Consider the following 110,562-nt stretch of genomic DNA (forward strand, 5'->3'; position numbering starts at 1 on the left):
CTGTCTCGCATGAAAGATCATGTTAAGTCAGGAAGGGATGTAGGCTATCAAACCTGGCACTGTGATTGCAGCTAATTGTACAGCAGATCATGCTATTGCCATTCATTACTTTTCTTTAACTGGAACATGGATGGACCTTTCCGTTATTTTACCTGGGATCAGTGGCTAGCTAATGGGTTTGTATGTCCATGAGTCAAAATTGTTTCCGAGAAGCAAAAGGGTAACTGTTTGATTTTCAGTGGGGATGAGGATATGCCACTCCTTCCAGGTCAGGCTGGGCTGCATGAGACCGCTGATTTTGAAAATGAGTCTAATAGTTATTATAGTTAAACTGAGCCTCTGAACTCACTGAAGCAAAGCACAAAAAGATTCCTATGTTTTATGATGAGCAGACTGAAGAGTTTCAGGAGTTTCTGGATAATACTAATTCCTCTGATACTTTGGCTTACATTTTCTGTAATGTTTTTAAAATTTGAATATATTTAAATGTTGAAATTTCATTGCATAATGTAGGGCATGGTCATTCCTTAGAGGCAATCTGATTTTTTAATCTGTGTTAATGTCCCCAGTCTTTGCATCTAGTAAATTTTAATGTTACTGAATCAGTATGGTGTCCCAACCAAAACGATAGCTATAGGCACATTTTGCCAACATATTATTCCTTAAGAGTGCAGGATACCTATTTGACTAAACTGGGAAAAATAATTCAGCAAAGCAGTTGTTAGAATGGAATGACATGCTATCTTTCGCCTGGTGACATTTAGAAGAAAGAAGAGAAATGGAGATGGCTTATTTTTGGCTTGAAATGGAATATCTTTGTTGATCAGTGTGACACAGAGTAATTAGTGATAGTTATTTTCTGCTGTTTTACAGCAAGCAGAATGATTTAGACACCGTACTGTAACAGAAGAGACTACTGGAATCAAACATTCACGAGGCCAATAGGTTTATTCTATTTTATGCTTCACATTTAAAGCTTTCTGGCATGAATAATACAGCAACCATCATAAAGATTTAAACTAACCATGCTGATAAATAGTTAATTCCTCTTGTTTAAGACATCTCTTATATTGTTGCTCTTACATTTTGAAGATATAGTCTGCCTTAGCTTTTTCACTTGGGTTTGATCTCTGGCTTATTGACTATTTTAAGAACTGCTTTGATGTAGTAGCTCTCCTGTTACACTTGAGTGTTGCGAAGTTCCTAATTAACAGTCCATTATTTACACTGTCTGAGCAATGTGTGAGGAAGAATAGGTTAGAGCTGACCCACAACACTGAGTGATGGGGCTGGTGATGTGCGGTGGCTGGCACCGCTCCGTTTAATATTGGGGAAGAAGGGAATTTAAGGGGGTAAGATCTTGATCCACACCAGAGAGAGTAAATGGAGTCTGTTCCTCTGCTGTCAACCGAGAGATGGAGAATGATTTTTTTTTTTTTTTTTTTTTTTGGTGCTATTCTTACTTTGACCTTTAAGAGTGTGATAGCAAATGAGTTTTTCGGGTCTTCTGCTCACGGAAGTCGTATTATCAATACCTCTTCTATGGCATTTTTGCACATACGTGTTCTTTTACCAAGCGTTTCAGGATAGTGGCACGACTGAAGGGCGTGCACACTTGCTAACTGTCTTCTGATATTTTTCTAATATAATTGTGCTTCGGCTGCAGCTCCTGCAGAGCAGCCTCTCTCATCCTCCGCCGGCACTCCCGGACGGTCAGGTATCCGCTTCGTGCTGTAAAAACACAACGCTGTCACGAACTGACCGATTTCAGGGCTAGCGGGGAAACAAGCGGGCTCATGCCGGCAGCTGGAGGGTGCCCGGAGGAAGCACGAGGCTCGGCGGGCAGCGGCGCCCCACGGCGCCCTCCCCACGCGTGGCCGGCAGGCGCCTGAGGCGAGACCCCCCGGGCGGGCAGCGGTCCGCCGGCCGGGCCGGGGGCGAGCGCAGGTGCCGTTTCGGGCGCGGTCCGCGCCGCCGCGCCCCTCTGTCCCCGGAGATGGCGAGGCCTCGCCGCCGCCGCCCGCCGCCGGCCCGCAGCATCTCCCAGACGCCGCCGAGGCGCCAGAGCCGCTCCCCCCGCGCCGGGGGTACCCGCAGCCCCCGCGCGCGCGAGCGGGCGCGAGGCAGGGCCGCGTGCCCGGGCCGCGTGCTCGCGCGCCCCCGCGTCGCAGGCGCGCGGCCGCTGGCCGCCAGGGGGCAGGCGCGCGGCGGGCCGGGATTGGCCGGCGCCGGCGGAATGGTGTGGCGGCGAGTCCCGCCCCGCCGCGGAGGTGGGAGGGCAGGTCCCTGCGTGACTGGTCCCCCGCCCGCTCTCCCGCCGGGCGCCGCGGCGGCAGTTACTTAGCGGTTGGGAGCGGGCGCTCGCTGCGGCTCTCTCTGCCTGGGAGGAGGCTCTGCCGCCGGGGTGCGCGACGCGGCCGCTTCTCGCCTCGCCATGTCCAAGGAAGCGAAGAAGCCCTTCCGCCAGAGCATGGCCGAGTGGCGGCAGTTCGTCTACAACCCCAACAGCGGCGAGTTCCTGGGGCGCACGGCGAAGAGCTGGGGTAAGGGCTGCCGCGGGGGGCGGGGGAGGGCCGGGGGCGCCGCCCCGGGCCGCCGGTGAAGGCGGGGGGCGGCGGGGGACGAGGCCGAGCGGGAGGGGCCCCGCGGGCGCGAGGAGCGGGATGCGGGGGCCGCGGCGGGCAGGTGAGGCGGCCCGCGAGGCCGCGGCGCACGCGCTCCGGTAACCGTTACAACCGCCGCCGCCCGCCCGTCTAAAAATAGCTCCGGCCGTGACAGCGGGAGCGGGGTGGGGGGCGGGGGCGCCTCCCGGAGCAGGTGGGGGCCGGGGGAGGAAGAGGAGTTTCTGGGAGGGCGTCCCGAGCTGACTCACCCTCCCGCCTCAGTACGCAAATGCAGCAAATTGGGCCCGCAGGCTCCTCCTCCGCCTGATCCGCGGAGGGATGGGGGGGGGCGGGCGGGGGGGGACTCCGGGGGCCGCCTCGGTGCGGCTGTGACGGGCTTCCGCCGCGGAGGTGCGGGGCCGGCTCCCGCCCCGCGCGTATCTCGCCCAGCTGACGGCAGCCTGCGTGCGTATCAGCGCCCTGCTCTCCATCCACTGCTCACCGCCCCCCGCGCTCCAGCATCGCAGGAAATCGGGAATGAATGAGCGCGAATCGCCTTTGTACTTCCAGAGGGGAGCTGCGGATCAGAGAGGGGAAAAAAACCCCACCAACACCACCCCAAAAAGTTTGAGCCCAAATTGCACAGAGTCTACTAAAGAATGATCGTTGTGTGTCATTGTGCGTCACTGTGCTAAATATGTTCCAATGTAGAGCTTCTGGGCCTTTTATTTTTCTTAAATGAAGGTTCTCCAGCAAAGCTTGTGAAGGCTGTGTTTGTTTTCCTCTTTTCAGGTAGTCTTCCCATTGCTTTCCTCTGAGCTGGAAAGCATGTTATCATAATCTTGTTGCTTCCAGTAAAAATATTTGGATTTTCAGAGTATGTTTTTTCATATTAAACAGTTGTATAAATGCTTAATATTAGGATGTTTCTCCAGTCCTCATGGGACATATTTACTGACTTCAGAAAATGCTGCGTCTCCTCCCAAAACTTGGATGTAGTTGGGATACTTAATAGTTGTGCTTACAAAACCAACAAGAATCTCAGCGTGGCGTAAAGGAACAGGCCAATACATCCTTGGCCTTGACACAATCTCAATGAATACTAATGTTGAAATAGTGAGGAGGAGCCTCAAAGCAGACTAGGCATGGGGTGTGCTTTCTTTGCGGTGCCAGTGTCTCCTGTCTATCAAGAGAGGGCCCTAGCTCTGACATGAGTTCTCCTCCATTCAGATGGAAATAAGAGCTTGTGAGCTGCTCTGCCAGTTGAATAGCAAAGGAGAGGAAATTTCCACTATGCTGTTGTCTGTCTTTCTGTACAGGCAGGTTTCCTCAAGTGCGTGGGCTGGATGAATGGGTGTATGGATTGCAAAAGTCTGTGTCATGAATATGACGAGCGCAAAGGCTGTGGTGGGCACGTTAGAAATAGCTTTTTAAAAAAACCCACTCTTCTCGTTTAAACCTATCTAGTAGGATAAGTCGCTTACAATGTCACTAGTCTGTGCTAGTCCGAGGCCAATAGATAACACTTGAAATTGATCTTAGTTGGTAATTGAGTTTCTACATCCAGCTCCCTTGACAAAAGATGTTTTTCCATATTGAGAAAGTATGTATAGGCTTAGATAGCAGTTTGAATCATTTTACTTCGTTAGCAAGTTTTCTTAAGTGGTTTAGGTGATTGGTATGTGGTTGGTGCTATATACTTTTTCCTTAGCCTGGACATTAAGAGGTGACTGTTCAGCAACACTATGAATTCTCAGTGTATTTTTTTGTCAATATTTATTTGTCCTGGTGTTTTATGATTTAATATATTGTGCTTTTAAATTTAATTATTTAATTACATATGAAGTAAATTATAGTCTCTGACTGTTTTGGGGGAGTGGTGTGTGGCTTTCTGTTTGGTTTTTATTTTTTAATTGCAGAATACTAATTGAGCGTCTCTGTTGGCACAGAAAAATAGCCAGGGTTTGGTCTCACTTCTGCCCTTGCAGTACTGATGTGATGAACTTAGAGCAATCTCCCTGACTGTTGTTCGTTTTCTGTTGCTGGTCCCCCCTCTGGAAGGCGGGGAGGTGCGAGAGGAGAGCTCTGGTTGCCAGCCTGCTGGGCTGTGCTGTCTCCAGGGGCAGCATGATAAGAATTCAGTTGGCTCTGATTCTTCCGTGCGTATTTCTCTTGTCTCAAGACGGCTTCCTCACAGAAATGAGACAAAAACAATGGAGAAACTGTTAAATAATAGTTATTCACAGTATGTGCATGTTTTGCCTTAGTCTGAGGCAGTCCTGGGGGCTTATGTAAATTGTAACTGCAAGGCAGTGATTATCTTGTGAATCTGAGTACTGTGGCATTGGAGTACTGATCTTTATCTGCCATTTCTACACCAGGATTTGTGAAAAGATCAAACACAAGCAGCTCATTTGTCATGTAACAGAGGTATGTTGCCTTTTAGAGTTTTGTGAAACCCCTGTACTAAGTTTCCTCTTGCTGTAAAAAATGAGAGATTTTTACTTTACTTTTTGCAGACTTCAGGGATAGTTCAATTTGAATCACAAATCGGTATCCAAATTAACAAAAAACCCCCCACCAAAACCCTTACATTTTTAATTATCTGGCATAATCATTTGTTGTATTAAAGAAACAGAAAATACTGGAAAAAAAACTGTTGATGACTTGACTTGGTGGTGTTTCAGCAACACGGCATAAGGGGCGCTAATAGTCCTCTCAGTGATTATGGAAAGGAGGATGGGTCCTGGGGTTCCACACGGGGTGTGATCAGGTAGGGCAAAAAAAGGACAACTTGGAAGACTGCCATGTGGGGCCTTCCTGTAAGTAGAAGGAAGATTAGCATCTGACTGTGCCTGTAATGGCAAGGCGCTGCGCCTGCCTAGAATTACAGCAAGAACAGAGTGAGATCATCGTGAAAATACTGTAATGGGATGCTCACTACACACTCAAAATGGGTGCATAATCTTACAATATAGACTCATTTTACACAAGGTTACAGAAAAATAATTTATGCCAAAAAAAAAAGGCAATATAGAGTCTAGCAATACTTCATTTATTGTCACATTAGGTGTCATGTCAAGCCTATATAAGCCCTTCTGTGAAGCTAGTTGTGTTAAGGTGTTCAAGGTAGAGGTGGCATTGTCTTGAAGTACATAGAAGAAATTCGGACTTGCTCAATGTATTTTGAATGCTTAGCTGTATCCTTCAGTGCACAAATATGTGTTTGAAATTAAAAAAGCCAAGCAAACAAAACCCCACAAAAACCCCACCAACAAAATTTTTAGGAAAGCTTTGCACCATGTCAATGGATATACAGTTTTGTCAATCACCATAACAAAAGATCCAGTTTTGATTCTGCTTAGTCTTCACTGAATTCTTGCTAGGATATAGAGTGCTGTCAAAGTTTTAACTGCTTTTTTGACTTGATTCTTCTGTGTTCTTTATCAGTGTTTTGAGCAGGGTTTTGTTGTGATTTAGCTTTTTTCACAGGTAGTGTAATATTAAACATCCTGGCATCACTGCCGTTGCAGTAGAAGCACTTACACATCCAAGCTGGGAATTGGAGAGACACAATGTTCTTTTTTTGTATTGTGGCAGATGGACAGTTCATGTAAAAATTCCTGCACAGCCAGGAATATGACTGCAGTCAAGAGCTTACTAAACTTTTCCATGATACTGCCTATCATAATAAATTAATATTTGAGAAATCAGTAGAATATTTTGTTTTCCATGACACAGATCACTCTGAAAAAAGGTGGCTTGCCTTCTGTTGTTGCAGGTATCAGTAGGGTCTGGTGGTACAGTGAGGATATTTGGGGAGTTTGGGGTTTTTTTGAGTTGTAAATGCTTAATTATTACCTTAAGCACAGTCTTTTGTGATTCTTTGCAAGTGTTGCACTTGACAGTTTTTATTGTCTCCTGAAGCATTTAGCCAAGTTATATGTGGAGCCCTGGCTTACTGTGAAATAAACTGTGCACAGGACTGAGGTTTTATTTCTTCCTGAAGTCTTCCCTCCCTCTTTCTTCTTCCCCCTATCATCCCCAAAATTTGCAAAATAGTAATTCTATAGCGTGTCAAGGGAATAGATTTGAAACATGATTAGTGCTTATCTATGTTAGTTTAAGGCAAGGAAATTCATCTCCAGGTGGACCAAAATCCTTTTTGATGTTGGTGGTAGTCACTAGTAACATTACTTAGTAACATTAAATCCCACTAGTTAAAGATACTGAAGAATCATCATTGCAGGTGATAGGATCAGTGCAGCATGGAATCCAACAAACCACGAAGGCAGCATTTAATTTTCATTGTTGCAGGTAATGTTGTATAGTTGCTTCCACGTCTGTTGTGAGAGTGTATGTATCTACATATAGGTAGATCTGCCAATCTGATTTCTGCCAGACCAACATGCGATAAGATTGGAAAGTTTGTATTTATCATGGAAATGAGGTACATGGTATCTTGCACTCACCAGAGTCAGAAATTCTAATTTCTAATTTTCATGGTGGAGAAGTGTTGTGATCCCTGCAAATGGACTCCAGCTAATCATGCCACCGATATGTTGGTTCAGAAATAGCAGTTTTCCAGATCTGACTGTTGCTTATCCATGGGATATGCAGGGTTTTTGGTACCATGATGCCATGCAAAAAAACCCAAACCAAAAAAAAGCAACTAGGTAAATTGTAATGCAGAATTTTTGTTTTGACAGTTTTCCTTGTGTGATAGTTTTAGTGTCAAAGACCAAGAGACTCAAAGGGTTTGGTGTAGCAAGATGTTCTGCAACAACTGAGTTGAGTTGCATGTTAGATGTGGTAGCTGTACTTTCCTTGGAGTGAATGTGGAGGATAGCTTTCCACTGTTACTTGGGTACATCTTGTTTCCTGACAAGAATCTAGTGTTATGCAAAGTTATTTTGGCAGAGTTTCTTGACAGGTTATGGCTTGTTCACTGTGATTAGCTTAGGATAATTAATACTAATAGGCTCACAAAGAGCAGCTTACTCAGTTTGAGGCTGTTGGAAATTGCAGAGGGTTTTTTGTTGTTTGTTTTTTCCCTCTTTCTAATGTGGAAAAAGTAGCATAAATGGGTCAGTTTAGTCTCGTGGTCAGTGTTCTGCAGTGCATTTACAAGCTGTATTAAAATAAAGATTAAAAATAATCTGTGTGTGTGCACTCGTGCTTTGCTGGACTGCGACAGGTTAGTGTTGTTTCATGGCTGTGAATAGAAAGTCTTTCTAGCCTTGTTACTGCTGCAGCCCCGGCGGATATGGTGTTGCTGGGAGGAACAGGGACTCGGTAAGGGGCTCTTCACACTGCAGTCTCCACTGCAGAGTCGATCACTGAGTTTTAGGCACTGGGGTTCCTCGTGTGTTCCCCAGTATTGGCACTCCCTCTGTGGGCAGGAGGGCTCCCCAGGCACTGCCTACACGTAGCAGTTGTCCCCCGCCGCAGCTCTTGGCAGGGGAGGGGGACCCCGGCAGCCCCCTTCCCCGCTGGAGTAGAGGCTGTGTAGGTGGGTAGGCACAATTGCTTCGACTGAGGGAGCAAAGGAAGAGATCTGCAGCAGGCGTGGGTCAGCTCTTCAGGGTGCTTCAATTAGGTCCAAGGCCAGTATTGCAGATGGTACAGTAGTATGGGCCCAGAGCAGTACTGTACTTAGGGCCATGTCTGCTTAGAAGTGCACCATTGTGGTGCTCTTATGCCCATCAGTAATAAACAAGTGGGCAGGGATTTTTTAAATTTTTTACCCAGTGAAGTTAGGCGTCATCTTTTGGAAATTAAAATACAGATGTATTCTGAAATACCTCAGTGAAAAAGATTTCCCAGACTTTCTTGCTTTTATGCTAATTGGCACAGGAGGTGCTTATCTTGTCTTAAATGCCAAACTTTTTGTCTGTTCCATTGGAACTGATTGATGAATGTCTTGGTCACTCGATGGAAAGTGTACTGCTTAGGCAGCTTGATGAAAGTGTATTGAATAATCGATTAATGTGTATGGATCAAAATGAGAGCTGACTGAAGGTTTTGAAGGGAGTTTTTTTGTTTGTTTGTTTTGTGATACCCAAAATACATTAGGTATTAATCAGAAGATCACTGTTCTGTTTTGGATCCAGTTAAAGTAATTTTAAGTTTACAGGTAAAGCAAATTGCTGGTATGCCAAATACAGATGCAACTTCTGTTCTTGATGAGGATTTCTACTATTTGTTTTTATATGCTCTTTTCAGCTTCTAAATAGCCTTAGAAATAGTTTATAATAGATATCTAGCTGTCTTGTTCATTATACAGCACACTTGGTCTTGTGTTCACATACTTTGCTACTTAACTTCTACTCTCTGTGTTGTATCTTACATCTCAGTGGTTCCCAAATGTATTTTAAATAGCTGATCACTTTCAGGTTATTGCAGATTGGTAACTTTCTCAACATGTGAAATCAAAAACTAAAACCAAAGCAAAATCCAGTAACATTCAGCTGGTTGCTGCAGGGAACTTCCCTTACGGCAAAGATAATTTGGGAACCACCTCATCATTTTAAAAAATGTACACTGAATTCTTTGAGGAGAAGTAATACAGTTACTTGCATTTTTAGCAGTCAGGGATTACTGGGGGCTGTAGTACACTAGAAGACATTTCAGTGCAAAATGCAAGCATAGTTTCGGGGTCAGGAGCCAGGGGCTAGGCTTCCTTCTGTCATCTTCCAGTGGACAGTACGCATCACTAGGGTACAGTCATTTTTGCTTTTTCTATGGAAGGGTGAAAAATGCTGCACTTGATTCTCTCATAAATCACGTGTCAGTGGTAGAATGTTGCATAATAGTTTTGATGTGCTTTTCTTGACCTGAGTTTTATCTCTCTGGCTTCCTGATAGCAGCTTTATAGCTAGAATATTTTATAAAAATTGAATTTGCATCATGGTTCGGTTATGTTTTTGAAAGTTTTGAGATGGCTCTCTGTGCGTCTGAATTCCTTAATACTTGTATAGCTCCCATTCTTTTTGACAATGTCTATGCATGTGTCCTTAAGTCTCAAGTGATCAGTCTTAAAACAGACTCACACGCTCTTTTTTTTAGGTTAGTATTGTATAGTTGATTAATAAAACAATTTCTGTTGAATCTTAAATGTCTTCCAGTAAGTCTTCCATCCGTATAGTATATATGCTTCATCTTTAGTTGGGAACTAACTCCAGGTAAATGAAAATTTTAAAAGGTAACCTAATAGTAATCATGAATACATATTCTCAGAACTTCTGAAAACAAAACCAAGGAAATGTTGCAAACAGTATGCTGTTAGTTTTTTGCTTTAGTGAGATATAATACCATGGTTCTTCAAGGTCAAAAACCAAATAATTCAAGAGTACAAAACCTTGTTTGAAAACTTAGTAACAAAAATAACCGAGCTGTCTCAAATTTTAAAGGGTTTTAAATGAGGGTTATATTTATGAGAAAAAGGGCAGAAAGTTCTTTGAAGATCTCTGTAGCTGATCTGAGTCCCTGTCATCTCTAAAGCAAGATTTTAACTTTGGCCTGTCTGTTACCTTGTCTTTTCTGTAAAAACTGATCTGTATATCCAGAGTGCATGTCTCTGCATGCACAATGAAAAAATGGGAAAAAAGAACAGGGAGTAAAATAAAATCACTTCATCTCAGTAAGTTTTCAAGCTGTTTTCCCATGTAGGGTTCTCAGTGATTTGTTGTAGCTAAGTGATGGAGAGGTACAGCATCATACTAGGCTATTTCCTTGAGGATGTTTCCTCAGGTTTTGAGGACCTCTTTCTTAAGCAACTGTCAAGTTGAAGCCAGTAACATATGTGTAATTGGTGAATTCCAGGCACACTGCCGGGTTCCTGAGGTAGATTGGTAAAGCAGGTGGATGTGTTAGGCCAAGACTTGATAAGTGATTAGAAGCCTTGGTTTGTTTTTAAAAATAGGCAGCAGAAAGCATTTTCACCTTGAGAAGTCCCTTGTAACAGGACATACGTGTGAATGAATACTCTGTGTGGAGTTCTCTCAGATATCAACTATGTTATTAAAGCACCAATTGCTTCCTACCTGTTCTGGATCCAGTGTAATAATTTTATCTTTTCACTCAGTTCTTTCGTCTTCTCTACAACCCCTTCCTTTCCAGATGAAGAACTATAATTCCCTTAAACAAGTGAAACTATTTTTTTTTTTCCAGTGGACTGCTTAATCATCTTTGCCAGCTTTCCTGTGTAGCCCAAGGGTCGGTTTTTAATGTTTCTCTCTTAAAAATAGACATGTCAAAATGCTCTGTAAGCTTTAAGAGCCTGAAAGTATGAAGAAAACGTTTTTGCATGCATTATTCTGCCCTTTGCAATACATATGCATGCTAGAGGCCAAAACCAAATGTTGTGTTGCTTCTTTTCCATTTTGTTTTTCAAAATAGTTAATGGAATTAGCTGAAACAAAAATAGTAATTTTAGCTTTTTCTTTACAGGTTTGATTTTACTATTCTATCTGGTATTTTATGGCTTCCTAGCAGCACTCTTCACATTCACAATGTGGGTTATGCTTCAGACACTGAGCAGTGATATACCAAAATATCGTGACCGGATTTCTAGTCCAGGTAACAGTGTATTTATTTTTTCATAAACCTCTGTCTGGTTTAACAGCTAAGTTTCATTTGAGACTTGAGTTTGAAGCATGAACTGCCGATGGGAAACGGTGATTATTAGTTACTTAGAGGCTTCAGAGGTAAAACTTGTTGTGAGGCAAGTTATATACATTTATAGCACAAAATCAGTCAGTAGCTTTTTGTTTGTATGTGCTAACTTTTGTTTTCTCTAAGTTCTTTTCAGTTGAATTTGTCATGTAAGTAGAGAGCAATTTTACCTGAACATCCACACATGTTGTAGAAGTGAGTTTATCATTTAATCAGACTGCTTTAAAGATACTATAAACCAGTTCTCTTGGATCAGATGGAAGGCTACCTGTGATTAGTATTTGATACTTTGAAGAAAGTACAGGAAGTCTGTACTATGGGTGTAATTTGCTCAAGAGCATGTGAGGACTGTGATATGAAGGCATTTCCAGAGTTTTCATTATAGTATTAGCTTTCAACTGACATGGACTGTCTGTGGATTCCAGGGGCTGTTGACCTATTATGTAGGGATCCTCTGAGGAGGGAGAGTCCCGTTTTATGATAAAACTAAGTCCATGTAACATGTAGCTGCCACTGAAAGTGGTGTCTTCCTGGAACAACTACTACCTTTGTGTACATGCCCATCCAAGTCCCACTGTTGGCTGGTTCAAGGAGCTGTATGTGACAGAAAAAAACCTCTGCACAAATAAAAATGAATGATAAGGTGGTTGTCTTATTTTTTTTTTCCTTTATATTTTTCCTTCTTTTTTTACTTTTAAAGATTGTTTTAAATATATCACAAAAATCTGTCATTATAGGCTCTATTCTGATGTATCTCCATATTGGAAAAAAATTAAGGATTTTCTCTCTGAAAGATTTAAAACATGCTTGTACATACTTTATACCAAAGAGATTAGTGTTTGCTTATTACTGTTTCTGGAGAATGTCTTAAGTATTTGATTTGTATATGCAACTTAAATGATTGGGCCACCTGAAAATTTGATAAAATATTTCAAATTTTATAATAACTTGGCTTAGGGATCAAATTTATGTTTAAAACACAACAAAACTAAATGGCTATGCAATATTAATATTTTGTTGGAAGTTAGATGATATTATTTTTTAAAATATTTTTTTCCCTTTTCTGAACTCCCAACTCTTAAAGTTAAATCAGCATCTTGCAGCTGCGTTGGCACTTAAGATGATACAGTAATCTTTGTGTGAGCAAGTTGCAGTTGGGCCAACATGATAAATGTCTGCATTCTGAATAGAATTTGTTCTGATGTAGTGTTCAGGCCTTCTCTAACAAGTGTCCTCTTATAAGGGATTCTTCAGGATTTGTGCTGTTTTTTCAAGCTAATAATGGGCTAAATGCTGGAAATAATAATCATAATAATGATTTAAAAGACCTGCTTAATTTAAAAAAAAGGGAAAAAAAGGGGAAAAAAAGAAGGAAAAAAAGGAGGTGGGTTAGTTGACCATTTTTCCCTGTTTCCTTTGTGGTAGTCAGAACCTTGGTAGTAGATGGAGCTGTGGGTAGCTGTGACTTAATACTGGACTTGAGTGATGAGTTTTTCTCTTTTGCCTCTCGCAGTTCAGGGAATTAATTTTCCTTTGGTTTGAAGTAAGTCATAGGGGATGTTTGTTTAAAAAAGTATGTATGCCACAATTAGTTTTTGATTTAAGAATTCCTATAATATTTCTGAATTAAATTTTTATATTAACGATGTCTTTAATTACTCATACATAAAAGTTAGTAAAATTGCTTATTTCTGTTTTAATGTTTCTCTTTAACTCTGTCATTTTTCACTTGCAGTGAAACATGTCATGTTCCTGGCTGTAAAACTTTAAATTATAAAAAAAATTCTACACACAAAACCTGGATGGCGTAGGTCAAAGGTTTTACTCTTGTGTTAAACATACTTGGAAATCTCAGTTGATTTATTTTGTAATTGTTGTTTGGCTTGCATTGTACACTGGCATATAATAGTATCAATCAAATCCAGATTATTTAAAAACCTTTTTTTTAAATCCCTCTTGGAACTATAGGATAATGTAATCTCTGTTACAATCCTAGATGTGATCCTGTGTTGAGGCTGCTAATTCTGTTCCTCTAGAAGAGCCCAAATCCTGTGCGTTTTACAGTCTATGCATCAGTCCTTCAAATAGCTTTTTCTGTAGAATTTACACCGTGGTCTTTAGGCAGACTGTGATCCACTGGAGTTGGAGCAGTCTCTTCATTATAGGATGTTTTTGAAGTTCCCTTGAAGCAATAAATCTCTTCAAATTATGGTTTTATTCACTGATTACTAGTTTAGTTACTTTGTCATACTCACTTTGAAAAACAGCATCTAAGTCCTTCGTTTACAGTATAATTCTATAGATAATAACAATCTCTTCTACCTCAAAACCCCTTAGTGTGTAAAACCCTTTCAGTGATTTTTCAGCCCTGTTACTAATTATCTTGTATTTTGTTGAATCCCAGTTCAGGGTGGATGATGACTGTAATGGTGAAAAGTAATTTGCAGTCAAAAATGGTATTTGTAGTTTTATATGGACTGTCAGTCAGTAAGGCATTTAGTTGTGGCTTGCCTGGAAATAATTTAACTGCTGCTAATGCAGAAAGGAGAATTTATAATTTATTGGAAATCCTACAAAAAAGGTAGAGTGAAAAAACATTAAATAATTTTATTATTTTTTTTTAGAATCTGAAATGTTTGTCATACATTCTAGTATATACCTTTATTATTTCCCAATTTAAACTATTTGTAGTAGTTTCTGCTTTCAGATAAGAAGCTTGGTCATTTCTATAGGTGAATCCTTAATAGACCCAGGCTGCTTAATTGCACTTTTTATATGGTCTCCAAAAGCTTACTGTGATTGATTAACTACAGTAATGTATTATGAATCCAATATTAAGACAACTTACCCAACTTTTATCTTCCCACTGTAGTCTTATCTTCTTAAATGTTTATTTTGTATAAAGAAGGCCTCTTTTTTTTGTTTTTTTAATTCTGGGAGATGAGTTGTGTTTTCTGTCTTAAATTTTATTCATTTGGGAATCTAGTTTTATTTGGTTTTGCCAGAGGATAGAAACTACATGGCATTCTAAGCTGATACAATTAGTTGCTACTATAACTGCAACTTCTTCCCTTACGCCAAATTTGATGTTGGTCCAAACCATTTTAATATTCTAATTTAGAAGAAAATGAATCTGATAAAAAATAGGTTAGGTGGATTTTTGTGGTGTTTTTTATTTTTTCTGTTTTCTTTTGCGGTACTGCAATGTCAGTTCTCAGCTATACTTGAAGAGACAGATGCATGGACACTCATCTGTTAATCACAACTGCAGGGTTTTTATCTGTTCTAATTATTTATATTAAATAAGAGTTATCTTAAGGTAGTGTGAATAAAGCAATCAGTCATATGCCCTTTTCTGAACAGATTTAATCTCTTCTGCTATATCTGGTGGTATAGTGCTATTTAATCTGCTATTGAAGCTGTGATGAGTAATAGTAACATTAGGTATCTGTGTTAGTGACAACTCCTGATGGTACAGGGCTGTAGGTATTAGCAGAGAGTGGAGTGTGCCTTTTGCTTTCATCTGCTACAAAAAAATCCATAAGATTTAACTCTGTACCTTTCTTTACCCATATCCTGGGAAGAAGGACAGTTCACCTCTATCGGGGGCCCAAACTCCATGTCAGTGTCTGCCTTTTTCATCCTTCAACACAAAGCTGGACTTCAGCACTCGATAATCCATGTCCCTGTTTCTCCCACCGGTCCTGGCTCCCTGGCTGTCCATTGTTCCTGTTCCAGCACCCGCGGCCAGCAGCTGACCGAAGCCAGCCGTAGGCCCCCCCTGCAGCGGACAGGGGGACCCCGACTGCTGCAGTGTCCGGTGCTAGCAGCCTGGCAGGCGCCTCACGAGCGTTGGTAGTTACCGCAGCCTGACTAAGGCGTACCCCTTTCAAGTGACACGCGTGCAGTGGTTTAATAAAGTTTCTTGTATTCTCTATGAAACAGATGACATCTAAACTTTCTGTTTGAGGAAAGGACTAACAACTAACTTGGCTTGTCTGTTTTGATTGGGAGATCTTTCAAGCCATCTTTACGCATTATAAAGTTTTATAAAATACTTTGTTTCTTGTGGATTTCTATGAGATTAATACAATCATAGCTTCGCTCTATATAGTCTAAAGCTTTGAAGCATGGCTTTAACTGGAGGTTTTCTGGGTGTGGTTGTGGGTATTTTTTCCATTTTTTAAGTTTAATTTGCCGAATATCGAAAGTGGGAAGTGAATCAGTAAAATTCTTTGATGGAAAGTGATTAAGTTGATGATTTTGCTATTCCTAATCAGTTGGGTTTGGTTTGTGAATTGCAGTTATACATTGGATTGAATTTAAGTATTAATTCATGTAATGTTGATTTTGTTAACTGGCTTCGAACACAAACTACCTTCCAGTACTGTGGAATATAGGGGTAACATTGATGTTTCTTCACAGATAGGTATTTTCCAATTTATGGATATGATTTTTGAGTAGGTTAGAGTGGTGTAGGAAAGGGAAATTGTTTAGTTCTTTACTTGCATTTTTTCTTTTTAAGGACTTATGATTTCACCAAAGCCAGACACTGCATTGGAATTTTACTTTAACAAGAGTGATGCCCAGTCATATGCAGAATATGTTTCTACACTTAGAAAATTCCTTGAATGTAAGTAAGTTACTCACAACTGCCCAAGTAATTCAGGAGTCTTAATGTTGAGTACCTTAGTTTCCTTTGTTGCTTGTAGTTACCAATTACTAATGAAGACTGATGCAAGTTCAGGCTTACTCTAGACATGTGTGTTATTAAAGTATAGATTTTTACAGAAAAGGTAAGTATCAATACCTATATTGGACAGGGAGCCTGAGCATGAGGAGTAGCGGAGAGTTTTGAGTCCGAGTCCTGTGATTTGGTGACACGGTTGTTTAAATACTACAACTTGTAGAAGTTACATATGCCAGAAGAATTCAGTGTAAAATTACACAGGTCATGTATTTGGAGGCAAAGTTTATCAAGACTTAACGGATCAGTCTTCATCTAAATGGCTTAGTAAACTGAGTGAGAATCCTTTAGTCTTAAGAACTTATTTGCCTTTTTAAAAAATGAGGATTAAATTCATTGGACTTCATTCATTTTCACCCTGATAACACAGTATTTATGGGCAGAAATATTAAAACATTGAATTTAGAACACGGAGGAAAGGTAATACAGGACAAGACTGAAGGATGGCAAAATTGCTAGTTTTAAGTCATACATTATTTTATATATGTGCCTGTATGTACACTTAATCTAGTAATACAGAAATCAATTTAAAATATTAGTAAGTTTAACCCCTCAAAAGTTGTAAATTGGAATTGAGGAGGTGCTGTAAAATCTCACCTGTGTGCGTGAGTTTCTCTGTTAGCTACACAAGCTATACTTTATCTAGATTCGTAGCTTTCATGCCTAATGAAAGCTTTTGTGAGTAGGCTTTTCTTTCAGAGCTCTGCCAGGGGTTCCTGGGAGGAATGCTACATTTCATGATTACCTGCCTCTCCTGCCGTTCAGTGGGTTCTTGACTCTCACATTGAGAATGAACTTTCCCTTTTTTCATTTTGTTTATGCTTAGCTGGGGTGACAGGGTGTAAGGGAGGGGTACAAAACCACAAAATGTGTTAAATGTGAATAGATGAGCATTTGTGACGATGTGATCTGTGTACTTTTGAAACACAAAAAAGTGAGAAACGACTTGTGATGTTAGTATAACATCAGTTATACTACCTGATGTAAATGTAGAGGCGATTTAATTAGTCATTGAAATACCTGAAGTTTTCCTGTGTGTTTTATAAAAGAAATATATGCAAAGGGAAAACTGGTTTAGTTTCCAGGTAAAAACTTGATTGTTTATATTTTAATACATTATTAGTTTAGAACACATAATTAGTTTAGAATTAGTTTATGTACAGACATGAATTAAGTTGTGATTATTGATATAATTAAAAAAGCAGGACAGCATTATATCTTTTGTAATACTCTTTTTATTCTTTCATTCAAGTGCCACTTCTTGATAGGCTTTGAAAAAGTGTTAAGATGGATATAAGAGACATAGTGCTCTGAAAATAGTCCTTTGAGAAAACTCCTAGACAAGTAACAATTATAAATCAGATGCTTATATAGGCTTCTGCAGTTTTTGGCTACTTGTATGCTTTATACCACTGATTTACAAGCTATTTTTGTTTCATAGCATATGATGATTCAAAGCAATCCCAAAACATAAACTGTACACCAGGAAGAATTTTTGATCAGAATGATGTTGCTGTTAAAAAGGCATGTCGATTTAACCTCTCTGAGCTTGGACAATGCTCTGGAAAGGAAGACAAGACCTTTGGCTATTCTAAAGGAACTCCTTGTGTGCTTGTGAAAATGAACAGAGTAAGTGCCTACTTATTTTTTAATTTTTAGCATAAGTGCCTCCAACTACCACTGTATGAAAAATGATTGTAGAAAAGCACTGAAATATATGTTCAGTTTGCTTCTCAAGATATTTGCATTTCTGGAATAGTGCAATTTACTGAAATGCCTAGCAATTCATGTGTTCCAGAGAGTAAAATGAAGTGAGCTTTTTGAGCATTCCAATACAAGTATTGGCTTTGATTCCTTGCGTCAAAATATCTGAAAACCTTGTTTTAAGGAGTACAGTGCTCTTTGGTTTTGCTTACTGTTCTATGTAACAGATTCTAAACCACTGTGCAGGTAAAGCGTGTTTTACTTCACATCTGTGTTCTAGAAATGTAATTAGAATGTAATGCATTCTGTAACTCCTAAACTATGTAAGGTGATGAAAACTTTACTGAGTGAATAGGTATGTGGTTTTTCAGTGATGTTACACATTACTTGAACTGCTGACTGGTTTGAGCCATTAATGTTGCATGCTGAATGTAAAATAAGAAAGTAGTCCTTTCTGTGGCCACTGTAACTATTTGAACTTTAACTTAAGAATGCTTTAAATCTTAGTCCTAGTCTAAAATTGTGCTTCATATAAAAATTACACTAGATAGATTTGCTCCCTGTATGAACTCTGTCATATTAAGTGGGGGAAAACTTCAAATTCAGTCTGTAAAACTGGAAAGAGGAAGAAAGGCTACAAATATTTTAACTTTCTCTCCTTTAGATAATTGGATTAAAGCCTGAAGGAGAACCACGTATACACTGTACATCTAAGGTCAGTTCTGAATGTAAGAAATAAGTGCATAGTTAATTTTTCCTGTGATTAGGATGAAAAGTGAAGTAATATACTGTGTCAGAACATTTATTTTACTCTCTTCCTTTCATGTTAGACTTTGTACTTTTTTTCTTGTTTTCATCGTACTGTATGTCTAGTTTAGTTCTAGTGTCTTTACTTTCTTCAGTGTACTTTATAAAAATACTTTTTTGTCATTGTTCTTTCATCTTTAGATGTATTTGAGCTACCTGACTTTGCTTTAGAGTCAAGGAAAATGCATACATGTTATTTGTGGTCTTATTTATTTATTTATTTATTGTGAGTTGTGTTTTGTTTTCCCATTTCATAACTTATATTTTTATTTTTTCTCCATGCTGCAAGTGCACCTTAGACAATTTTATAAATGATGGGTAAGACACAGTGTGGAAACTAATGTTACTGTTCAAGTAAAAGTTGCCTTCAAACCAAGTATAAACTACTCATAATAATGGCTAATCTATGCATATTTGTTGTGTACCAGTGGATTTACACAGAATGTTTTATGGCAACTATAATTGACATCTGCATATTTTTCCTAGACTGCTTGGGGAGCGTTGAAAGCCGTGGTAAGTTAGTAGCTTGAGCAAGGGCTGGAGTCATGGCTTTTACCTTGAGGTGACTGATAAAATGTAGGCTGGGAAATTTCAGTAGTCAGTGAGACAAATACTGTAAGTGTTCCTGCCTTCATTGTAGGTACCTGTGGAAGGCATAGATTTTAAAACTTGATTTTTGTGAAAGTTTTGATCTCCCCATGACAGTCTGTTGCAAGTAAAGGTGATTCCTTCTCTTATTTGAGACTGATTTCTTTGTGTCCATTCTTAAAAAATGTTGTTCTGCTGGAGGAATTCTCTGCTTCTTTAGAATAAAGCAATTCAGTTCCTTCTACTTTTACTAGTATTCTTTCTTCTTTGACTTCTCTAGTTTATCATTTTTTCATAATGTGGTATCCCAAACAACAGAAGTTTGCCTCTAGCTGAGGTATTATTAATGACAGAATTTTTCCCTCTGTCATCACATTGGAAGTAATAATGTCTCTTGTGGCGAATCTGCTGTTTGTAATACATTGAGTCTTTACTTTAATTGTTTCAGTATTTAGATCTTTCTTTGGGTTATTTCCCAGTCTGTATTTGTAGATGTGATTTCTTCATGTTCAGAGCTTTGAATTTCATTCATGTTTTTGACTGCGCCTCTCGTTTTTCATGATCATTTTAATGGGATCAAGTTCTCTGAAGATTTTGAACTGCTTATGGCTTGGTGCCATCAGTGAATTAACTTTCTTTTACATCTCACAAGTCCGTATTAAAAACACTAGGTAGGGTCCAGGGCAGTTATCTTCATTGCCAACTGAAATGCCTTGTGATGTGTTGAGAACTAATGTTCAAGTGATTTATAAAATTATTGACGGTAATCCTATTTTATGATGACTGTATTTCTTCAGCTTTCTTACATGGATGCTCTATGGAGACAGTGGTAAAGAGCTGTACTAAGGAAATCACAGACACAATTCTTTTTCCTATCCTCTTAGGTGATTTCACTAGCAAAAGAATAAGTTTGATAACAACTTGGTTGATCATGGTGGGGTTTTTTTACTTTTTTACCCTTTGAGATACTTACAAATAAATTGTATGCTATGGTATGTATTTTCTTGCATCCTCTTTGCTTAAGTACAAAGTACTGCTTTTTACCATATCCAGTTAGAATTTCTCTGATCTACACAATTGGTGTTTTTAAATTTTAAGATTATCAATCTTACTAGTTCTTGAGTGACTTGTAGGGAAAATATATGTCAGGCTTTGCTTCTTTGAATGCATCTATTTTATCTTTAATTAGCCTATTCTCACCCTACCTCATCATGATTTACCTGATTAGGAAAGCTTAAGCACTGGTCACAATTTGTCCTTCTCTGTAGACAACAAAGAAGAAGCATCAACAACTTTCATTTTCTCCTTTTGTCTATGCTGCATTTTTACAGAATTTATCCTTTCTGTTACGCAACTTGCTTACTGAAACTAAAGGATTATGCTGTTCTTTACATCAGCTTATGAAGCCTTGTCTCCAATTCCATTTTTATTTCCTAGACTCTTTAGCTGTGTAATGGTTTCTTCCTCTTCTGTAATGGATAAGGTGAATACTTACTTGGAAATAGTATCTTGTGGCTCTTCTGGATCTTGTTGGTGCAAGGATGTGCACTGTGACCCTCTTGTGTGCACACTGGAAAGGTGGAGAAGGATAGCCAATAGGCTTTTGTGCATTTTGCAGACGAGTTTATAATTGCCTTGCATCTGCCACTGTATTTGAATGTTCCCTAAATACTGGCTCATAACAGAAGTTGAAGTGTCGTGGTCATTTGTACTCTTCTATTGTTTCTCTTATTTGGGGTGTTTACCTAGTCTTTACCTGACTGATGTGTTCTCTAGGGGTGTTCATTTTGCTTTCAGCAAATGTGGATTAAAAGAATTCAGGGTGTACCACAAAGTTTCATCCAGGTGACATGCGTTTCTGAAAATAAACCCTGTGCTGGATATTAGATTCATAGAAGCATATTTGTGCACAAATGCAACTTACTAGTAATTTTAAATCTTATATCAGAAATCTTTAACATCTGAGTGGCAAAGATGGATTTTGCTTAAGAGGTGATTTAATTGAAAAGAGTGGAAATCCTACTATCATGTTCCCTTCATTATAGAGCTGACTCTTTTTTTTACCAATTTTTCTTTCCCCTTCATCTGTGTTTTTAAATATTTCTTGTTCTTTATAGTTTTACATATATTGAGAGCAATTTGGAGAAGTGTCTGCCTGGATTTAACATAATCTTTTAAATGGAAAAAAAAATTATTTTAATGAAGAGGACAAGTCTCTCAAATACAAAATAAGGTTAATAGCTCTGTCTGCACATCCTGCCAGTCTTTGCCACCTGAAATGTCATTTTAAGTTTTTCACTTTAAAATTTACATTCTTAAAGCATTCTCCTGTGAGGCAGTTCTTTCTTCTCCCTGCACTTTTCATATGGATTTTTTTTAAACTAGGAAAATTTTAGATAGATTTGTGATTTCAGGGTCACCACACTTGATGGTTGGGGATGCTCCTCCCTCTGCTCCCATATAGTGGTAGCTGTCATGACTGTAATTTCTGTACATTAGGGAAGTGTTTGCAGTGTCAGACATCAATTACAGCTGGTTCTTCCTCCTGCACCGTGGAGGAACTGAGCTGCTGTAGTCTTGAGGATCTCCACAAAGAGAAACAAACCAAAAAAGGATTGAGTTTCCAAGAAGTTTGAAGATCAGCATTTTAGGTCTTTGGTTTGGGGCTGGAGGTGCACAATTTTGTGTGTGCTGGAACATCTTGCCAGCAGTATTCTTTGAAGTGAAAACTACCTTTACTGAAAACTGGAAGATTTAATGCATGATTTTTTTTTTTTTTGTTACAGAAAAACAAAATAACCTTAATTCCAAAATATACCTATTTCTGCTGTTTAGTGACCATCTTGACTTTGTATTAGGTATCACTTTCTAGTTTACAAGAATGAAGAATGGCTGTATGAATGACACTATGTGCCTTGCTATTGTCAACATAGCATCTGAATTACCTTGCTTTTTGTGACAGAAATCTTAGATGTTTTACAGTTTCTACTAATGAATACTGTGTAATGATACCGTTTCTTCTCAAATGGTTACAGACCAGTCTTGCCCAAGTTCTTTCCTTGGGTCTTTGTACATTATTTTAAAATCTGCAAAAATATTCTAAGACACAGTCTTACTAAAGATCCAGTAAGTGAGGTGGAAGTCTTATCTATCCAGCTAAGTGGTCTGATTTTTAGATTTGCTGACTGCCTGGAACTCATGGAAATTGTAAATGGTAAGCAGAAAAAGTGACACTCACTAATGGACTGATTCTTGAAGCTCTTCAGCAAATGCAGCTTGTTTAGGTGTTGGGGTTTTTTTTAAATCGGGTAGGGATATTAATTAGGATTAACTGATTATTACAGAAAACCCCAAACTCCACAGCAGTTGCATGAGACAAGCAGTTGCATGTCCCAGAACCTCTCTGCTATTGCATTGATAGCCTAATGCATATATATTTATGACTGCATGCGTGCCTTGTGTATAGTTGCTCCAGAAAGCTCTACTCCTATATATCTTTCTTGTGTTATTCTGTATTCTGAACTTTTTAACTATTTCAGAAATACATTTGAAAAATTAGTATTTTCAGCTGCATGAGCTTTACATAAAGAATAATGGTGAAAAGCAACATATTTCTACTTAGTAATTATATTTGCTAGCTCAATATTCACAATACCTAATAAACATATATTGAAGAATTGTAATAATTTAGACTGCAAAGGGACAAGAATGTGGCCAGATCCTAAACAACATACTGTATGTTCTTTTGAGGAGGTGAGGAGAAGGTGTTCTTGAGCTGTGGTTTATTCTTTACTATTTCTTGATCTTTGTTGTTTCTCTTTTGTTTAGTTCTGTTACTACAGTTGTCATCTGAACTTTGTAGTGTATGTTTTTGAAATTGCAACTGTTGTATATGGTAGTATAGAAAAAATAATGAAAGTTACTAATGCACTTTGAATTTGTGAATTACACTGAACAAGCAGTGGTGTTCTGAAGATACATTTAGAATTTGGGGGGGATGTTTTAGTGGCATTTCCCTTTATCATGGTAATATGTTTACATTTTTATAGAAAGTCACATTAGATGTGGGCATTTCCTAGTGGTCTGAGCTTGCAGGAGTTTGACATCCTGCCAGGATACACAATCCTGAGGGATACTGTACATAGGGAGGTGTGTCTGTGTATTGCTATACTGATAGCCTGTGTCTGGGACAGCTCAATCATGTATACCTATTTTGTATACTTTACAGATGGGTGACTCCTTAGTCAGAAATTAGGCAGCAACTTTGTAGATAGCTGCTTTTTATTTTACAAGATTTGGGATTATAGGGGAAAGTCAAGTGATAAGGTATGCATATGTATATTACTCCTTTAAGGTGGTGATGACACACAGAAACCCTAGTAACATCAGCATTTTAAACTTGTGTTTCCTTTTAGATAGTCTGTATTCCAAGCCTAGCTGTTAGGAATAGTACACCATTGCAGGGAGGGGGCAGTAGTTCTTGGTGAAGTGTTGCATTGTTCCAAATATGAGAGGCTTAAAAACCTGGTTTTAGACAGAAGTTTAGACAGAAATAAATGTTCAACTTAAATACAGATGTGCTTTTGCTTCACCAAAATATACAGGCTTGTGTGTGTATACTGGGAATTTTAGCTTATATATGGAGTTTTCTTGGTTGTTGTTAAATTATTCATTGCAATTAATATCCTCTTCCCCCCTCCCCTTTTCTTTGACTCATAAGGGAAACATGAAGGCAAGCTGTCTTGACTTGATTACTAATTTAAATACTACTGTTAATAATCCTTACTGTAGCAGATGTGTGCAGCATGTAACAGTTTGCCAAAAATAAATCTATTTTGGAAGTTATTTTAAGAGTTTGTAGCTCAGCTGCCTTTTCTTAGGGATCTTGCACTTGATCATTGGGTTATAGTTCTAATTTTGTATTCATTTTTATGCAAGCAGATGTTAACTTTTACTTTTGTTGCTTTCTCTAATAACAGGAAGAAGGCATGGTTGAGATAAATTATTTTCCTCCTGAAGGCTTGATTGACTTAATGTACTTTCCATACTATGGAAAAAGCTTACATGTAAGTATGCCTTAATGATGGTCTTCATTTTGTGTATGTTTTGTTTCTGTTTACATTTACAATTACTAATTCCAGATTGATTCTGAAGTTTGAACTTTGTAATGAGGTACTCATAAGAAATATTACCAATGCAGAAATTTCACAGTGCTTGATGAGATTAGAGATATGTTTTAGCAGACATAAGGAAGTTGGGCATTGTCCTAATGAAGAAGAGGCTGTATACTAGCAGTAATACGGGCATCTGCTGGTTTCTGATCACTGATATCTTTTGGAATCTTTTTGAATGCAGGGAAAGACAGGAGAAGTAAACTGATTCATTGGATTACAATACAGTTTCTAATAGATAATCCTTGGGATTTATGTATAGCACATTAATTTTATAATTCATTATGGTATTGTTGATTATTTTTCTTTGTGGCTCTGCGGTCATGTTTTCTGTTGGCTCTGTTTTGAAGAAGCACTTCAAGGCAGTAGATAGATTTATTTATTTATTAAAAAAATTTATCTTTGTGGTTTTTTTGCTTGCTCCATCTATCCTCATTGTATTCTGACACAGATTTTATTTATCCAGTTGAGGAACACTTATGTTTTAAAAAAGCCCAAAGATCACTACTTTATTAACATGGAATACAAAGAGTTAAAAACTCCAACTTATTTTCAAACTTAAATTTAGGGTTGTTTTTGTTTTCTTGCATCAACTTGTGATAACTCCATACAGTAAAATCTGTACCTTCTGTCAAATATAAAAGTATATTGCCTCTTACTGACCATGTTATTTAGTCTAATAAACATATTCACTGTTCACCACTGAAGATAAAAGTACTTTTTAAACATAAATCTGTTAGATCCATAGTATGCCACAGTGGCTGTTTGTAATTTTCTGAAAGTGACTTTGTGCTAAATTATTCTTTTATCAGTTATTTTTCTAATGTACTCTCTGCTGACTTGCAGGAGTTCACATAACTTTTTTTTATCCTCACATGGGTTTTACTAATGAGGAAGAAGTTTGTGTTTCTTCAAGACTTGCTTTCATGTTACTTGCGGGTAGTTCTGTGTTTTCCATTTTGTTGCCAGACTTTTTGAATTGATAAACCATCCATTTTCTTAGACATACGAGATTAGAGAAAGACTGCCAACCCGTGCTTCCAACAGGCAGAGTCAGTACGTACTCTGTCCCCTTCTTGGAATGACAGAGGAGGGAAAGAGAGCACTGCTTCCCTAAGAAACACAAAATGTAGCATCAGTAGACCTTGAGGTGTCAGAACGTAGTTTGTACCAAAGACAGGATGAAGAACTTTCTTGACAAAATTCCTTTCTTGCTGCTATGTTGATGGAAAGATTATGAAAGCAGACTAACGAAGTCAGGCAAAGCTCAATGCTATTCCTTTCTTGACTTAGGTGATTAGGAAAAAGCTTACTTTTTTTAATTAAATTTTTTTTTATTAAATTTTTTTAATAGTTTTTGGTTCAATATCCTTTCATGTTCACTTTGTCATGTGGGATAAGGGCTATGGTTTGAGGGATTCTTCCTTATGTGAGGCTCAATTCTCATACCATTAGTATACTGTGAAAAAGAAGAGTTGTGAGAGGTTGAAGTATTTGTCTAGGTGTCAAGAAAGTGGATTGATTTCTTGGCTATGCAACAGAATTTTTATATCAGTGTGGAATTGTTGAATTACTTTATTCTGTAAAGAAGTTCAGAGGATTCGACTAATCTTGCTGCTCTTGTGCTAAGGTAGGAGCCATAAAAGTACTAATATCTACTGTTTTGTGGTCCAGAACAGTTATTTGCCTTTTGCTGCTCAGCACAGTGAGCCCAACTCCCTGACCTTAGGGAATGTTAGCTTTTTTAGATCATCTGTAGTGCTTAATAAGGATGCTGATTCTCTTCCCTCCTCCCCCCAAATTTTATACTGAGTAAAAGTCCATTCTGTTATCATCTATCTTCAAAATATCATAGAAATTTGTGTACCTATTTGAAAAATCTTGGTGATGAGAAGACTTCTCTGAGGAAACACAGGAATTTTATTTCTGATTTTTAGAAAACTCAGTACCTCAAGTGTGGTATCACCCTTACAACTGGAGAATTTTGAGGGTGCCTCGCCTAGCTGCATTTCTCCCTCCCATTTTGAAGTTTACAGGAAAATTTCTGATCTAGTAAAATGACCATCCAAGGAAAGCATTTATTTCAATCTACTTCTTACTAGTACTTCACATTAAAGATTTTAGCACATCAGCTTCCATGCCATCATGCTTTGTAAATGAGACTCTGAGTATCCTGTAGTGCTTTCTTTAGTAGAGATATAAAGAAGATAGCCTAAAAATAACAGAAAAGTATTAAGAAGTCTCTTAAGTTAATGGGGGGGGGGGACGGGGACGGACACCTAACACAAAATTTTGATCAACTTAAGATTTAAGGCTTATGTTTTTATAATACTGTAGTGTCATATTTAGTCCACTGGCTTATATGAATTTTTGCCAAGAAAAAAACAACTTTGCTTAATCAGCAGTCAGCAGTATTGACCTAAAAATATAAATAAATTATGGAAATACTTTATGAATATTGGATGAAATACTGCTTTAACAGTGTATAATAAATAAGCTCTTATTTAATTCATAGGCATTCTACAAGACAATTCAAGTTGTCCTAATTGGACTTGAGAAATAATATTGAGTTGACCAGAAAAAAAAATATTCTGCATTCATTCTTTAATTTTTATTATAGGGAATGAAGTCAGCAGTTGTAATTGTTCTACCAAATACGATTGACCAGGATACTGTCAGAACGTTCAAGGAAAGGTTTCTGTGTAAAGCTATCAAACAGATAACACATTTTAGAATGGATTGCTGCTGAACAACTAAATGGGATAGGGTGGAAGGGTGGCTAGTTTACTAGTATTTTTTGAATCATGCTTTTGGCAAAAACCACTTAAAACTATGCTAGAAAAGTTATGTTCTATAACAGATTTAAAAAAAAACCAAACCCGAAACAGAGGAGACAGTGGAATGGATAGGAAGAAAGACTTACCATTTCAGAGGCTGTTTCAGGTAGAGGTTTCTAGAAAAATTGGATCCAATGTAATAGAAAGGGGTGAAGTCATGTGCCTCTTGAAGATACTGTCTGTGACTTAAACTATGTTGAATGTATTAGTTAAGAAATGGTATGAAGAATGTATACCTGACTATTTAACTTAGAAAAAAAGAGTCTTACCCAAGTCACATTTGACTTTGAAAAGTTGGGTTCTTAATTAGCTTTTTTTCTTAACTGTTCTGATGGATTAAATGTTAATTTAAATGCTAACTTACTCTGGTATCTCAAATATTTTCCCCATCTTTCTGTTTACTAGGCTCACTATTTACAGCCTCTAGTGGCTGTTCAACTAGCAATTAACTCCAACAGTACCAAAGAAGAAATAGCAATTGAGTGTAAGATCCTGGGCTCACCTAATTTAAAAAATGAAGATGACCGTGACAAGTTTCTGGGACGAATTGCCTTCAAAGTTCAGATGACTGAATAGCTGGAGTAAAAAATTCTCCACAAAGTAAACATTGTGTTGTCTGTTTTGTATCAGCTGGACATGCCATTCTAGGATATGAGACCACCTTGGAGAATGTTAAGGTGGTTTATGGCATTCAGGGTAGCATAATAATATGCTTCCAAATCGTATGTTTAAAATCCCTCAAAATAAATGCCTATCCTGCTTCTGCCTGCCCCACTGAAACAGTGTACAGACTATAGTTATGTCATAGGGACCTGTAAATAGCTGTTTTCAAACACATAATAATGGTGACCTTTGTCCTGTTCTAAAAATGTGGTTTTATCCCCCAAGTGAGTGTCTCAAGCTTAATGTGCTGTGCTATGTAAATATTGTATTGATTTAACACTGGTTTAACTGTCATATCTCAATGCTGACACAGTTATAGGGATAAATAATAAATGGTACCTGATTGACATAGTGATTTTTTTGTAAGAGTAAATGCCTCCAACATAAATTGTGTGTATGGGAGTGGGTGGGTGGATGGATGGCTGTATGGAGATGCCTTAAATTGTAGACTGGGTGGTGTGGGAGAATTGAAATGGATTTTAAGAGTTGGTATGGATTTCTGAAAGTAAGTGCTCAACTAGTACTTTCTTGTGCTTGTCACTGTGCAAGTATTGTGTACATGTAATACTTGGTATAGAGTTTGGTATTCTAGCTGAGGAATTGAATCTTTTTGTGTTGTTAATTGCTTGCGATATGTGGAGCACAAATAAAATCTATACAATATTTTAGAACTTTTTAGTTCAGAAATATCAATATACAGCAATTTAAATTGTTTAGGGTCCTGGTAACAGTTGTACAACAGAGCTGCTTGAAAGAAATGGCCTTGCTATTGTGGGAACAGGCTTTCATTTTCCAATTAAAAAATTTCCTGAAGAACCTCTGTTTAAAAAAAAAAAAAGAAAACAAAGGATTGTCTTGATTAAACATTCCTGTTTAATTTATATACTCTGTTTCGTTGCATCATTTTAACATGCTTCACGTCTTCGTCTGTTCTTTCATCTTGGATTTTCTGTGTATTTCCTCATCATCCATTTAGAAAATTGGTGCCATCAACCGCTTTATAGAAATCTCCTATTGACTTGGCATGGATTACTTGCAGTTTAACTTAAACATTTTTATTAATCCAGTTGCTAAAATTACTACAAATAGACTGGTTTACTTGTGACTGCTCCTCACATTAAACCAAGTTGACCCATTTTATTGGGTTATAACTTCGGCAGTTGTGCTGACGTGGAATTTCTGTTACTCTTCTTTGGGGTTTTTGTTTGGTTTGGTCTCTGTATTTTTGAGCACATGGTTAACGTTCTGTCCTCTCAACATTAAAGACCACAGCAAATCAGCATTTGTGTAAATACTGTATGTTCTGCTACTTTGGCCTAAATTTGTACTTAACATGCTTTTATGCCTAAGTCTTATAGTGGTTTTTAATATTTTATTTAAACATATGAATGATTACTAAAATTCAAGATCCAGCGCTCTGCTTTGAAAATGTCTGAGGCCAGTCTAAGCCACATTAGTGCAAAACTTTTTTAACACCTGTGCAAGCTTACCCTGCTGCACAGTTGGAGGAAGCTGCTCTTAATGGGACTTGAACAGTGTCTGGAACCTCATTAAACATAGATTTATACTGGTCTGATACCATTCAGCATGCTTTTTTGTTGTCTACAGAATTGTTGTTCCTACAATATGCAATGGGTACTTTTGTAATAATAGCATGCATTAATACTGAATAAGAATGTTCTTTCAAAACATGCCATTACTAATGTTTTAAATCATGCACTTTTAGCGCTGGGATACCTGAGTTCTTGAAGATGTGACTAATTGCTTCTCTGTATATTAATACTGCCTGAAAGTATTTTTATTAGCCATGAGGGAACGTGAAGTGTGGATGTTGCATATAAGAATGAAAAGGACTAGATCCATGTAAAAATATTTTCACATTTGTGTTAACTTAGGAATGGTAAGAAGTTCTTAAGAAAGACTCAGTTTTCAAATGAGCTGATTTTTGCAACAATTTCTCTTTCAACTTATCTATATAGACAAAGCATGAAATGGCAACTCTTCACCAGCACTTTTCAGACGGGTAGAACTCAATAAACTCCTGTTCTCCCTAGATTTTGTAGAAGTGTTTGTTTTGGTTTTTTTTTTATTTAATCACATAAGGATTATCATTTGGGGGGAGGGGGAGAAAGAAAAAACTTCTGAAAGGGTTCAGCTATCCAAATCAGCATGTAAAATGTATGTAGGTAATGAGTCAAGTGTTAAACTATTTAATTAAACTGAACTATTTCCTCTATTTCTGTGTCTTAAGAATCTGAGTGACTAAATGATCTAGCAGTTATTTATGAACAGGTGTATGGACTATTAGGACATGATAAAATTACTAATTTTCTTCATGTGAAATTTACAGTAAAGGTTTCTTGGACTTAATTTTAAATTATGATTAAAAATGTAAATTTACTACCTTGTTATCAGAAACCTGAAATGTTTAACTTTTATACTGGTAAATATTTGTCTTACTGAGTAACTTTTAGTGCCTTCTGGTCTGGAACTCCTAAACATTGTGAAATTGCCGGTTGTTGCAGGTGCTATTCATACCACCATGAAAACCTACTTATGTCCAATTCAGTTGGGGTACCACCTCTTTGCCACGCCCCACTCCCCTGCCGCCCCACACAGTGAACACGCATATGCAGGGTTAAAGGGGAAGCTGAAGGAGGAGATTGTTAAGAGACAAAATTAGCTGAAGGTTTGATCCCTTGAGGACAGATGACATTTAGCACTGCTGGGGATGATACTGCTTCTAGGACACTAGTAATGAAAACAAAGATACATTTCCGTACAAAAGGAAAGGGTCTCCTTTAGTTGTTCCCAAGCAGTAGAGAGAAAAAGAGAAAACCTGGATGCAAATAAAGAGTAGAAGGAAGAGTTGGAGACTAAAGGAGTTGTGAATCAGTATAGAGACAAAAACAAGAGAGGGAGTGTTGTTTTTTTTGGTTTTGTAATCCCCTGCACCCTGCCTCTCAGTAGGAGATTTCAAAAGGAAAAATACATTTCTCTGCACCAAGCCCTGCTGCCTGATTTCCTATAGTGTTTTAAATGCAGTGTTCTCAGGAACTTGGCACTGAACCTGGATTTTCCCTGTGTCAGGATTTCTTCTACCTCTCTGTGAAGCTTTATTCATCATAACTTTTGGATGATATGAGTCAAATAGAGCTTGAAGCTGAACATGAAGTTTTGCATACTTAAACATTCAGAGTGTACACTTTGGTCCTCTTACAAAATGAGTTGGCTCTCTGGTGGAGAAAAATGGCTTAAATGCATAATTTAAGGCTTAACTGAAAAATACTAGATTTAGATACTAAGAGTATGTGGGCAGCTCTAAGTATGGATTTCCAAATGTCAGAATGCTTGAAGCTTCAATCTTAAGTTTTTATCTTTTTGCAATTATTGAAAGCTTTGACTTCCCTGCTAATAAAACATTCATCTTCTTGCTAGTTAGGCACTTTGTTAAAACACGTCAGCATTCATGCTAGATCTACTGTCAAATTACTGAAACCTTTTAATAAATTTATGTTATGATTGTAGACTGTATACCTGAAAACTAGTACTTTTTCCTCTTACAGCAGAATAATTCTGTTAGTACCATCTACCGTGAAAAATCTTTAGAGAGATTATTTTTTTGGCATTGTATTAATAGAATATTCAAGGCATAAATGTGTTCAGAAACAGCTCTTCAGTCTTACCCGTAGGTCAGATCTAGCTCTGTACCTGTTAAGAGTAGTAGAAACTTCACCTACAACAGGCAGAACTGGTCTCCCTTTGCTACAAGCTGTTGCAAACTTGGAAACGGTCTGAGGCCACTGTACTTTCTACCCGTGCTGTACACTGGGGGAATATAATTATTTAGTTCAGCCCACCCTCTACATCAGTACTGAGGAGTTCTTCTGGTTTGTTACTTATTTTTCTTTTTTAGGTAAGAATAAAGAATACATGGATTTCCTTCTAAATTACTTTTGAAGAATATCCCTTCTGTACTGGAAGCTTTACTTGTATTAGCTATGCTGGGGGGATAAATAGTTGAAGTAACTTTTAACCTCAGCTGTTTCACATTACAAATCTTTGTCTTGATGCTTGTTTGGTTACAGGTGTTGGGCTACACACAAAAAATGTGACTCCTTTTTTACCTTAGCAGTTACCTGACTGAAGTCTGTTGCTGTAGTCAAAGATGCCATCATAGAGGCTTGATTTTACAGTAGTCCTAGTTGCCCTTCAGTTAAAATACATACAGTAACTGTCACTGTTTTGTTGGCAGAAGGATTTTAATACAAAAAATCAGAGTGAGTTCCTCTATAGGATACCTTTTACAGTTTTTTTTCTTCCTGTCTAAATGGGAGGGAAAAAAACGCAGAATAGCTAAGCCGAAAACTCAGGCTATTGCAGTTTGAAGTCTGTTAATTTGGTGACTGATTCTTAACGTAAAATCAGTGCAACAGCAACATGAGGGTTCTCAGAAGTTTGCATGTCACTGTGTTGTTTGTTTGGATTGAATAGCCCTAATCATTCATGACTAAAAGTAAGACCTTTTTTTGTCTCTTTAAATCTCAGGCAAGCACCTAAAGAAGCCAATAAAGGAAATTTCAAAGTTATGTTCACTAGCATGTACTTAAATCTTTTTATGTGGTGCAACTCTGAACAGTGAGTATTGCATGTAGCTGTGGAAGCAGTGCCTCATTTTGATTTTGCATTAACTGAAGGGAATTGGCAACAATTCTTTAAAAGGGCTGATAGGTATCAACGTATTTCAAACAAAAAATGTAATCCTGTATTTTATTTTAGAAACTATACTTAGCTGTGTATATTACGTGTTGGGATTATAATCTTTTGAATTTGGTTTACAGTTGTATGGAATAAAAATGTGTCCTTCACGTACTGAAATACTATGTGACTTGTGAGCATATTAATGCTATTTATATTTTTCTGACACAAGAGAGGCCCTATAGTTTTAACTTCTCCCAGGGTTTATTGTCCCTAATAAGGTCTCTTAAATCTGTTGTGGCTGTAGATTCTAACTTCGGAAACTGCCACTTCACTCCTAATTACAAATGAGGCAGATGTATTTACTTAACACTTTTAAATATTTTAATGGAAATTGCTTAGTACCAAGTTGTCTGAACTTTTTAAGTTTTCTTGTGAATGAGAAAAAGCATAATGCATCAGAGCTTGGGTGAGTTTTAGTGTAAGGAATGGTTTTTGGTTAACTCCTGACTTCTTTTTGCTTCTTGTTAGCATAGAATTAGCACAGCATGTGTAATTCTGTAAGTTCCTCTCTAAATTTGTTTGGCTTTATAAATTGTTTAGTTTAAACATTACTTACAAGCGGTAGTAAATTTCAGCCTGTGGTTTAAATGTTAGTTCAACACAAAGCCACAGATAAGATTACAAATCTTAATCTAGTCTTAAGAAAAGCTGTATGAATGGCTCTGCCTTCTTTTGAGGTGGCAGGTAGAGTAGCAGCTCATTATTTTGTTCTCTTGTTCCCCTACTAAATCCTTAAGCAAACTGCTCAATGCTTCATTGAGCTTTTCACTTAAGGCCAACTTCAGCCACAGGTGTCAAGTTAGCTTTCTGAGACTTTTCCCCTGGTCCCCCACCCTCAGCATTTCAAGTCACTAAAGCCCAGCAGAGTGAGCCAATAAAGTACAGAGAAGTTTAGCTGCTAAAGAAAGTGAAATGGGATTCTTGATCTGAATCTGATTCTTGACTTTGTAAGAAAACATGAGAAAATAAATCCACCTCTGAAAAAGTAAAGCTGAACTCAGTTAAATTTCTCCGGGTGGTTGGGAGTGTCTTGGTTACTTCACTTGATGTTTTATATATATGTCTTTTCAGTGGTTGGGGCATGGATACACATTCCATGGCGAGAGCAAGTACTATCTCCTGAGGCCAGCTGTACAGCTCGAACTGGAGGAGTTTGCGCTCATGTTGACACGACTTGCAGGTTCATTGTAGTGCAGTCTCATCTTCAGGCTTACAACCCTTGTGCTGTGGAAGAGAAAGGAAGTTGTGTGTCAGGAGGATGTAAGTTTTGAAAGAGGGGAGATGTTCCTATAGGTGGTTCCCTCAGTCTAGGTTGATAGCTCTGTATGCTTGTGCACTGAGGAGACTTTTTTTCCCCAAAGGTAACACAATAGCTGTTAAGTAAGAAAAGGAGGATGTAACATGGACTGACTGGGACCTGGGTGGGTGCCAGGCTCGGGACAGGGAAGGTTTGTAATGCTTCTGTGGGTTGTATAGTAGCTTCCTTCTTGGATATAAGGAAGCTTCTTGAAGCTGTTAAGAGGTAGGAAGGTCTGAAGAGAATTATGTGCAAACCAACTGCATTATGGATAGGAGAAAAGTTAGAGGTAAAACATAATCTGTTGGCTTTTGAGATTTTTTTGAGAGCACTATACGATCAAATATTCCCCTTTAGTAGCCTTTTCATGTAATACACCACAGAGTTGAGAAAATTATATATTAAAAAAAAGATTAAATTTAGGAAAACTGGAGACAACTTCCAGGACAAAATATATATTTTTCCCAGTGTAAATTCCAGCTAGAACAGAACAGATGTAGACTTCTAACACTTAAACAATTTTCAAATGAATAATCCGAGTGAGGCTGATAGGCATAGAAAGGTTTGCACCAAGGTTCAAGGTGATGCATTAGCCTACAGGTAAAGTCTGAAACGCCCTTTAATTTTGTTAATTATCTTAAAGGATACAAAACCAGAACACAGTGAAGAACAGCCTTCATTACTTAAAACCCCCTTTAATGTGACAGAGAATTAACTGACCCCAAAGCAAGAGTATACCAAAATGCTTGTAGTTTTAAGGGTTTACCTGTAGTAGTAATATCCTCGCTTAAAGCTGAGGCATTTCAGCAAAGTAGTAAAAGAAGAGATCATTAGGGTTACTGTGGTAGTAAGGTACAAATTATACTGGAATGGCAGGGCAGGAGTGATAACTGTTAAAGATACAAGGTAAAATAGCTGTCAGTGAATAATACTGGATGTCGTTTGGACTTAATTATTTTCTCTGCATGGGAGAAGTGCTGTTAGGGTTAAATTAGTAATCACTTACAAGATTGTCTGGTATCAAGTACATGAGATTTTACCATCAAAATCATATCTAAGTCTTTATAGATTTTTAAGATGAGAGCGCATTATTCTGTTAATGCAGGGTATAGAATGACCAAAAAAGATACAGGAGGTGATAAAACCACTAGGTCAGAATAGGGAGTTATTGTGAGCACTGACACAGAATACACACATACTGGTGGACAAGTCAGATGATGATGTATATTCTGTTTGCTTCAGCCATGCTTAAAATTCTCCTGGTGTACTGGGGGAGGACAGAAAAACCACACAAACCTTTCCAGGATTGTCTTTAAAAAAAGTGTTCTGTAAATCTTGAACTTTAACATAGTTCCCAGTAACAAGTGTCTGTGGGCCCACTCAAATAACTGTGGTCAGACACCTGAATCAGATTACAAATTTGAAATGTACACACTGTGGAATGTGTCATGTCACTTTTAAAATCACTATAGCAGAGTCCTGTTTCTCATGTGGGAGAAGGAAGGCGAAGGGATAGTCATCCCCACTGTTTCTTGCTACTTCCCCTCCTGTTCAAAGATCGGTTCTAATTAGTAGTGGGAATACTTCTATTTGCTGTCTTTCCTTTAGTAGTTGTGTTTAACTCCCCAGCTGTTCACATTTGGTAGTGGAATAGAAAATACAAGAGTATCAAAGATCCTCTTTGATAAGACCTTTAGTTCCTCAAAGGTCTTCCATTTATTGCTAGAGTTCAGGAGGGTGTCTAGAAGAAGACAGCTTTCTTCAACATAGCAGTCTAGTGGGGCAAAAGAAAAGATCTATGTATCGCTAACCCTGTAGTGTTTTATCATAACACACACAAGCCCTGATTTGAGTTGTTCTTCAGGAAACTGCAGCCTAGGAAGGTTGAGAAAGAGCATGCAGGTCAGTGTGTATGTAACAGCTTACTGATTTTTGACCATTTGATCTTTTTGAAATAATGTATACAGTCTCTAGCTGAAAATAATAGGTATGGTGATTGATCTGCATGATCCTAATGGTTTAACAAATACCTTCAAAATTAAAAGTCCGTTTGTCACCTGTATTTCAGTGGATCGGTGTATTTGCCTAAAGACTTGCCTCCTGCTGCAGCGTAACACAGTCAAGCTGAAAGCAGCTGCAGCGGATCTTGTGTTTCCAAGTGCCCCAGTGCGTTAAAGTAGGTCAAAAATTGCGTAAGATGCCATTACTGGAAACTGCTGTAGGCTGACTTGCATATAAAAACTCAGCAGTGCAACTAGCAATGCACTCTGACAAACAGAAATGCAGCCATGACTTAAAGCATGACAGGAGAGCTCACTGAAATCTCCCTAGGACATGAATGGCTGTTGGAATCCTGAGATGTCTTTGCCCCTTGAGTTCACGTTCCTGCTGTCTGCTGGGCCAGAACCTGCCTGGCTTGTCAGAGGTTTCACATAGTTCTTGTCAGCAGGGTGCTCAGGCACAAGGCTCCTTAACTCGTTCTGGATCACAAAAGATGCATTCTGTATTTTCCTACTTACCAAGCTCTTAAGAACATACTTAGCACAGTGAAAATCATGTAAAGTTAAGAATCTTTACTAGCTCTTCCACTCACTGAACAGTTGCTGTGGTTAGTAATGACCAATGGGAGCTCGTGGAGGTAAGTGCAAAAGTCTTTGTAGTTTCTGCAGGCAGGAGCAGCCACTGCTGTTTAGTTAACACGAGTGTGCCTGTGAGCGCTGAGCAGAGTGCAGTGCTTGTGTTTTCCGTGTTCCTCTTCTGAAGCACTGTTTCATAGCTTCAGCACAGGGGGGAAATACATGCCTAGGTATCCAATTTATATAGTATTTGACCTTCTTTATAGAGTTACTAAAATGTGTAAATGGAGAAGGAAAAAAATAGTTCTGGAAATGGGCAGTATCACCTTCAAAAGCTCGTCAGTGCATTCTTTTTCTGGTGTGTGTGTGCATCCGTATGCACGAAACCAGACTCGCCTGCTTAGCAATGTCTGTTGGCCCACTCTGTTTCTGTGCCCTTGCGCTTCTTCACTACATTGGGCAGCATCGAGAACAGTGCACAGGCCATTTACCTTACGGTTTTACATCTTTTAAGAGTCTGACTGCTGGTAAGTTACTTTTTTTTTTTTTCCTTCTTGCTACTGATATTTTCATACTGTTCTTTTTCTAACACCAGTTTAACTAGATGAATAGAAACAAAACTCCCAGTTTGAGGGATTATATCCATTAGCAATCAGAGCAGGGTATATTTGGCTACAATTATAGTGCAGTATATTTGTTTTAACTGAATGGTTTATTAGGCATAAAATACACCACTTGATGGATCCAAAGGTTTGAAATAGGGGTACTCATCTATGAAATGAATTAATGAGACCTATGTCTGAGTCTGGCTAGAATTCTTTGAACTCTGCAGTTATTTATGAAAAGTTTTTGGCAACCAGTATTGCTTTATTTCCCAGAATTGTTGCATTTCTGGTGATACACCCCTTTGTTACCATGCCAATCACACATTTCCTATATTTAAATAGATAAATAGATGGCTCAGTACCAGTCATCTCAGGAACACGCACAGTCAAACAGTTACATGGGCTGGAAGGGTCCTCAGTTAATGTACAAACCTGATCAGGTCTCTGCCAGTGCAAAAGCTTCTGCCCCTCATTTGCTATTGAAGGGCCAACAGATACCGGTCTGATAAATGCTCTGATATAGTCAGCTGGGTCATTTGGTGATGGACCCTAGACAGAATAGACCTATCACATTCAATCTTAATTTAATAGTCTTAATATCTGATGTCAGAAAACTGTAGGTAGGAGCTTGGCAGAACACGAATCAGAATCATGGAACGGTTTGGGTTGGAAGGGACCTTAAAGATCATCTAGTTCCAGCCCCCTGCCACGGGCAGGGACACCTTCCACTAGACCAGGTTGCTCAAAGCCCCGTCCAACCTATAAAGTTTGTAAGCCTAGAATGTTTCCAACTCAACTTTAGTCATGCTAATGAGGTGATGAGACAATATCAAAGGTGAGAAGGTTTGAAAGTAATAACAATAAAAATCCTGGGCTTGCATCAGAATGGCTAGCCTGACTGCTAACAGCCAACAGCTGTATTAATTTACATCTCATACAAAGTTTTCTTACTAGCAGGAGGTATAGCAGCTTCTTCTACATTTTGGTTAATTTATTATTAATAATACTTAATTACTTTGTGATGGTAATGTGAAAATGTTATCTTAGTGTCAAGATGATGATAATTAAAAATAAATTTAAAAAGAGGTCTCCCTTAAAGGATGTTTAGTAAGCACTGGATCTTTTTCCATCTTGAAGTTTTTGTCTGCAGATTTTCCAGAGCTGTTTGTATTTAACTCTCCAATGTATTTAAAACAACTAAGGTTTTTCACTTCAGAGATTTGCTCTCCATTAGATCTAAGTGTTCAGTTGAATCACTTTTTTCCTCCAATTAATACCATATAGATTTAACATATGAACATATTCTCCCTGTCATGATTATTCTGTATTAGTCTGCTTTGTATGGTCAGAATTTTGAAGTAATAATCTTCCTTCCTCATGGTCAGAGGCTGCTTTCTATGGAACTGGCTCCCTGAATTTCATAAATCCTGTCAGGGAGTCCAAACAAGGACTAACAGTTGGAGAAGTCGCAGGCACTGCTGTGGAAAGCTCTAACAGGAGAATAGGTTAAAGTATCTATCAGAAACTGCTGGATTTGGGTGACTTTTTCTTAATGATTTTTTAATAAAAATAGACTCTCCAGTTCCAGTACACTGCTGACCTACAGCGTGCTTCAAAGTCTGGAATTTCCTATCGAAGTCCTAAACCAATTCTACTGGAGGTTTGTGCTGAGCGGGGGTGGTGCCGGGGGCTCCTCGGGCGGGTCGGGGTCGGCCCCGCGCCCGGCGGAAGGCGACAGCCGGTGTGTCTGTGAGGGCGGCCGGGGCCCGCCGTGAGGAGGGTGTGCCAGGTAAGCTCTTCAGAAATCAAGAATGTTTATAAAAAGGTTGATTTGGCTTTTGTTTGCCTTCTGGTTCTGAGGCTAAATCCTGTGTAGGGACGGTTTGATGTAAATAAGGCATTTTTTTTCTTTTCTGCAAAATCCGGTATTGTGCACAGCGGTGGCAGCCCACGCCTTCCCCCAGCCAGCCTCAGCGGGGCGGTGGCCGCCGCCACTTGCTCACCTGTGTTGATTTTTAACCGAAATTAAACCGGATTTCAAAAAATGTAAAAAAGCGGCTGGGCCAGGGCGGCTGGAGGGCGGCGCGGGCGCGCGCAGCGGCCGTTAGCGGGGGGCGTGGGCGTGTGGCGGGGCCGCCGCTGTGGCGGGGCCCGGCGCCGGCCGGCAGCGCAGGTAACGGGGGGGTGTGTGGTGTGTGTGTGTGCGTGTGGGGAAGGGGAAGGGGAAGGGGCAGCGGCGGAGCGGGCGCAGAGCTGCAGCCCCGCCGGCAGCGCGGGGCGAGCGGCCGTGGCACCGCGGAGGGGCTGAGCGGGCCCAGGCCCGCGGGTCAGCGGTGGAGCTGCAGGGGGGAGGCGGCGGTCGGGCGCGTTTGCCCCTCACCTCCGCAGGGGCGGGGCGGGCGCTGCTGGCGGGGGAGCGCGCAGAGAGACCTCGCCCTCGGGGAACGAGCGCGCCAACACCTCGGGAAGCGTGAGGGCAGCGGCCGGCGGCCTTGCCGCGCACCGCGTGGTTGGGGTGCGATGCGGCTGCCCTTGCCCCTGCCCCTGCCCTGCCCCACCCTGCCTCCCTTAGGCCCGCTCGGCCTCTGGACCTGGACCCCCCTGCGGAGCGCACTGTGCCGGCCCGGCTCTGGGGAGGGCAGAGGAACCCGCCCGCCGGCCGGCCCGGGCTCTGCAGGGGCCCCGCATCCGCTTGTTGTTCCCGGGCGGTCTGAGCCGGTGAGCGTGTGTTCCGGTAGCGCTGAAACGGGAACACACCAGGCAGAAGCAAATACGGGTATAACCTCAAGAAAGGGATACATTTTTTTGGAAGGGACAGTAATATGGCTGTGCTGGTCATAAACTGCCATTCTGCAACAGTAGACTTAAAGCACAAGAACTGTCTCTTAAAATACATGAACATGCAAGCACCTCTTTTTCTGATGCTTAACTAAGGTGTGGCCTTAAAACATGCTGGCAACTGTGGAAGCTCCACTTTTTTTTTTTTTTCTCCCTTTTAAAAAAAAATCTTACCTTTACCACACAGAAGCTTTTTGTGGGTGCAGCATTGGCAAATACAGTGTGTGAGCTATCTGCGGTGAGTTCAGATCCTTCCTTACCTTGCAGTAACTTGTTCTTGTCCAAGCCCTCAACCTAGTTAGTCCTGCTACCGTGAGCTCAGAATGCTGTTTAATTTCATTCTGGAAAGCCGGAGGCTCAAATTGTACACAGGTAAATGGTAGGACGTTTTCCCATCGTCTGTGTGGTTTACTCATTTGAAATGTTTTTTAACTCCTAAACGTGCCAAGAAAATTATGTCCCTGTGGTGCTTATTTATTAAAAATAACTATCTTATGCCAGCAGCTGCTGTAAAAATGTAGTCTGCTGCTTTTTACATAATATGGTATTAAACAGGATTTTTGTTATTTAATATTTGAAAAATAATGTTCAATTACTGGTGGTAGATTGTGATATTTGTATATTGTCATTGCTGCATAACCTGGACTTTAATGTCAAGTTGACGAAAACTTGGGTTAGCACAGGCCATTTGAAGCAAAGGAGAGTATTGGTTTCATGGTTTTGTGTATTGTAAAACAATGGCACTTAGATAATTTTGCCGTTTTATAACTCTTTGCTGCCTTATGCTGGAAGAACACAAACCCTTCTGTTTGCCAGTACTTCTTCCTCGTGTTGTCATCTCATTGTTGCAGGCCTTTATGTCACTTCCTGCTCGGTGATGCCTGGGACAACAGGTTTCAGTTACGGTTTGTGGATCTGTGAGTTCTCTGGGTGACTGTTGAGGGATTCTGGAAATGTAACAAAATCAAGCCTGCAATCGGTTGTTTAGGTGGCAGCTGTAAGAACCGATAGGTAGGAACGCAAATCCTTCAACAACGTGTGGGGTTTTTTCGGTATGACAGACTCATTGTGACAGAAGTACTGCCTATCCTGTGAAATACATAGGAACAGTTTCTTGTGTTTTGTTACCCTTGAACAGTGGTTTCAGCAAGGAGACAATCCCAGTGACATTAGGTTTTTGAGCCTTTTAAAGATCTACAATAGGAGCAATGGAATAGGAATTGGTATAAGTAGGACCCCAGGAGCAAAGTTAGATTGTTCTTCAGGCAGACGAAGGACAGGGGCACTGCAGTAAAGCTGAACTGTGTTCAGGAGCAACCTACACGAATCACACGCAGTCAGGGACATTACTCGTGACAGAGGACTTCCACAATGAAGTATTGTTCAACTTTATCTCCTATCCTACACTTGGGGTTGAGACAAAGTTTAATGAATAATAAACCTACACAAATTTGGTGGGTTTTTTTTCTGGTTTCCCTGAATGTTTTGAGATTTTTGTTGCTTTATAACATAATGTGTAGTAATTCAGCAAAACACAATTTTAAAGACTTTTTTAAACCAAGGAAAAGATTAGTTGTTGTCTTAATGTTTCTGTTGTTATTGTTAGCACAGAGCATCTTAATGCTTGCAGCAGTTACTACTGCTTGATTCCTTTTTTTTTAGAAAACATACATTTATGTGAAGAAGCATATAAAACAGTTTGCATGATGCTATCTTATTGGACAGTCAAAGAAATTGTAACCAAAAGCATCTGTAATTTGAGAGAGCTGTTTGCAGATTTCTCTACCTTGGAGAACCATGCCAAGCCCTTCTTTCTTAGAGGAATCAAAGGGCTTTATGCTTTAACATTTTCTCAGTCTCTTATGTTGGGTTCTTGGGGGGGGGAGACACCCAGGTGAAAACGTGACATAAAGAAATAAAGTAGCTTACAACAAAACCCTGTCCTTAGGGGAGAGTATTTATTCTAACCAGCTTCACCATTAGTTTTATGTTCCAGAATCCTTCTGGTAGCAACTTACGTAGCACTGACACAAAAAGAGGTACAGATTTTTAAAAAATTTTTTTAATAAGTGATATCTTTATTACTGAGATAAAGACTGTACCCTCTTATTTCTCCAGTTGTGTTTCTTGCCCATGAAAACCACATAACAGGAGTTTTTAGCTAGTTATTTGGGGCTAACTGGAGTCTGCCAAATCTATTAATGAAAATGCCTTCCCAAATACGCCAATGCATTTTCAATGAAAGGGGTCTGTGCTAGTTTCTGTTTATTACACAAGAATGAATTTACAGCTTTGCAAAGTCTTCTCCTATTGTCTTTTAACCTTTGCTTTCAGCTGGTTTGAGATTAAAAATACTGAGTCATGGGTCTTCTGTGCACGTGGGGAAAAACAAGCACTGTGAAATGACTTGGTGAGTTGGAAAGCCAACACAGATGATGAAGAGGGACTGTATTTAATGCTCCTGAAATTCTCATCATTTGGATTCTTGCTACCAAAATAGGGGGAAGGGGGTTGGGAGGATGTGTGTTCAGAGCCTGTAAATGTTTGAAGGGTGTCCACAGGATAGAGGATTTAGCGTGAGACACAAGGGTAGCACACAGAGTACTGGCATACAGCGTCCTGAGGAGAACACTGTGAATGCAGCTCCTAGCAGACTTGACTGTTAAGTAGAAGGTCCTAACACTTATAAGAAAACAGAATGAAAAAGTCTCTGTGAAACGTGCGTTCAATTTGATGTGGAAATTGATGAGCTGTTTCTGAGGCCTTCTCTTAGGTGTAGATGGAGTGCATCTCTAGATGAGATAGGGACAATAATATTCCTAAACGTTTTGTGAGTTACTTTGTCAAAATGTAACAATTTCAGAAGTCCTGCATCTTTCCCTGGATAATGAAATACTAAGTTTCTCTGAATGGTAAACTAACCAGTGAGGCCACAATTGCTAGAGTTTTATATTTATTTTCAAAACACCAAAGGATACAATATTTCCTGGACATTAAATTGTACAGTAGGAGGTTTTTTTTTTTGTTTTTTTTTTTTTTTAATTAAATGAGGTACATGTACTGTCAACATTAGCCTTGAGCAACTTTTTTCCATATTTTTTTGTCAAAAACAAGCCCAATCCTGTTGCCTTGAAATTCTTTTATTCAGTTTTTCTACAGTTAGGCTTTACATTCCTGTTCACAGACAACTGGATGTTTTTCTCCAAAGTGAACATAGTTTTCACTTAGACCTGTCTGCTCCCCACCCCCCCTTTTGCAATGTACAGTTCCCACTTGCAGCATTTTCAGTAAACATGGGATCAATTGAGTATACAGAAATAGCTTCTATAAAATTTCCATTAAAAAAATAACAAGTTTTTATTTACAAAGTGTTTGCTACTACAAAGTAATATTTCCTATTGGTTCAAATATACTATTTGCTAATACCAGTGTTCCTATTAGGAAAGTAAAACTTTGTATATGCATTTTTCTTTATATCTTTGTCAGTGTTTAAAGCACATATAATACTACCACATTCTTTTTTACACTACTCCTAGCCACGTACAATGTGGTAGTAGAAATTAACACTATTTGATCAGGACAAAAAATCAGCATAGCTTAATAGCAGTCTTTCTGCAAAAATAAAACTTTAGTTTATAATTTAAAGGTATTTGGAAAGAAAGAAATCAATGGAGAATTCAAAAATGTGCAGCAAATTATTTAAAAGATGAACAGGCAACTTGAACTCTCCTGAAGACACAGGAGTTTAGTACAAGAAAAGAGAGAAATATTTCTGCCAAAGCGTGTGACACTTTATGCCAATACATATGCTGGGGGAGGGGGAGAGTAAAGTGAGTGGGTTAAAAAATTAATTAAAACTTCAAATCCCATATAGTTAGCATCCTTATAAATTGGATTTGTCAGTGCTTGTTTTCTTCCCACCCACCATGTTTACAAACCCTTGAGTTCAGCATTGAAAGAGGTCATAAAGTAGCTTTGTCCATGACTGGCCTTGTTCTTAAAAAGAAAAGAAACAAAAAAAAAGTCTTATTTAATTTAAAAGATAATGGACTTTCAAGTGGTTTCTGCATTTTAAACATAAAAAGGAAGTGTCTCTACAACTTACTTCCCAGTAGAATATGGTAGATGTTAAAAGTGCAACTGTAAGGGGGGGACGGATGGACCTGCCTCTTTCATCCCATAGTGCATGTTGCAGCGGCTCCGCAGCATTGGCCGGTGTGTATGTCGGCATTAACTCACTGCCAGGGGATTGATCTATTGCCAGATCATCTAAGAAGTGCCCACAGACGCGTACTGTTGTAAAAACTGTGCCTGTACTTGCTGCCTAGTTACTCCTGACATGATGTAGGCTGTGCAGAGACAAAGGTTGGTGCCTCGGTCCCAGGGGTTTGTTTGCAGTCAGGACCTGAGGAACTCAGATCCTGGTTCTTACAGGTTTGTTCAAAGTAGGGTGAATTTTTTTCACAGTAGGTGCTTGTGAGATACAGTGGCATAACATTTGCATATACTTCTCTGAAGTATTTCTCATATATATAGCCTGGCTTTAGAGACAAGGGAATGTGCCAGAAACTTGTGATGGGTTGTGATTCAGCTGGTGTTTTCCTAGGGAAATTCTGGGAAACCCACTTAATCCCTGCACTAGTGCAACCAAATCTACTAATTGTTTAAAGTTACATTAGAGCTTTAACACACCCACCAAAAAAAACCTGGAGACTGATTTTTGTGGACTTAACCTTTTCTGGTCAATGTTTTAACTTGTATGGCTGTTCAGAATAATTGTATGTGTGACCTAAAAATTTCAATGGGAAGGGCTGTGGATATGTTTGTGTGGGGTTTTTTTTTTTTCCCTCTTTGCCTTTATGTGCAGGCCCTCACCTACCTGTCAGTACCAGCGGGTTGGTTAGGCATCCCTGCATGCCAGCTCAGGTGATGAGATCGAACAAGCTGGGAAGTATTTGTATGAGCAGCCCTACAGTGACTTGAAAGGAGGGTAATATTTAGCAGAGGGAACAGACAACTGGGAGTAATGTTGGTTGTGGGGATTTTTTTGGCAATGTACCTGCATCCAGGGGAGAGCAGTTGCTCACAGCCTCTTAAAACACTCACCAGACTAAATTCTAACAGCTAAAAAGGGAAATGATAGTCTTATTTGGGAACTTGGTTAAGTCTAAGGAATGAGAGTTTCAGGAAGTTTCATGCTATCAGGATTTGGTTGTGTGAACATCTGCCAGCAGAAAATTAAGTATTTAGAGCTGTTAACATGCTTGCAAGGATAGGTGTGTGATAATCAGAAATTATGAATGATTTATTGGCATATTATTTCTAGATTCCGGGCAGAATTCAAGAAATGGCATATTTTAAACACCAAAAACTCGGTAAACAGATTGACAGTCCTTAGCCTTTTCCTCATTCATCAGTAATGCTGCAAGAGGCACCATTTCCCAGTGCTGAAGGTTGAGATACCTTCAGCTGTAAAATACACCAGGCTTTGGAGTAACTCAGCTGCAGCATTTCTTTCTTTAAAATTAATTAAGCAGAAGGATGTCACCTTAAAGTATGACTATTACTAGAATTTTGTAAATCAAAAATTTAAAAAGCTTATATAGTCTTTTCCCAGCTTCATTATATCTGGTTATTTAAAGTACTTGTGTTCCTGAGAGACTCTTGAAATGAAAAGCTATAAGTTAGGTGGGTCAGTCAGAAAATAACTTGTTCTGGTTTGTTTACTATATACTATACCCTGTGGTTACTAGCTTTGTTTTTAAACAAATCCAAAACCCAAATATCTTAAACTCACTGAAAGGAAATTCCTCTTGATAAACTGCTTGGACTATTTTCAACTGAAAAGAACCAGTTAATTATAAAAATGAGTATTGCTCAGTGTTCAAATGTGATTAAGTTTCAGCCATGCTCTTGAATTAAAATGGTGGATATGGTCAGAAGAGCACCTTAACTGTGAAATTCTACATTCAAGCATCATTTTTATGTATGAACTTGAGGGTTTTGTTTTTGTTTAAAGCAAGAAAAAAGGGATTAAAATTTGGTCATTAAGCCTTTTTACATAATGTTACGTCAGGTTGACTTAGCTGATCAGCGCAAGCTTCTGTGGGTATTTTGTGTACTCAGCAATTTCCAGCAGCTCAAAGGATTAGTGGACTTTGCAAGATATAGTATAAAAAGCTAAACAAAACCCTTAACCAGAATGGAAATATCTACAGTGTGGCTTGTACTAGGTTTAATGAAGTTAGTTAAAATCATACCTTCAGTTAAAATGGTATTGTTTGCTTTAGTCTTTATGTAAATGCACACACTTAGATTAGGTGGCTTGTTGCTGTTAATTCCAGTGTTGAAACGAGAAGAGTGGCACACCTTAATATTACTTAAAAAACCCAAATCCACAAACATTATGTCAGCTTTCCATATAATAGAAGAATTTTGTCTTCCACTCATGTTTTTTCATCTAGTTTGTGGTGCTGACAATTTTTTCTAAGCCAAATTTAGATTTTTCAAGCACCATAAAGTAAGCCCAGAAATAAAGCTGTTTACTGCAATATATAAAAAAGCATTTACACACAGCATTATACTGCTTGCAGCTAAGTGCCTTCTGAATGTATAACCAAGAAATAGTTCCAAGACACAGAAACATGTCACACATGAAAAGTTAAATGTTAACTTTGTCTTGTAAGAGATACCATCTAGGACCAGTTGCTACTTGTTTCATACCAGTGAATGTCAAGGGTATTGCATGAGACAGGAGAGGATGATGGTAACTGAATAGAAAATGGGAAAACCAGTCTTGCTAATGGCCATTTTATTCTGGAAAGTAGCTGCTGTTGGCTCTCAGAGGGAGGGAGGGCCTGCATGTTGAAGCAACTGAGCACAACTATGGCCACTGGCTTAGGGGGAGCTGTGCGGTTGCTTAATATTCTCTATCTCCCTTGTTACTCGTAATTGCTCAGAGCTCAGTTCAGATGCAACAGCTGCATTTTGTGAGGTCCTGCATTTACCTGTTTGGTTTTGTTTTTTGTGGTTTTTTTTAAAAATACGTCAGCTAAGATCAACAAGAATGCTTGAGAAACTTGCCTGAGATCAGACATGAGTGACTATGGCTGGACAAGGCCCAAAATTCTCCTAGTTCCCAGACTTCAGCATAACCACAAGACCGCAGTGCTTTAGTTGAACTTCATCCTCAACTGGAACTTGGCACAAAGAATCTCAAGGAAAGAATTTCTTTTTGAAGTGTCTTCTTAATGTTCTAACTTGTTTTGTCTTTTGTATTCAACTAGTTCAGGAAAAATAACTATTAAAGTCTTGGTTCAACTATCTAAATAAATCTTATGTGCTCCTATTTTTTTTTAAAAAGTTGATAGCTTGAAATCTGCCAGAAAGCAAGTAGTTGTGCAGTCTGCTGCTTTGAAGGACCTGGACATCAATGGAAGGAAGGTATCAGTGAAGATCTGCCTCCTGTAAAGCAGAAAGCACACTGACTCTAATAAAATACATTCCATTTCTGGGCAGGAAGCCTTTTTTTGCCAGGTTCTTATAGTTCAAAGTGCAGTTGTTTAGTGTTTTGCTGTTTTTTCTTTTTACACAGATCTTGAGTGGGAAATGTGAAAAAAATGTACAGTTAAATGTGCTCCTAATGTATTGGGGAGGGGGGAATAATAACTTTAGAAAATGTTCCCCTCTTAAAGAGTTCCTTAGGATCCTGCATATATCAGGTAACTTTGATCAGCCCTCTCCAATGAAAACTGTTTTGAAAAAACAATGGATTTTTAAGAATAAAAGCAATTATCTGTTTAAATGAAGTGTCATTCATGAGGCTGACAATTCCATAGTAATATGCCTGGACTGTCTGTTACCTTCTCTTATTTCAAAAGTGAGCCACTTCAGTCAAGTGCATTGACTGTTTCAGCAAGAATATTATTCTGTATTTGTAAAGCTTTTCTTCCTATAGAGGTAGTGTTACCGATTTGGTTGAAGTGAGGTGGTGTAAATCCCTCAGCCTTGCTGTTGCCTGTGAGCCATGAGCACAGGACAGTGTTAACAGTCTTGCCCAGAGGGTGAATAACATGGGAGACAGGTAAGAATTATTTTTTAATTTGTGCACTTGCAACTCATTTGTGTAAGCTCGATAGCTCTACTTGCTCAGTCAAGAGCTACACTTAAATAGTGGTGCTGCCCTAACTGTACCTCAAATGCAGGAGTTCCAACTGTCTGTGAAAAGTTTCTAAATTTTTAATGCAACCATACAGGTGTGCTTGTATGCTCCTCACAGTTTCACCTATCCTGTATGTCGCTAGTCGCGTGCTAACTCCTGCATGACAGCCAGGCAGCTGTTTAGCTGGAGCCTCTGTTTATCTCACTAGCTCAGGCTTGGTGTTTTTGGATCTTTGCTGGCTTGAGTACAGGTTTGTCTGTAAAAGATCACATGGACATACCCGACGTGGTGCCAGAGCAATGGCCACAGCAGTCAAGGGATGCAGTTTGCTGCCACTGCTCAAGCAAATAAGGGTTTGACAAGCTACCGAATCTCGTAACTAAGTAACAGAGCCAGCGTGGTTGAGCTCTGACAGCTAAATACACTGGTACTTAGAAACAGGTCAAATATTTACATACAGTATAAAAACTAAAAAGAAGGGATGCCATTTTAAATCGGATTTATCTAATTAAAAATAGTTAACTTTGAGACTAGTTAAAACACTGGATGTTAGAACATCACGGGAAGAGTATATCTACAGTGTATTTTGCTCTGTTATTCAAGGTTGTTTTAAAAAAGGTCTTATATATAGCACACTATAGCACACAGAACTTCCTGTTGCAAGTCTAATTTAACAGTTCAAATAGGAGTCATGTGTTATTTTTGCCACAAGTTATTTAAGAAGTGGTTCGATACTACTATTTTTCAAAGGTGCATCAAGGTAAGTGCAACAGAAATTCATTCTAAGAAAGTCTGTCATAATCCAAGCTGACTAGAATGCAGAACATGAAATGATGTATTGTTGAAATTTATTTTTTTTCCTAAGAACCTCAGCCTGTGACTTTAAATGTTATGTGACCTGCCCACCCTGAATTTGAAAATACTGCCTTGAAAACATGCTGCCTGAGATCCTTAACATAGAGGCCTTTTTGAAAAACAACCAACACATGCTATAAAATCAAAGGGATTATAAAGTTAGAACAGTAAAGGAGAAGCTATTCTGGATACACTATAATCTAGAAATACAATTTTAAAACTTTTTTTCCTTGAAAAAAGCTGGTGCAGAGAATACTGCTGTTTTTATCCTGACTGTTTAATAATGGCTAAGAATAATCACTTATTTATAATAAATTAGGTCTGCAGTATAAATGAACATATGAACCTTTCAAAAGAGACATACTATTATTAGAGTATCTAAAATGGATTTAAACTATTTCAAGATTCATTTAATCACTTGCAATTTATATTACTTTAAGAATCTTCTATACAGCAAGTTGAACAGAAAAAAGCAAACATTCTAACAGCCCCTTTTCCCTAGAACAATTTTCATAGAAGATAGTTTTAAATAGCTGTTTCAGCGCATTTGCGCGTGCTCTCTCTCCCCCGTTTTCTAAAGGTAGCTCAGCCAAAAGACAATGCAAGAATTGGCATTTGTTGACTGATTCTGTTTTCTTCTCCATCTGGTAAAGATAAGGCGAAGACAGAGACTTGAGACAGAATGTCCCAAAATGGAAAATATGAACTTGATGTTTACTTTGCTAAATCTCCAGGGACTTTGTTCTTTTCCTTGGTTAGAGTTGATAAAAACCACTTCACTCTGTGTCTGCATGTCACTCCGTGTTCAGTTACAAAAAGTTTTCAATTTCAGCTGTGGATGAATTTGTTTTGAAGCTTCCATTTTGCTTCACTGAACACAGTGTAAACCAAGGCAAGAAACTTAAGTAAAATCCAAACAGGAGCTCCCAATTAAGAATATTTATGAGCAGCATTTTGTATATTCCGTTTTCTACTGTCCTTATTCTGGGGAGGAAGAATCCTCATCTTCATCCTCTTCATCTTCATCATTGAATGAGCATGGAGTTTCTCCTCGTGATTCAGAGTAGCGTGATGCTGCACTGCTGGACTGTTGACTGCTTGGGGCAAGAAACTGCCCAGTTGCTAAGGCCACTTCAGCATCCAAACACAACCCTGGATTCTCACTATCAAAACAACAGAAATGTTGAAGTTTAGAGGATTTCTCATGAAGTTTGAAGCTTTCTTTTTGGCCTCTGCTTTCCTTTAGTTAAAGAAATGCTACTAACACGGAAAAACCCCGAAGCTTTACCTTTAACACAGCTAATAGTTATGAAAACTGCTAAAATATTGGAAAGTTGTATAAAAAAGATTATTGGGTGGCTTTTTTTTCCATAACCAACCAGTAGAATTGCTCAAGCTTAAAAAAGCTTAAAGAAGAATAAATCCATCACAGTTTTGTCAATATACAGAACTGTTTGTAATATGAAATGAAGCTATTAAATGCCATGAGGAAGAACCTGTTCCAGAATAACCCCTCCTTCCATTTTTTAAGGTACAGGTAACCTCCAAGCAAAGCATGGTTGTTGAGGTGTTTTTTGGATTGGGTGTCATTTTTGTTTTTTGTTTAGTTGTTGGTTTTTAATTTAAAATCATGATTAGACTGTGTGGACTAAACTTCTTTCATGAGAGCTTAAGCAGTAGTGCATTTAGACACCCAACATTCTTTTGTATTCTTCAGAAGTATTATCAGGCTTTTTTCCACATGTAATTACCTATTTGTAGTCCGTGCCCAGGCAGGAATTTAAGGTTAATCAGGAAATCTCTATCCTTATAGTAAGGGATTGGAAGTGATTCTATTCTTTTGAAACATAGATACAAAATAGCTAGTATGTTCAAAATTCAAAGCATGTTGATTTAACCTTTCAAATATGATTATCAAGGAAGACAGAATTGAGAGACTTTTTCACAATCAAAAATCAACCATAATAGAAAACATCTCATTTCCTGCATATAAGTGGTATGAAATAGGAAGGTTACTGAAAGTACCACAAGCGTATGTTACTGTCCTTGAATAAAAACTGATTTTATTTACCTTGATTTAGCATCAGAAGTGCCTCCTGCTACCTCTAAATGTGAAACTGCTTGTGCTGAACTTGAAAGTAACCCTTGGTTTATCCATGAAAATCCTGCAGACATATCTAGAAGAAAGCATAATTGTATTTATGCTAGTTACTTACATTTTTTTCTGCCTTTTACAATCTTAAACTTTGCATTCTCTTTGCAGTTAGGATTCCTTAGTTTAGAAGAGGAGGTACCAGTAGCTCGAGTTGATTTTATACTGTAGATGTGTCCTGTTGTAATCAAGATGTAATTTTACATACATATACCCCAGTGTTTGCGGATGCACTCAAACCTTGCAATCTGTCGCACTCAGAACTGTGGTTATTTCTATGAAGCTTCTCCCTCTGTCTGAAGAGAATTCACACTGCAGATGACCCCAGCTAGTAGCTGTATGCAATCAAAAGTACCTGGAATAGAGTTTTGAAGTCCTTCACGGAAACTTCCTGCTACAGACTGATCCTATCAAATGCCCCAACAGCTCTAAGTGCCTTTGCTGTTGCCCTTGGTGAAGGTATAAATGAACTGTACTTGTCAGGATTGGAGATACTGCAGTGAAGCCACCGAGGCAGGATGCGTTTCAGTCGTGCGTGTTCTGATGGCCAAAGGCAGTTTCATCTTGGTGCTCTCGTAGCTGCTGTAACGCAGCCTCCTAACCCATTCTGACACTGAATAGAGATGGCAATCATCAGCTGTGGACAGGAACAGACCGTGTCAAAGGTCTTGTGCCAGGAGTATGCAAAAGAGACCCTGCTGTACACTGCATGTGTGATATGTAAGTCAGTCTCCTCCCTGGGGAGAGGAAGTTTTAGGATTAAAATGGTCTTGCAATAATGTTGAATTCCTTGAGGTAATTTGTTAAAAGCCCTCTGAGGGACAGGAATGGGTTACTTACAACCCTCATAGCACTTGGTTTCAGATACCCTAACAAGTGATGCCTGTCAGTTGTTTCCAGTTATGCACATTTCTGCCAAGAAAATCAGCAAAGTAAGTTAATTGACCCAATTACGCTTACAGGATTTGGGGGGCAGGGGTGTTTTTGTCTCTTAGATAAGGTGTTTCTATTGACCTATCCAAATTCCATCTCAACACAAAGTTAAAATCAAGTTATCAGGACCATCTAGTTCTTTTTCATGCCGCTTGCACGTGGTTCTAGCTGCGTGCATTAAGCCAGGAGTTACAGTCCTTACTAGTTTCTATGCCTAACCAAACTTCTGTCCTGTACAGCACAATGGCAGTAAAATGGGATTGTACTATTCATATTTTACCTAGAATCATTCCATAATAGCAGGTAAGAGGAATAACTAAACGTGTGTTTGTTACATACACGTTCTCATTTGTCCTGTTTTCTTGTTAAGCTTTGGCTGCTTGAGATTTGCCACTGCACTGCCTCGCACAGGGACAGCAGGTTGTCACAGCCATACAAATTGGCTCCCCATCCACTGGGATCCGCAGGCTACCCTGCTTTGTGCTGCGGAGACTTGTTAGCAGCGTGGTATTTAAATGACGTTACAAAGCAAGGTGAGCAAGGCTGATGTCCTGCCAGCACAGTCTCTGGAACATGATGGCGAACGTTAGTAAGTGGCAGCTTTAGGTTGATCTATGAGGACAGAGTAGATGAAAATAGTTGAATATGGACTTAGCTGGATGGCTTTCATTAAGACTGCCCTAAATGCAGGTTTGTTTTTACAGAGAACATGTTCTGACAGTCTCCTCCTGTCTTTTCAGGTGGCCGAACCATTTGGAATGACTGCATTGTATTTAGATTAATAAAGTGGATTAGAGATATATCACAGGGTTGCTTCCTGGTCTTTTGAAGGGGTATACCTGTATGTACATGCTTAATATTCCAGAAGAATAACAAGTCACTGCTAGTAATCTTGCATTTTATTAACATTTTGGGATAATAGCTAGTTAGCTTTTCTTTTTGAAGATCAAGGTGAAGGAAATTACGGATTTTACACGTAAGGCAGAAGAAGGTTCATAGATGCATACCCTGCCTTGTACTTTCATTGCCTTGTATTTCTACATCTGTTTTCCAGTGGGCTCTGAGGAGCCAAGGAAAAGAAGAAGTCTGTGAAAGATGGGGAGTTTAAGAAGCCATTTCTGTTCTGGAAAGGACTGTCAAAATAGAAGTCTGCCTACAGTGAGAACACTGACCACTTCTAGCAGAGTAGATGCTAATAACTACACTTATGAACCAGGGAAAGCAGCTTAGAAAAAACTTCCCAAGGTGGTACCGTCCAATCTACGAGTGGCATCCTTATTATGATCTTGCAGGAGCTAGACTTGGTAGAAATGTGTACTTTCCATGAGGAGGCTCTAAAGGAATACCCGCAATAGCCTTCAGTGGTTGCTGCAAAAGTAAAAGTGCTGCATAGGATTACTGATGGTAGCTGGACAGGCTCATTCGTTCAGTGGGTACACTAATCTCCTCAGGTCCAGCTCCAGCCCATTTTCCAGCCAAGGCTTGTTACGCAGGTAGATCACAGAGCACTTCATGCAGGGAAGAGTAAAGAAGTCTAATCTAGAGGTCCTAAACTGCACCACTTTCTCTGCCCACTGCCTTAGTGGGATACATACAAGTGGGATAATATTACAACAACTCTTAGTGCCTCAGAATTTTTATTTCCTGCTTTTTTTATCTGTAGTCTCCTTTCTAGGAGTGAGGACTCAACTGACAAAGGAAGCACTTGGTTTTGCATTAATGGCCTGTAGTATACACATGGCTTAAAAGGCACAGGGTGCTACTGTGGCTGTGGTTCTACAAGAGTTTATGCTTGTCTCAATCAGTGGTGCATTGCTGTTCACCCAGCAATCTCACTCCCTCCTTTACACTTGAACTGTTCTGCTAGACCCTTAGCTAGACAGTTCTACCTGATAAATTGCCAGAAACTCCTCTACCAGATAAAGACCCTGCAGTTTAGTACCCTGAACCAGCTCATGAAGAGGGCAGAGGAAATAATTGTGTCAAAATGAAAAAATGGGCAGCAATGTGTAATTAGGATTGTGGCCCAAGGATGCCATCTTAAGCTGGTGCAAGTGTCATGTTAGAAAGAATGTTGCTCCTCCCCTAGTAAGAAGCTGGCAAGTGCTGTGGCTGCAGTGCAGCCTGTTGTATGTCCACCACTTCTGGATCACCAACTTAGCTAAAGCAACACTTCAATGTTAACTTTTACTGTAAGTTACGGTTAAGCTGCTGTATCCTCTACGCTTGCTCCCTCTTGGGAAACAGGAAAAAGTAAGGTCAAATCATGTCAGTTTTAGAAATATGCATCAATTATGACAATTGAACAACAGAAAAATGTGTTACAAATATAATTTAAGATGTAATATTTTTCTTTATGGCGTTAATATGCCTTAGCCTCTACTGATTTCAGTGGCAGTCAAACACCCGAGGATCATACCAATGTAGTACTTAAAATATGTATTAAAAGAACCCAACACTTTTTTGCTAAAACATCATGAAACCTATAGAAAACCTAGAAGACACTACTTTTATCAAATTAGAGCACTTGAAGAATGGCTAAAACACATGAGCCTCCTGTAGAGAAAACACCTTAATACAATTTTGATGCACACAGCATCAGTTCAGCAGTTCCAAGCAAATTACTTGGCATGTTTAATGCAATTAGAAGTTACTTTTTTTTTTTTCTTTTTTTTAAAGCTGAGATGGTCCAAGTTTTTTGACAATTTTGAATTTCTTTCATTGCTTGGATTCTTCCAGCTGTTTCTCCAGTCCTATTAGCAAGCATTTCAGTACCAACTACCATTAGTATTTGGAAGTCAGTAATGACCAGGCTAAGGTCAAACTAACATTGTACAGGAAATTACTTACCTACTTAAGACATATTAGAACAGGACTTGTTTCTACAGCAGTTGAGATCATAGCGTCAGCTAGTGTGGGAGAACTTCAATCTTGTTTGTAATAAATTTACGCAGTGAATAAGTAAGAGACCTTGATTTGCTTTTCTTGTATAGTAGTAATTGAGGCCAGTGTACTTAAAAGTGCCATCATGAGAGCTGTGGAAGTAACCATGAATTCTAAAAATCAGTGATGAGCCTGCCATTTCACTACTGGTGCAGTGTAAGAAACAGTGTCTAAAGACTGCCAAGGTTAAAATGGGAAGTTAAACTTAACCGAAACTACGTAATCAGGCAAATGCTGGCTTTTCAAGTGTTGTGCAAAACATTTAAATTTTTCCCTTATTTGTCAGTTACTGCCATTAGAAACGTCTACTGTGCAATTCATACTCTTAACTGTAGATTTGTGTTGTGTAATTAAGTATCAAGCAACAGATAGAAGAATCCTTTAAAATAAATGTACGTCCTTCAGTAACACTTCTGGACTAATTTTTTCAGAGGCTTAAACAGCTGAATGTAACCCGTGTCTGAAGAGCACATTACTTGCCCCAATGCTTTCTGAGTAAAAAAATAAAATCAATACATTTCCTACGATTAAAATTCTAGATAGGTTTCTGGCTGCTGCTCTGCTACTAAGGAAAAAACCTTAACCACAACATTCTTTAAGAATATGCAATCTTAGAATCTGTTTTTTTCCTGTTTAGTTTCTTTGAAACAGAGTACTACTTGTTTCTCACTTGCACAGGAACATCACGGTTGTTTTGCCTTTAATGCTTTCAATAAAAAACCCCACCAGCAGTACACTGGTGTGACTGAATTTTTTTCAAAAGAAACTAAAATGAACTACTGATCACTAGTTTAGACATGTAGTTCTATTGCTGAACTTTAAAGGCTGTTTTTACTCAGTAAACTGTGTAATGACACAGGGTTTTTTTGCAAATGTAAAGAACTCCAATTCTCTGAACATAATTAATGCAGGTTTAAAATGAAATAGAAATTTCAGTTTGCTCCTTGATATATGGGAGTAATTAAGTCTTGCAGACTGCAAGACTATTAAAAGATGTGGGTTCTGCTCCTTTCCCCCTTTTTAGGTTGGTAGTAAATCATGTGGGAAATAATTTTTAGTTGAATGAACCTGCAAGGAACAAATCAAGATTTCTTTCAACTTCTCTTTTTGGCACCAGTGTGTAATTTCAAAATTGACTGAAATTAAAATATGAAATCTTGGTTTTAAAACCCACAGGACAAAGGGAGCAGGAAAACACAAAACAAGTGTTGATAAACATAAGCACATTTGATGTAGTTTGAAATATTAAGTCATTTAAAATGTACTAAGTGAATGTAACTGAATTCTAAGTTATATCTAGCACTGTTTTGACATCATAGTTTTTAAACGTTTGAAGTTTCTGACCTCCCTGTGTGAAAGACACAGTTTCATACTACTGTAATTTAAACAAGACCAAAGCCCAGTTAGTGGAGGAGTCAGGGCAATAGCTTTGTTCCCTCTTTCCTCAAAAATGAAGGTCTGTATATAGTACTTCATGGGGTAACACTTCCTTTACAGACGAAGTCCCTCCAGAAACTTGAGAAAATGTTGGGCTAAGTTTAAGCTTTGAGTCGATCAAGAAGAATGTAGTCTGATAATAACTAAAGGAACTGATTACTAATTTTAGCAGCTCTAGTTCAAAGAGGCAACGCTGAAGATCTAGGTTTGAGTCTATTTAAGTGTGACCTATTCAAACAGTGTGACTAGGGGAGGTAAAGCCTCTGCATGGGACACCTGTCCTGGAACTCTTGGGAGCCTCTTGCTTTATTTAGAGCCGCTCAGTTCTCAGATGGCACCTGCTGGCCATGTGCTTTATCTGAGTATCCCTGGTTTACATGTTAAGTAAGCGTGGAAATGACTGGACGCAGGAGAGCCTACCATGTACTGAGAGTACACTGAGCATCTCTACACGGACAGAGATCTGGACAATTCTTAGCAGAGCTCACCTACCTCAGGCAAAGTAAAGTGCAAATGCAGCTGGGTCACACATGGATTACACTCAACCAGTTAAAGTAGCTCTTTTTTCTTTCCTTTTCCTCCTCAACTTGAGAAGAGCTGCCTTCTTCCAGTTTGCTCCTCCATACATTGAGTTATTCAAAATTAACACTAACCCATGAAAAACTGTTCTTGGTGTCAATTCAGTTATTTAAGAAACAATTTCTTCATAAGGCAGCTCACTCAGAAGTTTGTTGTTATAAATTAGTGTGAATTAAGTTTGCAGAACAACTATGATGAACCTTCCAAAATTCACTGTAAAACAACTCATTTATGTACCAACCTGACTAGCTCCCACATAACTTCAAATGTTACATAGGTTAATGTCATTCAGTTCACTTCAGTTAACTAATGTTATGAATTTGATCAGGAGCAATATTTAAAAGTCTTATCTAACTTACCTGTGATGTAGCCTTCTAAAGCTTTTGGCACCAGTGATTTTGCAGTTCTTAGGTCCTCAGCTGAGCATTTGCCTGCCTCAAGCCCAAAGGACATTCCCATTCTCTTCAGCACCTCACTGTCATCATGAATCTCAAAGGTGTTATCGAAATTAAAGAGGTATTCGAATCTGCATGTAAAAAGTCAAAGTGAGACAGTTTTGAAAAGAGCCTATTTTTCCTTTTTTTCTTTTTGGTATACCCTGAGGTAGGTGTCTACATTCTTCCATTATCTGTAAAGGGTTCTTAAGGGAAAAAAAAAAAAAGTGCAGCAAATGCTTTTTGTCTTCTGCTTCTGTGACTGGCATGCCTACAGGGTTTAAAATGGCACTTTCTCAATTCAAGTTACTTCACCACTTCAGGAAGAAAGTCTAATACTTTCTACCTCATTAAACAGACTCAAAGGGGGAGAGGGAGGCCTTACTAAACATGAACCTTCACTTCCACTGAATCCAATACTTTTAAAGGTCACCCGCAGCCCTGTCACCAAAATAACTTATTTTGGTTTTGATTCTTTTACATTTCACTTTCTGTTCTAATGTGCAACACTCCTCCTGTGAACTGACCTATTTACCTTGGTATAACTTTGCTTTGTTGGATGCATTTGGATGCAGCTAGCAAAGCAGTCTGTTCAGAGTCCTGTATGTTAACAACCTATCATTTCTGCTGCAGGACTCAAAATGTTTTTCATTGCATATAGAAGTGGAAATAGTGATATAAACTTAATATAGCTTTAAGAAAAGCCGGGGCACCTAGACTGACTTTATGCTATGATCACAGGCTATTAAAACCTTGGACAGCACTGGTCCAGGGATTACAATATAAGGCTAGTTCCCACTACCACATTTTCTGCTGACAAAACCTTTATCCCTAGAAAAGCAACCCATCCATGAGATATGATTTTTAAAAGATAACTCACTGGTAGGTCTTTCATTAGCTCTCCAAGCTTGTGTCACATGTGGATTTTCTTAATAGATTTTTCTTAATACTAATTTTCTTAGATCTGATCCAGTAAGTTTGGAAGTTACATCTTTTGTGCCTATACACAAAATTTTCACCTAGAAATCTACATGCTTTGTACTAGGTGGAATTGTCAGTTACAGGCATCATTTCTTTTGTGACTCATATGGTATTACTTGTAAAACCCATTCTTTATGCAGCTGTATTTATTTAAGCATAACTACTTTAAAAGGGAAAAAAGTATGTGTCACCATACCTTTAATTGGCACAATTACATTCCTGCTACCTAGACTGGTGCAGCTAAAGTCACATAACTATGTTTATACAAATGGAGGATGGGAGACCAGTGTCATACCAAGTTACTGGAAAGCAGGCTGTGTAGTTAATGAAGTAATAACTGAATTCAGCTTTTATGGTACAGGATTAAAGGCTGTATTTATTGATAGCTCTGCATTTCTCCTTTCGTGTGTTGTGGTCAAATACTGGATGTTAGAAAGGAGCATAACTGACAGTTACAAAACCACTTATATTCTTTTTGCCTAAAACCTTTCACCTGGTATCTTCTCTTAATGTCTCTTAACTTTAGGAAGCAACTGTGTACAGCTGTTCTCTATGTACATTCCTCATGTCATCCATGATTTTGTAGACACCCGTGGATGCACTCTCCTCTCTGTTCTAGGCCAAAGAGTCCATCTGTTCCTTCTCTGAAAGTCTTTTCAGAGCTTCAGGCATTCCTGATGCCCTCCTGTGTCTCTCTCCTGGTTATGCTAAACTCTTTCCAAGAACAAGACAGCATACAGTATTCCAGATATAAAAGCACTATATGTACATAGTTTTATATTGTATTTCTTACTGTTTTTCCTAATAATTCCCAGCATTATTTTGGCTCTTTCTGAGAAACTTTTGTTCTCATAGAATGATCTACTGGGCTGCCATCTTACTATTCAGTGCTAAAGACTAGGTCCAGAGGCCAATACTGTGTATGTGCAGTTTGGGTACGGTTCCTGTCCCTTTCCCATGGTTAGTGCAAATTTGATCAACAATTAATTTAATCTGGATTTTCTGCTCTTGCAGGCAAACTCTGTCTAAGGGTACAAGAGCCTACTTCCTACACCTTTTCTCTAATGTACAGCACTGTATCTCCAGTGGCAAAATCAGCTGCATTTCCTATCAGAATAAAGATGTTCTAATTTTCCAAGTTTCTGATACATCTATTGTGTCTGAATGCTTGTTTAAAACTAGGTATTTTGGTTCCTTTTTTTCTCCTTTTCCTAAGATCTCGAGCATTTATATAAAAGCACCATATACACTAAATACATTTTTCCTGTTCAGATGCCTCATCTTTTCAAAATAATTTTTAACTTCTTCCCTTTTATCTGAAGACTCTGCCTTCTTTACTCCAACTTCAGAAATGTCATTGCCAGTATGCTGCCTGGCACCCAACTGCCTTCTCAAACTAAACAAAACTTGCCCAATAACCTCTTTGTTTTACATGTGAGAAACTACATTCTGTTTTGGCTAGATAAAGCCTGTTTTTGCATAGGAGAAAACTTAGGAGACACAAGCCTATGCTTCTCATGATGCTAAATCCCCCTTACATGTACCATTTTTCCAAGCAATTATTTTCTTTTGGAAGATCCTCTGTAAAGAGAATTTTGAGCAGCTAATGCTGTGAGTTTATCTGTTCATTGGACTTTCTAACATCACCTGCCGTTGCATCATAAATACTGACCAACCAGTGCTTTATATAAATGTTACTTGGGAGAAGAAAGGAAAATGGAAGCCCATTACAACAGAGGGTTATTAAGTGAGGTTGAAACCACTCGAAGGACAAGCCCTCAAGTTGACCAGTAATGGGGTTAGGCAGCACAAATACTCTCCAATAAAGTACAGATTTTGAATTCTCCAAACTGAGTGACTGCTTTTTCCAACTGCCTTATTTAGCAGATCAACATAACAGTGGTTTAAACACTAGTAGTTTCTGACACTGTTTATCTACATACTGCTGCTGCCGCTAATCAGTTGCACAAATAATATCCACAGTGGAAAAGCTTGTTTAATTTGGGTTGTACACTTAATGATCTCCAGATGACAGTAATATTGAAGCTGGGTTATATAAACTGAAATACCAACTTCGATAATTTTGGTGTGCTCATTTTTAGTAGTAGTGTTTTCTTACAGTTTGAGATTGTAGAAGCATGTTACACTTCTCAGATCCCAAATGCCAGCTTAATCTCCAAAAACTTCAAACCTAGAGCACTGTTTAAAAGTGCAGTAAGAACTGTACAGTATGCCTATAAAATAAGGGTATAGTTAAGCTAAATCAATATTGATCCTAAAATTCCCAACTTGCTGAACTGCAGTGCTGATGGGAGTATTCCAAAAGTTTTGTCACAGAATGTATTGGACTTCAGTCCAACTTTCTCTGAAAAGTCAACTTTTAATAGTGTGGCTTTTTTGCATGTTGGTCCTTAGGTTACTAGAGATGGTCTATTTTTGCTGCATGTTAATTGACTTGAAGTTTAATACAGGATTTGCATACCACAGAGTGAAATCTGTAATCTACAGTATTAAAGCAAAGCCAGCTATTTTCAGCTAATAAACTAGTTGTGATCCGATTAACAGCTAACGTAACAGTACCTCATATTTTCAGCCGTATCTTCCCAGAATGAAGAGCGTAAGCACCCAGAAGTGTGTAAGTGGAAGATTTTCAGATTAATGTAAGAATGCAACTATAGCCTTTTGCTTACAAAGACAATATTTCAAATTTCTATATAATTTACTTCCTTTTTTTCCTTCAAAGAGCTAGGTGCAACCTTTTTGCTATTAAAAGACACTTTCAAAGTTGTTATTATCACCTCTAGGATGTTACTTTTATGTTACATGGATCACTTTGTGTTTCTGACTAAATACATTTATGGCATATTAGGAATAAGAATTCAGAAGCACTACCACATGACTAGTTCTGTCCTTGTATTTAATTTCACTCAGTTATTTCTCCTGTGCAGTGAATGCTCTGAAATGTCAGTCTGAAGTGCCTTTTACAACAGTGAAAGTCAGCCTGTTTTAACTAGTGGTAGTAAAGCAATGTTGATAAACTTATTCCTATTATTACTGCATTTGCATTAAATATTAAAAAAAGCCAAAACCAAAACACCCCCCTGAAGTGATGATAGAAAATTTAAATACGTAATTGCTTTTAGTACACTAGAAAAATTTCTCTCATTTGTTCAAAGAAAAATTCCAGTCCAAAGAAAATAAAATTCTAAAAACGGATTCCATAAACACTCACTTATCACTTGATATGCTGCAGTCTATAACTGTTCTTTTGCTAGTGTTGACTATTAGGAAAGGCAGCTGTATAGTTGAGTTCAAAGCTGGAGGGCCTTGATTTTGTTGTTCGTTTTGCTGATTTCTTTGTACCAAGTTTTTGAAAGCTATTTGCTGTAGAAAGAAAGAAAAAAACCATCACTGACAGTAAAAGATCAGTGTTTCTAGGAAGTGGAACTTCACAGCTCTTATTTACAAACTCTCAATACCTCCAGTAATTTTCTGTCAAAAAAGGAAGCTGTGGCCTGACTTCCTCTTTGCACTAGTGAAGCTCACCAGGAACAGAAGTTAAATACTAATTTTTCACACATATCCTAATGGCTATGGCCCCCTCACAATCCCTGGAGAAGAAACAAGAAAGGAGCAATAAAGCTTGCTGGATATGGTTCCCCCGTTCCTTTTAAAAAGGCACTGGAGTCAGAGGTCTTCTTGTTATTTTATATGCATAATTACACCTCAGACTAGGAACTAGTTACACTGAAATGAAAGTTAACAGCAATTACAGCATCACCCCACTTCCCATGATCCATATTCCCTTTCACATTCATCATCCTCTTTTCTCTCTCCAGAGTTCATTTTGAAATTTTCCTCTGAAAGTTTTTAAACAGGTGACGTTTGTGACAACACTTGCTCTCTACTGAATCTTATATCTGACTGCATATGTATGAAAATGTGTGGTTTTAGAAAATGTTATTTGAGGGATTGGACGTCAGTGTACTTATCCACTTTGAGACGCTACTTATTCCACTTAAGGGGAAGATGGACAGACAGAACCCCAAAGGACTGGTAAACCGTTTGTCAACGAACATAATCAAGGAAATAATGACAGTTGGAGATAGTAAGGGAGCGCAACTCTGTTCAGACTAATAGTTAAGAGGACCTGAGTTGCCTTGTTTTCACCAGGATAATTTCATGTTACTCTTAGAGAAGCTGCTAATTTATTAGGTCAGATAGATAGAATCAGAGTTGTGCCCTAAAGAGAGAAACAATTTTTGGTGATGATAAAAGGAGAAGCATCAGATACTTAAAAGTTTTAGTGCGTATCTAATGACATGAAAATTCTATCAATATAGTTGCATCAGGAAAAAAATATAGCCTTATTGCCTGTAACCTCATAAAAAAAATTTGATTGTTTTTCAGTTACTGAAAGTCTGCGCAGACCAAAGCACTTAAGAATGCTCATAACTGTATTTATAAAATGTTACTTTATAAGCAAAGGTGCATTTGAAATACATTTCTGCAATCAAAACCAAAACTCAAGTCATCTCAGAGGTGCGTGTCAGAATGTAAGAGAGCTGGATTTGCTGGCCTTCCACTCTTAGGATCCAGAAATGTCTATCTCCCCCAAAACAACTCTGTGCATATTTACACAAGGTCAGTTGTTAATTTCATATCTTAGAATCAAAGACATTTTCCAGAAAGAACTACTCAGAGAAGGTAACTCTGGGGGGACTTGGAGCCAACAAAGGGGACTCATGATTGCTCCCATTCCTAGTAACGTTGACAAAGCTTCAGCAGAAGACTTAGAAAAGCTTGTGGCACACAGATGCAGCACGCTGTTTTACAATAGGTAAAAATGAACCAGAAAGTGAGGGAACAAGGTCCCCCTACTAGAATCCAGAAAGGTCACAAGCGTGAAACTTTTCTCCCTAAATATCACACCTGCTAAATAAATCTAGAAAGAACTTCAGAAGTTCTAACATGTCAGATTCGCACTTGATAATTTCATTTATAGAAAAAAATAAATAAATATACCTGCAGCAGCAGTTCTTGTAGTTGGGCTCGCTTCTGTTTTATCCTTTCAATTCGCTTCTGTTTTTCTATCTTAAAATATAAACATAAATGCATCAAGATAATTACTTAGTTACCTCGTCTGTTCCACTGTGCCAAACTGAACAGGCTTGAGAGCTACATCAGTGTGCTAGCACCATTGCAAAAATCCATACTTTCTTTGTAACTGGTGGTGAATTCCATGACATGGTAAGTAAATCACACAAGTCTTTCCGGCCCTACCCATTTGCCATATATTTTCTTCTTTTTCAAACAGACTAATCTCATAGCCACCTGAGTTTATCCATAAAACAGGTGGGACAAACTAATTTATTTCTTTGTCAACAATTTTAACTTCAGTAAAGAATCAATTATTACAAGAGACTGTTATTTCCCCATCCATTCCTCCTCTTTTGTATTGGGCACTGAGTGCCAGTTAGCACCAAATTAAACACTTGCTTGAGGGGGTGCTTTGGGTTGTGTTTTTTTTTCTCCTGCCCTCCACTCTTGGAAGTGTGCACGTCCCTTCTGCTGTTCTAGCTGCAAGCTACTAGACAGGAATGTGTGGAGACTGGGCTCAGGATCATCACCTGCATCTTTCCAGTGACCTCCGCTTTTTGTTTAGACTACTCATTTGAGACTTGATTAAAACAAGATTTCAGCAACAAAAAGGGGATAGAGGTAACATTTTCTATATGAGCACAGAATCCATTTCTTGCAACAGTTTTGTTAATGCCAGTTCATGGGGCAAAGCAATCTTCAACCTAAGTGAGCAGTGTTTGGTTCGGCAGTAGTACTGGGTGCCTGCTGACACTGCAGATCACACACACTTTAATGTTTAAAATGCTTCCTTCAGAGCACAGTAGATGACTTTCACTGCTGGGAGAAATATAAACTCTTAAAACCCATGAACAGTACAGATATAATTTAGACATGGTTTTTACATAACATGCTTTTTTGTACCGATTCCTCATTTTTGTGCTGGTAATCTTATTATGGAATTACACTGTAAGAAGAGTTGGCACTTTATACAGCTTTAAAAGCAAAATTAATTCTGATTTTCACACCACGAAAATGCAGCTTTATTTTCTATTCTTTTCTATTATGTCATAGGAAGCAACATTTTTAAGAAAATATGCCTGGCTTCTATTTTGTGCATATGTAATTAGAGCCTGAAACAGTGAACAGAATATGATCGTTGTAGGTGACACAGTGAAATGCAAGTTCTGTATTTGTAACAATAACCTATACTGCAGATAATGCTTTCACATTAATGCATGTAAAATGTAGGTTTATCCATGATTTTTTTGAAAAAAGAATCCTGGAGTATAATGATTGAGCATATGCATACTCCTTGAGTGGACATATTTTCCAAGTTGCTGTAATGGACAAGGACGGTAAAAGCTTTTTTTTTACCACATCTAGAAAGACAATTGATGTAAATGAATCTGCACAAAAACATTGCTCTGTACTGGAGAGGCACCCCACCCACCTTTTAAGATATTTAATGTCACAAGTATCACAAATATAATACATATTAAGATGTGTTTACAGTCAGTCATTAAAGCACCCTGCAGTAAATACAGTAACTTGTGCTTTTTATTTATAGAGCATTTGGCCTGAAGGACAAGCAACATTTGTGCATATAAATTCTGGCATCCCTGCAAAAACATGGTAATTCTTAGCCTGCTGGAAAAATAATGGAAATAACTAATAAGTAAAACTTCCCTGGCAGTTCATAACTAGTATTTGACATCCTAGTAGGAAGTACTTTTCAATTTAATTTCCTTTGAACAGCATTTCCAAGTACAAACATTAATAGAAAACTGGTCTCCTTTCAAATGTATACCATTTTGTAAGCATAACTGCACCATAAATACTTTTTACTTTCTTCTGGTAATTCAGGCAAATACAGACTTTAATCTTAAAAGTAATCCCTGATTTAATCAATGTCCATTTTTGTAAGGTAAACAGGGGTTTTTTTTAAGCTTCATGTTATGTATTCTAAGTAAAACTGAACTAAGCATACATAAACATAGCTTTTCAGTTTATTCAAATATCATTAGTTGTATTTTATAACATGCAAGAATCAAAGCCAAAGTTCAAATTGAGAAAAAAAAACCCTCTTCTAAAGTAGAGCAGCACCATTATCACAACCTGTGACCTATACAGAATTTCCCATCTACCTCACTTTACCTCTAGATTCTGACATTCCTGAGCTGAATTTGTAGGAAGGCCGATCCATCTGATTTCCTTCTTCTCCTTTGAAATTATGTTCATTGCCATCAGGACATTAAGGGCATCATAAACTCTCCGTCTAATATTTTTCTGATCATAAGCCTGCTAAGAAAACAATGCAGCATTAATTACAACAAAAGAATTCAAAAAGGAAAAAAAGATTGAACACATCCTTCATAGATATGTAGAAGATAAAAAGCCAAAATGGCAGTTCAAGTCAGAGTGGTATTAAAACATGATGCCTTCATCTGTGCTACTCCCTGGATACCACAGGAGCCTGTTTGGTTGCAAATGGAAGCTTCAGACCTGCTTGAAGCCTCTGTGCAGCAAATTCCCATCATGGCAAGTCTGTTGAGTTGAAAAGCCTGACAAGACCACATATGGTGGGTACAACAGCAGCCTTTTTTAAAAGATAATTTTTTTGGCAGACTTCTCTATTTTGTTTATACTTTAGAGGGAATTCAATTCTTCATTTTAATTCTCCATTTTTAAATTTCAGAGGGTAAGTCTTTGTATTTGGGAAGCAGTTACGTAAGTGGAGTATGGAGTATGGCAGGACAGTGCAGAAACAGAAGGAACAGAATTCTATGATAAACCAGACAATTTTGTAATGGTATAACAAATTTCAATACATATTTGCTTACCGAATCTGTAGCTAGGTGGCTGTTAGAATTTGTGAATTCTGATACCAGCTCATCAGCGACTTCGTTGTATGAAGTAGTTCCTTTACGTTGAACTTTTTCACATACTTTCATTGAAAAATGCCTCAGACCCTTCCCATTTTTATCTCCTTTTTTGCTTCGCTTACTGGAAGAAGAAAATTATTTTAATACACGGAATGTCAGTAAGCTACTCTGTTACACAGCAAAAAGTCTAGCTTTTGCAACAGGCATCAGGACTCATGATATTATGTACTGCCTAACTGAAAAACAGAACTGTTCTGCCTTTTGAAATCAGTTTCTTGTTTCTTATAAGTTGGCAAAAAAGTACACTGGGAGCCCTTTCCCCTTTCTCCGTGGTTTCTATACTGATAGTATTTGAACACATGCTGCTGGGCAGATGCTTAAAAAACTGGATTTGTAATTCATCTCCAGGTAGTTTCACAAAAGAACAGCCAAAAAAAGGGGGGAAAACCTCACAGGGTGTTTATGTGCCTGGAAGTCAGATTTACAGGGAACTCTCACGTTTATGCTTAAAACAGAAAGGCTCAGACATCCCTATTTACAATACAGCAGAAGATACCTTAATTCTCTGAATGGCCAGGTTTAGTATCTGTGCTGTCATAGTTAAGACTGAGATACAAGAATCTCTTGTGGAGAGTAAGTTCACTGGTTTTATGGTGCCAAATTAAGAAGTGGCAACTGTCAGGGTTATCTTCCATACACTTTCTTCCTCCAGAAAAGCAAGAGCTTCGATAATGGTAATGGAAAAAACAGGAGCAATTGGTTTTATCACACAAGCTAGATTTGGATGTGTATTTCAACAGAAGCCTTTAAAAAGCTCAGCTGTGTTGTGGTTTAATTAGTTTTACAAGTTGGTTTGATAATATGTTTCAGGGAGATCTATTATTTTACAGAAAAAGGCCTAGTTCTGTCAACAGTAACAGGCTAAGGAAAACATTAAAATACAAGAGTGCTTTTCAAAATTTTGAATGTATTTAAGAGAACACTGGAAAGAAGGGCAGAAGAAAAGGAAGAGTGGAAAGGAACACCGGAAGATTAAAAAAACCCCAACACTCGTAATCTTTATGCCATTACGCAACTTGAGAACCTGAGTAACCCCTGATAGGCAAACAAATAAACCCACTCTGAATGCATTCAGAGTGTGAGAAGTAAAGGAAGAGATCATCTGTTTACAAGTATTTGTCACACTGAAAACTAGAACAATTCTGTTTCTGAAGATGAGTTGTGTTTGTTTTTCACAACTCCAGTATCATCTGTAACAGCAAATGTATTTATCAGGCATGATAAAGCAAAGAGTAATGAATTATAACTACAAGGAATAACATACAAAATAGCTTTTATATGGAGGAGTGAAAACCACTGAAAGTGGGAACTGGACACCCATCTCTCTGAAGGACAGAGCTGAAGAAGTGAAACACTATGTATGACCATATACATAAAACAGATGTTCAGTAATACTCACCTTTCTGAAAAATCTGATTCTATAAATTCTCGAGTCCGTTTTCTGTCCCTAAGAAGAGACAATTCAAACTTAGATGAAAATAACATATATTTAGACCAACAAAACCGATGTATTTGGGGCCTAGCTAGGTACTAATGTTTGTTGTTACATGTTTCCTGAAAAGGGAAAATAATGCACACACAGCTTGACAAAATTTGAGACGAGGTGGTTAGGACTTTGGAGGGTGGCTGAGCTCACTGCCAGACAAGTTCTATTCCTAATTTTATCATGCTTTGCCCATATGATTTTAGGGAAATCACTTCATCTGAAACTATAGGAAGTGCTGATGTGAGCTAGATAACCAAATCCCATCAAAAAGGAGAAGCTGGAGTCCTTGGAAAATTCCTATTTAAAATTCCTCCATGTGGAAGCATGCATGTATTTTCGGGACATTGAATGTTTTGGTATCTTTAAACAAAAAACAAGGTAAAACACTAAACACGTGTATTAGAGCTGATGCATATGGAGCTGAAGAGAGATACTCTGAAGAAGCAGGTGACGTGAATCTTGCACAGGAGTAGCAGTCACCAATCATTGCTGGTTTCCTTCTTGCTCTGTTTACTAGCTACAGCAAGCAGACTTCAGAAGTTGTATTCCAAACTTGTCTTTTATTCTTGCACGTGACAGAATGCACATTCTTGAGAACTGTCGGTAAATTACTTCGTGTTGTTACCCTGCAGTTTCAAAACCAGGGCTCACTCACAGCAGATACTTACGCAGCTAAAACCCTGACAGTTATGAAGTGAGCTGACAAAAATGACGGATTTGAAGACCCGCGGCACGAAGTCAGCACGTGTTTGGTTGCGCCACGCAGAACCCACCAGCCTTCCGGGGCAGCAGGCACGGGCCCGCTGGCTTTGGCTGCCGCTGTCCATGGTGCTGACCCGCGCAACCTGCGCCCCGGGGGCTGAGCCTGGAGCCGCCCCGAGTGGGGAGCTGCGCCCTGGTCTGCGAGCCAGGCTGCCGGCGGCTGGACGGAGCCAGAGAACCAATATGCTCTTGTCTCATTTGATTTTGGGAGCAATTTGTAATCTGTGAAGAGGAGTAAACAGTGGGTAAAGCAAGCAGTCTGGATTGCAGTCCTCTGGAACTGTCTTTGGCAAGGGCTCACTGCCTAGGATCAGCAATACCACAGACCTCACCTCTGTTCTTCAGATGAAAATATAACCTGTCATACGGACTTCTGCATGTATCGGTATTGATTGGCCAGTCAGGAGAACATCTTGCTCCTTTTTATCGGTGAAACAATAGTTAGGCTCATTGGAAACACTGTGTCTAGATTTTGACGGTATACAAACAGGAGGATGGTGCTTCTCGTTGGCGGTGGTGGTTGATGCACTGCAGCTAGGCTGACCTCTGGGAATCTCCATCACCTGGGTTTGGATGAGGCTTCAGAAAGCTAATGGGCCCTGATTCTCTGGTTTAGCAAGCTGTGAACAGACACTATAGCTTTTCCCTCCTCTAAGTACTGAAAGAACTTCTGCCTGACCACCAAATTTCACAAAATTTGCAGAAACAAAGCAATCTTTGACAGCTCCTTTTTCAAATAAAATGAGAATGAAGTGGATTCAAAAGGTATTTGAGTTGGCTCAGCCGGCCATGCAGTTTATTGACTCTATGGTGGGAATATAGTGACTGGGAAGTACAAGCCTGTGACAGTCCTTGCTTACAGCATGGAATGAAGAAAGTCAAGGTACAAACATTATACTCTCATTTCTGCTGTTTCCTAGATGCTCCATCTTCCCACCTCTAAAGCTGGAAAGCTGCTACTGACATTCATCACCTGTTTAGAAAAATTAACCCAGATACCAAAATAAATTACTTTTTAACTTTCAGAGGCAAAGCACTACATCTGTCTTGAGACAGATAAGCTCAGCAGTACTGGTACTAAAAAAAAAAATCAATAATCGTGAAACACTGTAAAGACCAGATTTCCTTAGAAGAGATAATTGTGTTACTCTGGAGTACCTCAGAGCCCCACGAAAACTTGTTGCTACTGTAAAATAGTAATAAAAATACAATATTGGTGTTAAAAATTTTCCATTAGAGCTTTATTCTTAAATGTCTCTTGAAGTGTTTTTGACAGTCTCTCCCCCTGTTGGCTCCTGCTGATACACTCAACAGCAAAGCTACTTGGATATACCATGAACTTATGAAAAAAATAAAGGCTTCTTTTAACAGAACTCACGAATTTGTGACTCTCCATTTTCACAAAGAATCAGACACTGCCATAAACCAAAATTAAAACAGGCAGTGAAGTGACCAGTGTTTGTATGTCTACATTTACATGCTTCAGACATCAGAAGTGCACAACAGGTTGAAGAGTATACTCCTTTTAGTTATGCAAGAACTAGAAGCTGTAAGCCAACATATAGATACAGCAGTATAAATAAAGGAAGGAATCAGAACAGATCCTCAAACATCTTTAAATAAAACAAAAATCTTACCCTGGGACCCAGCCAGAAGCTTCTGTTATGTGTGTCTGTGTGACCATTGTTGGAGCTGGGTTATATGCACTCCCAATCAGAACACTCCCTGAATTGGTCAGTCTTTGTGATGTGCTTATGATCTATGAAATTTGGAAATAAAAAACACAGCGCTCTTAAGAAAAGAGTGATTACCACAAATAAAAAACACATCTCTTGAAAAAGCAGATATTACCACCCAAAATTCATAATAAGCATGGTACTAAGAAAAAACTAACAATTCTGTACCAGATGCAAGCTGCAGTCAAAATATACAGAAGAGATGTCATCAGAAGATCTTCACACATCAAAGTAATTACAGTGCTGTTTTCTACTAATTGTACCATATTACTGTATTATTCATATGGACAAGACCTATACAAACAGAAATAATTACTAGGTATGGCAGACAGGATCTGTACCTACATACATCTAGTTGTTTCTTCAAGGCTACATCTAGGCAACTTCTTGATCAGTGTAATCAATAAAGCCTCCTTTCCAATGGATCTGTCTCTTCCAATTGCCTGTCTTTGGTACCAAAGACAATCTGAGCTGCAGACAAATTATTCCCTGCAGTTTCTAGCACTCACAACATCTCAAGGCATTCCAGCAAGCTAATAATACAACACTGTACCTATGGAATTAAATGTAAAGTCTGCACAGTATAGATAGAATTTACATTTATTCAAACCTAATGAAATTGTATCTACAGTGGTTGTTAACACTAAGACACCTGGTCTCAGCTTTTAAATCACATCTAAGTTCATTCTTTAAAGCCGGTCACCAGAAGAATTTAGATAGTATTTAAAAATGAAACTGTATTAATTAGTTAATCTTTAAAACAAAACACGTTAAATTATTTTTATTCCAGTATGGTAAGATTCATGCCAAAGCTGCTTGGACAATGTTTTTTACTCATATACCTTATTTTGCTTTTTTAAACTTTATTTTACTTTATTTGTTAATGACATATTAAACTTTGTACTTTCTTTTACTACTTAACTTACCCAACACCTGTGTAAGTATATGCCAGATAGTTTGTTTGGTATCCATCAATATTGTTTAAACAAATAGAAAAAATGGTATCTGAAGAGTTTCCCATTTCCTCAGCTCACTGAGCATTATGTCACATCTCTCCTGACACCACACTGTGATTACATGTATGTATTTTTTATCTTAAAGACATAAGTATATCTTATTTATCTTTGCAAGTGGATAGCTTGACAGAAACAAGTGAAAACAGAAATTTAGAAAAATTAAAACACAGCTACAAGTTAAGATATTTACTGGTTGATACTGGAGAACAAAAGATCCCCGGCTGGCTGCTTTACACACTGCATGCAGGCACAGTAAAGATATCAACTTTTATCAACTTACTGCTACACTGGCTTCAAGTCAAAAATGTTTTGTGATAGAATGATTAAGTTTTAAAAGCTTCCTTAGTTTCAGCACTGGTGTAACACCAGTATGTAAGTGAGACTCAGTAATGCAGTATTTCAATTAAACATCAATCCAATCCAGTAACTTTTAATATTAATTTCTTGCAACACTATAAATAGCGCTTATTTGCAGTAAGCATATGGTTCTGCCAGCATACAGCAGACACATGCCAGGGAGAAAAGATTTTAAATATTTTGCATACTGAAATTTCACCACATTCCGCCCTCTCTTAGGTTTCGCATGGCTCTCCTGATGTCGTGTAAATCACAGCTCAAATGTGTCATAAAGGAGTATTTTATACCCAATCTCCTCATCATTTTCTTGTGACAACCGCTATACTAAAGCGAGGCGGCAAAATCACGCTGGGATATTTCCGCGCCCGACGGTCCGGTCTCTCTCTGTCCCTCGATGCCACCTGGTGGAGGGGACAGCAGCCAGGCCGCTGTGCCGAGCACCCGCAAACTGGCCTTGCCCAGCCACAAAATCCACCGACTGCTAAAGCGGCGAGTTCTTGGACGCAGGGACACAGCTGTCACTGGTATGCAAATCAGTGTTATTTCAGCGTCCCGTTTAAATTTACTACTGAATGTTTGCTTTCACAAAAAACACTACACTGAGTATTTTTAGAGGACTAATTCCATCTTCTCTTAACAGCAAACATTTTTCCAGTGTGCCTGAAGTAATCACATAAATCCAGTGCATAGCATGAAACAGAAAAAGAAAACCTCACCCTAATTTAGCAAATAGAGCATCCATAGGATGTGTTAAATCCCTGTAATTAAGCACTAACATTTTATCAATAATACTTATGCTGTTAAATTTATGCCTACAGACTGAATCTAAAGAAACTGCAACAAACACCCATACACAAGAATCCAGACTGCAATTGTGCCGACTTCTTTGTTTGCACAGCCATACCCCAAGGGATTCAGGCCCCTTGTCACCGTTCAGCCAACAGCCCACTCCACTGATCCTGGGGGCTGTCTGCTGCTTTGAAGGACTTGGAGCAGCCACAGTGATTAAATAAAGCCAAAAACCCCTCGTGGCAGCAGGATGTTCCTAACACAGGTGAGATGCCGAAGGAGTGCCAACATTCCCACTGTTAAGAACTTGCGAGCACTCTCTTTTAAATGGTCTGGGACGCAACACAACCATACACTGGATGTCTTAGGAGGCCTGCGTTAATGGCTATTTAATAAGAAAATGTTTTCTAAATATAGATCTATCCTTGCAAAGCAGCAGAATAAAAGAATTTTTAAAATTAAATAATTTAAAAATAAGGGTAAAAATAAAAAATAAAATAAAATATGTGTCTCAGCATGCAGTAGCTTTTGCAACTTCTACCTGCTATAGAACCTAAACTGTAACTAGGGTTCACTTAAACCAAAAGCAGGGCCTTGAGAAGTCACTTGTAAGAGTAGGAACTGCATTAACTGACTGCTCTCCCCTGTTCTTGGCTATTATTTATTGCACTCACAAAATGCATCTTTTGAACTATTTGAGTGAAATGCCTCGGGGCACATGCTCTAGTGATGCGTGCATCAGCACTGATGCCCGGAGGAACACTTCTCTGGTAGACAGCCTGTGGCCAGGACGTCAGCTGGAGAGCTCTACCCATGGAGAATGCAGCTCGGGGGGTGGCTGTAATGCCTGTGCCCATCTGTCCAACTGGGATGAAAGCCACTGAAGAACAGCAGTAACTGCTGATGTGAAAAAGACCCACCACGATTATTTATAAAACTCATTGAATGATTCTTGTACTCAGGCTAAGTGCTTGGCAAGTCGGCATCAGATTACCAGAAACAGTTCACTGCATTGCCCATTTAGTTCTTTGGCCACCAGAAAACCAAAAATTTGTCTCAAAGCCGGATCCAAAATCCCTGAAACAGCAATATACACTCATACACAGTTATCATTGACAGGAAAAGACAGTTTTAAGAAGAGTAGTTTCAACAAGTTAAATCTCTAGTGACACATCCAAGACATTTGTCCTTGGCAATGCTGAAGATTTACTGGTGAGAACATCACTCAAGATATTCAGAGTATCAATAACATTCTTAACATATTTTTTTTGTTAATATGCTTTTGAGTAATAGTTAAAATGTCAACTGGTAAAGGTGTTTCAATTTCTGTTCAAAGGCAGGAAGACAGATATCCCCAAGGTCACATACAAGATCATTGCTGGGAGAGGCAGTTCTGGCGTGCCAAGCTTGCTTACCCGCACGTCATCACCCTTCCACCCAGGTGGGGCACTTCAGCAGCCTCTGCCACTGAGGCAGGAAGCAGCAAGTTCCTAGCACTGTTCACATCTTTGTTTTTCATGTTTCCATATTACATCAACAGGAAGTCACACTGCTAGTTACACAAGTTGGCATTACCAGAGTTGCATAACTTACCATTTGGGGTCCAACATTCACATTGATTGGTCCTAAGGTTTTTGGCAAAATCTTAGTTGGAGAGTTGGTGCTGGAAACTGGTAATGTGATTATTGAAATATTACCTAAAGAGAGCAGTAAAAAGAGAGTTTTAAATTACTTCCTTAGTAACCTCTGAATAACACTTTGGCAAAATCTCATATCACTTTAATGTTCTGGAATCAGGTTAGCTTTTTGTCTCGTATGCTGCAAACACACCCTCACATAACAGCCTCCAGACAGTTTAGCAGATGTCACAAGGACACCTCACAGAACTACACTTTCACTATTTTACCTTTAAAATTATGTTTTAGTATTTTATTTCCAGAAACAATTTCTTCTTGCCTAAGACAAAGAGCACACAGCCTGACATACCTCAGCATTAGAAGTTAAAATTAATGTAAGACAGCATACAAAATATGTATCCATGTATCTTCACAGCCTTAACCATTCCTTATCTTACTATAAAGTATTCTGTAAACATCAGTGAAGTGAGCCTATCACAGCCTGTCAATCACTATACAGATGGAGTAAATGATGCCTTTACAACCTACCTAAAGTAACAGAGCAGGCAGCTGGATGTCCAGCCAACCATGCCATCTCTAACGCAGCATGTTCTCATCCCAAGACGTTTATCATCTTTGTGCTCCTGGACTGCTTACAGATCTAACTCATCCTGCCTTCACACAAGGAAGCGCAGCTCTATGCTGAGAGCCTCGCAAGTGCCGCTGCTCCTCCTCTAATCCAAATCATATCTGTAATCTTGATTATTCAGACTTAATGTCTGAATCAAAACTGTCATGCAGCACTACCATTAGCTCATGAGTGTTCAAACTGTTGTACACAAGCCACCCAAAGTGGTGAACACACTTATTTATCTATTGACATTGTGGCAGCAGCAGCTCCTGTCTCTGACAGTTCCAAAGCAAGAGAGCTGGGAATCGATCGATCACATACCTCCCCCCATTCTTACACACAGCCTTATTCAAAATGGGGAATGACAGCAGTGGATCTGGAGGCAGAATCAAATACAAGGAAGAGCTGCCACTGCCTCATAATCCAGACTCAGCTTGGGTCTACCTAGGTTCACGAGCCATAAGGACAAGGACTGGATCCTGAAGAGCTACTTACACTCTCTGGTATTTCTCAGACAGAAACTAAAGGCACCCAAGGTGACAGGTTCCTTAAGAACAGCGCAGACACCAGCCCTCACCAACGCCCTGCCCTGCCCTCCTCCCACAGGAACTGGTCAACATTCAGCTTAGCTCAGATGGTCCCAAGCTGACTCAGTGGTGTTTGACATCTCTGTTCCCTGGTCTCTTCTCATATAACCTGCTCTACTCCACTGCCCACTTTCCTCTTCTCTCTTGGTCCTCAAACATGGTCTTTTTAAAAAAATTTTTTTTAGTACACCTGTGTTCTGCCAGTAGGTAGCTGGAAAATCATAAATTTAACAGTGTAACTTCTCTGTAATACAAAGCAGAAGCCACACAACTGAGAGAAAATACTTGAAAAAGGATATTCTGTAGCTACAGTGCAGAAGTAGAAAAGATGTAGACATACACAAAGTCTCACTTTTATAAAAAATGAGAGGTATGAGAAATATTTACAATTTGAGACAAGGATGTTCAAATGTTCTGTGTAAATTCCTTTGGCATCTGGAGTAACTCTATTACTTAATCTTCCAAAAGGCAGATCTGTATCTGAGAACATCTTCAGAAGAAGCTTGCTTCTTCTCTATTCAATAAATTGAATAATTTATTCAGTCACCTAACTCACGTTACAAAACCCACACACTTGCAACCCCACCCCCACAGTAAATCCTTGCTCTATTATGAAACACCTTTTGTGAGGTAGTGCCTGAGTGCACAAGACAACAGTAATTCATGATTTACATACACTGTGTTCCCATTTTGAGCTCAAAATAGTTCTCTAAACTGGCCAGTTACTTGTCAGTTTTACTTTTGCTGCAGGATTTTGCCCAGGATTTGCTAAACTGTGCTAGCATATTCTCATCAAAACCTAGTCTCCTCTCATTACAGGCTGTTGTCATCAGTGATGTGCCTGTCACTTCCCAGGACTGCTGTAGAAATTTTCCTCTTTGCTGCTGCAGCTGAAATTTTTGACCCCTTTTTCTCCAATATCAGTTCTCATGCTACTTCTCCTTGTACCTTTTCTTACCAGGGAAAAGAAATAAATTACTTTCTCTGGTGCCCACAACATAAGGTCACATGGCAAAGTGCGGTAAAATTCTGAAATGTCAGCATCTGGCTTACAGTTCTCTCACCACCAGGACACATCACAGTCGTCTCCAGCGACACTGCCTGGCCTGCAAGAGGCACTGTAACATCATGTTTCACAATGTCAGATTGAGCCATGTCAGACTTACTGTAGGGTACAGTTAGCACTGCTGGTGTACAGCCAGATGAACACGTCTGCCTGCTGTCCCACATCAGTCGCTGCACACACGGCTGGTTTCTTTCTCAACATGCCGCATGTAGATTGTGATCTATTTGCACTGGCAATAGTTTTTAACATATGTATAGACCCCCCCTCGCACACACATGCAGACTCTCTGAACGCTGTAGTTTAAAAATACAATACCCATGGCCAAAGCCACACACAACCACCAGATTTACTGCCACAGCCCTGGCTACTGCTGCACCATTCCTTCATTTACAAGGCTACCTGGATAAACGTATATGGTCACCATTAGGGTAACATTAGTAAGTAGAAAGGTTGTTCAAATTACTTGATCTTGATTTCAAAAGGACAGTCACTTACATATGCCATATGTTTAAAAGTCTTTCTGGCTAGAGTTATCGTCAGAGTAAGATCTTCATCTTCTAATCCCTCTACAAAAACTGCCCTGTTTGGCAGCAGCAGTGTCAAAATGATCTTGAGAGTTAATCGAGTTTTCAAAGAAATGTCTCCCTGCCCTTGTCCTTCCTTTTAAGTTTCTTTATAAGTAAATATAAATATATGAATATGTAGACTTTTAAACACAGATAGGATGGAAAGGGACCTGTTTCTTTTTATGAGTGAGGTCTCTCTCATCCACCATAGACAGAAGAGCAACCAAATTTTTCACAAAAAAAAGTCATTCTGTCAGCAGTTGAAAAAAATAGTAAACAAAAAGTTTTACCACTTACAAATAAAATACGCCCTCCCTCCTGTTTTCTTCTTTTCCAAAATAGTGTCATAGTCCAGATACTCATGTGACCTCAACTGCTCCAAATTTAATGGTGGAAACACCACCTTCCCATCTCTTTTCACAGCAAACATGATAGTTGGTTCAGTTAGTTGCTGCAAAAAGTTAATGCATTCCCAAACAGATCACATCAGCACCCCAACCTGAAGAGACAGATTTTCCAGTCAGTATCACCAGCATCACTACTCTTCTCTAAACAAAGAGAAATCCAACTTCCAAGAGCATCCCATCCCACCCACGGCCCTCATCCAGTGGCAGCCCAGATCCATGGGACAGAGCTGCTACTGAAGGACCTGGAGCTGGCCAGGACCAGTCCCAGCCCAATAAAAACATCACCACAAACTGGAAACTGCCAACACCAGCTCATAGAGCAGGAACTTGCTTGCTAAGATGACTAGCTGTATTTTACACCAAATTTTCAAGGTTAGTGCACCTCTGTTTGCTGAAGAGCTGGTAATTTCTTAAGTTTTGAAGGCAAGGTAGTATCATAAAACAGGAAGCATCAACAGGAACAATCTTTTCCAAGTCTTATTTATAAAACAGCATAGAAAAAGTAGGAGGAAGTAGATGTCACACTGTTTGTAGATCATCTAAAAACATTCAATAGATTTCTGTATTCAACTTAAAGCAAAAATATCACCAAACTAATTATATATACTTGATCACACAGCAATTGCAAAGGCTTTAAACACTATCAAATTCCAAATAAATGCCAAGTCTTAGCAACGCCCATCATTTGGGGACAAAAAAAGATTACCCTGATTTATGTTCCACTGAAAAACAGCAGTGCGTACAGTGATAAGCTGAACACAATGAGACCCATCAGCCTCCTAGTCACGGTAATCTTACTGCATGGATGAAAGAGGTCAGCAGAGATGGATCAAACTAGAATGATTTGTATAATAATACTCAATTCTTATATAATGTTTCTTGGCAGTACTTTCAAAGCACAAAGGTCAGTGTCATTATTATTCCCATTCTACCTATGGAAAACCGAGCACATGGGAAAGAAACCCACTTAAAACTCTCACAGAGAGGCTTTAACGGCAATATATATAAAACTATCACAAACTGAGCATGCTCATCACTGATGCACGTTCAAAATAACAATCTGCCAGTGGACATATGTTTCTCTTAGAACAAAAGCACCTTGCTTCTACAGAAATTATTCTTCCATCCCTCAGTCACCAGTATGGTTGTTTCTCATGGAGAAAAACCAGTGTTACTGTTCTTCCATGTTTAGAAAAACATTATCACTACATAACTATTATTCTTCCTGGCATTTGCAAAATGTTTTTACTTGCACGCACAAAGAAAAACTCAATTTAAATGATCTTCAGCTTCAAGCAGTCACAAAATGAAGTTACTCATGTTTATGTACACGTATGCTCACATGCACACAATAACTAACCATCCCACAAGACTTTAAATTGTTATGTGGCATCCTAAACAGCTTAACTTCACACAAATATGGACCCCTATACAAATACGAAGCTAAAGAGGTTGTAGTGATTTTTTTCCTGTATAACTGAATCTGTTAGGTCTGCAGCTTAGTTAAAGATAATCAGAAACAATGTCAACTGGAGAATCTATAGAATCTGTCACAGCCAGTTTGAAGAAAACCGTAGCTGATGGGAAGCACAGACCTACCAGCTGGCGTCACACACAATGCGTACATAACAAAAAAAGTCTTTGAATTTTTAGACAAAACACCAGAGAATTGCTGGTAGTTTCGATTTCATATTCAGAGCTCTGAAACAAACATCCACATTTTTTAAAGTGTATCAATGAACAGTCATTTTAAATAATACAACCTATGACTTGACGGTAATGGCAAAAAAACCCAGTTCAGTTGTGAAATACCAGAAGTCCATTAGGATATGTTGCAATAACATAAGTGACGTGTCCTCAGGGTCCTCTGTTGCACTAAAACATAAACTGATCTCCAAGACCAGGATACAGTATTATAAAAGCATATAGAAAAACTGAATTATTAAATGCTATTAGTATGCATATATTTTCTTGGTACATTTCTTCATTTATTTATTGCACAAACTTAATAGACTATAAACCTAACTTTAAAAATTCCATAGTCTGTAGAAGCACATACGTATCTAGAAATAATGAAATCAAAGAGATCTGTAGAAAATAAAAACCAAAATGGGGCACACAGCATTTCAGTGTACTTCAGCCTTACACTGACCAGTACATTTTCAGTCTTTTACTGTTCAATTTAAGACAAATTTACAGGAGTTAACAGCTGTATGAATCTCAAAGTAACAAGTGTAGGCCTACTGATAACCAACTCTGTTGTCCTGATCATTTTAGCAGATTTCTTCAAGCACACAATGAACTCCCAACATTCTTCAGGCCTTGAGCTGGAACCCCCTAAGGACCTGGTCAGATACTCAGCATGCTGCCATTAAAGTTTTTTTATGCAGGCCTCATAACCAATGCTCATTCCTGCCCACAAGCCAGCACAGCCACTGTTATGGCTATGCAGTAAACCTGCCGCCTTTTCCTTTGGCAAGGGGGAACAATGGGTATTTTTTGGCTGAATCTGTTCCCAGGTGCAGTGAACTGCTCAGCCACCTAACACAGCTATGCTGGCACTAAGCAAAGGAAAATGTTTAAAAGCAGCTGTGAGGTGACCAGAGCCAGCTTAACTGGCATCTTCTCTTGCCAGAGAAGATGTCTATCAAAGCAAGCAAAAGATTACATCACAAGGAAAGGCAGAAAATGGTAAATAATTTAAAAAAAGAAAAAAAAGAGACACTTGCCTTAACTGCTTCCATTACAGTAGCATAGGCATATGGCACTCCTGTGCCTTGAGACGTTTCTAAAATGTCAGCCCTATCAGGAGTTCGTAAAAATTAGGTACTGCATAAAAAAAGACATATTGAAACAAAGTTCACTGTGTATTAAAAGTGAAGATTTCCACCTAAAGCAATCTGAACTGCAATTTGATCTGATTAGGGATCATCCCCCACGGAGCCTGTTGCAAGACTGGTAGTCTAGAGCCGGACTTCCTTTTCCCTCCACAGCAATAAACAGAGAATATCATGTAAATTCACAGAATTTAAGACTATAGTAACAAAAAAGTATTAACTAAGGACAGTCCGATTCACTAAAACTATTGTGTTAGTCTACATTATACATTTTGAGAATCAAATATTCACTCATAGTCAACCAGCTGAAAACCATCGCTTCTTTCTTCCACACTTTATTATTAAACTAGTAACTGTCAACTCACTGTTCATAGACAAAAGTGGATCAGTGCCCAGTGTCTTCACTCGGATACAGACACACTGGGTCAGCCAATAGATTTTGTTTAGGAGGCAAACAGAACAGTTAACCTGTGAAATAAATTCATTTTTTATGTGCAAGAGGATGCCCCATATAAGATAACAAAATATGGTTTCAGTAACTTTCATAATTTTTTTTACAGGCACTTACAAATTTAGAGTTCTTTAAATTTTCAGGTCATTATCTATTGGAAATTAAGCTTGTGCTCCAGGTGACTTCTCTGTGTATTTAACTGATCTGATTTACTTTTGGGAATATCCCTTACTTGCAGGTCATGTACATCAAGTACTTTTAAAATAAGCTAAAAGCATGCCAAAACAAGACCTTGGAAATAGTATAATTACAAATGCAACCTATCAAATACAAGTTAATCCTTACTAGAGTTTTTTCCACTTACATCAGATGTATATTACCTCTTCATTCCTACCAGCAGCTATGAGCTTTGAATGAAACAACCTTGTTCCAGGAGACATCTTGGTTTTTTTGGAAATTAATTCTCATTGGGAGTTTTCTGGCTCAAAGCCTGGTAAGAATTTTTTTTCCCCAAAACAAGCCTTCCTGAAAATTTCTACTGATTTTGCTGCTGGTTTTGCTTTAACTGTGATAATTTTGCTCAAACCCCAACTTCTCAAGTTTCTGAAAACATTAACTCATATCTAAACCCCCCTGCCCAACCTTAAACCAACTATTCTTGGTAAAATATGTACTTAACAAGCGAAGTTACAAGAATCTGCAGTCAGAATCACAGAACAGTCAGGAGGGACCTCTGGAGGTCATCTTGTCCCACCCCCCTGCTAAAGCAGGGCCAGCCAGAGCAGGCTGCCCAGGACTATGTCCAGATGGCTTCTGAGTATCTCCAAGGATGGAGACTCCACAACCTCTCTGGGCAACTTGTGCCAGTGCTCAGTCACCTTCACAGTAAAAAAAAACGTTTCCTGATGTTCAGAGAAAACTTCCTGTGTGTCAGTCTGTGCCTATGGCCTCTGGTCCTGTCACTGGGCAGCACTGAAAAGACTGTGGCTCCATCCTCTGTGCACCCTCCCTTCAGGTGTCTATATACATTGGTAAGTTCCGCCCTGAGCCTTCTCTAGATTACGGGCCCTGCTCTCTCAGCCTTTCCTCATATGAGAGATGTTCCAGTCCCTTCATGATCTTAATGGCCCTTGGCTAGACTTTCTCCACTATGTCTGTGTCTCTCTTTCACTGGGGAGCCCCGTAACTGGGCCCAGTAGTCCAGGAGCGGCCTCACCAGTGCTGAGTGGAGGTGAAGGGTCACCTCCCTCAACCTGCTGTCAACACTCCTCCGCATGCAGCCCGGGACACCATTAGCCTTCCTGGTGGCAAGGGCCGGCTGCTGGCTCATGGTCAACTCACTCCCCACCAGCACCCCCAGGTCCCTTTCTGCAGAGCCCCAGAGCCTGTACTGGTGCAGGGCCCGTGCCCCCCGCGATGAGTTTCTCCAGGCTGTCGAGGTTCCCCTGCTGGCAGCACACCCCTCTGCCCTACCACACACAGTGCAGGCATTTTAAGTGCATGTTCCCCGGAGCGCTGTAAGAACTCTTCGCTCCTGCCACCCGGGTTCTGTCAGGAGCTTCTGCGCTTCCCTCCCCTCCTCAGGCGGCGGCACTGCCTCGCCCCTGCAAGGCCGCCCGCCGCGAAGTGCCCCCGTGTTGAGTTTGAACCAGCCAAGCCCGAGCGCGGCGGGGGGCGGCCGGGCCGCTCCGCTCCGCCGGGCCGCGGCGCCTTTGTCACCGGCGGCAGCGCGCGGCGGGGCCAGGCGGGAGCAATCGCGCGCCGAGCGAGGCGGGGCGCTGCACCGGCGGGGTACGCTCGCCCCACGGCCTCTCCCTTCCCACGCGTGCGGCTCTAACAGCGTCATTCGCGCCGAGATTCCTAAATTTAAACAGGCAGTTTTAATCCCGCCAGTCCCACGCTGCAGTACGGCCACGGCAGCAGCGCCTGGAAATCGAAGGAGTTTGAAGAAGATTTTGCTGAGGCTACAGAGCCTCCAGGCAAGACAGGTCAGCGTGTCGTGGGAGCAAGGCAGACACGGAGCGGCCCGGCGGCAGGCGGCGCGGGGCTGAGCTCGGGACAGGCGCTTTGCCGGAGCAGGAGCTGTAGCGACGGGCAGCTGGAGGGTCCCGGTCTGCCCTCCCGGTGGGCAGCCATGCCTCCTCTGCCCCAGCCGCCTCCCCTCTGCTCCTTCTGCAGAACTGCACAGATCAAGCAGAAATCTTTTACATCTGCAGTTGCTTTCCATTTTGGAGTTCTCTGTGTATCTTGTTTTGTTTAAAGGAATCTTCAGGACATGCTGTCCCTTTACCTGTCACTGCAGAGGGTAACGAATTAAATCATTTTGAGTGTGCTGAATTAAGTGTGCTCACCTGAGGGCACCACATCTCACTGAACTTACAGCCGAGAAGCAGCAGCTTCTTTGACTACTAAAATGACTTTGCAAGTCATATCTGATTGCAAACCTTGATTTTATTACAGGGCTTCGTACCTACGCAACTCTAACGCTCAGCAGATCAGGTAGCCTTGGGACTACTCCTTGAACTAGAATGGAGCCCTCAAAGCCACGGGCATCCCTGTGGATGCCCAGAGGGCAGGCGAGGCAGCTTTACAGGGCAAGTGGCCAAGTGGTAATACAGACGTGCCCTCTGCTTGGAATCAGTGGGAAAGGATTTGACTTTCCATTTTTATAATATATATGAACAGAATTACAAAACTGGAACTGTTTAACTTACTGACTGGGAATGTTTCCCAAACTATTAAATTTTAAATTCTCCTGCCTACACATGCAACTTTTCAACATGAACTCTACAGTATGTCTGATTTAATTCATCCACAGCTTGAAACAATCACCCCAAAACCATAACTGAACCATGAATATCCAACTCACAAACCTAATTATACCTGTTTAAGAACTAGCTTGAACTATTATACTTAATTTTAACGGAACAGGCCAACTCCACAAAGACATCTTGCCACTTACACCAGGATTTTGCCTAAGTAATGGAGTACCTTAGTTGTCAAAAACTTTATTAGGCACCAAAGTTCTGCCCACACTTGAGTGTGTCAGTCTTGTTAGCATGGAGCACACCAGGAGTTTCTCCCAATGGGCACGATCCATGACAAAAGCACTAGAAGAACACGTAACACATACATACAGATCTGTCCCCAAGGCTAAGAACAGCAACAATCATCTGTTCTCCAGAACATGTAGGGAAGAACCCTTTTGCATTCAGTAACCCAAGAGTATTCATTCATTGAAGAGTAAGAACCAGGGCCAATTTTTTCCTGTCTGAGAGAATTAAAATGCTCGTCTCCTACAGAAATAATTTTAATCACTAGCCCGCCAGGTACTTTCAGATAAGGAAATGAAGCATAGTCAGCCCAGTTTGCCATAGCTGAACAATTCAAACTGTAACAGTAAGAATCTAGTATGTCAAAGACTGAGTGAGAATGACTTTCAGAAAGGAGATATCCAGAGAGTGCTGTGTGGACTACTTCAAATATTTTACCCAATGACCGACCTTGCAACAAGCAGTCCCTGGCATTAGGCAAGTCCCTGGCCATTAGTTAAGAGCCATCTGCATGTGGCGTTCCCTCTCAGATCCAATGAGTGTTCATTTCAAGCAGAGGAAACAAGCTCCAAGTGGAAATCCTTTAGCCAAAAGACCCTGTTACCATGAGTTAAAAGTAACAAATATAGGAAAGTAAATTGTCTGCTGAACAGGAATTGTTCACTAAACAAAGTGAACAACATTCTGAGTTAATGGTCTGCTGAGCACTGTGATATTTCTTCTAGGCACACCTAGAAAGAAAAATCTAGTTCCCTTCAGAATTAAGCAGTAAGTCTTTTTATAAGGATTATAAATTTGGATCTATGTGCTTTGATTTTGAATTTATCACATTTAAAACATGAATTCCTTAGTAATTTAGATACACCAGGTACTGCATTTAGATACATCAGGTACTAGAAATGCTTTTTTTTCCCCACACATCATCTATACAAGGAATAAAAAAAATACTGAAAGTATTCTAAAAAGCCTGAATCAAAAAAGCTACAGCAAGAAGACCACAGTGTTTACTAACAAACACAGGAAACAAGCAAGTAATAAGAAAACTGAACCCCCAAATAAACCAGACAACCTGTCAACCTATTTAGAAACAGTAATTCAGATTTAAAAATCAGCAGAAGTGACACAGCAGTACTTTAAGACTTACAGATTAGATTGCAATACCTAAGCAGTCTGTGAGCATTAACTTCTCCTGCAGCAAAATAAACCTGAAAAATATCCAGAGGTTGTGCATGGACACTACAGGTCATGGTAGGAAAGATAAATGAAGCCTGATTAAACACACTGGAACAGCAGCAACAGTTACTACTGCTTCAGATGGTTCAAGGGAAAAACTCGGGGAGAAAAGAGATTTTGAAATTTAAGCCTGTGAATGGAAAAAAAGCAGAGAAAGTAATTTTAGAGCACAGGGGTCAAGTGATTACCTATTTTGATTACACATTTTTAGTGTGAAAAAGCCAAAAAATTTCCCCTACATTATCTAGTGGTGCTGTGTTACAGAATGAGACTGCAGCTATGTGAGTACAGAAAGAGCAACAGCTGATTTGGGAAATCTTTCAAGACATTCTCCTGCAGTTTGAAACAGCATCCTCAAAGAGCCAGGCTGCAGTCTACTGTTATTAGGCAAAGTGGCAGAGCAGTGGGTTTACTTAGAACAGTCCAGCATTCTTCAAAATTAAACCCAGGAAAACCAGGATTACACAATAGATTTCATAGTATATAAAAGATCAGAGTTCATTAAAAAAACAAGATGATGAATAAAACTTGCAAGAATTCTATGTGCTCATGGCTCGGGACTGGAATCTGAAGTGTTCCTTTAATGTAAGATTGGTACTAAATTAGTATGTTTGTGCTAGATGCAGACCACAAATAAACACAAGCCACAAATAATTATCTTTTTGGAAAGAAAAAAATTAAATGCAACTTTTCTAAAGAAAAATTTCTAGCACTTGAAATCTGATGCTTTCAAGAAGATCCTTATTTGAGCAACTGGCCTGTCTCTTTTGCTCTTGAACATATCAAAAAATCCACCATGCTTCAGTCTAAGAACACTGTGAAGGCACATTATGAACAGGCCCAGATATGGAGCAATAAATTGCCTTTATTTTTACTAAAGCAAATAAGATAACTTAAATAATGGATAAACAAATAAAAACTGTATTCATTAGGAAGTTCACAAAGCCCTGTTAAGAGACAGTAGATCTGAATGCCTGTTTGGAGTTTCTTCCCGTCTCCTTAATTTCCAGAGTTCAACAGTGGACATGCCAGAAGTAAGTAAAGGATACTTCAGACTGAAAGTACGAGACAGCTTAGATACCGGCATGCAGGTTTTTCCAGCTTTTATGGAATATTTGTGTGAACAAGATGTTATATCTCAACAGAGATGTCAGTGATTTTTAATTATACCTCAAGGTTAAAACACTGAAAAATCATTACAGCATAACATTTTAGAAAGTGTAGAAGAATGGAGGTAAATAATACATTCATCATCCCAAAAGAAAAACCTAATAAAGACTGGGATAAGGATCAATGAGTTATTACTACTAACAGTAATGTCCTATACTTTATAAAGTTATCCAATTTGGTTATTCTCTGAACAAATCAACTGCTTGTCTCACAGAAATTATTTGAAAATGTTGAAAAGACTTACGTCTTTTTCCCTAGTATTGTGACACAATAATCACAAAATAATGAAACATGAAGGGCAATTATCTCACCAGTGCACAATAAATTATCAAAGGCCTAAAACCAGTCTGTAATGTTCTGCACAGTTTAGAAAACTAGGAAGATACTGTAGCTCTAGCCATTTTCTGTTTAGACTCTCTCATGTTTCCAGACTCTGAAGTCTGATGCACCTAAACTGTCGTGATGAGCCAAAAATCATTCTTCCAGCTAGTACATGCATTTGTTTACTGCAGTGGATAATAGCAAAACAGTATTTACTTATAAAGGTTGATCAAAGCAGTTTCCTGAACTGTAAATCCTGAAGTTTTCTAATACTGATAAGTGGGGTTGCAGTTTTATTTTCCTGGAATCCTATAGCAGTTCTGACTGCCAACACACTTTTAGAGTCAGAAGTGATAAATCTAAAAATGCTAAGATGAAATGGGATAGGACAAAATATTATTGTAAATTACCCAGAATGCTTATAAAAGTACCACAAGATATCACTGACCATGAAGTTATGCTTAACTTTCTCTCCCATTTGGACTACAACAGTGTGGGAACTTTAAGGGTGGTGTGGAAATCAGGAGATTCAGCACACGATTCACCATCAAGGAAAGAAAAAGGCTTATTTTATCCTCTAATTATTTTTACTACACTCTCTTTTCCCCTCTGAAAACCTGAAGATCTTACAAATCTTTGTTATTGACACTTGCACGTCAGTAATAAAATATCTACCAGTGTGGATGTATGAAATACATTTTGAACATATAAATTCCGAGTCTCCCAGAACTGAACCAACTATATGCAGTGAAATCAGCAATAATACTAATTTTGTAAATATAAGAGAGAAATAAGTCTTAATGTATGCTTCTTTTCTATGTATACAAATAGAACTTTCTTACCTTTTGTTGGACTCTGGTTCTGATCTATAAATCCTTTCAGGTCTCCATTTGTGGAAGTCACACCAACCTGAACAAAACAGTTTTGAAGTCTTTAAATATGATAAATCTTTCTATGTTTTCTAGTATGCAACTAATTTACATGATAAAAATGTACTGTGTGTACAAAATACAGTATTATGAAAGTAATCTGTTCTGCATTTCTGAAATATCATAATCCTATGGATAGTAGAGTCTAACAAGAGCATGAAATTAAAGGCAAAGGATCCAAGACATTTACTGTGTATATATGAAGACAAACTCTAATTTTAACTAAGTTCTTACCTAAAAAACCCCTAAATATTCTGATACTGTACCATACATGACCCAAGCAGCGCATTCTGGCTATTATGGTGTAAGTCACTGTCCTCTCCATGTCAAACATAGCAGCTGTCACCAATAACATAGCAGAGATCTGCCTGCTGTCCAGTGTTCTCAGTACTAAGCTGCACCGTGTGCAGGCCTGAGGAGATGTGACTATGGAGGCATTTTAAATACATTCCCTAGTCTTCAGATATAAACTGATTTACTCCGAGGGTAAATTACCAGAGACATAGAGAACTTAAATCATATACAGAATGCTGCATCTCAGATTTTGGCATGTACACAAAGCATAGAAAGGTGGAGTTTGTATAGAAAAATGCAAGATCACTTGTTCCTGGACGACAGAGGGAAGAGATGGAAAGTCCCTCAGATCCCAGCTAACAAGGGACGGGCCCAGCAACAGCAGGTAATGGTAAGGCATTCTGCAGTTTCAGAGCATTATGTCTGCACCACCTTAGTAACCTCTGTTCAACAAAGCATTTTGTTTTGCTTCCGAGATAGAAGCTGTGATAGGTGCTGAGGGATTGCGCTCTGTTGGAACAGTAGACAATTCCAACTAAATACTACAAACTCTATTTTTAAAATACAAAATATGAGTACTTCTGTAAATAATTGGGACAAAGGCTTCAGGTATCCAAGCTAAAAAATACAAATCATACAATCAAGGATCAAATTTTTGCTTTATTTTACAGATGTATGTAGTAATGGAACATATACTAGGGCCGCTTGTAGAATTTTAATAATATCAAATAAGAGAATCATTTAATTGCAGGCAGATTAAACAGTAGTAACATAACACTAAAATAAACTACACAAGAACAAAAAATACCTACTACAAGCATTCGATCGCTCAGTTCCTCTAGAGAACTTCTATTCGCAAGTAAGTTTTGAAGGGGAAAATCTGCACAAAGCACTGTGACAGACTCTTTTGAAACTGCTTCTAATTAAGATTTTTTCACCATCGGGAGCAACATACGAACATTAACTGTTGCTGCACTACCCTGATCGTAAAATACTGCCTAAATGAGCTAAGTTACATGCTTCTGTAAACAAGCCCTTGAGATGCTCAGTATAGTTCATCAATTTATCTCAAACGTTGTCTGCATCAGACTTGCTCTTTCCTGTCACACCCAATATAATAGTCATATACTATTTCCAATGGGCAACCAAGTGCTTTGGTTGTTGCAGACCATGATATCACCAGAAGTGGCTTTTGAAACAGAGCAAGTCTGTCTCATTTTTTCCTCTCCGTTTCCCTTTTGTCTCCCACCAGGTGGCAGCGGTGCAGAGGCAATGCAGCAGGGCCGGGGAGGACGTGAACAGGAACGCCTGGATTTGAGCAGGGGAGAGAGTAGGAAGACATGAAAACAAACGCAAAACGTCTCCTGTCACGTTTTGGTAGCAGGTCCATAGGGAAAACAGCAGCATTCTAGTATTCTTCCCTCCGGGCGGCAAGGAAAGCCCATGTGATAAGAGGTCACAATGATTCCTCACACTGAAAATGTATTCTTGAGATGTTTAAAATAGAAGTTGGAGGGGTTAGTAAATTGCATAGCATACAGCATTGAAAGGGCATTACGACTGCAAAGCTGAGATGAAGAGCCAGCAATCTTCCATCATACTACTGCTGCCTTTGCACAAGTAATAATATTATCAACTTCTCCCTAGGACCTTTCCTCTGCAAGAAACAGAATACAAATAGGACAAAACTTCAATTCAGAGAAGGAACAGGGGAGCCACAGGGATAAGTATCAAGTGTTAGATATAAGGGCCTTAACTCGTTCCAAGAGAAAGGAAAAGAATTACAAGTCCCTTGAACATCTTCAAAGGCAGCACTGCAATTTGTTCACAATTGAACCTTCCTCTCTAGATTTACAACTGTACATTTCCCTGTTGATTCATATCGGTGCTTCAATTAAACACTGAAGATAATATACATATGCACTGTCAGCCCAGGATGACTCTTCACCTGCTATGAATATTCAAACATTTACATTTAATTCTCTGAAACATTTTGATTATTTAACTAATTCAATATTTAAGGAGATGCAACAAATTACTTGAGTTCTTTTTTCGGTGTATCTTGTATTTCAGTGATCCAAATGATACAAAACTTCAGCAGAATTTTAATTTGCATAGAAATATGTATTTTCATGATGATAGTCCTAGTAACACATTTATAAAGAGCATCCAATGAACAGGAGCCCTTCTCAATTTTATAATCTTTGTATCTAAGTTTAGAAGAGCTTGAAAACAAACTTGAATTTCATGAGAACTTAAATGAGAAGTGTGGCAGATCTTACAGAAGAATTATCATAACTAAGCCCTCAGAAAAAAAGCAAAGTGTGATGCAGTATTACAATACTGCAGCAGAACAAGAACTTTATAGTATTCCATTTCGATGTCAGAGAGGTCCCAGGCCATGTTGTTATCTGGACACCGTACCACCCACTGCTTCTGGGAGTCCTGTCATTTAACCACTCCTAAGCTGAAATCAGCAATGCTTACACAGGTATCATTTATTACTTTCTGTATGGCTCGCATGATATTTCTGCTTTGTAATGCTGCCCCAGAGTGTCTGGATTACTGAGTACGGCAGGACCTGAACTCCTACTTCTGTCCATCTGCAGCAAGATGAATCCAGCCATTAAGTAAGAGAAGCAAGCACTTGGCAGGTCTTTGCATCCTACTGAATATTTTCATCAAGTTTTTTTTTCCCCTTTCCTAGTAGGTGACTAAGAAGTTTCCAAATGGGGCAAGGGGAAAGAAAAGAAAAAAAAAAAAAGAATCACAACCAGAGTCTTGGATGGGGCAAACTGTCACAAGCTGCTATTGTAGCTTATCAGCCTTCTCCACTGCTTGACATGCCGTTCAGGTAGCAAGTCTCTGCCTGCAATCCTTCCCTTTCCTTACAGAAATTAACTTTCCCATTAATCTGAAAAGTTCTTGTTCTCTCTCTCCTAGAATTAATCCAGACTATAGCATGTAGAAGTTGTAAATCCATTAACTGGCCGTAAGCCCCAACAGACTCATCTGTAGACAAACTGTAGTAGTGTCACTTACAGAAACAACTCAGGCAGGACCTAAAAAGGATGCTCTCACTATAAACTGAAAGAAACCTGCATGGACTATCAGTGCAGAACAGCTAGTGTCCTTTACATTGTTTTTGAAGTTTTCTGTGTAAGACAGGTGTTAAGGCTTGGTTAAGGCCCTCCTGACCAACTTCAGCAGGTAAACTAACTAGTCTTTTTCCATATTGACATGTGAAAGGAGAACTATTACAGCCATTTAACTAACCTCACCTATGACAACCACCCCCTGAGAAGCAGTGACAAATATCTTTATAAGCACATGGATATAAATTCAGATCAGACAATCAAAACTAACAGTCTTATTCAAATAATCTGCTGTCCTAAAAATAAGTTTACCATGAGCATTTGCTCATTTTTCCCCCTTTTCTCAATACTGTTTTGGTGCCTTCTTACCTGAAGGACAGATGGGAATGAAAGTACAAAACAGGCAAGAAAAATTCATTTTATGATATAAGCCAGTGGTTCTCAACCTGTGGTCCGCAGACGCCTGGGGGCTGCGATGTCGTCACACGGGGTCCGTGAAGGCTTAAAGCAGGGGTGGGGAACGTCCAGCCCAGAAACATTTGGTCTGGCCTGCGGCAAGCACTGCACTTCCTTTTCCCACAGCCCCCTCCCCTCAATGCTCCTCTCATACTCAAGCCCCCCTGCCCCTGCCTGCCCTGACACGCTAGGATATTTGGTGCTAGTATGGTTGGTGGGACCCACTGTAACTTGGCAGTTTTTCTCTTAAAGACATTTTCTTAACCCAACCGCCCTCTTTAGGGCCACAATGGGGCTAAAGTCTGTTCCTCCAAGTGGTGGCCCTGGACCCATAAACAAAAATATACGGTGACTGAACACAGACAAACAAGGGGGGATGTGAGAAGAATTGTAAAAACTTATAATCAAATTTTAATGTAAAAATTGGCATCAAATTCGGAATTAGCACGTTAAATACCGTAACATGGGCCATTTGAGCAAGAAGAGCGTCGATGCTATTATTTTAAATTCATACGGAATCATTGCAATAAAGATATTATAATAGGAGTGTGTGTATTAATAGATTAACATTTCCCCCTCTCTCCAAATTTGAAGACCCTTTATGAGAAAATTGAAATAAATATTTGATGCAGTCTAGTGCTTTAAATCTTGAATTAGGTCTTGGTGGTCTGTGGCCACAAAAGGTATTTAAAGGGGGTCCGTGGTGAAGGAAAGGTTGAGAACCCCTGATATAAGCAATTAATGAAAAAGCCATAATGACAGGGTGATTTAAATTACATCTGGGTACAATGTGTATGTACGTATGCATGTAAACATCTAATCTCTGAGAGAATCCGTAACTTTTATTCAACATTTTATTATTCATAGCTGTTTTGGTCAGATTTGTTTTCTAAGGAAAATCAAATTACCCATAAGCAATGTTCCACAAGCAGATACTAGAAAGTGTCCTGCATTTTGAGAAAGTGAGCAGTTATCCCAGTCTTGAAAATTCTCCCATCATGTACTCAAAAAGTTAGCAAGCAAAAACAGTGATGGGGAATGACATTCATCTTACATACACATTCAACCTATGGAAACATTTTTCCATACGCTTGAAATGCAAGCTTCCATGGAGACAAGGGTGCTCAACAGAGCTTATTCATGTGAGATGCAAAGACATTTTAGCCTAAGCTCACTGCACTTTGTTCTTGCAATACATTAGGAGCATCCTAACATCCTGAGACTACTGCATCCCAGTTGAGGGGTAGTGATTTTAGAACACAGAGGTGACAGCTTCCTGATGAGTACATGTTTGATAAAAGGTACGTGCCCTTTAAGAGCCTCCCAAAAGATGTCCAAATTCTAGCACTTTAAAGTTCCCTTTCCTTGATGTTTCAACAGAAAGAAAAAAAAGATGGAAAGACTTCTGCAGAGAAGCTCTCTCCCTCAACTCGCTCTGCAAATCATGAAAATATTTCAGACAGTGTAACAGACAAACACTAACCTTACATTTGAAATAGATTTCAGACTGCAGAAAGCCATAGACATATGCTTAACCCTGGAACTCTGCAAATTCAGAAGCATTCTTGGGCCTTCTAACAGCAATAGAAAACACTAGAGCTGACACTGTCGGTCTGAGTGTGCAGTTCTGAGTAACTAAGGTTGGGAAATCCTGAAGAAGTGCTACAAATAAGGACAGAAAGCATATGAACACCCTTGTTTTTACACTGTTACTTATTTTGCAAATCCATTGAACACGTATACTTAACATGAAAACTGAGTTCTACTTTCATCTGCACCACAGTAACCGTTTTTTTTTAAATAAACCCATAAGCATTAGCTAAATAACTAGGTTTGCATAGCTTAATATACAAAATTTCAAAACATACATACCAATAAAATATTTGTTCTATAAAATAACTATAGCCTTGTGTTAAACAACAAAACCAAAAAATATTTCTATATTCAGCACAAGAGTATGTTGCCCAGACTGAATGTTGTGTCTGTCCTCAGAGGTTTTCAAAACCCAAAGCCCTGAGCAGCCCTGAACAAAGCACCAAGCAACTGAGTTCTGAATTCAGGTGTCAAAGAGCTTTACGCAAAGCACCAGAGTAGGTGGTGTCCCGAGATCCCTTCCAACCTACATCACTCTATGACGCTTCATACAACACTCCATGGATTTTATTGGCACTGGTATTTATCCTTTGACTGCATTGAACAAAAGGTCAAAACCACAAACGATGTGGATTTGTGCAGCTGTTCCACATACATCAGTAGAATTACCTATTTATACTACAGTTGAATATGGCCTATGAAATAAGTAAGTAAAAGGCCTTTGCATATACACATCAATTTATTTATGGCTTGGTCAGCTTGAATCAGTCAGACATAAGACATCTGAAAGCCTTACTGGAATTACACAACAAATGAAACTATTAATAAGGCCAACAAAAAAAGAAATTTCCAAGGCTTGAGAATGCATGTAACCAAACTATGCCCTTGGCATCAGTCTAATCAAATATGCACAAAGGCTTTTGCAGTTACTGAGCACAGAGCCATCCTAGGGTTACCTGCACTTGTACTGTACTACCTTAGTCATGCTGGTTCCTAAAGCTGTTCAGACTTAATTAGACTGCAGGATGCCCTATCAAAGACAGTCAACAGGTAAATTGCCCAGGACTCAAAGTCATACTCAACTCACTGACCACCAAGCTTAATCCGAACTGTTCTCTATACAGATTGTGTACCTCAGGAAGCACAGCTAATTAGGCAGAAACTTAAGGTCTGGATGTTAGACATTTAATAAGCTTCCTCAGAACTCAGGATAGGGGAGTCAAATATGGAGCCCCTAGACACCACACTACAGGCTTGTTAGTGGGGCAGACGAAGAAACAGGAAGGCCCTCAGTCTTCTAGAAACCAAGAGTGTACCAACATTAGTAAAGAAATATGCCGTCTGTCTGTTCTTTCTTCAGTTTTGAGACTTGAATTAAGTAGGATTTTAGTCCGGTGCAAAGGTGAGATGCTTCAACAAAGTGAGAAGCTCTCTGGTAAGTTTTGAGCAACGTTAAAGGAATCATCCAATCACAGAGTATCTCAAGATGAAAGGGACCCCTAAGGATCAATAAGGAAACAGCATAAAGCATTGCCCCAGTTATCAACCTGACCTATAGCTGAGTAAACTCCACATCTTTAAAGAGGCTCTAAGCAGTTTAAATTTATCAAAATACTGCAGAAAATTCTGGGCCACACATTTGTGGCATTCAAAAATTGGACAAGATCTTTGAATTTGAAGGTCTTTGTGTTTGATTTCTTGTATGGAAATCAAACACAAAGATCTTCAAATTCTGAAAGCCAGAAGTGACTGGTAGCACGCCAATATAAAAAGTAATACACATTGTAGAATTATACTTACATTTTTTGCCGTCATGTCAGACAATGTTGCTTTATATTCCGTAAAACCATAAGATATCCCTTTTCATCTTCACAGAATCTTTAAAACAAACATCCTGTAAAAAAGTTAATAAAATATCTTAGTTAACACATTTTCAGTTACCCCTCTAGCTGAAACCCTGCATCTCCAGAGGAGAGATTTTTTTTCTTTACTTTTTGATAAAATCAGTCACCACAATAGTCAGGTTCTGCACAGATACTAGGAATGTACATTGCTGGGAATAGGCAGAGACGTAATCTTATATATAAAGGCCCAACTTACATAGAAGACTAACTATATTAATGTGCTAGCAAAGCATGCCATAACATTACTAAAGTCCTGTAACTAAAACCATGTAATCATTTGCATCTAATGCAGATTGACTAAAAACTGAAAGTGAATTAATTCTCTCCATTGTGTCTTAAGCATCCAACAACAGAGAAAGTTTCTAATTCCATCGCTGCAGACATCCAAAGATCTTGATAAAAAGTAGGAAATACTATGAAACGTACATACATAGCAAACATTAAGTAATTTTAGGAAAAATCATTCCGATTCAAAATAATCTTTTTAATATTTTCAGGCTTTTTATTAACCCTATGTAACTAGAATTATAATACTAGAATTCCAGGAGGAGACAAACATTTTGGTATACCCAAAAATAAAGTGACTTCTTTTTTAAATCAAAGTTTCCAGGAGTCTTACAGAAAACAGAAGAAAAGTTACAAATCAATGCTGGCAGCACAAACCATTTTAAAGACAGAATTAACTTGACAAAGCATTTAAGTACTTCAAAAGTACTTTATAAGTATTACTTGCTGTTAAAAAATGGACTACAAAAGACATCTGAATTGCACTTTGATGTATAAGAGAGGGAGAACTGTTCACACTTTCAAGTGTGGAATCAATTGAGCAAAATCTTTTGGAAGATGCCTGAACTAGTTACAAATATGAGTCACAACCATTTACAGCAGAACTCACCAGCTACAAAAGCAAGGTGCAATCCATGCTATTTCCTCTGTATTTTAACCTATGCAAAGTTTGAGAATAGCCAGTGTCTTCATCTCCCTTCTAGAAAAGTGCCAAAAATTGTTTCAGTAGAGTATGTAGCTAATGGGGAACTCTGGTAACCACCACTGCTTTAGTGGTTTTGGACAAATCAGAAGAATTTTAAATTCCAGATGTTTCTATAGATTTGTTTTTTGGTTTATTCAGACATCGTATCAATTAAACTGTTATTAGAGTTAATGGAAAAACATTTTATTCAACTTAGAGGTGTTCTCCATTTCCTGTTGAATGAGTTATATTTATCTTCCTTAGTGCCTCAATTTATAGCAGCCATAATTAAGCAGTTACTTCAGCACATGATCACCACACAATTCTGTCTACTAAGACATTCTCCCATGAAAACTTGTTTTAGTTTCACAACAAAACATCCAAGAAAATAAGAAGTTTTTCTCTGCCTTCAGAAAGAACACTACAGAGAGATAATCTATTCACACCCTGGGGAAAGGGGCTACTGGATCTGTGTAGCACTCCTGAAACCCAAAGAAGAGCCACAGAAAAGCCATAAAGTGCTCATGGCAAAGAGCAAATACTGAATCCTTGCATTGTGTCTGAAAATTATGATCTACGTGCCTTTTCTTTTTCCACCTTCCTCCTCGTTCCACACAAACTCTCCAAATACATCATCCGGAGCTCTGGCCAAAATTCATGATGCAGTCTGACCTCCCTCTCTTGCTTTAAGAGGCTTTACAAGTAATTTACTCAAATAAAACATAGTTAAGGACACATTTGCTAAGCAGTTTTAATCCGTTTACACATAAGCAAACTAGTTTCATCTTTGACAAGTTATTTGCTGTCAAGCTTAGTGATCCAGAAGGTATTGTCCATAAACTATTACAGTCCTTTGCCACAATGCTCTTCAGCCAGTACGAACAGTTGGTATTCTTCCAGGTTTATGAACACATTTTGTCAAGCTCGAGAAGCCAGACTTTGTGACCCCACCATCTGCCATGACCTCTTGTCAGGTTCAGACAAAAGAACCCACACAGATGGCCTCAAAATGGAGATTCTCTTCATTCCCTATTGCTGTTTGACAGCTTGCACCACACAGATACAGAAACATAAAACTCAACCTTTTTGTTCTTTAGCTGGTTTCTACTGAAATGGAAGCTGCATAAAGGCAGGTTTAGAGCCCAAAGCACATGAGACACAAAGATTGCTTTATTTGAACTAAGGTTGTTCCTTCATAATTTAAAACTTGCTTTATAATCCACTCCCACAATTTTGCCTTTTGGTCAAGTATCATACAGTACAGTGAGCCAAGCGAACTGTCTGTAAACTTTGAGTTGTTTCTTCTAGAACATATGTTGCCTAATCACTTATGCCAATGACATTAAAAAGCCAGTTTGGGCATTAAATTTACAGAAGCCCAGATAATCAAGCTCTAGTTACAACAAAACAGTACAAGAGTTTATCTGTACCTATTCTCGTTACAAGTTAAAAGCCAGATCTATTCTGAAGTTTCAGTGATACTGAAGCTGAATCCTAGTACAAGAAACAATACAAAACAGAAAAGAGTTATCTGCAGAAAAATATTATATTCCTTCACAGGTTTATTTTCTATGGTCCAAAGTCTAATTTTAAAATTTTCCCTTTAAGATACACATACTGGCTAAAACCCAATAGTAGAAAAGAATAAAGCCCATTACCATAACAGTCTATTTTCTGCCTCTGAAAATTAAGCTTTACCAAACTTATGCTGGTTTTCTTTAGCTTTCCCAAATTCTTATCAGTACTTCACGTATCACACCTTCACGTAGACCAGCAAAGATTCTCCCCAGTCCCAGCGGGCACTTCCACTTCACAACAGGAAGTGTCATTTATGTAAGTATTACATCAGTATTAAACATCTACAAATTAAGACAGCTATTGGACAGTTACCTAAACTATTACAATGAAAAGTCTTCATGGAACACAGAAAAAACATAGAGATATTTTAGTATACTAGAATGATTTTAAGCATCACCAAGGAGTGTTTTTTTTAATTTACTTGATCAAGAGTATCGCAAAGTGAAAATTATTCCAAGTAACAGGGTCAGCCAAGAGGAAAGAAAGTGTCATCAGTTTCAAGAAAAAGAAACCTGTATAATGCCAGCCTTTCCACTAGAAATTATTTTCTATTCTTCACAGCTGTCTCCATAGTACTAACTTTCAAGCTGCAGTCCTACAAGGCTGATTTCAGAAGACAGCAGTAACCAAAAGATTCCTTATTAATCAGTACAAGCTCAGTTTTAAACCACTAATTTATGCACAGCATCTACATGGATTAGACCACCTGTTACACATATGTTGCTTCATTGTGTCTCAGTTTTCAGACCAGTAAAATTTCAAAATTACAAAGTACTTATCAGAAATCCACCTGCTCACAGGAAGTGTTTCCCCATTTTGTTCCTAAAAAACACCTTTCAATATCCAACTCCTTTTTGAAGCCATTGATATAAAAAAGGACCACTTTTAGTGAAAATATCTGTATGTACTAGTCAGATTAATTTCTTCATACCCCAAGAAACAGAAATACAACTTTGTTATCAAATTTAAGAAGATTCCATTGATTTTTCAACTTCCCCCCACCCCAAGTCCTCTTCCGATGACTTAGTCCCAGTTTTATCCTTTATTTATGTGTACAAGAAATAAACTTGGCCTACAAACTGCAGAAGACAGGAATATCCATGTCCATATAACATCCAGCTTGTCACTTAATGCAGAACTTCAAAAAGCCAACTAAGGGGTGTATTCAACAAGTCGCACACACAGACTGGGAAGTAAGTCACCATCTTCAGTTATCACCCAGTAATTTTTATTTTTTTAATAATATTAGAAAGTAGCTCTTAGGAGATATTTGAAAAGAACTCCCACCGGGATGTGCATGATGGTTTTGCAGGTACTCATTTTCCCAGCTTTTACGGTGAACAACTATATGCCTTCAAAAAAGCCCTACTAGCTAACAGGCAAGGTGATTACAGACTGAACAAAGGAAATCTATGTGACTTGACTGCTAAATGATATGAGGAGTTTTTAACAAAATAAAATAACTTGACAAGAGTAGTGAGTTTAAAAGCTTCATCATTTAATCATTTTTACATGAGGTAAAGACTGCAACTTACGAAACTAAAGTACAGAAGTTTTCACTACTACATGACATAAAACTGAAATGAGCATGACTGCTTTAAACCAAGATGCAAACAGAAGATATAACCACTTGAACATAATTTGAAAGTGAAGATTTCATCTTGTAGTTTGGGGGAACCAGCTGACACTCAAGAAATCAAAAGGAACAATTGACCAGGTTCCCCTAAGTTGCAGTGATTGAGCAAAATGCCAGTGTATCATCAGAACAAATTAACTGACACCTCCTGACAACAGCAGTAATCATGACTCAAGTTTGTACAGTACAAAGAACCTGGAAAAACAGACAAGGCCTACATGCAAGTTCAATTAGTATAAACTGTGGCACTCAAGCTATATAATGAACAACCAACATTTAGTGTGACCTGCTAAAAGCATATCGGGGAAATGTCCCTTTAAGAACCTCATGCAGCATCTATTGAGGCAACAAATGAATCGGCTCCCTTTCAATACTCTTGGGCTTGATCCCAAATGCTACATCCCCATTACTCCCACTACTCACTATATTTACTCTCACTGTTGTACATATTATAACCTGAGTAGCAAAAGCACGGTTGATGGAGGCTACAGAATATCTTGAATCCCAGGGATGAAAACAGGTCTGAGTGGATGTACAAGTGACAGGAACACACAACACAGGAGTAAAATCCAAAGCTGTAATCAAACTCTCCCCTAGATGAAAGTGCCCAAAGTCTCCATGCACTTAACTGCACTTCTGAGCCTCAAGTTCTTGCTGCTTGTCCAGTTCTGACAGTGTTGAGACCCAAATCCCATCGACCTGGAACTAGATACTGCTTCCCTCAAGGGACTCAGTTTCTTAGGCACGCCCAATGTCATGGCAGTACCAGCAGTAAACTGTATGTCTAAGAACAGGAGCAGCACTCACAGCTTATTTCAAAATCAGTGAAGCGAAGGATGTCCCTTACTGCTCAAATAAGTAGGACGTTACATTAAACATGTGGAATAATTCCTGAGTACTTGAACCTTTGAAGGCTCTTTTAATTCCCCAAACAAGCTTACTGTCATTCCAGATAAAGTACATAGGGCTTGACATCAGAACAGTGGACAACATTCACGCAGCACTTAAAAAAGTAACATGATCTAAAATTTATTTTTGAGTTTTATGGACAACTTTTATCAGCACAGATACATTTGGAATTAACAAAAATTTAGCTGCAGTTCTTTTAAATAGATAATCTATTCTTTAAGTCCATCTTTTGTTCTCTAACTAGGTTTCTAGCCCAGGGTTTTTTCCGTAGCTGACTACTATACAGAGCAGAACATTTGGGATTCTACTGCTTCAGTGAAAAGAGGCAGGTACAACTACATTTCAGAGTAAAGAGTCACTGCCTTTTCACAAATGTATTTTTGCCTTAAGAAATTTCATTTTAGCAATGGATTGACATTTGAAAAAAAATTAGTATCTATGTGAATGACTGTAAAGTATCTTGGTAAGACAGTATTTGTGCATTACCGATAAGAGATAGCTCCTCTTTCAATTAAGCTCAGCTGAAAAGAGCATCTTTTTGACTACTGAGACTTCAAACAAGCTTCTTGCTACCACCAGCTCATATACTATATGATAAATTAAGAGAATCTCTAGATATTAATCTGGTCTTGTAATGAATTTTAATTTTGAGATTTTAAAATTTCCAGAGTTATTGGTACATTGACAAATACATGGAACAGTTTAACCATCCTGTTGAGATATACTTTTGTTTACACCCTGCAGCTGGAAGGATCTTAACATCCAGTGAACTGAAGATAATTTTACATTTGCATTTAATTAAAGATCACCAAGTTATATAGGGATAAAGAACCTGATGATGAAAAGAGACTTAGTCACTATTTCCTACATTTTCCTTATAATTTGCTAGAAGCTTTGTTCCAGTTTAAAGCCATTATTAACTCTACTCTTGCATGGATTAAAAATTATGGCAGTATTCTCTGAAGGGTAAAGGTTACAAATAATTTCATACTTTTTTAGTTATAATTCAGTACAAAGGTAAAAAGGAATTTTTCTAGTGATGCATGACCTCTCAAATACTGATTACAGCACACAAAATTACCTGAAGGGTACAATTCCATGAAACAAGTTGCACTGATGTAAGATCCTACCTCTGCTATCATTGCTAAAAGGGATCTTCCATTTTTCCCTACTTCTTCCACTTTCCATTCCTTCCCCATGCTACATGCTCTCAACAACTCCCATTTCTACCTGCCTCAGTGAGCCAATTTAGTTCTAATACTGTCACAATAGCAACAATGGGGCTGAAAGGGGGAAGAAGAAAGTTCTTCATACACTGCAACCCACTGAGAGCTCAAATGAACATCTCAGCCTGTGCGCAGGACCAGACTAACCCTTCAGATTTACCAAACTGTCTGATCAGTTCAGTCTGGCTGGCAGAATAACATCATGACTCTGGGGGGGGGGGGGGGAAAGGCATTTACGATGTCCTGAAAATTTACCTATGGGTTGAAATGTGACAAAAGGCTGGATATGGTTTGTTTGTATGAAGACTACTCCACACTTCTGAAGAGTTCACTGGAGTGTGTGCATCCTTCAAAAATCCATTAGAAAGAAGTAGGATGTTTTGTCTTCAGATCATAGTTTTCCCAGTTTTTTATACAGCAAGAAGCAGGATGAATAATTTGCTTTTGACAGACAGCAGACGCCTGCTGTTATACAGAATCAATACACAGCTTAAAATTTTATCAGTTGTATGTATGAAGTTATTGATTTTAAAAAATTGTTTAAATGTATTTTCAAGTTGAATTTTAAATAAACTGAACCTTACGACAATTGGATTACACATTTAAGAGAACAGAAATATACTTCTCAAGATTTTCAAGTCTCAGGTCAAGTTTATAATGAAGGGAAATGTTACCTAACTAACGCCTTCCTTACAATAAATGGAAAGCCCATGCACACGAAGGTTTTTGATTTCACTCTGGGGACATAAGCACGCTTTCACTTGCAGTTCCTAATCTCATTCATAATTACTGGTCATGTTATCACCATAATTTCTATTACAGGTCAACTGTAGTTATTCTGCTAATTACAACTATTGCTCATATGAGAAAGGTTTGATACTTGGATGACCACTGCACTCCACAAGTGACTTTTAATATGTTAATGCAGTGGCATTCACAAGCCTTAATGAGCAAATACTGATATATTTGCTTTAAAACTTTAATTGCCACAAATATAATTAAAATAGCTGCTACCAAGTTGAAGAATTCATCTATATGACTTCACTGCAAGTTCATAGCCTTAAAGACAGTGTGTACCTGCAGCAACCTGCCAATTTCATTCCGAACATATGACCTTGTTTTTCTTGATTTCTTCCACTTATATCTTGGGCTGAAATTCCCAGTAACAAAACAGTGAATGAAAATGGTCACTTATTCACGCACAACACATCTGCTGACACCTACCATGGGGAAATGGATTATTATGAGTTCCTATCAGAGTAACCTTTTCACATACCCTGCCAGATGATACAGTCACTTGACAGAAGTTAGTAAGGGACTCTGTTGAGCAAAAGAACTAAAGAGGTTGTAAGACAGAACTGAATCATTTGCTATTCCCACCCAAACGGAGACAAACCTGGCAGCAACAGGAACCTGATGAAACAGGAGAAACCTGACTTGCCAAACAGAGGAGTATGCCTTAACTTCCACAGGAACAAAAAATAAATTAAGCTGCATAACCAAAATTACATTCACAAATAGACTTCGGTCTATAAAAGTTAACAAAAATTTAATGTTCAAAACACAAGCACTCCATTCACTCTTAGGAAAGAATCAGCTATCTAGGAATAGAAGCATGATCTCAACTACCATCACCGCTTCCTCTTACCACTGTCTGTGTAAAACGTGACGCTCAGGGCATGTCTCACTGATTGAAATAATGTGAAACCAATCAAAAGAAAAGGAACATCACCTTTATAAAATGAATTTTTTCTAGAAGCTATGTTAACCCACAGCATGTTTAGAAGCTTTGTGAAAAACTTGGCTGTTCATGTCTATCAAATATCCTAAGGGCTGTACACCAGAAAGACCACAGTGCCATGATGATTCTGGATAGTGCCTTCAAAGATACCTCTAAAGGACCCCCCTCTGCAATTCATGCTTAAGTGATTTGGGAAGTTAACAATATCAATTTGTCTTCTACCTCTCTTTTAAAGGTTATTGCCAAGTCAGAAAGAATGAAATTGTGCCAGCACCTAAATTGCTGCAGTTCACAAGCAAGCATACTAACAAAAGCAAACGCTAATCTTTTTCCAGCTTAGTTTCAGCCTCTATTGTGACAGCCAATACTAAATGTGAGCTGGCTAAAGTATTATTTTGTCAAGTTACTGCTACAAATATCTGAAAAATTCTGTAGTTTTCAGTAAAGACAAATATTCTCAGAAGTGGCTTCAGAAGGCTGCAGATTTTGCAAACTGTGTTCTGAAAGGCAAAGAGTTTCTTCATCAGTACTATTTGACTAGCTAGACCTAGAAGTTATTTCCAAATATCATCCATATTAATTACTATTCTATATTTCACTAGAAATACGATATTCTAGACAGCTGTGCTTTTGTTACAGATTCTACTAATGCATATATTAGAATATATTAGTATACACATTATTAGCATATAACACAGAGTAGCCTTGCAAACTGACCTAGCATAGGCATAGTCTGATTTGCTTAGACTGATCTTTATGCTAGTAACATTGCAAAGTATAACAGTGAACTTGAACAGTCTGTGAAGTCCTTTATTGGAAACTATCACCGCACATAGGAAACCTGACAAAGCAGCACAAATGTTCCTTTAATGAAACTATGAGATTACTTACTACTGCCTCACCTTCTTGCAGAAGAGCTGCAGTCTACGAGTCAAGTAACAGAGGGGAAAAAAGTAATTCATTTCACTCTAGTACCGGATGTTACAAAACCCACATGAAGAATCAAACCAGGAAGCTGTTATAAAACTGTCACTCCCTACCACACCTGCATCTTTTTACAGTATTTCCTAGCATATACCTAGTTTTTCAGATCCCGTAACGGGCATTTATAGTATTGGCTTTAACACAGTATATGTACTATTACCACACCAAGACATTTGGATTGTTTTCCACTGAACACCTTAAATTTTATTATAAACCTGTCTGATTCCAGTCGTGGCTTTGCACACAAGAACTCTACAAGTGTATTTCCTTGCACTGGACTAGACAGTTTCTTCTCCCTATTTTAAGATTCACTGTTGATTCATTAGTAGTCATGTCCTGTGAATGTAATTGGAAAGGTAGAGGAGAAATTCTTAATAAGAATTCTTAATAAGACTCATAACTAAATAAGTCATTCTGCTCCACATTAGAACACAGAAGTTTAAATACCACTATCTACACAATATGGGCTGCAGCTTCCCTTCCCCTAACCATATCAGATCACTGTTCTGTTGCTTTTAGAGATTTGCACTAAGCTTTCCTGTAGGCAGAGTGAAGAGGTCTGCACACTTAAACTGAATAACATAAATTCTTGAAGGGGGTGGAAAGTTAGAATTTTAGTTCCTATTGTTTTGCTAAACTTATAACAAGACTTTTAGACAAACCCACTGAAAATCTTCACTGTGAGGGTGCTCACAACTGTCCAGGAAGGATGTCCAGATGCAAAAGAGGCCCCTACAGTAGTGTCCAACATATACAACAGCAGATGAAGACAAAGAATTATCCTGTAATATTGACATCCCTTGCAAAACAGTACCGTGCCTTTTGTCCAGCTGAATTGTTTGGCCTGTCCCCTTTACACTGGATGGCTGCTGTCAAGATGCTGTATTGAAAACCGTACCTCATCACTGTGTAAAGTGAGGTTGCCAGTCAGAACCCTCTGCAGCAATAAAGAGCATTCCTATCAATGGTGAATGTTTTCTGTAAAGTTAATTACATCAGTACAGTACAAGTCAAATAGTTTCTTTTTTGTGTGTTACAATAGCAATTTCTGTACAAACGGTTAGTGGTTAAAAGAAAGCCCAGTAATTTGACAGTGAAACAAGATCACTAAAACTCACCCATGAGACAAATCTTACTAATAATAATTTTCAGGTTTTTTCCTTAGTATAGAACTAAATCGTTTGACCCATTACTCCTTCCTCTTCTGAAGGCACTAGACTCACTTCACAAGCAGCAAGTTTTCAAAGAATGTATCCTTTTCTTCCTCTTATGACCACCTCTCCTGCCAAGTCTTTTCTATAATGCAAACTTCTCCTTACTCTTTCACATTTCTTCAACGTGCTGCAGTTAGCACCCTATATGGTATTTTGAACACGAGTTCCTGAAATTCAGTACTTTACTATGTACAAAACATCTCTGAGTACACACAGCGTTGGCACAAATATGGGCTGTGAAATACAGTTCTGCATTTGTTCTATAACACGGGTCATCTGTCATGAGTCTTTGCCCCATGTATACAAATTGTACATTTTTTTGTATAAGACAGTATACAATATAATCAAATGAACTAAAGTTAATTTGGGAAGGGTAAAGAAATGGAGAGAAATTTATTCATTTCTCTTTTAATAGCATCAATGTATACTAGCATAGAACTATTTTTTAATCAAAGATAGATCAAGTTGCAATTCGTTACATCACACAACCTGCAATGTTTTGCTGCTTTGTCAGCATAATTAAGCTACATCAGTAATAGTAAAAAAAAAAATCTATCAGTTGTTAAAAGTACTAATGAAGTCATGAAAATAATTGAACTAATTTCCGAATTATTAAAACTGGCCAGTAATTTTTAAAAATGTTTACACTGTATGCTAAATCATATCAATTTAAACTATTCACTTTGTCGATTCAAAAATTTACAAAGGAAGTGAAAACCAAAGTCCTTTCTACAGCGGAAAACAGGACAAGCTCTGACACCTAGCTCAGCATCATCCCCTTACTCAATGAGGGAGCACGCTCCCAGATGCAGTTTTCTTCCACATTTCAAGGGAGTTTGCTTATTCCGTATTTTCCTGCTATTGTTTGTATTCTCAATACCGAAAGACGGTATTTATATCTGGATTCACCTCTGCCGTTAAACGCTTTACGGCTGAAAGTCAGGGAAGGCCTGCAACTCAAAGGGTACAGGAAGAGGCATTCAGTTAAGTTTTGTTGTTGTTGCTGTCGGACTAACCCTCTCCGTGAGTCAGAACCACCACGCTATGAAGTTCAGGCTATACTTTGCACGGCCACAGGCTTCGCTGGTCCCTTTCCGAACTGTAACTCCTCAAGGCGGGGGCCGGTGACGCCGCCAGCCCCCTGCCCACCGCGGCAGCCAGCCAGGGCCGCCCCGCTCGCCCCGCGGCCGCGCACACTCGCCGCGGCGCCGGGCCAGGCCCGCCGCGCTCAGCGCGCTCCCCACAATGGAGGAGAGGGTGACCCGGCGGCGCGCAGGGCGGCTGTCACCCGCCAGCCGGGCACGCCGCCGCCCCGCGGCCGCCCGCAGGTGTCAGGCACCGGCTCGCCTCCCTCCGGGGGCGCGTGAGGCGCCCAGCGCCGGCCCCCGCCCGCCCCGCGGCGGGGGGGGGAAGGCGACGGGACCGAGCCGCCAGACGGCGCGGGGTGGGGGAAGGGGAGGGGGGGGCGGCGGCCGTTAAACGCCGCGGGGCGCGGGAAGCGGCGCCCCGGCCCGCCAGGAAGAAAGGCGCTGCCCCTCCCTCGCGGCACCCCCACCTCACATCCCCCATCCCCCGGCTCCCCGCTCACCCGCAGGCCCGGCAGCGGCGAGGGAAGGCGGCAGCGCGGGCCGGGCCTAGGCAGCGGCGCTGAGGCGACGAGAGGGCGACGGTCCGCTGGCAGGCGCCGCGGCAGGCCGCCAGCCGCTCCGCCCGGCCCCGCGCGCCGACGACGCCTCTCGGCCGGGCCGGCGCCGCGCACCCGCCGCTCGCGAGGCGGCCCCGCAGACGGGAGCCCACCAGGGCCAGTCCGCAAGCCCCGGCGCGTGGCGGCGCGAGCGCTCGCAGCGCCTCCAGCTCAGCCGCCGCCGCCGCCCGTGCCCACCCCCCCACCCCCCCCCCCTCGCGCCCGGCCCCACTCGCCGCCTCGCGCCGCCGCCGCCGCGCCGCGCTCTGCCCGGGTCCTTCTCCCCCGCACAAGCTTGGCGGCGTCTGGCAACCGGGCGCGCCCATTGGCCGCCGCGCCGCGTGAGGTCAGGCGTCCCCCCCGCGCTATTGGCTCGATCCCGTGTGTGTACACACTCCAACCGCCAATCCGCGGGGCGACGGCGAGGGGGGGGCGGGGCGGAAGGGCGTGGCCGGCGAGACCCGCCGCCGCCACCGCCTCCCCCCCGCGGCCCCCGCCCGGGGCGGGCTGGGCACAGGGGCCGGCCCGTGAGCGCGGGTTGGCGGTCGGTGACAGCTCGAGCCGACCGTCCCCGCCCTCCGCGGCGCCCGGGTGGAGGCGCTGCCCTCGCGGAGCAGGGCGCTGCAGGGCGCTAGAAAAGAGAGGCGTTTGTATTTATATACATTGAACGGCGCCGCAGTGTCTGCTGACACGGGCCGTGCCGGGCCCCGTTCCGCTTATCTGAGAGGCGCTTCCGCGGCTGTGACCCGGGGATGCAAAGTTCAGCCCCGCCGCGGGTTCCGCCGCTTCAGGTGACTGAACACCGGGGCGCCCAGCCGCAGGGACGAACCGAGGGGCAGCGGCGCGGCGGCCGGGACAGGATTGCGCACACCTCGGCCACGGTTTCCTTTTTTAACGGGCCCTGCAACAGCTCCGTAACTTCCTTCCTGTGAAACAAAGGAGCTCCGGGCAAACAAAGAGCTGCTGTTACTGGGGAGCAGTTGGGGCGCCCTCGCCTCGCACCTCTGCCCGCCGCCCGGGCCGGGAGAGTGGGTGGCACGGGGCCCAGCCCCGCGAAACTGCTGCCTAGCTGGAGGTGTAGGGCCCTCCCTTAACCCTTTAACAAGTATTTGCTTTCAACATTTCCTTACCTTCTCTTAAAAACTGACTTCAGCAAAGCGAGATGAAGTATTCTTACAGAGAACATGAATAGAAGACACTGCTGCGAATAAAAAACCAAAATCGGCACTAGTTCCATTTAAAGCAACGATGCAACATTTTAAAGTCTTTCTCCTGTACAGCTAGGCACACATCCAAGGCATGCAGTAACCCGTTTTTCACATTTCTATAACACAAATTCACCTCAATGCCACTGAGCAAGCTGAGCAAAACAAGGTTTATGTGGCTGCAGAAACACTGTATGTTTTAGAAACCTCTAGACCATATACAGAGTATACCAAACGTGGTTCTTGCTTTACAGACATTAAACACTCTAGAAAGACGTATCTGATCCTATCTCCTTTACCAAAAAGGGAAGAAGCATCAAAAATCAGCTGTTCAGCCTCTAACATAGAGTTCTGAAAGAAAGGACTAAGGAAAACATTAGCAAGCAAGAACTGTATGTTTACTTCAGTGGGATAGTTCACAACTGAAAATCTAGCATGTGCCCAGGAATTTGCTGACTTTGTGGTTTTAGTTTCTTTTCATGCTCTATAAAAATACTTTCATTACATGCAACAAGACCTTTATCAATATTTGCAGTGTTGTGCAAGATACTTTCACGAAAGCGTTAAAAAAACCCCACAAACTATTGTGTATTCTCTTGGAGACCCCTCTAACAGGTACAACAATCACAACAGCTAACATAAAGGCAACTGAAGCATGCCCTGACGGAAGCGCATGGGGCACGCACTGCCTTGGAAAAGGAAGCAAAACAGAAGCGAACCAAGCTGGCTGGTTCATTGCACTATTGAGCAAGTTACCTGAGCTAAACAAACACTTGAACTCAAACCAGCCTCAATTAAGACACTTATGCTTCAAATACCTCTTTTTAGTTCATTGCTTTATTTACTTTTCTGCAAGAACACTGATGAACTGAAGTCAGATACTATAACTGATTATGAACATTAAAAATAGGCATTTTAACCATTAAGGAGAGTAGAGAAACAGAAGAAAAGTCACTGCTGTAGTTTGCATTTGCTTTCAACAGCAAACTGCAGAATGAGATGACTGTTGAGAGTTTGAAGCTGCTGAAACAACAATCAGTTTGTATGAGAAGTATGCTATGGCTGTAACATTCTAAATCAGTATGTAGTCTTTCAGAACTTACAGAAATCCCAGAATGAGGTCTACACTGCAAAACGTCCTGGAAGTGTTTTTTTAACCATGATAAGGCACGGGTTTAGTGGCTATTTATAGCAAAACCTGCATGGCAGGAAGTTCTCATGTCTCCCTGCAGAAAGGGTCAGTGGTCTCCCAGCCTTAGAACAGCATCTTGCTCCCTCTGGCTGGTCAGATCCCTTTCAGATCCCCCACCTACCCCTTTCACGATGCAGCACTTTTCAACATTTGCTAGTTTCATTCCTTTCTTGCCAGCCCACAACCCTTGCTGTGATAACCTATACAAACACTAACCCTAAAGAGCCCCCCCACCTCTTTTCTCCTGCTGGACTTGCCCCCACTCCCTAAAATGCTGCCCAACTTCTGGGTCAGAGCATACCATATTTCCCGACTCAACCTCCAGTACTGACATACCTGTTTGTTTGGAGAAGGGATTACAACTTTGTCTGTACTTTTTGGCTTGGACCATTAAGAGCGCAACACGTCCCCTCCCCGTTCCATGGCCCACTGACTAGCAAGAAATGGTTGTTACCTTTTTCCACAAGGCTGCTGTTGAACTGGTGAGCCTCTGTGCGTGCCCTGATCCTGGCAATAGTGGGACTACTTGAAGGATCTTGCTACAGAGATTATACCAAGAAGACGCTAGCAGGCTGAAACAGCAACTCAGTATTTTCCTTTTTTACTTTCTTCTGACAGGAAAGCAAGTATAAATGCTCTTGTCAAAAATAGATGAGAGTGACTGAATTAATTTTACATAAAATTAGCTGTTACAGGAGAGAAGAAAACACTGCTTAAAAGAAAACAGTACTCAAAAATCTTGGCAAGGTTCATTACAGTGGGATTTTAGACATAGCTGACGATTTTTTTCTTAGTTATGTAAGAACACTCATACCACATCTGCTCCATATTTTCAACTATCTGAAGACTACTTTATCTGCCCTTTTTCTTGACATGCAATAATTAATCCAATAGTAGTGAGATCCCTCCCCAACATGAGAGGGATTTTTCATGCCATGTAGTCCTCACCCATCTAATAGGACTGTATGGCATTATGAATGATAAAACACTGCCAAACTGCGATGAAATTATCTACCATCAGCACCATGTGTATCTGTGAAGGCAGGATGCCCAGAGATCATTAACACATCTCAACTGAATTCCCAATCTTCACATGCCTGATGAGGTGCATTACTACCCAATCCCAAATAAAACATTCAGTTTCAACATGATGTATCCCTTAAAATGATAAAACTACAAACTAGTTACTATTTATAATTTTTGTATTACCTTTACTGTGAAACTCAGCTGACAGCAAATGTAAAATTGCATATACTTTTCAAACTGATGAAAACCACCCCCGAGGCAAAAATCTAAATACAAGTAAAAAGAGCAGCAGTAAAAGCTGTTATATTTTAAATAAATGTTAGTATGAGTGAGGTTCTACAACAGTCTTAACGCCCTTCTGTGTAGCAGAAATTGAGACAGCAAAGTGCCTGTAAAAGTGTATCTAATTGCTTAAAGCTCATTTCAAATGCATTATCAATTAACAGGTACCACTTTAGCACATTTCAGCA

The 110,562-nt window shown here is 39.4% G+C and overlaps 2 protein-coding genes across 6 annotated transcripts; one reads left to right on the forward strand and one right to left on the reverse strand.

The window, feature by feature from the left end:
• Positions 1–2,258: 2,258 nt before the first annotated feature.
• Positions 2,259–29,849, forward strand: ATP1B3 (ATPase Na+/K+ transporting subunit beta 3). 2 transcript variants are annotated; one of them, XM_074833798.1, is made up of 7 exons: positions 2,259–2,543; positions 11,055–11,183; positions 15,805–15,912; positions 17,468–17,655; positions 18,395–18,445; positions 24,105–24,191; positions 27,539–29,849. In XM_074833798.1, the coding sequence occupies exons 1-7, from the start codon at positions 2,435–2,437 to the stop codon at positions 27,707–27,709; spliced, it is 843 nt and encodes a 280-aa protein (XP_074689899.1). In that variant the 5' UTR covers positions 2,259–2,434; the 3' UTR covers positions 27,710–29,849. The 2 variants fall into 2 exon arrangements, with proteins under 2 accessions (XP_074689899.1, XP_074689900.1); XM_074833799.1 differs by lacking the exon at positions 11,055–11,183.
• A 13,148-nt stretch (positions 29,850–42,997) lies between these two features.
• TFDP2 (transcription factor Dp-2) lies at positions 42,998–106,743 on the reverse strand. 4 transcript variants are annotated; one of them, XM_074833795.1, is made up of 13 exons: positions 106,574–106,743; positions 94,624–94,717; positions 87,299–87,365; positions 74,112–74,215; positions 70,258–70,379; positions 67,772–67,819; positions 66,271–66,433; positions 65,585–65,728; positions 63,374–63,442; positions 61,581–61,732; positions 57,293–57,459; positions 50,961–51,066; positions 42,998–50,052 (listed from the first exon to the last, which is right to left on the reverse strand). In XM_074833795.1, exons 2-13 carry the CDS (start codon positions 94,636–94,638, stop codon positions 49,869–49,871), a joined length of 1,341 nt encoding a protein of 446 aa, XP_074689896.1. In that variant the 5' UTR covers positions 94,639–94,717; positions 106,574–106,743; the 3' UTR covers positions 42,998–49,868. The 4 variants fall into 4 exon arrangements, with proteins under 4 accessions (XP_074689896.1, XP_074689895.1, XP_074689897.1 ...); XM_074833794.1 differs by having other exon boundaries at positions 65,585–65,731; XM_074833796.1 differs by lacking the exons at positions 94,624–94,717; positions 106,574–106,743 and adding an exon at positions 92,714–92,852 and having other exon boundaries at positions 65,585–65,731.
• Positions 106,744–110,562: the final 3,819 nt, after the last annotated feature.

The sequence above is a fragment of the Strix aluco genome, chromosome 9 (assembly GCF_031877795.1).
Source record: "Strix aluco isolate bStrAlu1 chromosome 9, bStrAlu1.hap1, whole genome shotgun sequence".
Classification (NCBI taxonomy): Eukaryota; Metazoa; Chordata; class Aves; order Strigiformes; family Strigidae; genus Strix; species Strix aluco.

What these genes read in the sequence shown, in the direction of transcription:
- ATP1B3 (XM_074833798.1), top strand. Translation starts at nt 2,435, where the DNA reads ATGTCCAAGGAAGCGAAGAAGCCCTTCCGCCAGAGCATGGCCGAGTGG. An exon ending in TGACCGGATTTCTAGTCCAG is followed by an intron (nt 11,184 to 15,804) that starts GTAACAGTGTAT and finishes TTTCTTTTTAAG; the next exon opens with GACTTATGATTTCACCAAAG. An exon ending in TGCTTGTGAAAATGAACAGA is followed by an intron (nt 17,656 to 18,394) that starts GTAAGTGCCTAC and finishes TCTCTCCTTTAG; the next exon opens with ATAATTGGATTAAAGCCTGA.
- TFDP2 (XM_074833794.1), bottom strand. An exon ending in TTTAGAAGGCTACATCACAG is followed by an intron (nt 51,067 to 57,292) that starts GTAAGTTAGATA and finishes GCTTTCTTCTAG; the next exon opens with ATATGTCTGCAGGATTTTCA. An exon ending in ACTTCTGATGCTAAATCAAG is followed by an intron (nt 50,053 to 50,960) that starts GTAAATAAAATC and finishes TTGTTTTGATAG; the next exon opens with TGAGAATCCAGGGTTGTGTT.